General features: G+C 38.4%; 7 protein-coding genes and 1 long non-coding RNA gene across 9 annotated transcripts; 3 read left to right on the top strand and 5 right to left on the bottom strand.

The window, feature by feature from the left end:
• Positions 1-8,095: 8,095 nt before the first annotated feature.
• LOC109178660 lies at positions 8,096-10,478 on the bottom strand. The gene is made up of 4 exons (XM_019328197.1): positions 9,382-10,478; positions 9,188-9,277; positions 8,614-9,097; positions 8,096-8,386 (listed from the first exon to the last, which is right to left on the bottom strand). The coding sequence occupies exons 1-4, from the start codon at positions 10,476-10,478 to the stop codon at positions 8,096-8,098; spliced, it is 1,962 nt and encodes a 653-aa protein (XP_019183742.1).
• Positions 10,479-19,770: 9,292 nt separating this feature from the next.
• LOC109178659 lies at positions 19,771-20,776 on the top strand. Its single transcript, XM_019328196.1, has 2 exons — positions 19,771-20,200; positions 20,333-20,776. The coding sequence occupies exons 1-2, from the start codon at positions 19,910-19,912 to the stop codon at positions 20,774-20,776; spliced, it is 735 nt and encodes a 244-aa protein (XP_019183741.1). The 5' UTR covers positions 19,771-19,909.
• Positions 20,777-35,574: 14,798 nt separating this feature from the next.
• LOC109178641 (ankyrin repeat-containing protein At5g02620-like) lies at positions 35,575-75,445 on the bottom strand. Its single transcript, XM_019328177.1, has 4 exons — positions 75,344-75,445; positions 74,597-74,683; positions 57,431-57,984; positions 35,575-36,252 (listed from the first exon to the last, which is right to left on the bottom strand). The coding sequence occupies exons 1-4, from the start codon at positions 75,435-75,437 to the stop codon at positions 35,695-35,697; spliced, it is 1,293 nt and encodes a 430-aa protein (XP_019183722.1). The 5' UTR covers positions 75,438-75,445; the 3' UTR covers positions 35,575-35,694.
• LOC109178642 lies at positions 59,686-73,149 on the bottom strand. The gene is made up of 3 exons (XR_002053743.1): positions 73,139-73,149; positions 62,218-62,222; positions 59,686-59,773 (listed from the first exon to the last, which is right to left on the bottom strand). It is a non-coding gene; the product is annotated as an uncharacterized LOC109178642 (long non-coding RNA).
• A 4,354-nt stretch (positions 75,446-79,799) lies between the features above and the next one.
• On the bottom strand, positions 79,800-89,355 carry LOC109178658 (ankyrin repeat and death domain-containing protein 1B-like). The gene is made up of 3 exons (XM_019328195.1): positions 88,731-89,355; positions 82,768-82,842; positions 79,800-79,921 (listed from the first exon to the last, which is right to left on the bottom strand). The coding sequence occupies exons 1-3, from the start codon at positions 89,353-89,355 to the stop codon at positions 79,800-79,802; spliced, it is 822 nt and encodes a 273-aa protein (XP_019183740.1).
• A 5,376-nt stretch (positions 89,356-94,731) lies between these two features.
• On the bottom strand, positions 94,732-98,493 carry LOC109178682. Of its 2 annotated transcripts, XM_019328216.1 has the most exons (4): positions 98,376-98,493; positions 96,105-96,857; positions 95,763-95,985; positions 94,732-95,501 (listed from the first exon to the last, which is right to left on the bottom strand). In XM_019328216.1, the coding sequence occupies exons 3-4, from the start codon at positions 95,937-95,939 to the stop codon at positions 94,971-94,973; spliced, it is 708 nt and encodes a 235-aa protein (XP_019183761.1). In that variant the 5' UTR covers positions 95,940-95,985; positions 96,105-96,857; positions 98,376-98,493; the 3' UTR covers positions 94,732-94,970. The 2 variants fall into 2 exon arrangements, with proteins under 2 accessions (XP_019183761.1, XP_019183760.1); XM_019328215.1 differs by having other exon boundaries at positions 95,763-96,857.
• Positions 98,494-132,546: 34,053 nt separating this feature from the next.
• On the top strand, positions 132,547-133,088 carry LOC109178657. The gene is made up of 2 exons (XM_019328194.1): positions 132,547-132,735; positions 132,858-133,088. The coding sequence occupies exons 1-2, from the start codon at positions 132,547-132,549 to the stop codon at positions 133,086-133,088; spliced, it is 420 nt and encodes a 139-aa protein (XP_019183739.1).
• A 4,314-nt stretch (positions 133,089-137,402) lies between these two features.
• Positions 137,403-138,454, top strand: LOC109178656 (uncharacterized mitochondrial protein AtMg00810-like). Its single transcript, XM_019328193.1, has 2 exons — positions 137,403-137,799; positions 138,366-138,454. Exons 1-2 carry the CDS (start codon positions 137,403-137,405, stop codon positions 138,452-138,454), a joined length of 486 nt encoding a protein of 161 aa, XP_019183738.1.
• The last annotated feature ends 5,725 nt before the right edge of the window (positions 138,455-144,179 follow it).

Raw genomic sequence — 144,179 nt, 5'->3', positions numbered from 1 at the left:
GGAATTCCCATCTGACTGTAGCCGGCTTCTGAACCGCAGCTCAGGATAACCAATCCGATCGCAACCGAATTGGGGTAACACACACACATAACACGTAGCAAGCACATGCAACCCACATTACACATTGGGAAGGGGGATAAAGCGTATAACAAACCTATGCGTGATCCATCACATACTAAGGATAATCCTAAGGGGTTCATACTTCTTTCACCTAGGTCAACGGGATACCAATTCAACTAGCATGCGATATAATAGACTCATAACCCTACGAACGGTACCCGAAACATCAAACTAGACATAGGCACGACAAACGGGGTCCGTTGGGACACCACGGGGATCGGGGAAACATCAAACGGGGAAGCCGGGGTCCCGAGGGGGGATTAATTCCAGCGGGTAGCCGGTGGGTGGGGGTCACCCGCCGGCTGCCCGCCGGACAATACTGTTCCGGGCAGCGGGTCGCCGGCGGGCAGCTGCCCGCCCGCCGGCTGCCCGCTGCCGGAACAGTGCTTCTCGGCCGTGGGTAGGTGGCGGGTCCCCTACCTCCCACCTACCCCCCCACTGACTCTTTTCACAAACTTTCGTCCCGGGAACCGTTGTGGAACCCGAAACCATGCTTAGACACCTTACAACGTAATTAACGGCAACACGTAGACAATTAACGGATCAAATACGAGAAACGAACGGCACATAACCTATCATGCTTTTCTAAACATAATCAACACCCAAACATGCGATTTCCCCACCCGATAATCCAAGAATAATATCACACGATACAACCTAGGGTTCTAATCACTTTTATATCAACAAGGATATGATTCGTCTTCTAATTGCAAGATTCGGTAAGAACAACTCATAATCACCAAGGATATCAATCAATCATCAAGAACACCATAATTGCCAAGAACAATACATAATCATCAAGAATCCCAATTAATTATCAAGAACACCATATTTATCAAGAAACTCCCAATATCAAGATTATCAAGATTCCTCATGGAATCATCAAATCAACATTAATAATAAACATAGTAATTCGTCATTCACAATCATACGGGGGAAACCCTAGGGGAAATCATAGCTATGAAAATAGGTTTTGTTGAGACATGGGTTACCTCTTAGGCTTAATTAATTCCTTGGCTATGAAGGATCTTTCTTTAAGCTTTCTTGATTTCTTGATTTCTCCTAGGGGAATTCTTGGAGCTCTCCTGGGGTGATGGGGGCGTCTAGGCGTGTGGGAGGGGGTTCCAGGTGCTCCCTAAGTGCCCTATTTATAGATCCAAGGGTTTATCTAGAGTTTATTCCTATTGGGTTTAGGGGTTGGGTTTATATAATTGGGCCCATGGGCTATGGTGGACTTTTTCCCTAATTAACCATTATAATTTATCCTTTCTCCTGGGTTATTAATTAATTAATTAATTAATCAGGTTGTTTTAGAATCCGTAACACGGGGTGTTACAAGTGTCATGCTTGCAGTAGCAAAGCATAAAGGGATATCTGGCAAGCGCCACACTGCAGCTAAAGGGAAAGCAAAATTATCCCCTCAGACTGACATTAAGAAAGCACAGAAATGCTTCTTCTGTAAGAAGAAGGGGCATATGAAGAAGGACTGTGCAAAGTTTAAGAAGTGGGTGTCTGAGAAAGGTATGATCTCTTCCTTTGTCTGTTTTGAATCCAATATGTCAGATGTTAATGCTAACACTTTGTGGATTGATTCTGGTTCAACAATCCACATTGCAAATTCTTTACAGGATATGCAAAATCTGAGACAACCGATGTCAAATGAGCGAAACATCTTCTCCGGAAATAAGATGGGCTCGCCGGTTGAAGCTGTAGGGACTTGCAGGCTGATTTTAGACAGTGGTTTCGTTTTGAATTTAGAGAGGACATTTTACGTACCAACTTTTTCACGAAATTTGGTTTCTGTCTCAAGACTTGTACCGTTTGGATTCAATTTTGTTTTTTCAGACAAGTATTTTAAATTATTTGATAATTCTACTTGTATTGGAAATGGTACACTGTCTGATGGTCTTTATCGTCTTCACTTACAAAACGATGCAAGTTATGATTCCTTACATGTTCAAACTGGCACCAAACGGTGTAGTGTTAACGATAAATCTTCAATGTTGTGGCACCGGAGATTGGGACACATCTCCCTTGATCGCATTAAAAGGTTGGTAAAGGATGGAGTACTTTCTACTCTAGACTATACTGACTTTGAGACATGTATAGACTGCATTAAAGGCAAGCAGACTAACAAGTCGAAGAAAGGTGCCAATAGAAGTTCAACATTATTAGAGATAATTCATACTGACATATGCTGTCTAGATATGGATATGCAGGGTCAGAAATATTTCATTACCTTTATAGATGACTTCTCTAGATTTACCTATGTGTATTTACTTCGTCATAAGTATGAAGCATTGGATACCTTTAAAACCTTTAAGGCTGAAGTTGAAAACCAATGCAAGAAGAAAATACAAATAGTTAGGTCAGACAGAGGTGGTGAATATTATGGTAGATACACAGAAAATGGACAAGCTTTGGGTCCATTTGCTGAATTCCTTCAACAGCATGGGATTGTTGCCCAATACACCATGCCGGGTTCCCCAGATCAAAATGGTGTTGCTGAAAGAAGGAATCGGACTCTTTTGGACATGGTGCGGAGTATGCTGAGCAACTCCACACTTCCAAAATCATTGTGGGCCGATGCTCTCAAGACGGCAACGTATATATTAAACCGGGTTCCGACCAAGGCTGTCCCCAAGACACCTTTTGAGCTTTTCAAAGGTTGGAAACCGAGTTTGCATCATATGCGTGTTTGGGGTTGTCCGTCTGAGGTGAGGATTTATAACCCACATGAAAAGAAACTTGACTTGAGGACAATAAGTGCTTTCTTTATTGGGTATGCACAGTCTTCTAAGGGTTATAGGTTTTATTTTCCAAAACATACGACTAGGATAGTGGAATCAAGAAATGCTAAGTTTCTTGAAGATGACTTGATCAGTGGGAGAGATCGATTTAAGGACTTAGTTCCTTTATTTGATCATGTTAGACTCTTGCCCTTCAACGTCATCTAACGGAGTTGTACTTATACGCAATGCGCCTTCAGTCCCGCCTGCGGTTGTGCAACCCATTGTTGAGATTCCACAAGCTGTTGAAACTCAACCATTGGAAGAACAAGTTCAGGACTTACAGCAACCTCCTGAGCTAGACTTTGAGCCAATGGTTGAACCAATTCAGGATTTTCAGCAAGATCCTGAACCCGCACAGACCGAAATTGAACCAATCCAAGAACTACATCCAGTTCCTGAAGAGGTAGTTGCGCCACAACCTTCACAAGGTACTGGTGTTCCAACATTAAGACGGTCTACTCGGGTAAAGCTTTCAGCAGTTCCTAGCTATTATGTATCGTATCTACAAGAATCTGACATTGGAGCTGAAAATGATCCCATAACGTTTTCACAAGCTACGAATTGTGCACAGTCCGATTTGTGGTTAGAATCCATGAAAGATGAAATGAATTCCATGAAGAGTAATGGAGTTTGGAACCTTGTTGAGTTACCTAATGGGGCCAAGCCGATTGGCTGTAAATGGGTATTTAAAACCAAAAGAGACTCATTAGGTAACATTGAGAGGTACAAGGCCAGACTCGTTGCTAAGGGATTCACTCAAAAAGAAGGAATTGATTACAAGGAGACCTTTTCTCCTGTATCAAAGAAAGATTCTCTTCGAATCATTCTGGCTTTGGTTGCACACTTTAATCTTGAGTTGCAACAAATGGATGTGAAAACCGCGTTTCTAAATGGTGATCTAGAAGAGGAAGTTTATATGAAACAACCTGAAGGTTTCTCTTCTAGAGGTGGTGAGGATTTGGTGTGTAGGCTTAGGAAGTCCATATACGGTTTAAAACAAGCCTCCCGTCAGTGGTATATTAAGTTTGACGGGGTCATTTCATCATTTGGTTTTGTTGAAAGTCCCTTAGATCCTTGTATATACCAGAAAGTTAGTGGGAGTAAAATCTGTTACCTTGTTTTATATGTGGATGATATCCTACTCGCTACTAATGAGGTGGGGATGCTTCGTGACGTGAAACAGTTCCTTTCCAAAAACTTTGATATGAAAGATATGGGTGAAGCATCTTATGTCATTGGCATAAAGATTCATAGGGATAGGTCCCGGGGCATACTGGGTCTATCGCAGGAAACCTATACTAACAAAGTTTTGGAAAGGTTTCGGATGAAAAACTGTTCACCGAATGTTGCTCCCATTGCAAAAGGGGATAAGTTTAGTTTGGACCAATGTCCTAAGAACGAGTTGGAGACAAAGCGTATGAAGGATGTTCCATATGCTGAAGCGGTTGGATGTCTCGGCTATATTCAAGTTTGTACAAGGCCCGACATTGCCTTTGCCGTTGGTATGTTAGGGCGGTACTTGCATAATCCAGGCTTAGACCACTGGGGAGCTGTGAAGAGAGTTCTGAGGTATCTCCAAGGTACTAAAGATTTCAAGTTGGGTTTTAGGCAGACGGACATCCTCGATGTTGTTGGTTATTCTGATGCGGACTTCGCTGGCTGTGTTGATTCTCGGAGATCGACTTCCGGGTACGTCTTCATATTGGCTGGTGGGGCAATTTCATGGAGAAGTGTTAAACAATCCTTAATAACCACTTCTACCATGGAAGCCGAGTTCGTGTCCTGTTTTGAGGCTACTTCGCAAGGTGTGTGGCTCAAGAATTTCATCTCCGGGCTTAGAATTATGAATTCTATATCTAAGCCACTGAAAGTTTATTGTGACAACTTAGCTGCAGTCTTCCTAACTAAGAACGAAAAATCTGGGAGTCGAAGTAAACACATCGACATCAAGTTCTTAGCCATTAGGGAGCGTGTCAAGAATAAAGTTGTATTCATTGAACACATTAATACTGAGTTGATGCTAGCAGATCCCTTGACTAAAGGCATGCCTCCGTCTAAATTCAAGGATCTGATTCAGAAAATGGGACTTTCGTCCACTTTGTAATTTGTATATACATTCAGTTTAATAATGAAATTCTTTTGCACTTAAGTTTTTTTTCTTCAGATACTTCAGATATTTTCTTTGAGTGTGTACACAATTCAGTTTATCTCAATAAGAAAATATACTTCAGTGGACTTGAAATGAACATATGGTTTGTTTCATTAAGTTTGATTACCTAAAGGACTCATTGACAGTTTGCGTTTGATCATAATGGATATTACTTGCGCTAAGAAGGACATGTCATTATGGTTGGTGTAAATCTTGTTCTTGGGTTCCGTATTTGCACCAAGTGGGAGAATGTAACGTTTTCCTTATGTATTATCATTATTATTATTATTAAGTTTATTATATAATAACAATAATATTTAAGTGGTGCAAATCAATAGGCTGACTATGTATTAGAACTTAGTCAGCATTAGGTAATTAGTTACCTACATTGATGGGATGTAGGTTATTTAGACTCCCAAGTCCTCTCACTGCTCGGTTGACGTATCATACACCATCTAAAGTCACTGAGAGAATTGAGAGAAACACAATTGAAACCTACGGAGATTTTTACAGCAGCCCGAGGAACTTCTGCTCATCAGACCACGAGTCCCTGGTGATCAAGATCTAAAGCTATGGCTGGAGGTTGGTAATCTAAACTCTGTTTTAATAGCCACGTATCTATTAATTGTCACATGGATTATGTGCTTACACACCCAACTGAACACGCAAACGCTATGCACATCACATAACTTCTAGTTCGTCCAAATACCCCTCACCCCCCACCCCGCCGGGGAAAAAACCCCAATCTTCAGCATATGCACACACGAGCACACAAAAATGCACATACCTGTGCTGCTACTAGCCATTTCTAAAGTGTGCTCCGTCGTTGTTTCTGCACTCCCACCCGTTTTTTTTCACCCCTACCCTTGTTCACGCCATGTTCAGTTCATCAGCGTTTGTAAATAATTTAAAGTATTAATTTCCATTCATAAATTCCCTAAAATAATGCTTAAGATTCCAATTCTATTATATCCATAAATAAACATAGAACTACAATTACTATTCAATCCTTTTGATTGGAAAATATCCTTAATTACTACCACAATCTGTAATAATCTCAACCATTCATGGAAAATGAATCAATGGATATCAAGAGGCCTCATGGTCTCATCTAATATAGGGGTTGCACTGGATTCGAAGCCTATATATGTATATATATATATATATATATATATATATATATATGTGTGTGTGTGTGTGTGTGTATATATATATATATATGTGTGTATATATATATATATATATATATATATATATATATATATGTGTGTGTGTATATATATATGTATATATATATATATATGTATATATATTGTTAGGAAAATAACTGTGGCTCAAATCACGGAGACTGTGTCATCCTCAAAACCCACGTTGTGCATGTCTTCCTCCTCAATGTACAACCACGTTTCCTTTTTTTCAATGCGCACTGCCTCATTATTCCGCTATATTCCTAATAAGTGGTATCAGAACATTTTATTTGAGAATTATTTTCCCATCCTTATTAATTTTTTTTTAAACAACGGAACTTTATTATTAGCGAACAACCCGAAGAGAGGCAAAGCCTCCCAGATCATACATCATAGCTAATTTAGCCTTAGCAGGCAAAAGAACAAAATGATTGAAAACTTTGGGGGAACCAAAATTGAGAGCTTCCTCTGCTAGCGCATCGGCCACCTGGTTCGCCTCCCGAAAGACATGACGAATAGTAGAGCCCCATTCTAAAAGGCAAGCTCGGACGTGTAAAACGGGATGGCGTATCCTCCATGGGATCAACCCTCCCGGCGTGGACACACAATTGGCGAGAGTTAGAGAGTCAACTTCGATCAAAAGAGGCCGCGTCGCAGTGGCCTCACACCAAAGGATGGCTTTATGCAAAGCAAGAGCCTCCGCTTCAAGTGCTGAGGACGCGTCGAGGCACTAACCCACCACAAGGTGGCATCTTGAGTCTCTTAGGCACGCATCACCGGCAACACCATTTAAAGAGAAAGAGGCGTCGATGTTCAACTTTAATCTGCTCGACGGCGGGGCCAACCATTTCACCCATATCGTTGTTCGTCGTGGAGGGGAGTAGACGCGGGCGACCAGCCCTTCATCCACCAGAAGCGAACCAGCAGCCCCACTACAACGCGGCTGTTTTGCGAGGGAGAGCAGAAATGCTTCACTTTTGATTCGCTTAATAGTCCTTATAGCAAAGAAAGGTTTTCCATCATAAAGGCTCTCATTATAAGAAACCCACATAAACCACAAAATAAGGCACAAGAGAAGACATGCGAAGCTTCCCATCGCTGATGTATCCATGATCCACCAAGCTTGGCACGCCGCACGCACTGAGTTCAGGTTGCGCTGGCCTAAGCCAAAAACGCCGCTAAAGTGCCTCCATACGACCTGGGCGCCGCTGCAATGGAATAGGCAATGTTTCAGACTCGAGCTTGCAGCCAGGCAGATAGGGCAGATCGAAGGAAAACAAAATCCAAAGCATTGGATGACATCCGGGAAAGGAAGTAATCTTCGCAATAAACGCCACATAAAGACTGAAATCTTCGTGGGGATTAGAGGTCCCCAGATAGCAACTGATGACAAGCTCCGTCCCGCCTTTGGTCGGATTAGATCATACGCCATGGAGAAGGAGAAATTCCCATACACCGACGGCACCCACACCATAGTTTCCGTAATAGTATTGTCCTCCACCAGGTCTCTCACAAGCTGCATTCTTCTCCAAGCTAGTGAGGCAGAAACTGAAGAGCCACCACCGTAGCGCTCAAACATAAAGGAACTCCACAAGGATCCCCCTCTTAGATAATTGAAGTAGAGCTTTGCTGAAAAAGCCTCTTGGATGGCTGCAAGATCACGGACACCCAGGCCGCCCTCGTCAGTCGGCAGACAAACCCTCTTCCACGCCATCCAGTGCCGTTTCGGCCTACCATCAATGGTTCCCCAAAAAAATTTAGCAAATTTTGAATAAATTGATCTCTCGATCTGCTTAGGAAGAGGCACGGAGGCCATTGTATATAGTGGGACCATAGCCAAGGCATGCTTAATTAGAGGTAATCTTCCTCCCAGAGATAGCAACTTTCGTTGCCAGGCAAGAAGCATGTTGTCTACTTTTTTCCAGTAGGTGATAATAGTAATGTGTTCTATTCCTCCCCGCGAACATGTTCACCCCCAGGTATCGGAAAGGCAAAGACGAGTGTTGCATAGAAAGAATACGCGACATTGTGGATAACCTTTCCGTAGAGTAGTGCTTAGAAGTGACGAAGAAACTTTTGCTGTAATTGATTTTCTGCCCAGACCCGGTCTGATAATGCTTTAGAATATCTGAGAGAGCCTTCAGAGAGCTTGAAGATCCATTAACAAAAATAATAATATCGTCTGCAAATGCCAATTGAGAAATAATGGGGCATCCCAGCCTCGTAGAATACGGAGATAGTAATCCCGTGCCCATTTTCAACACAAGAGAGCGTGAAAGGGCCTCCGAAACAAGAATGAAGAGGAGGGGGAGAGCGGGTCGCCTTGCTTAACCCCCCACGTTGGTTGAAAGAAGCCGCAGCTAACCCCGTTAACCAAGACCGATAAGCGCGTGGCCTCCAGATTGCCCAAGACAGGGTTGATGAAAGCCGCAGGGAACCCAAATCTGCCCAGAACAGCCCGTAGAAAGGGCCAAGAGACCCGATCAAAGGCCTTCATCATATCAAGCTTCACCGCAACATTCGCGCCCCGACAGCGTTTGTTAATGTGTTGAAGGAGCTCAAAAGCCAACAACACATTGTCCTGGATGCTCCGATCCTCAACAAACCCCGCTTGCTCCTTTGATATAATTTTGGGCAGAATAGAACTAAGCCGAGAGGTGATAATACGTGTGAAGATTTTGCTGACAAAGGTACAGAGGCAAATTGGCCGAAAATCCGCGAAGGTTCCCGGGTTATCCTTTTTGGGGAGAAGAACAATCTGGGCGCTTGCCATTGCGCGTGGTAAAGGCACTCCAGAGAAAAAATCCAGGGCCGCCGCGAAAACATCTTCTTTTACAAGGTCCCAGCAGCTACGTAAGAAAAAACCCGAGAAACCATCAGGGCCAGCTGCGCTGTATGGATCCAACTTCCACACCGCTTCTTTAACCTCCGATCCTCACGTGAGACCGGTAGGGTTAGAAGAGCGATGTCTGCACCGATCAGATTCGTTGGGAGGTACTGTAAAAGGGGCTCCAATCCGGAGCTGTCCTCTGCCGAGAAAAGCCCAGAGTAGAAAGAGACAGTTTCTTCCTGTATAGCAGATTGAGTCAAAAGGAGCTCGCCTGTGCCATTCTTGATAGCACTGATGCGCTACCTTCGGTGCATATTCTTAACCACAGAATGAAAGTAACGGGAGTTAGAGTCCCCATCTTTAAGCCATTTCACCAGGGCCTTTTGTTTCCAGTAGAGTTCCTCATGTTTAAGTGCCTGAAGGAGATCCGCTCGCAGCTTGTGGAGCAACTCACGGTTGACGGGCAAAGGCTCTTCATCAAAAGCATTTTCAGCCTCTGTAGTTTTGATCTCCAAATCCCTGATGCGGTAAAAAACATTCCCAAAAATGTCTCGGTTCCAAGAACGGAGGCCCTGTTTGAGTCTTTTTAATTTGAAGGCGAGAGCACGCATTCCCCATCCTTCAGCTGGTTGATTCCAATTTAGGCTGACAGTATCCATGAAACTCGGGTGAGTGATCCACATATTCTGGAATCGGAACTGTTTTAGGCAAGACACCATTGTGTTGGCACCACTCAACAGGATTGGCGAATAATCCGAAGTTGTCCTGGCCATAACAGTTATTCGCACCTCCGTGAAATAATCTCTGAAATTAGCATTCATCAAATAGCGGTCAAGCCTCTTCCAAACTGCCCCAGCCGTTCGAACACCATGCCAAGTGTATTGACTGCCGAGAGTGGCAAGATCAAGTAGCTCATTGTCAGCAATAAAGTCCGAGAAGTCGGAAATACACCCCACAGCCGGTATAGCGGTTCCTCTATATTCAGAAATGCGTGAGATCACATTGTAGTCTCCTCCCAGGAGAACTGGCCAAGAATCCGTAAGGCAAGCTGCGAGCTGCGACCACAAAAGAGCTCTTTCTGTTCTGGTATGCTTCGCATAAATTGCAATGAAATCAAAGGAGAAACCCCACGAGATGTAGCAAGCTTTGCAGAGAACAAACTGATCACTGTCTAACACAACCTCGATGTCAAAAGAGTCTGACCAAAGCAACCAGATTTTGGTTTCACTGGACGCAAAACCACCCGAGTAGTGGAATTCTCGAACAAACCTGTCTAACTGATCAGCATCAAGCCACGGTTCAATAATCGAAACAAAGTTAATGTGCTCACGTCGGATTATCCTTCTAAGCCTGCGCCGTGAGGAAAGAAGACCCCGGACATTCCAGCTTAGCAAATTCATTTTAACCGGTGCGAGAAAGAAACTCTAGCGATCTTGCCCGCTGCTAGCCTGGTGGTGACAGATGGAGCAAGCGCAGAGTAGTCCTTCCTGGGACGGATCTTCTTCTTAGTTACAACAACACAATTGTCAGGTTGCGATTTCCCAATCTTGGCTGCGAACAGTCTGCTATCCGCTTTCCAAGAGTCAAGCAAAGACTGCGAGAAAGCCTGGGCATTCTGTATATCATCTCCGTCTGATAGATGTCCCGGCAGAGAGTTCGAATGAGCCATTGCACGGACTCCTTGATCATCAATAAGCTCCCTCCCCAGAGAGGAATTAGCCTCCGGGATTGCCAATGGCGAAGCCGCGCTCTCCGTATCAAGAACCGGGGCGGTACTCTGAGGGGCTGAGCCGTCCCCATGCTCTTCTTCGGCCGGACTTTGAACAGGCCACCATCTCTTCCTTGGAGGAACCAGTAGAGGCTGCTGGTCAGCTGGAGGCGTCTCTGTTGCAGTCTCCCGGCGGGGTTCAGGTTGCAGCGTCATCTGCATGTTCCGGCAGTCCACCTGAGAGTGGCCAAATTTGCGACACCCCAGGCAGTAGGGAGGGATGTATTCATAGCTGACTTGTTGTGCGAATCCCCCTTATGAGCCATTAGTGATCCAAACTTGCTTCGGGGGGGGGGGGGGGGTGTTGCAGACATTGAGCTCTACGCAGACGCGCACCACGGAAGGGCGATTATGAGCAAGAGTGGATGCGTCGACCTTCAAAGGTTTTCCAATTAAGTTGGCAATTGAATAAATTGCCCTCTTGTCTTGCAAATGAGGCGGGAGACCTTCAAAGGCGATCCAAACAGGAACGATTGGGGATTCCATATCTAGCCGAAAATCTAGAGTCCATTTGAAAATCCACATGATGTAGCCCCTGATCGACCAGGACTTTCGAAGCTAGCACCGTTGAAAATCCATTTCATGATCAAAGTTTAGGAGCACATGGCGTTGATCAATCAGGCCAAGCGAAAAAGCACCACCAAAGCCAATTTGATCGAAAGTTTTTCGAAGATCCGCCATCGAGGGCTGGCCTTTTGCGAACTTTCCTATCCTTATTAATTTATTTTGTCATTTTATTATTATTTAACTTCTATAATTCTCAATTTTCGATTCTTCGCTTCCGAATTATTCCGCTATATTCCTAACATATATATATATATATATATATATATATATATATATATATATATATATATATATATATATATATTCATTTTTCTCAATTACGGGGAAGAGACAGAGAGCATTATTGGGGGGATACATGTCGTTGACAAAGTCAAGTAAATTGTTCATGATAATGGAGCCTTGCAAAACGTACGAAATCTTTGCAAAAAAAAAAAAAAAAAAAAAAAAAAAAAAAAAAGAAGGAGAACTATGAAATCGGTTGCCGTCATGCTAGCTGCCATTCTGGACTTCGTTCAGCTTTAATTTTCTGAAAAGTACTTTTTTTTTAAGCAAAGTAGATTTATTATGAGCGAATAAATCTCGGAGCAGCAAAGCCCCTGAAATCATACAAAAGGGCCAATTTGACAGATTCTGGTAACAAGCCAAATGAAGAAAACACAGAAGCCGATGAGCAAAGAAAACCCTCTAAAGCTAAAGCATCCGCAACACGGTTAGCTTCACGGTAAACATGAACAATTGAAGATGACCAAGAAACCAACCGCGAATGGATCCGACTAAGTGCACCACGAACTCTCCATGGGGTCAATATTGTATACGAGGTAACATAACAAACTAGTGCAAGAGAATCAACTTCAACATGTTCCGGTATCATAGATGCCATATCACACCAACACAAGGAAAAATCTAATGCCAATACCTCCGCCTCAAGTGCCGAGGAGGCAAGCAATGGAAAAGATAATCCCGCAATGAGAAAGCATGCCAAATTCCTCAAACATGCCCCTCCTGCCGCTCCATTTGTAGAAAATAATGCATCAGTGTTTAACTTGAGACGCCCTGAAGGTGGTTTATGCCACTTAACCCAAGTCACCATGCGCCTCGGAGGGGAGGCAAATGTAGCAACAATCCCCTCAGCAACCAAGAATTGATCCGATAAACCACTTCTACGAACATGATGTACCAAAGATACCAATAAAGCCTCTTTTTTAATCTTGGAAATAGCAGCAATAGAGGAGAATGGAATACCATCATACAGAGCAGGATTATAGAAAGTCCACACCACCCAAAGAATAAGACAAGGGATGAGGTAGCAAAAAAAACCCGTAGCAGTCCTTGGCGAAGCTGATAACCACCATTTATGACATGCAGCTCTTACCGACCGAACATTATCGAGGGAAAATCCAAAGATTAGAGCAAATCTATGCCACACGCCAAAAACATGAGTACATGAAAAAAGACAATGCTCCAAAGATGCACTCGCATTGAAACAAAAAGGACAAATAGAAGGTAGACAAATCTCAAACCTCTCTAGGCAATCTGGGAACGGCAAGTACCTCCGGAGGAGCTTCCACATAAATATTGAGCACTTCGCAGTGATACCCGGCGCCCAAATACATTTTGAAGAGAGTGTTGAACCCATCCTTGGTCTAAGCATATCATATGCCGATGCCAACGTAAAATCTCCCATTGTAGACGGGGTCCAAATAGTTTCATTGCCAACCTCACGAATATAATCATCGACGAACTCAGAAATTTGCAACATACGGCGCCATATATGAGACCCAGTAGCCTGGTTAGAGCTCTCAGAATAACGCACTGTCATGAACTCAGCCTATAAAGAACCTTTGCACCTAAAGTTAAACCAGAGCTTCGCCGAACAAGCCTGCCGAACAGCAACCATATTCCGAATTCCCAACCCCCCTTCATCCGTAGGCAAACAAATATTATTCCAAGAAGCCCAATGAAACTTAGGCTTACCCTCATAAGTTCCCAAAAAATTCTAGCAAACTTTCGCTCAAGTTCTTTAATTACTTGGCGAGGTAATTGGACGGCTGCAATTGTATAAAGAGGGATAGATGTCAAAACGTGCTTAATAAGAATCAAACGACCTCCTGGTGACAAAAGTTTGCGCTGCCAACCTTGGAGCTTCTTATCCACATTCTCCAAAGTATACTGATAAAAAATTAACCTGTTGCGGCCTTGAAAAAGATTCACTCCCAAATATCGAAAAGGCAATGAAGAGTGTTTCATACCCAGGACCCCTTCCATAGCAGTAATGCGGCGCAAATTACAATGTTTAGAGGTGACAAAAAAACTTTTATCAAAATTAATTCTCTGCCCTGAAGCCTGCTGATAGATTCTCAAAACTTTGGACAGATTTCTCAAAGAATTCACACCTCCATTAACAAATATTATAATATCATCCGCAAAGGCCAGATGCGACACTGTCGGGTAGCCCAACTGCTCTTGACCCATAGTACTCCCGGTTTCTAGTTCCTGCTGCTGCCGATTTTGCGACTCCTCTTGAGGCTGGACTGCGAGAGGTCGCCAACATTTCCGCGGCGGAACAATGGTGGTGATTGCTTGCAACTGAGAGTTTTGATTAACATGTGCCTTCGGCTGATTGGGAATGGCAAAATCACCATCTTGGCGCTGCTTTTGAACCAATGGAGGAGTCTGGCCAACTCTGCATTCAGCGAGTAAATGACCAAATTTTCGACAGGTCTGACAATAAGGAGGAATATACTCATATTTCACGGGCTGAGCAAATCCCCCATACGAACCATTGTTTATCCAAATATGCTCAGGAATGGGATTAAGCACATTCAACTCTACGCAAACTTTGGCAACCGAGGGCCGGTTGTGGGCAAGTGTCGAGGCGTCAACCTTTAGTGGTGATCCAACGAGGTTCGCGATTGAGCAGATTGCACGTTTATCTTGTAGGTGTGCTGGTAGCCCCTCTAAAGCAATCCAAACTTGAACTATTGGAGACTCCACATCTGGTCGGAAGTCCGGGGTCCATTTAAAAACCTTCATATTGAATCCTTGTATCGCCCACGATTTACGTAGCCAACAACGTTGAAAATCTTCTTCTTTGTCGAAATTAATCAGAACATGGCGTCGGTCAATCAGGCCCAGAGTAAACGCTCCACCGAAACCAATAAGATCAAACGACTTTCGGAATGATGCCATCGAAGGGCGACCTTTCGTAAACTTGCCAATTAGCGCAAACTTGAAGCGAAGAGCAAATTGGTGAATATCTTCATCTGAGAATGAGACCGCTGGCATGCCCTTGTATCTACCCAGAGGTCGGACATGCGCTTCATCTGAGCCAGAAGAGAGTACGTCCGTGAAAGAGCGCGGTGGTATGGGAGGGGGCACGGCGGCCCCCAACGGCGCCGCCATTGTAGAGATCGTAAGTGAGCAGGAATATCGGAGATAATTAACTAATAGGACCTTCTATTAGGCATTTAGTACTTTTCATATTTAAAACGACAAATGTAAAAATTTGCTTAAGATTGCATATATTCAGTTTCTTGAAAATGTTTTTTAAATTTCTCTCTGTAATCATTTTTTCAAGTTTTTAAAATTTCTCTTTCTCTGATCTCAAGAACAATGTCTTTCCACACACGGTCGCCAATCATACAAATCAGATCACAAGACCAAATGTATGTGTCTTATTATATTTTATATAATTTTTATTTATTTGAAGTTGTAAACTATTCATTTACTTTAATGCTTAATTTTTGAAAAAAAAAAAAGATTGAATTCCATTTTTGGTCCTACTGTTATATGACTTTTCTAATTTTTGTCTATCATAATTATTTTTGTCATATTGTGCTCACTATTATTAAAAGTGTTCTAATTTTAGCTCACTTTAAAAATTTTTGTGGACTAAAATTGAAACACTTTTAATAATAATGGACACAATGTGACAAAAATAATTATGGTGGACTAAAATTGAAATGACCCCTATAACAGTAGAACCAAAAATGGAATTCACTCAAAAACCATGTTTGAGGCGTAAAATATAAAATAGTTATAATTTAATTATAACATAATAAAATATATCCACCCTAACATTCAGATTTATCAGAATAAATATTCCCAGTGTCCATTATTCAATATTATGACATCTCACCATTCTACATTATTGGATTATACATTATGGTAAAATTCAGGGACTAGCCATTTTCCCTTTTTAAAATATTCCACTGGTATCGGGTTGCTCCCCTAAGTGGGAGGTGTAGGTTCGAACCTCAGTTGAGGCAATAGTGTGTATATGTTGGGTATCCCCATTCCTTATAATAAAAAAAAAATATTGGAATTTGGATGTCTAGCACTTAGAGTAAAATTATCTATTTTGGAGATAATTAAGGGGAAATAATTGTTGCACCGCACCATATATCAACTATATAACTACATTTATAATTTAAATGGAAATATCCAGGGGCAAAGATCACACAGCACAGGATTTTGTTTCTTACATTAGTTTCTAGGAGCGTGGCACTCTTCATTCACTCAACCCCCATAAAGCTAGGACGGTTCATTGCAAATACCAAGAACTTTCCAACTCCTCTCCGAATTTGATCTATATATCTATCATCCTCCACTCAGTCTACACACTTCAATTCATTGTACATTATTAATTTCTAGAGGCAACAAACATTCTTACAACATCAACCATCTTTAGTTAATTTAATACATACAGTAGTACGTGCTCAAATGGGACTGGCTGTAGGCATTGATCTAATGAAGCTGGCCTTATACAAAGCAGCTGTGGAGGATAAACCTGAAGATTACTATAAGGCTCTAGGGCAGCAAAGCGCGGCCGCGGTGGAAGACGATGGCTTCAAGGTTATGCCAAATGGGAACACTGATGCAGGACAAGGGAAACCAAAAGAACAGGAAGAACTAAAACTCAAAGGCTTTCAATAATTGTCAAAACTAAATTTCTCAATACAAAAGTCTGTTTAAATAGACAATTAGGAAAATAGAAGAGTTGCAAATATTAAAAGCATGCATGGGAAAAGTAAAATAGTCATAAAGAGAATTACAAATATTAAGAATATTTAAAGCTAATCCAAATTTTCAATAAAACTAGCCACCAAACCACATGTCTCTTAGAATTCATGTATTTAACCATTATTGATTCAATTCATATACCGCATCATTCTCTTGTGGTTGCGAAAGACTCGTCCTCGAGTCATCAAAATACAGTGGTACTTCACCGGAGTATAAAGTCATGATGAGTCTTCACAATCATTTGTTTTTTTTCGAACCTTAAAATACCCATACCTCTTAGCACTCAATTTGTGAAATGTCTTCGTGAACACAGGATCTTTATGAATAAAGACCATAACCTTCTCACCCATTCTACAAATTTTCTTACGCTGCCTTTTGTTAGACTGGGCGTTATACCTTGCTTTGGTAGCATAAGTTTAGCCATAGCTTCATCTGGAGCTTCAACAACACCCCTTGTTATATTTTCAGATCTTATATTTCCATAACACTTTTGCAGCAGCTGGATAAAGTTAATAGCATGCCTAGATTGTTTCTGAAAAGCAGCCAGATCTATGATCACTAATTTCTTAGTGTTCTCATAAATTTGATAGAATTCTTTGAAAATGCTCTTAAGTTGGAGGGATTGCTTCTCATCGGTTGTGTACATTAAACTTTTAACCACACAACTCAAATGCCCATCATCTTCCTTAGCAATCTCAAAATCATCTTTGCAATCATATTCTCTCTCCTTGATATTATCATCCTCAAGATCAAAGGATCTTTGAGCCCAACCTTCATCTGTATAGTAGTCTGGTTCTTTTCTCTTCAAACATTTCTTAGTCTCAGCCTCTTGTGTGAGTGGTGGAGATTGAAATTGATGAAAGTGAGCCGCATTGTTTTCATGCGTAGGTTGGTTGTTAACCTCAACAAGTGCTCTTGTAGGGGGAAGGGAGTGTTTATTTGGAATAACTTCAGTCAACAGATTATCAGCTTGAAAGTTCATATTAAAAGTTCTACCTTATGTCCATAATGGAGATACTGACATTATTAGTTGTTTTTCAACCTTGACGGCAGTCTGTGGCTTGGGAGCTTCTTGAAGTTGATTGTAGCTTGTTGGAATTTCACATGCTCTCATCCATAACACGTCCTCTTGTCTTGTTCTGTAGTTCTGAATAGTCTCCTACCATGACATAGCTCTTCCACGCAGCATACTGGCAATATATTTTGCTTGCTTATTTTCAGGAACTTCTAACATACTAAGGTAGTTATCCAACTTCTGAACACCAATCCAAGAAGGCTTCTGTGTCCAAATAGCCATTAAAAGTTGGTAGTCGATGGTATTGGAGATGTTGCCGACTTCTGGCCACATGCTTTGTTGGCAGATTCATGTCATTGATAACACATGGCATTGCGCCATTACCTTCTAACCGAAGGCTTATGTTCGTGAGAATGCTACAAATTTCTTGAAATTCGCGATTCACATTCTCACCATGTACTTGAAAAGCTGTCGGAAGGCAATCCATTCCACGGTCACCGCCGAAGGATGGGTTATTACCCTTGTTGTTGATACCGCCTTGTGCCATCTTGGGTCGTCGTGACAAGTGGAGAGGGCTACGCCACTATCTCGGTTGTCGCCTAGGAACTTGGCTCTGATACCAACTGATGCAGGACAAGGGAAACCAAAAGAACAGGAAGAACTCAAACTCAAAGGCTTTCAATAATAGTCAAAACTAAACTTCTCAATACAAAAGTCTGTTTAAATAGACAATTAAGAAAATAGAAGAGTTGCAAATATTAAAAGCATGCATGGGAAAAGTAAAATAGTCATAAAGAGAATTACAAATATTAAGAATATTTAAAGCTAATCCAAATTTCCAATAAAACTAGCCACCAAACCGCATGTCTCTTAGAATTCATGTATTTAACCATTATTGATTCAATTCATGTACCGCATCAACAATGGCATATATATATGATTTCCAATGTATGTGCATGTGTTTATGTTGTGAAATTCAGTACTTTAAGTGTACGAATTCTGTATATGAAACAAATTAGTAATCGTGTCTTATGTTATTAATTTTTGTGTGTAAATTCCGTGCATATGAACACAAATTATGTACCTAAATCAAATTTGAAAAATAAGTAAATATATAATATTTGTTGTGATTTTTTTTTTATCTTGTGATATGAAATAAAGTATCTCGTCATTTCACTCTAGGGTCCATAATGCTATGTGATCCCTAGTGCATAATATAAATTATCTATGATTTCTATCTATAATCTACTCAAAATTTTCTAATCATAAAGACCAATTAATTAATAGTATTTAAAAGAAGTAAAAGAGTCCAAAAATTTAATTTGCATTACACACATATGTAATTAGGTTTAATAGGTGTACCTGTGGAAGACATTAATGATGCAGTTGCATGAAGAGCATTTCGACCCAACAGTCCACTGTAAGTAGGACTTTTACATCTGTTCAGGAGTTGCTGCAAACAGTCACGAATCCTAACCTTGCAGCTATGTAAATGGGTGTCTCCCCAACATTATTGGGAGGATATACAAATTCATCATCCTCTTCAACCAATAACTTCTCCACGACTTCCAAATGCCCATTCGCACGGCCTTGTGCAAGGCCATATCCATCACATTATCTGTCATTTGTATCATCTCCCTCAGTCCCACACCAGATTCAACATCCATGTACTCTTTGGTGGCTCTGATGAGGATAGAGACTATATTGGCATGGCCTTTCTCCACTGCACAATGTAACGGACTTTCATTTTTCTTATTCTGAGCAAATAACAAAGACAATAAGGCTGCTGCATGATTGTTATCTTTCCCTCGTAGTATGTTTTGCATAAAATGTTGGCGGCCGTGGAGCGCTGCAACATGCAGCACAGTGTTTGATGCGGTACATGAATTGAATCAATAATGGTTAAATACATGAATTCTAAGAGACATGTGGTTTGGTGGCTAGTTTATTGGAAATTTGAATTAGCTTTAAATATTCTCAATATTTGTAATTTTCTTTATGACTATTTTACTTTTTCCATGCATGCTTTTAATATTTGCAACTCATCTATTTTCTTAATTGTCTATTTAAACAGACTTTTAATTTGTATTGAGAAGTTTAGTTTTGACTATTATTGAAAGCCTTTAAGTTTGAGTTCTTCCTGTTCTTTTGGTTTCTCTTGTCCTGCATCAATTGTGGCCTCCTGACCAAACATAATATAAGTAGTGTTTTCATATAATTGTATCACTAATATATATCCATCTCGAGATGCACGGAATTAGTATTGAAAAAGGAGATCACCTTGTGTGACAAACCTGTATAATGAAGCTGCTCGTATGATTCTTGCGAGAAAAAGTTGTTCAGCTTACAATCGCGTAGGCAAAGATGATATGTGGACCACGGTATTTCACACAGCAGCAAGGTATGACAATGTTGAAATGATGAAATAGATATCAAACATTTGCTTCCCAGATTGTTGGATGGTGGTTAATAGCAAATTCCAAAATTTCCTTCACAAACCAATACTGGGACATAGATTTAATGTTATAGAATATGTTTTGAAGTATCCCCAAGCAGACAACCTTATTGAGGTGAAAGACGAGGATGGCAACACACCGTTGGCCCTTCTATCGGTTTGTAGTTGTGGCCCTTTGAAACGTGTTGCTATGCAGGGTCTTATGTGGAAGCATTTGGTCTTTAATAAACAACACCAAACTCCATTTGCCATGATCTTCCAAAACAGAAAGTGGGCATTTTCTAAGTATTTCTTAGTAAGTACACTTTACTACTTCTATATCATTATTTTATGCATGCTATATATATTTAATTCAAATTATCATCATGCCATATATGTACTAAAAAGAATTGTGACATGTGGTAACTAGTGAATAACATTATGGCAGGGTTGGAAACTTGTAAGGAATGGTGGAAAAATTGGTTGTCAAAGTGATCTTACAGAAAGTAGGAAAGAGAGGAATAGTGATGTTCCTACAGAAAAGGATATTCATTTTATGGTAGAAACAAGTCGAACAAACATAATTGCAGCTTCATTGATTTTTACCGTGACCTTTACAGCTGGTTTAACAGTTCCAGGAGGATACAACAGCAATCTTGGAAAAACACAAGGAACGCCATTGTTGTTACACAGTTCTCCATTTAACTTGTTTCTTATTTTCGATTTTCTTGCTTTCATTTTGTCTATTATGTCGATACTTTTATACATTGTGATGGTTGCAAAAGCCTCATCTATCAAGAACTACAAATCTGTCCCGGGATATTTTGCATGCAGCAGGGCTATGGTCATGTACGCAGTCCTTACTGCGGTAACTGCATTCACGTGGGGGTAGCTGCCAGCCTGCCACCATAGCACCTTTACATTCTTTCTACAGACCTATTTTAATCGTATCGCTTTGTTTCTATTCCGGCATCGGTTATCTCTCTTTAACAAATCTCAGTATGAGTTTTCGTAAGGTTTAAACTAGCTAGCTTTTAGCACCAACTTTCAGTTTTTTTTTTTTTTTTTTTTTTTTTTTTTTTTTTTTTGCATATTTAGTGATAGAGTTTGTATTTTGTTTGTTAAAATACAAGGATAAATGTGTATGTAAAATATTTTGGAGCCTTCAAATGATATGTACTGTCTCTATTGTACGTGATGCCAATTTTTATATCTCATTCACCCAATTGTCTATTTCCTTTCAAATATTAAATAAAATTGATTATTATCAATATAATAAAAAAAATAAGTAATTTAAATTTGTGAGAAAAGTAGTAGTAAAAATTTAACGTTTTTTTTGTTGAAAGTGACATGATTATAATAAGTTTATTGATAATATTGAAGATTAATTAAATGGTTATAATTAAATTATAGTGTACAAATTTTTCTTAATTACTAAGCAATAAGGGTAATCAAATCAGAACTTCTGAGATAGAAGAAGATGTCAATTTTTTGAAGTTGCTTTTATGATAAATTCATCAAAAGAGTAACTTGAAATTTTTAATATGTAAAAATTTCTTACCGCAATATTTAGTTTTTAGATGCAGTGACCTGGACTTAATCTTCCAAGCCCCAGTCCAACTATACCCTAAATACTTGATGTTAGACTACGTTACTTGACTTTTCACCAGCCTCCAACAAACATAAATTGAATATGATATATAGATATTGACATTAGCATTTCTCGATCGCAATAGAGAGTATAGGCAGAACATTTTAACAAGCGGTAGCTGTTGTTGATTTGTTAATCAAAGATATGATCACATATTAATGAAATCGTACACATCTAGACAACCATGGAAATCGTTATTTAATACGGAGTAACTGATAGATGAGTGTGGACATTCACCCATGAATAGTTTAACATAGTCCCTTGCTAAATTATGTAGTACTTCGTAGTATATATACAAGTAGTATTTTAACATATAATTCCCGTATTAATATTTGAGTTTGTTATAAATATTAATGATGGCCATTATTTTGTAACGTTTGTAACAGACATATTAATGTGTCATTATGTATGCCATTATTATTTGGTATTATATATATGTATTGTATGTGTATTGGAAGTTGTACAGATGAATGAAGACATGATTCTCACTCTCTCTCTTATTTCTCTGTTCTAATTATTCTTTTAACACATTATCAGTACACGCTCTAACCAACAGAGGCTCCAGGCCGGCGATTATCACAGTGATTGGCGTATTTTGATCGCAACATATCCCAAATATCATCTCCACCCGTCGATTGCCCATCTATAGCCCCCATCGCCGTCTTGAACGAGCACCGGAGACTCCTCCGACGAACCTAGGGTTTGTTCGCAATTGATCGCAAAAGTAGTCCGACCACCCAATTGTGGTGGGCGAGCACTCCGATGAGTCTCACTGACAACTCCGAGGGACTGAGAATGCCCATGGCCATCCTGAACAGTCGTCGGCGCCTCCAAGGTCGAAACTAGACCGCGATCGCGATCTATCGCCGAAGTCATCTGATGAAGTCAGGGATGGTGGCAGGGCCACCGTCGTCCGCCAACCGAAAAGAGAAGTCGAAATTCGAAGGAGGAATTCGCCCCTGAAAGAAGCTACAGTCGCCAGGGATAGCTCCGTCTTGCTGCTTCGTCGCTGCACACCGGACCAGGGGTCCAAAGGTATGCGTCGTACGAGTCTTGGACTGATGGGGACTGGCCCAAGGCTGCTGCAGGCCTGCTGCATTGCTAAGGTTGGAGATTGGGGCTCTTCAAGGTACTTCTATTTTCTGGTCACACTTTAAAGTACTGGTGTGGTGAGCTTATCATCTGCAATTGTTTCTAATCGGCTGGTTCAAAGTGATCTGGCTGGTCATAGAACACATGAAATCATTGTTCCTAATCGGCCTACCTTTGGTAATTTGGCTGGTCATAGGACCTTTGATGGAGCTACTCAAACCACACTACCAGTACTTAGTGTTCCTGCTGGTGACAGTGCTATTGTTTCTGATTTTCTGGTCTTGATAATATGAATACCACTGTTAATGAATCACAAAGTGTTAGTGGTCCTAGTGTTAATGCTCTTAATTGGCTAAGTATCCACTTAGTCGTGGCAATGAGGCAGCGAACATAATCCAGTTTGATAATTTTTGAACCATGCTAATAAGGATATGTGTGTTTGTATTATCCATTTCCAGAACCTGATAACATATGCATTATGACTAATTTTTTGTATGTATATGTGCGTATGCATATTATAAACCCAGTATCAAAGCAAAATTAGCTTGTGGGAGTACACTTCTTAGCATAGAAATACAGTGGAATCAAATCAAAGGTTGGAAAATCATGCTAGAGTTTCGACCATACTCTAGCGAGCTTTGTGGCAGGGTTGTCGAAGCCCTACAAATTTAATACTGGCTCACTCCACTAATTTGTAGTAGTGGCAAGACCAGGTCGAATCCCAAGAGAACTAATGAATTTCGTTTCTTTAATTAAAATAAAATGACTCAAAGTAGGGAAAATTGGGGGATTTGAGAAGAATAAATAAAATAAATAAAATAAACAATAATTAATAACGAGTTCAGAGATGTTGAATTCTGATTCAAGGGGAAATGAATTTTAAAGATGTGACTCAGATCATCGGCTCTTAAAAATTAAAGTTAGATTCAAGTACTTAGCTAAAGACTAATTAGGATAGCCATACTAGCCTTTGATCTCCCTGAATTAACTGATTCAAACCAAGCATTCGAACCAACTACTATTATTGAATGAACTGGGGACGATAGCGTTCCATATTCACCCAATAACATCATTACACTTTAATGAAAAATAACTAAGCCTAAATCACAGATTGAGATAGCTACAACCTGCAACTTAGTCTTCCTGTCCTTTGTGTACTAATCACAGCAATATAATTAATACAAGCTACTCGGTCTAATCGTTTATGACAATTACGGATCATAAACTCATAAAATAGCAATAGGAAAACAATAACAAAGTAAGTTGTCAATTTAATTCATTATTAATCTTCCTGTAAAATTAACTCTAAAAGCATAGGAAGTACATGAATCCAACAAATTAATTGAAATAGAACCTCCCTAAATTCACAACTCAAACTTCAAATCCTTGAATCAGATTAAGAAAATCTAGCTAGACATAGAGAAAACTATTCTAAAATATAAGAATATGAAAGGAACAATCTGCCAACATACATCAGAATAGCTCTCCTTTTATAGGGTTCCAAATCAACAAGCTTCCCTAGAATTCAGGTTCTTACCGCATCTTTCTCTTCAATTTCATCCTCAAAAAGTTTTGTTTAATTTCCTCCAGAAATCTTCCGCGAATGAATCCGTTGAAATCTCTCTAGCGCCTTAGCTTTTCGTCTCGCGTCCGCAACCTGCCGAAACAAAACAAAAGCATAAATATAATATATGAACGTACAGCGCAGCAAACATATGAAGTAAACTAAAGTGTAATTAGGGATAAAGCAAAATGGAACCCACTCACCTTATAATTCAATTTAATAACTAATAAACTTAATTACACTTTAAATTTATTAACTAAGTTATTTAATCCTAATATAACAAAATATACTAATAATAATGAAATATAAAATATAAATAATAAAATTAACCAATAAAACTTATTTAAATTAAGGTATAAAATATACTCATCACTTTGTCTTTGATCCTACTTGATTAAAACTGCTACATCATCTATGCCTACTTGATTGATTATGCACTTCATATTATTGCCTTGAATTATGTCAATAAATTATTATTATTAGGCAATACAATCATATTACATAATGTTGTTATACCATGTCAAATTATAAACTGAAATGTGGTAAATGGCATAGATTACTTGAACTTAGATGAGTGATTGTCTTTTTAGATAATTTTGACTATGCTTATTATTTAAGATAATAATATGTCATATGCATGTCTATCATGTTGATGCCTAATTTTTTTTGAGAGCTTAATTGAAATATATAATGTTGTGACACTACTGATTCTTACATGACAATTATTGTTGTGCCACAATTTGCTCTCTTATGCAATATGGCTATGTGTATATCATAGAAGAAAATGTGACATAACAATTATTTGCTATAGGCCATATATGTTAAGATTTATTATAAATCTTAATGGGTGTTTTGCCCAGATGAAAATTAAAGTCATTGATTTATATACTTATTATACGATAGTCCTTGTAGGATTGTCATGATCAACAAGTGGTTACAACATGAATTTTACACATAGCATTGCCCAGAAGGCGAATTCATAGCACTAGTTATATGATAATAGCACTACGACAATTTATATGACTAATATCAAATTGACTTAATTCTGTTTTGGAAGTCAAATGATTTATTTGTCCAAATTCATGCATATTGATGGTGCTAATTTTTATCATAAAATTATATGGCATGAGTCTTGAATCTTGAATATCTCAAATGTGAGTATTTGAACACAATAAAAGTGCATATTTTCAATATTGTTTTGCCCAGAAGGTAAACACTTAGAGCACTAATTTTTATTTGACACCTTTTAGTCTAAACCATCGGTTATGAATATTTGATCGAAAAGATTCATAGAGTCTAAGTTGATCCCTGAAGGATCGTATGATCCTATGATCAATAAATTATTGTGATCCATTAATGTACAAAATGGACGCATGATCTTAGAAGTTAATTCTCGTGGGTCACCCGGAATTATTTGACAATTTAGAATTTACTTCTCTATGTTTAATTTTTTGGACGGGTTTTTACTTCCCGAATGGTACCTTTTCGGATGGTACATGAATCCGTTGTACTCTAGTAGAAGTACATAACTAAAAATTATTTAAAATAGTGTGCGTCTCATTGTCATATGTGATAGTCACCTTGTACTCCTGTAGTAGTACATGACCAGATTATAATAAGTATTTTTGAATGTCATTGTTTTTTAAAAAGACATCAAAATTTTAGTTTTTTTTGTTGGAATGTACTTTATGAGTTCCGAGACTTTCCTACTTTGCAATATGCTTGGTCATCGGATCGTTTTTAATAAAGGTCTAGGAGACCTCAAATGGGATTGATCTTTAAGGTGATTTATGACTCATGAATGAAGTTGGCAACTTCTGTTTCTAATGCTATGCTACTGTCCAAAAGTCAAAATTGACTCACATCATGATGGTTTGCCTGAAGCAAACAAATTGTGAATTTTTTTAATAGTAACCACTGCCTGAAAATTCTGACCAGCGCAGTTTGAAAATTAAATTCGTGAAAAATACTTATTGAACTCCTTTTGGCATGAAATTTTTTCTGGAGAACCTAGACTCGTGATATTCGATGTCTGTAAAAATATTTTGTTAAAAATATGCTTTGGTTATTCCAGAAATATTTGTAAAGTTTTGGCAGTGTGCTGCCAATTATTTTTCTGCCTGGAGCAATGTTGTAAAAAATTTCAGAAAAAATACTTCCACACCTTGGATTGACATGAAAATTTTTATGTAAGTTCTAGACTTACTGAACTACACATCTGCCAAATTTTGTGTCAAAATGTGTTACCGTTTTCCCCCAGAAAATTCTGCAATCCAGGTCAAAATTCTGAAAAAATTTTGCCGTTTTCAGCTTGTATATCTTGCTATTTTGTGATGCTTTCATACTTGTATGAAACTATGAGATAAAATGAGAGCTTGCTTGGAAAAGTACTGTTTTTGACTCCCCAAAATAGGAATGAATGGGCCCGGCAAGCAAACATGTGCCCATTATTCTTCGGCGAACGGTACTTCTCTCATATTTCTAATTTATGAATTAATAAGAATATCTCTTGTCATGTCATGCCTTGTGTATACCAAATATGATGTGCATGACTAAATTGAGTTTTTGGTGTCCAAGACATAAGGGACAATTATATCACATATTGCATGTGCTTCTCTTTAATTGACATCATTTAGCATATAATCTCTTGATTATGTTCATATAAGAGATTTTGTTATTTCTCTTGTTGGGAATTTATGATTTGCTATAGGCCATAGCTATTGAGATTTATCACCCAACTTATAAGTGGGAAAATAGCATGAATTCTCAATATGGTTAGGTTGCACCTGTCGTTGCTAAACCTTAGCTTGCATATGATAACAATTAAAGGCTATGACATGTTTACAGTGCTAGTTTCTGCCATAGAAACTTTTTGACATGAGATTTTGACATATGATATTTAAATTTATAGCCCTCATTTTTTTTGTATATTTATTTGCCCAGAAGGTAGATTAAAGACTTTAATTCTCTAAGTCACTCTTTAGGAAGAACCTTGACGATAAATTCTTGACCAAAAATGGTCCACCTATCCCATCAATCCCTGAAGGATTGCTATGATGTTACTATGAGTCAAGTTCTTTTACCCAAGTCTAACTCAATGCATATCACAAATTAATCCCTCAAGGATTGCTATACCCTTTTTTTTCACCTAGTACATGGTTTCAGAAGTATCTTTTCCCTATCTGCGTTATTTTATTTGCGCAGTCTATTTTATATCACCACCACAACGTACCTCTAAAAGGGCTATCAAAGAAACCTCCGTCTATTGATTAAAAGCCCATGATAGGGGATCAATACATATAATTGGGTACGTTGACTGCATTCCTAATGAAGATTGTTTCTCGGCATTAGGGGGAGATAATATACTACTCCGTAGCTTTTTGGAATGCCAAGAAATTTCATAAGAATAAAAACATCTTCATTATTTAAATCCATGTACTAGTTAGATTGAACTGGAAGTTCAAAAGATAATCTATTTGCGATTTTAGCAAATAATTTGCCAAATACATCTATTGATCATAATGATCATAAAAGAAGTGACTAGGTCCTATATCCTTGGACCAAACATATCTATCGATACTCTTTGACACTAGAAGTGTAGGAGATCTATCGGTGAAAGAGATATGGATCATAATACTAGATCTAGTAAAGAAATATGGTCACTCTTGAAATAGCTTGAATAATTATGTCCTGCAGACGTTCGTCCAGATGACGAAAAACCCTGGTAAGACTTATAGGTGCACCAAACAAACGTAATACTAGGGATGCGGAACGACCAGATCAAAATATCTTTGGGAAATATTTACAATCTGGTTGTTTTAGAAATTGCCATTACTTTTACAAATATGGGAGTTTTACAAAAAGGTTATAGTTGTCGACAACACAATTGCCATTACAAATTGCTCGTTATATAATCTGGATCCAGAGTTAGGCACCAGAAGTGCCATGACTATTTAATATATAAAGGAGCAATTAAGGCATAGCTCGACTCGCTAAAATGAATAAATTCTCTTTATAACAATACACCATTTGAGCGTTAACCCTGAAGGTTACAAATGGGTGTGTGCATGAAAGAGAAATAAGAATAATGAGGTGATAAAGCGAGTTTGTAGCCTATGGGTTCACGCAGAGACCCTTAATTGATTTTAATCAAATATACTCTCCCACGGTAAATGGCATTAAGTTCCGCTACATAATACAATTGGCAGAATAATAAATTTAGATATGCAGTTAAATTTTTCTTGAGAAATCCCTGATGGATTCATAATTCTCGAAATGAGGATTTTTAAGTATTATTAAGTGTCATTATTTACTCCTTAAAGGGTTGCGAATGGAGTTAATATCCTCATTGAAGGAATAATATGTACCATTGTGTGCTCGATAAAGAGTTGATAATGAACTTATTTATTATTTATTATCTCAGTCAAGATTGATGGTGTAAACATCAATAAAAGATATAAAGAGCTTGATGATGTCAGTTCATGTTTAAAGACTGAGATTTTTGAAATAAAAAGCTTGTGAAAGCTATAAGTATTATCTCGACTTGAAGATCGAGTTTTTCTTTGAAGATCTTTTTTATATATACACCAGTCAGCCTACATATAAAAATGCTTTTTCACATTATATACATATAAGTGTCATGTTTTTATCAAATCAAAGGTTGCCTAATAATCTCCTGAAGCAGATAAGGAACCTTTTCGGACTCGAAGTCCCTTACTTCATTATCGTTGGAACACCATTATAGAACCAGAAGTTCCATAATCGCAACATATTTGCGATGAAATTGATAGCAAAATTTAGTGCTCCCCCTACAAATGAAGTACTTGAATAATGATTAACATATCCTCTGGTATCTTCGAGATACAAAGACATGACATGTATGTAAGAAACCATGATACAGTTTTAATAGGCTACTTGGGTACTGGCTGTTTTGTTTGATCCCCGCAATGCCAAGTCCAAACTGGTTATACAATGAATTTCCCTAAATGTTCAAAATGAGGACAATAACACTTGTGTTGCACAAATGTTATATTAGCTCTACAAGAGCTATAAGATTATTGTACACTACTCTAGTGACAATCCAGAAGATTTGTCTAATCCATCTCTTCAAAATTTGAAATATATGTAGAACTTGAAGGTTGTTATCTTCAGGGGGAGACTGGAAGTACATTTACTTGAATCAATCTGGAAGATTGAACGTAAAATCCTGAAGATTAAGTCATAAAAGACTAACAGTTACGCACTATTTGGAACACATAAATACATAAATATCATGTACTCTTTTCCTCACTAGTTTTCTCCCATTGGGTTTTCTAGTGTGGTTTTTAACGAGGCATGGGTATGATATAGTAATGACAATGAGGAAAAGTTGCAAAATAATTGCTTAAATGGACAAACCCCAAAATCTTGAAGATTATGCGGTTTGCGCCCTGAAGGCTTATGGGTGTACTCTTTTTCCCTTAACTAAGTTTTTCCCACAGGGTTTTTAAGTTAAGGTTTTTAATGAGGCGACCAATACAATATATGTTTTTACATATATCATGTACTCTTTTTTTCAACTAGGTTTTTCCCACGTGGTTTTCCTAGTGAAGTTTTTAATGAGGCATGAATGTATCCTATCCATATACCTTGTACTCTTTTCTTGTTTAGGTTTTTCCCACAGGGTTTTCCTAACAAGTTTTTAACGAGGCAAGATAATGGACAAATAATGTCCAAGGGGGAGTGTTATAAATATTAATGATGGCCATTATTTTGTAACGTTTGTAACAGACATATTAATGTGTCATTATGTATGCCATTATTATTTGGTATTATATATATGTATTGTATGTGTATTGGAAGTTGTACAGATGAATGAAGACATGATTCTCCCTCTCTCTCTTATTTCTCTGTTCTAATTATTCTTTTAACAGAGTTCATGTTCTTAACAACCAATTGTAGTATAGTTTTTTTTTAAAGCTTCTTAAATGTCATCTAGTTGGTGTCTTTAATTTGTATATTAATTAGGGAAAATTGCCAAATAAGTCCGTAAACTTTGTCTTAGAAATCAATTAGGCTCTTAAACTTTTAAAATTAAAGTTGCAATTAAACTCACAAACATGTTATTTGGAGCAATGAACCCACAAACCTGTTGGTGACCGCTACTTTCAAGTCAACTAGGGTTCCGGCCAACTCCGGTGAATATCCGACCAAATTCCAACAATCCAGTCAAATAGCGGTGACCATTATATTAAACAGTCACCGATCACATTTGGAGAAAGAGACCAACTTGGTCGCCTTCTCCAGTAGTCAGAACAGGTGACCAAGTTGGTTGCCTTCTCCAAACGTGACCAGTGACCGTTTGACGGTCGCCGGTCGCCTGTATTTGACATGGATTGTCGGAATTTTGTCGGAAGTTTGCCGGAGTTGGCCTAAACCGTAATTGACCTGCAATTACAGGCCACCAACATGTTTGTGGGTTTTATTGCTCCAAAATAACATGTTGTGAGTTTAATTGCAACTTTTAAAAGTTTAAGGGTATAATTAACTTCTTGGGTAAAATTTAGTAATTTATTTGACCCTTTTCTCTATTAATTAATGAATTGTTTACATCTTAATACCAGTTGGAAATCACTATTTAATTACTCATCAACCAAATCTTTCGCATGCCCATCTAATTGAAAGTACATACTTAATATGAAATGAAATAGAACTTTCATTGTAACAACAATCTTGTCTTGAAATTAAAGGGAAAACACCAAGCGGTCTTGTTGAGTTTGTCTCATATTGGGATTAGGAATATGAGTTTGTCTTATACTAGGAATAGGAATGAAATGGGTAGACCCATTGTATAGGGATTATATGCCTATAAATATATTGGTTGTATCCCTAAGGGGTTGTGTCACCACTATCACCATCACTATGAATATAAGAATTGTTTCACTCCCGTGGATGTAGGCACATTGCCGAACCACGTAAATCTTGTCTTCTTTATCCTTTACTGCCATTATTATTTTTCTTGTTCTTATTAATCTCAACAAATTGGTATCAGAGCACTGTTGAGATGACCAGTTCAAGTACAAAATTCGAGGTATCAAAGTTTGATGGTATAGAGAATTTTGGGCTATGGCAGTCTAGGGTAATGAATTTGTTGGCATACCAGGGCCTTCTGAAAACCATGAAGGCAGAAAAACCAACTAATCTGGAAGAGGCTGATTGGGAGGAGTTGAAGAAGCAAGAAGCTATGAACATGGTTCATGCGGATGACTCTTATTATAGTGAAAGTGATGTTCTAGCGGTAACTAGTAACAAGTTTGAACATTGTTTGGACTTGTTGGGCGTTTCTAGATGCTAGATGAGAAAGTGGTGAGGGGCGCTGTAGTGTTGGGCAGCGCAGATACCAGGAGGGGTCGTGGACCTGGTATCAATATGGGTCAATATTGGCTCGGTATAGGCCGAATTTGAGATGAGTCACGGCTGGTACGGGTTGGGCTTGTCATGAGACATGGACCTGGTATGGGCCAGGCTTGGCATGAGTCATGGCTGGTATGGGTTGGGCTTGTCATGAGACATGGACCTGGTATGGGCCAGGCTTGGCATGAGTCACGGCTGGTACGGGTTGGGCTTGTCATAAGACATGGACCTGGTATGGGCCGGGCTTGGCATGAGTCACGGCTGGTATGGGCGGACGCTTCGGGATGAAGCGATTCGTGAACATGCACTAGGAACGTTTGATGCTGAGTTGTGCATGTTGCTAGCCAGTGGTAATTGCTGGTTAGTGGAGCATTGGGCAAGGCACACGGGTTTAATGTGACTTTGCAGGGGCGCTGTTGTGTTAGGGGCAGCGTGGATACCAGGAGGGGATATGAACCTGGTATGGGCCAGATGCAGGAGGTCAGCTGAACGAGACAGTTAGCATGAGTCGCGACGGTATAACAGGTCGACGGCTGAGGGCGAATGGCTTGGGACGAAGCGGTTCGTGTACATGCACTGGGTAACGTTTGATGCTGTGTGGTGCATATGGCCGGCTAGTTGGGATAAACATGATTGTTCCTATCCATGTGTATATGTGAGATAAATATTTTTCTCCTAAGGGGCATAATTGTGAAGGTGGAGATGGTGAGAAAAGTCTTTTCTCCTAAGGGACATATTTGCTAAGGTGGAGATTTGTTGAATTATCTTTTTCTCCTAAAGGGCATATTTGCGAAGGTGGAGATAGTCTTTTCTCCTAAAGGGCATATATGTGAAGGTGGAGATGGTGAGATAAGTCTTTTCTCCTAAAGAGCATATTCGTCAAGGTGGAGATTTGTTGAGTTATCTTTTTCTCCTAAAGAGCATATTCGCCAAGGCGGAGATTGTTGAGTTTGTCTCATATAGGGATTAGGAATATGAGTTTGTCTCATACTAGGAATAGGAGTGAAATGGGTAGACCCATTGTATAGGGATTAGATGCCTATAAATATATTGGTTGTATCCCTAAGGGGTTGTGTCACCACTATCACCATCACTATGAATATAAGAATTGTTTCACTCCCGTGGATGTAGGCACATTGCCGAACCACGTAAATCTTGTCTTCTTTATCCTTTACTGCCATTATTATTTTTCTTGTTCTTATTAATCTCAACAGGTCTCCTCCCTCCTCCGTCTGAACCTAGCTATATCTTCCTCCACTGCCTGTAACTTCTGCATATTTCATTACACATCTTAGCTCGGTTCAAATCAAGAAGACTAAATAAGTAGGTTAGAAATTAAATTTATAATTTTGTGATTACAAAGTCAGCGACTTAACCTACTTAGTTGGGATTACCCCAACATCAACTATCTTGAATTTGATACATAGTTAGCTTGCTACAGTAGTGGTGAAATGTAATGCAACCAGCTATGGGCATTCCTCATTTATTTATTTTTTGGAGAAAATACTCTATTTTCCAATCATACTTATGGTGGACCCTCCGGTCCAAATGCTCTTCATATAGCAATATTATCTCAAGGTATAAATTGAAAAACCGTAGCAAGGTAACTAGGTATACTTTATGAATGGAAATATATAACTGTTTAAAATGAATGAAAAAAAATCATGATTGATCGCTTTTATTAACCAATCAAAATACAACAATGGGGTAATATGAACTGAATTAGAACTTTGATTGTAACAACAATCTTGTCTTGAAATTAAAGGGAAAATACGAAGCAGTCTCCTCCCTCTGTCTGAACCTATATATATCTTCCTCCACTGCCTGTAACTTCTGCATACTTCATTACACAACATAACTCGGTTCAAATCAAGAAGACCAAATAAGCGGACTAGAAATTAAATTTGTAATTGTATGATTACAAAGTCAGCGACGTGACCTACTTAGCTAGGATTACCCCAACAACTATCTTTAATTTGATACATAGTTAGCTTGCTACAATAGTGGTGAAATGTAATGGAACCTTCTATGGGCATTCCTCATTTATTCTTTTTTTTTTTTTTTTTTTTTTTTTTTTTTTAGGAGAAAATACTCAAGAGATGTGCAAATCCTACTTATGGTGGACCCTCCCGTCGAAATGCTGTTCATGTAGCAATATTATCTCAAAGGTATAGATTGAAAAACCGTAGCAAGGTAACTAGGAGTAAACAAATATAACAGAAAGAGTCACACTTGTGTGAGACCATCTCACAGATTCTTATCCAAGAAACAGGTCGAGTCAATATGCAAATGTAGTACGAAATTAGGAATAAAAAGGGAAAACATAATACTCTTCTTTCGAAAACAAATGTAAAAATATTACTTTTTTGTTTTATCAAAAGTATTAGAAAATGCTCTTGTGGAGACTATTGGTAGTTAGAACAAAACTGGAACTCGTGATTAGTAGAAACACCTTCAAGGCCCAACAGAAACCATTACTGTTGACGTCAAATGTTTGTTGTTAGGAAGGGATTTATATTTTAGAAGTTGGGGCAGGTCTTAGATCTGGCATTCCATGTCTTATACTAGTATATGCTATTTTTATATTTTTTCTATTCCCCTTCAGTAATGCCAACTTGCATCTAGTACTCACAATGTTGTTATGAAGGGATTTATATTTTAGAAGTGCTTTCACTTTATTCCTAAAATTCAGTTCTTTGATATATATTGGTTCCTATTTTATTGTTGATTGCCTCTGTTTAATTTCTCTGCCACATAAATTTTAGATGCTAACCTTCCAAGTGATCAGTGCTGATCTTCCTCGGACTATTTTGCTCCTAAACTTTAAATATTTAGTTTTTTTTTTTTTTTTATTGGAATGGAATGGAAATAAACAAATATCATAATCTCATTTGGATTGCTGGATGGACTTGATGCCGTCACAGTAGGTCTTGGAGTTGCACAGGTAATTTATTAGTTTATAATTGTACAAAAAGGAGTTCATGTTAAATTTTCGCACAGAACCCCAATATTCTTAGAAACGGTCCTGTAATTACAAAGTCAGCAACGTGACCTACTTGGCTGGAATTACCCCAATATCAACGATCTTTAATTAGATACATAGTTAGCTAGTGGTGAAATGTAATGGAACCAGCTATGGGCAAATTTTTTTTTGGAGAAAATACTCAAGACATGTGCAAATCCTACTTATGGTGGACCCTCCGGTTGAAATGCTCATGTAGCAATATCATCTCAAGGTATAAATTGATAATTGATTAATTCGTATCATTTTCATGGCAAATTATTGTGTGGACCGTGGTCCACAACGACGTCGCTAAATTTTATGAGTTAGAATAATGTACATTATATGTCAGAATAATGAAACTTATGGGGTAAGATAATATACACTATGTGTTAGAATAATGTACTTTATGTGTTAAAATAATGTACATTGTAAGTTACAAAAATGTATGTTGCGGTGAATTGCGTGAAAAAAAAATTGTGCGAAATGATGTCATTTTTTTACCGTGGTCCACAATGACTATTCATTTTTATGAACCCATAATATTTTAATATTTTTACAAACTTGAATCTATAATACAACATGGACCATATAATTTGCCTAGTTAAATTCACACCCCTTTCCTTTGAGTAAAAAATCCAATAAGAGCATACAAAACCTTCACTCTCATGGCCTCGGTCGAATTCTTTCCGTGGTCGGAGAAGTCACCCGGAAAATTTGCAAAAACTGCTATTGAATTGAGAGCTTTTATCTCTCTAAACATACACTTTGGATCAAGTGGTCAGCATTAATAAAAGATTATAACTTGTAATGAATGTGCAACTTTATTTTCTTATATTTGCATAGAAGTCATGCCATGTTTGAATTGCAAGATGTTGAACATGGCCCTTCAAATCTCCGCCCAACATCTATATATACCTGCTACATTTTTAGTGTTAATAATGTAAAGTAACTCAAAATTAGTGAATTAGAACTCCTACTACTGTGGCATAATAAGAAAATTTCAAATTCAAATTATAGTAAATTAAACAATAAGGAGTTTAATACAAGTTTACACATTTTTATATGTATTGCCTCCCAGTATAAATATGCTAGCTCACTATTTGTGTGTTAAACCAATTGATCCATGCTAAATGACACGTCAACACATACGGGAATGACGAGGCTGATGACTATAACAGCAATGGCAACACCAATTGAAGATGCTAAAGTGGCATACAGTCCAGAGACGAATGCAATTACAACTCCAAATGTGGCATAATATGTTGCGGACGTCTCCAACTTGTGAAGCTTGAAGATAGTTCTGTACTTCCTGGAAGATGATAAGGCTACTTTCGCCATCACAATGTAAAGGAATATTGACAAAATGGAGAATATGAACGCAACAGTATCTGCCACAACAAATACAATAAAAGCTGTATTTCGTAACAATATTGGCTTCCCTTGTTTTGAGCCAGGATTGCCGTCGTATCCTCCTGGGACTGTAAAACCAGCTGCAAAGGTTACAGTTAATATCAATGTAGCCACGATGATGTTTGTTTTACTTGACTTTAACATTGTATTAATTTCGTTGTCATCAGCACTCTTCTTCTCTTTCCGGTGTCTTGTGAGATGGCCACCACGGCGACCAACTTTATTCTCACTCCGAACAAGTTTTCCGCCTTGTCTCTGTGTTGCATTGCATGCATATTCAAGGTGTAAGCTAAGCATTTACGGAATATTTGTCACAAGTAAAGGAAGATAATCTAAAGTATCTTTAAATAAATAATAATGTAGAAAACAAAGAAATGTGGATAACAACAATCACTTCCAAATATGAACAAGATAGCAACGCTCTCTGAAACTGAATCTCCTGTGAGTAATGGACGCTAGCCGGAAGAACAATATCTCCTGAAAAGAAATACCAAGAAGACTAACATGATGAAGATAGGCCGGCCGCTAACAGTCCCACCCCAATGGTGGTTTAGTGCAAGAAACACTTAGAGCCTTTGCCTTTGCCTCAGCCTACTGTCTCATCGCCCGCGACTTACAGTCATTCTCTGTTTGGTGTAAGAACCAACCGAGTAAGCGGGAAACAGCCAGATGGTGAGATCGTTTGTGATAATGAAGACATGGATGAAGATAAGGATGAAGCAAACTGCCCCAAGATTTTGATGACGAAGGAAGAGAAAATAAGGCTTAGGAAACCTTGGCTTCGATCTCTAATCATCAGATTTCTTGGACGGTTGGTGGGTTATTCTTACCTCCTACGAAGGTTGCACAGCTTATGGAAGCCGGAAAGCCACATGGAGCACTGCTGGAAATCTTTGACTATCCGACTACTTAATTAAAAAAATGGTTGAAAAAGTGACATTTTTTTAATTTTTCTTGGAAGGATTATGGTGTAGAAATAGGTCGGATTTCCAGCCACTTTTACTTAGTGGTCGGAAATACCGACCACAAAGTAAAGATGGCCGAAAATATTTACAGTTTAAATTTTTTAAACTGAGTTGGAAATTTCGGCCAATCTTTCTAGTAGCCGATATTTTCGACTACTTTACAAAATTGGATGCTATTTCCGACCACCTTGTCCGGTAGTTGAAATAGCTACGAATGATTTTTCGGATACCAAAAGTGGTCGGAACATGGGTTTCCAGCAATGTGATTGTGTTAGAGCATGAATATTTCCTAGTCAAGTTTGAATCTCAACACGATTATGATTTTGCCAGGTTTGGGGGATCCTGGATGATCGTGGATCACAATCTTGTTGTTCAAGAATGGACGACGCCAAAATTCGATCCTGTGGCGGACAAGATGGAAGGGTTATTGGTTTGGGTACAACTTCCATCGTTCCCTATAGAATACTTCAACGAGGACTTTTTGATGAAGATTGGTGAGAAAATAGTGCGGCCTATTAAAGTAGACTATGTGACGAGTTAGGTCTCAAGAGGTAAGTTTGCACCGATTTGCGTTGAAGTTGATGTAACAAAGCCCCTTCTTGCAAAGTTCAAGTGTCACCGGAAAATATGCCCGATAGAGTATGAGGGTATCAATCTCGTGTGCTTCAAGTGTGTGCATCTACGTGCATCACCAAGACCAATGTGGGCTAACTAGAATACCAGCTAACAATCTAGGGATGGAACAAGACGGAGGCAATAGAGAATTAGAAGCTGGCCAAAACTCCAATTCATTCGGACTACTTCGGCACAACCAGAAGTTACTACTGCTGCCCAGTACACAGAGAAATATGGGCTTTGGATGTTGGTTACTCGTAGAGAAAGGCAAGCCCTAAGAAGACCGGTAGAACGGAACAATGCCATTCGCCATCCTACTGGTGACAGCCCCCATAGCTCGGCTAGAACCCTTGACTAGAATAAAATGATTAACGCCTCACGATTTGCTACCCTCTAAAACCTGGAAGATAATGCACAGTTGGAGGATACCACCAAACGTCCAGATGAGACGGCCAGGGAGACACATACGAAGATTAGAACACAAATGAGGCATGAACGCCATCCCGTGCAAACAGAGACACATGCGGCCACAAATGGAAGGAATGATGTGGATTGCCACCCATGAAGAACAGCCCAAAACCAATGCTACACCACGCAGCAACTATAGAGGGCGAGGAAGTAGGGGCACTATGCCAAGGAGGGTTGTAGCCAAATCAGAGCACATTGGGGTTCGTGGATCATCGATAGGCAGATTGATCACGAGAACAACGATCCACCATAACGAGAGCAACCTGGAACATCCACTCGGTGGCATCAACCACCCATATTTCGAGCCACCAAATGATGATAATGGATTTTTGGACATGGCCGACCCCATAACGACAAGATGATGGAGGATGGCAGAGTTGTTGGCCTTAATAAATCGACTGCATGCTCAATCGAGCTTGTTTTTTCCGCATTGTTATTTATGAATTGCTTTGTTTGGAATTGTCAAGGAGTGGCAACAAGATCCTTCTGTCGCTGCTTGAAGTTTCTCATTCGCATATATGATCCTACGATTGTGTATATCCTTGAACCTAAGGTTTCTGGGATCCAAGCAGACAAACTTTGTGCCATAATAGGCGCAGATGAATGGCAGAGAATTGAAGCAGTAGGCTTCTCTGGGGTATCTGGGTGTTATGGAGAGATACTATCCACTTGGAAGTTCTCCATACACACCCCCAGTTTGTAGTCCTTAAAATTCTCCCACACAATAGTGAACCATGGATACTGTCTGTATTATACGGGAGCCCCAACCATGCACTCAAGAAAAAACTTTTTGCGGACCTCTCCCAACAGAAACTTCACTTCCATGGAGCCTGGGTTTCTGTTGGGGACTATAATTCAGTTTTATGTCAGGTTGAAACAAGTAGTAATGATACGTTTTCATCATCTCATTGTGTAGAATTTTGGGATTGGATATTATTAGAGGAAGAAAATAGAAAAATAGAAATGGCGTAAATGTATTTTTCTCTTCCTTCTTTCTTGTATCGTTACAACTGCCACTAAAGTATTTAAGTGGTAGTTTCTTCTTTCAATAAACAGTTTTCCCTTTACCAATTTCCTTCCTAAAGTCAACTACAGAAATGAAGTTCTTCTGTTTTCATCTCCATTAACACATCACGATATGGTATCAGAGCCGCTACGGCCAAGCTCGTACGCCGCCGCCGTCACCGGCGCGGCAACTCAGGAAACACATGCAACAACGCCGGCGGCTCAATCGCCGGTACGCACAGCGACGACTTCGCAGAGAAGTCCCAATTTACAGAGGAGTTATGCAGTGGAGGATATGGAGAATCCATATTTCCTTAGCGCGAGCGATAATCCGTCCGCAACCTAGGTCAGTCCACCCCTAGCAGGGAGCTCGAACTATGCTTCCTGGTGCATCTCGATGAGGATCTCTTTAGAAGTCAAGAACAAGTGGTGCCTCATCCACGGCAGTCTTCCGGCACCGAGCAGAGAGAACAACCGATTCGCAACTTGGAGGCACTGTAACCTAATGGTGTGCTCATGGATTTTCCGATCACTTCACTCCTCCATAGCGCAATTAATTATGCACTTGGATAAAGCGGCTGATGTCTGGGAAGATCTGAAGAGGCATTTTGCGCAATGCGATGCTCAGAAAATTTCTGCGTTACAGAGCGAAATCTACGGACTAAGGCAAGGTATTCTTTCCATAAATGACTATTATACACAATGTAGAACTATGTGGGAACAGATGAATGCTTTGTATGGTAAAGATCCCGTCCTCACTACTCTCAAAGTCTTTGGTTGTCTATGTTTTGCCTCTACCTTGCCTCAATCTAGAAATAAGATGGAACCCCGAGGAAGAAAATGCATATTCATTGGCTTACCGGCACATATGAAGGGTTACATGTTATATGACTTATTTGATAAATCTGTTTTTGTGTCTCGAGATGTGGTTTTCTATGAGCAGGAATTTCCCTTTTCTGAGCAACCAAACAAGACAATGCCACAACAATTCAGTCCTTCACTGGCGGACATTCCAACATCAACCTTAATAGACTTTGAAGATCCATACAATTCTCCAATAGACCAAAGTCAAGTTCCAGAAAGCAGTGCCACTGATATACAATTCTCTGCCTTTGAAAATCAACCTTCATATGGTCAAAATGCTCATGATTCAACTACTGAAAATGTGTCTAATGATGAGTCAAATAATGAGGCTTCCAATCATGAGGATGATGTGATCACTGATCCCCTGCAATCCATTCCTTTAAGGCGGTCAAGCAGGGATCGACACATGCCTAAGAAACTACAGGAATATTATTCTGACATGGTTCGAAGACAGGGTTCCTCTCCTCACCTTTTGTCCAGAGTCATGTCACACGAGCATTTAAGGCCTTCTCATAAGGCTTTCACACTGTCAGTTACTGCCACAACAGAGCCTCGCACATACAACCAAGCTATCAAACAAGAATGTTGGAGAAATGCAATGAGTGAAGAAATTACAGCCCTACAAAGCAACAATACTTGGCAACTCACAGACTTACCAGCTGGAAAAACACCCATAGGATGTAAGTGGGTTTACAAAGTCAAGCCCAAGGCGGATGACACTGTTGAAAGATATAAAGCTAGATTGGTGGCTAAGGGATATACGCAACAACTAGGTGTGGACTACATCGAGACCTTCTCCCCGGTGGCTAGACTAACTACAATTCGGACCTTTCTAGCTGTGGCAGCATCTAATGCGTGGCATATTCATCAATTGGACATCAATAACGCCTTTCTACACGGCGATCTAGAGGAAGAAGTTTATATGCTACTTCCCTGGGATTTCAAGGAGAAAAACCGAATCAAGTTTGCAAGTTGTTAAGGTCACTCTATGGGCTAAAGCAAGCGAGTCGACAGTGGAATGCCAAGCTCACTGCTGCACTTTTAAATGTTGGTTTCAAGCAGTCCACCGCTGATCCGTCCCTATTCACTAGAGGTACCAACAGCAACTATATAGCTCTTTTAGTCTACATTGATGATACTTTGGTAGCTAGCAGTTCACTGACTCTTATCCAAGAACTCAAAGCCATGTTGGATAAAGCTTTCAAAATAAAAGACTTGGGGATTCTAGGCTACTTTTTGGGCATTGAAGCCAAAGTCAGTGAGACCGGACTGAATTTATGCCAAAGAAAATATGCTCTTGACATCCTAAACGACGCGGGTTTTATTGATTGCAAATCTGTGAACACACCTATGGTTCCGGGATCCAACTTGGTACAAGAAAATGGAATGCCACTAAGTGATCCAAGTAGCTATCGCAGATTGATCGGAAGGCTCCTATATCTCACGGCAACAAGGCCGGACATTACCTATGCGGTTCATCAGCTTAGTCAGTTTGTTGGTTCCCCCATTGACATACACATGGCTGCAACACATCACATACTTCGTTACATAAAGGGATCAATCGGTCAAGGCATATTTTATCCAATCATGACTGCCCTTCTCCTCAAAGCCTTTTCGGATTCAGATTGGGCCTCATGTGCGGACACGCGAAAATCTATCACAGGGTATTGTATATTCCTTGGCTCATCTCTCATTTCTTGGAAATCAAAGAAGCAAGCGACAGTGGCAAAGTCTTCATCCGAGGCAAAATACCGGGCACTTGCAACTACTGTTTGTGAAATACAATGGCTTATCTCCCTACTTAAAGATTTGCATGTTGGCGTGAATGACCCTGCCACAATCAACTGTGATAACAAGTCCGCTATTGCAATCGCTGAGAACAACGTTTTCCATGAGAGGACAAAGCATATTGAAATCGACTGCCATGTTGTGCGAGAAAGAATTACTCAAGGTTTGGTCAAACTGCTATCTGTCTCCACCACTAACCAAACTGCTGATGGCTTCACCAAGCCTCTTCCAACCTCTCAGTTTGAGCTCTTTGTATCTATGGTGGGTGTTCAAAACCTACACACGCCAGCTTACGGGGGGTATTAGAGGAAGAAAATAGAAAAATAGAAAGGGCCTAAATGTATTTTTCTCTTCCTTCTTTCTTGTATCGTTACAACTGTCACTAAAGTATTTAAGTGGTAGTTTCTTCTTTCAATAAACAGTTTTCACCTTTACCAATTTCCTTCCCAAAGTCAACTACAGAAAGGAAGTTCTTCTGCTTTCATCTCCGTTAACCACATCACGATATATATTCCTCGAAGGTTTGACTGATCTTGGCTTCTCTGGTCCCAAATTTACTTGGATGAGAGGCATGAATATCGCAACGTTCAAAGGAGCGAGACTTCATCGGGCACTTTGCACCATTGACTGGAGGATTAAATTCCCAAAAGCTAAAGTTGTGCACCACCCTATGGTGAACTCAGACCACACGCCTCTCTTGGTTCGACTAATGAAAGTTGCCACAAGAAAAGCCCAGGAGGAGATTCAGATTTAATGCAACTTGGTATACTCATCCTGATTTCCAGTCATGCGTCCAACGTAACTAGTGCCCTGAGGAAACTATTGAAGTTAATAAATAGTGTCTAGCTATGAAGCTGGATGAGTGTAATAAACGGACTTTTGGCAATATTTTCCAAAGGAAAATGCGGGTACTAGCAAGAATTAGTGGTGTACATTGCAACCTTGCAAACTCTCGCAGGGCAGATCTTATCAAACTGGACCGGAATCTACGTTGTGAGCTAGATTAAATACTGTACCAAGAAGAACTCATCTGGTGTCAAAAGATCACAAGAGGAGTGGATCATGTCTGGAGACCGCAACACACGGTATTACCATGCTGCCATTGTAATGCATAAGTATTCTTCTGCAATTAAAGGAATTAAAACAGAAGTTGGGGAATGGATATCAAATGAAGAGTTGGTAATGGATCACGTTCGTGAGTATTATATGTAGTTATCCACTAAAGAAGATAGAACTTTGGCTCAAGATTCACAGAATGGATTGTTCCACATGCTACAAACTTCGTACTGGATCAACATAAATAGGCCATTCTCGATGACTGAGATCGAAAAAGCAATTTTTGATATGGCCCCGTTCAAAGCTCCCGGACCGAACGGGTTTCATGCCGGGTTCTACCAAAATACATGGAGCATTGTAAAGGATAGCATAATCCACTTTGCACTGGACTTCTTTACCACTAGTACCTACCGGAAAAATGTAACGATACAGTCATATCCCTCATTCCGAAGGTTCCTAATCCAGCGTTTGTTAGTCAGTATCATCCGATCGGTTAGTGCAACGTGTCATACAAGATCCACACAAAAGCATAAGGCTATGAGTTTGAGACTCAAAGGTGTTATGTGCAAGTTGATTGGTCCTCATCAAACAAGTTTCGTTCCGGGAAGACGTATTACAGATAATATATTAGTATACCAAGAAATGCTCAACTCTATGAAGAATAAAAGGGGTAGAGAAGGTTGGATGGCAATCAAGATAGACATAAAGAAGGCCTATGATAGGCTCTCATGGTCTTTCATTCAATCCACTTTGTCAGAAATTGGTTTTAGCCAAGTTTGGATTAAGAACATAATGGTGTGCATTACTACTTCCAGATTAGTTGTAGCATGCAATGGGAAGATCTCTAAATGGTTCAGACCTGGACGTGGAATCAGGCAGGGCAATCTGATATCCCTGCTACTGTTTGTCCTGTGTATAAAAAAGCTTAGCCACTTAATTGAACTTGTTGCAGAATCTGGTTCATGGAGAGGGATCAGGGTTACAAGGAATTGACCAATTGTAACTCACATCTTCTTTGTGGATGATTTAGTTCTCTTCGGGGAAGCCTCTCTACACCAAGCTTCAGTGATTAAGAAATGTTTGAGCAAATTTTGCAATCTGTCCGGCTAACAGGTAAGCTAGCGAAATCCTCCCTGTTTTTCTCGAAGAATACGTTTGCAGACATTAAGCTAGCCATAACAAATAGTCTGGGAATCTCCAAGGTGGAGGACATGGGGAAATATCTTGGTATTCCATTTGTAAGTGTAAGAAAATGTTGCACACTGGACCTTTTATGTTGGCTTAATTAGTTGTCAAAACTATATTGTTTTTATTCTGGATCAAGGACAGAATGTAAACCAGGTTTACTACTTCAACGGTTGTTTTTGTCAAGACCCTATAATCTTGCGGATCTAGATCGTGTGGTGCTGAGCTCTTGAGACTGGACAGCAGCATAAATTCAGACACGAAGATCTCATTTCTCACCTCAATAAAATGCTACTTTGCATAATGGCTCAAAGCGGATTTTACAAGGATTCGAACTACAACTCCAAACACCTAGTCCTCCACAACTATACTCTCTTCATGTTCGAGTGTTGAAGACACCCAAAAGGCAGAATGGAAATGGCTTGCACGATCAGTCCGTGTAGATGACAATACAGTTGGTAGGGATAGTGTAGTGAATACCTTTGTGTGTATTGAACTCTCCCTTGTACTCCTTTTGATCATCTAGAGGATTGGGTTGACGTGAGTGGCCCCGCAGACGTAGGGGTGAGGCTCCGAACTACGTGAACACATCCTGGTGTCTGGTTCCTTCTTTAATTCTTAGTAAAAAGTCTTGCATTCTAGTACCACAAGCTTTTTGAATTGGTATCAGAGAACGGGGACTTAAGTTATTGGTCTACTCGATCTGGCTTCTTTGTGGTTCTTGAACTCAAGATCTCGTTATCTGTATCTTTTTCTGTCTCTTTGGCTGTCTTGTTCGTATTTACTGTGCATTGAGTCTTGCAGAATGGAACGACATAGAGCACCTTGACAACTATGCATTCTAGAAGGCCTGCACCAAAATGCACATTCACGCACAAGGGGAGAAGATCTGGAGGGCAGTGCTTACTGGGTGGACTCATCTTACCAAAGCTGGAGCCACAGTAGAAACTCCTCCAATCCTCAAACTAGAGACGAAATGGACAGATGAAGAGATGACAACCGTAGGACATAACAATAAAGCGTTAGACATTATTTACTCTTTAATGCATGAAAGTCAGTTCGCTATTATTGCAGGTTGTACCTCTGGCAAAGATACATGAGAAACACTAGAAACTACCTATGAAGGTTCAATCTGATTTTGAAGATCTAAAAATGAAAGAGGATGAAACGATAGTTGAGTTTCATGCTCGTGTCCAAGAGCCTGCTAACCGGGCAATTGTTCTAGGTGAACCGTTTGATCAATCAAGACTCGTGAAAAAAATCTTACGCTCCCTTCCTCCAATATTTTAAATGAAGGTCACTGCCATCCAAAAGCATGAGGGGTGGGAAAATATATCTGTACATCAGCTAATGGGTAGCTTACAAACGTACGAAATGGAAATGCTCGCAAATCACTCCACCAAAGAGAAAGTCATAGCCTTTTCAGCTGAAGACAAAGAGGCTGGATCTAATCCAAACGAGGTAAGTGACGATCCAATGGTGTTTTTATCTAAGGGTTTTTCAAAATTGTTGAAATAGGGTAAACAGAAACAAAATTCCAGAAGTGGAAAATTTCAACCACAAAAAGGATCAGGCTCAAGTGTTCCTAGAAACAATCAGAAGACCAGCCTGAACAATTTCCGTCCATCTTCGTCAAAAAATTCTCATCCTAGGGACAAGCCTTGAGGAAAAGGCATTCAATGCTATGAATGTGAAAGCTACGGCCATGTACAAGCTGAATGCCCAACATACCTAAGACGTAACAAGACAATGGCGGCAACTCTCACGTGGAGCGACGACGATGAAACCAAGATGGGAAGTCCCGAATCTTACTTAGAAGAGATCTCAAGGAATTTTGTTGCATTCACAGTGATTGCCTCAATAGATGAAAGAAACGAGCTTAAAGTGGACACTGATTCTGAAATTGGCGAATATTCCTCTGCTGAAGAAGATGATTTGCCAACACAAACCCTCGAAGAAGAGTTTAAAAAGTTGCACGCTAGATGGGAAACTCTTTCAAAAATCAACAGATCCTTGTCGTGTCAAGTAAGCAACTTAGAGAATGCTAAGAGGGTATACGAAAGTCAGGTTGCTGACAAAGATGAGCGCATAAGTGAAGGCCTCAAGCGTGAAGAATGAGTCAAACGAGAATTGGAGAGGCTAAAACGTCGCATCAAGATGATGGACAACACGTCCACTCTTGATCAAATACTGGACTCTGGAAGGAAAACCTCTACGAAGTATGGTTTGGGATTTGCAAGTGACACAGGCAAAGACGTGACAGTTCTCGTGAAAGCTACTAGTTCTGACCTAGCTCCAGGATCAAATCCAGACGCTTTAGAAACTAGCACTGTGAGGAAAAAATCTAGTAATGGGAATTATCCAAAACCAAAATACAAGTACTATAACCCTATTTGCCATTACTGTAGGGTCCAAGGACACACAAAACTAGAGTGTTTTTACTTCTACAAAGACCAGCAAAGTGAAATATTTCACAACAAGACAATCACGCCATTTATTAAACAAGTTTGGGTGAGGAAAAACAACTTTGTGTGCCATGTTTCGTTTCATTCCACAAGTACACACCGGGAAGAAAGATGGTATTTTGACAGCGGGTGCTCGCGTCATATGACGGGAAACTCAGCCTTTCTGGCCAATATCAACGATAGCAAAGGTGAAGTGACTTTTGGTGATGGAGTTAAAGGACAAATCAAAGGAACCGATACTCTAAACGTTCGAGGTCTACCCAAGCTAAATCACGTACTTCTGGTATCCGGTCTCCATGCAAACCTCATCAGCATAAGCCAACTATGCGATCAAGAGTGGAATGTATTCTTTACGAAGGAGCGTTGCAATGTTCTAGACAACAAGAAGGAGTGTGTTATGGAAGGTAAGCGATCATCTAATAATTGCTACATTTTCACAAATGATGTTTTGTGCTGCAGGTCCAGTACTAACGAATTAGAGGTTTGGCATAAAAAATTGGGTCATTTAGACTACTAGTCACTAGATAAGCTAGTGAGAATTGAGGGTGTTCATGGACTACCTAAAATGAAAGTTGAACCAACAGGTGTCTGCGATGCATGCCAAACTAGTAAACAAACAAGAGCGTCTCACTCTGCACAAAATCCAATTCAAACAACACACTGTCTGGAGCTGCTCCACATGGATCTCATAGGCCCTACTCAAACGGAAAACATTGGAGGATAAAGGTATATCTTAGTGTGTTTAGAAGATTGTTCACGTTTTTCTTGGGTTGTGTTTCTTAGAGAGAAGTCCAAGACCTATGTCCAAGACCTATGAGGCATTCAAAGCGCTAGGAATCAAGCTATAAAAGGAGAAGAACGAACCAATTATCCGCATCAAAAGTGATCACGGACGGGAATTCGATAATCAAATGTTCGATGATTTCTGTGCAAGTCCCGGTATCACCCACGAGTATTCAGCTCCCAAAACACCTCAATAAAACGGAGTAGTAGAGAAGAAAAATTACACCATCCAAGAAATGGCCAGGGTGCTCCTAAACACAAAAAATCTCTCTCAAAAGTTTTGGGCAGATGCAGTAAACATTGCGTGCTACACCATCAACCGGGTCTATCTACGACTTGGAACACATCAAACGTCGTATGATATCTAGAAAGGTAAAAAAACCAAATATCCAGCATTTTCATATATTTGGCTCATGTTGTTTCATTTTGAAGGATCGACACCCAACACAAAAATTTGAGCCAAAAAGTGACGAAAGAATCTTTCTTGGCTATTCTCCAAATAGTCGTGCCTACCGAGTGTACAACAAAGTCTCAAAAACCATCATGGGGTCCATAAATGTCGTGGTTGACAATCAACCAGATGTGATTATTGACACTTCTATATCTGGACACCTATGTCAGAATCTGAGACAACTAATCAACTACCTCCTAATACTGGTCCAACTCTTGAGCCAGAACCTTCATTACCTTCAACACCTTCTACTCCAAATCCAGAATCTGAACCAGACCAAGAACCTGGGGGACTAGAAGTGTCGTCTCGAATTCAAAAAGATCATCCACCTCCAAATATAATTGGAGATCCTACCTCTGGAGTTCGAATCGGGGTAGAAAGCGAAACTATCTTGAGTTAGTTGGATATTCGTGCTACACATCTAAAATAGAACCAAAGAATGTGAAAGAAGCTTTATCTGACGAGCACTGGATTAAAGCAATGCAGGAAGAATTGGAACAATTCGAGAGGAACAAGGTATGGAACTTAGTCCCGAAACCTAACGGTGTTAACATTGTAGGGGAAAAATGGATCTTTCGCAACAAAACTGACTCAGCAGGGAACATTGCTCGAAACAAGGCCAGGCTAGTAGTTCAAGGCTACTCTCAAATCGAAATGATTGACTATTACGAGACGTTTTCTCCCGTTGCTCGCCAAAATCCATTCGCCTTCTTCTATCCAATGCTTGTGCCCTACAAATAAAGTTGTTTTAGATGGATGTCAAAACAGCCTTCTTAAATGGTTACTTGTCAAAAGACATATATGTTGCTCAACCAAAAGGTTTCGAGGATCCTCATCATCCAGACTATGTCTACAAGCTGGACAAGGCTCTATATCGACTCAAACAAGCTCCGAGAGCCTGGTATGAAAGGTTATCCCAATACCTCATTCAGAATGGCTACAATCGAGGGGGAGTAGACAAAACCCTATTCATCAAAAAATCAGGTAAACATGTAACCATTGCTCAAGTATACGTTGATGATATCATTTTTGGTTCCACTCAGGCAGGTGCCACAGATCAACTCGTCAAGGTTATGCAACAAGAGTTCGAGATGAGTATGATAGGGGAGTTAACTTACTTCCTAGGACAACAAGTTCATCAGACAACTGAGGGAATATTCATATCTCAAGAGAAGTATGCCAAAAACCTGATCAAGCGATTTGGGTTAGATTCTGCAAAAGATGCCCGAACGCCTATTTCAACAACTACAAAGTTAACAAAAGATGAGTTAGGCACAGGAATTGACCCTACCCTATATAGGAGCATATGATAAGAAGTCTTCTGTACCTAACTACAAGTTGACCAGACATTATGTCGGGTGTTGGTTTGTGTGCTAGATTCCAAGCTGACCCAAAAGAGTCACATGTTAAAGCTGTCAAACGCATTATCAAGTATGTAAATGGTATAGTAAACTATGGTATTTGGTTTTCAAATGACACAAGTTTAAGTCTTGTAGGATACAGCGATGCTGACTGGGCTGGAAATACAGATGACCGTAAAAGTACATCAGGAGGATACTTCTTTATAGGCAAGAACCTGGTAGCCTGGCTAAGTAAGAAGCAAAACTTGATCTCTTTGAGCCTTGCTGAAGCTGAGTACATAGCTGCAGGAAGTTGCTGCACTCAGTTACTATGGATGCGTCAAATGATGTGTGACTACGGGATAAACCAGGGTTGTATGACTCTGTACTGTGACAATGCAAGTGCGATATCATGTTTAACACTCTCGTACTAAGCATATTGATATTAGGCACCATTTCATTTGAGAACTAGTAGAGGACAAGGAAATTTATCTAAACTATGTCCCTACAGACAAGAACCTGGCAGACCTATTCATAAAGCCATTGGTCAAAACCAGATTCGAGAGCCTACGAGCAGCTCTAGGGGTTTGCAAATTTAAAAATTAATGGTGTTCTTTCCTTAACATAAGGACAGGTGGATACATTGTTCATTATTATTGTTTATGTTTGATGTTTGTGTTTAAGTGTGTTTCAGGTCTACCTCAGTGTTAGGATCTAGATCAGTACCTAAGTGGAGTATTCCACCTCGTCTCTTAATAAAATAAGTCATTTGGTCCAATCGGCTACATGTCAACCTAAAATAACACCTATTCTTAAACCTTAACCTATAAGAATCGGTCATAGCTTGTTGGATATGCTTATATTCATTTTACCTCTTCTCGGTTTACCACCCAAATCCATCGCAATCCTCTTTATCTTCTTTCCCCAAAATCTCCAAAGCTTCAAAATATCTCCCATGGCGGATAACCCTCATAATATTAATCCCTTCCTTATCTATCTATCCGATGATGAGAGAACTGAACTCTACCGTCAAATAATCAATGGGTCCGCACCTCTCTTACCTGAAGTCGAAGAACGGGTTTTGGCAACCCTAGTTCAGAATCAAGATCTGATGGAGAATCTCACACTGAGGGAGTCAAAGATGGTCTTAACCATGGCCGCCCATGTTTCTATTGAACCTTGGCCGATTGATGTAGTGGATGACCAACTTGCCGATGTTGATGCAAATGTCCAATTTGATGAAGACAAGCTTGCGGCTGAACTGGAAGCAAGAAAATCAAGGGCGTTGGTACATTCTCATCTCCTTTAGATGGTAATAGCTCGTTGCCCGAGCCTAGGGTGCCTCGTTTCTCTGTTAATTTGCCTGATTTACCTACCTTTACTGTTTGAGAACTCTACTTTACCGCGTGTGGATGTTAACCCTCTTGTTACAATTGTTTACTCTGGACCCCTGCCGGGTAGTTCGCCTAAACCTAGCTCTCACCCTATCTCTCAGCCAGATTCTCAGCCTGTCTTTATAGGTTTCTCTATTCAAGATATCATATCTAGCTCTGGAGAACCCCTTTCACCCACTCAGTGCTTGGTCCTTATTGATCTGATAGCAAATCTACCAAACCCCCCATGTGTCTACACAAACTGTCCCTTTAGTGTCTGTCCCTTTTTGCCACGGCTTCTAAGAATGGCAAAGAAAAAGTTGTGTCTGCGTCAAAACCTTCCAAAAGAAAAGCCTCTGAGTTAGATGATGACATTGTGATTATTTCGGAGGTTAGAAAGAGGAGGTCTGTTCCTTCCGGTTCTGCTTGCATAACTCGTTCCAGAACAGGAGCCTCTACCCCTGTCATTCCACCTGTTCCTACGTCTGACCCTAGCCCTATTTCTAAATCTTGGTCCAAACCTGTTCCCTTGTCTGATCTATGGAATCCTGAAAGACCAAGGCCTCAAACTCTATGACAATGAACATGACTATACATTTGAGAGGAAGTACACTGTAACACCCCCCAAACAAGACCTATATAAAAGCCTTAACACATGCAGATTAAGCGACAAAACTAGCACAACGGAAGATAAAAACGAAACTGGATAAAAAAAAATCCAACGGGGTGTCACGCCACGTCTACCAAACACGGTAAACGCTACGGCAAACAATCTGCAAGTGTGTACGTCTATCCCAAAACATCAATCTAACTACATCGGCGCACAGGCCACAAAAGCAAGGATAAAGGTGCTAAGCTACCAGGCTCTAGACATCGCGCTCGTCTAAACATCACCTGAAAGATACAAAGATAAACATGGGACGACGCCCGATCAGCGAATAATGCTGGTAACCCACCAATACCGTTAAGTATCATAAATAGATAGATATAAGATGTAAAAACCATTTTCGAAACGGAATACATATATATAAGTCAAAACCAAGATCAACTGCCTACACAAGACTCATCACTCTCAAGAATAACACGGGAACACATCCCAAACCACAAGGGTTAACCACACGCAAGGAATAAGACTCACCCAACGGCAACACATGCCAAAACCACACAAACCTCCGTGACTTCACACGTCACGAGAGAAGATCACACAACGCCGGCTTTACAAGCCCTCGCAACATCACCCATCACGAGTTGGTATGCCTTCCTTATGCCCTGTTCCAACCTTATGGCTACCCCCAACCTTGTACCTTCTTTTCCAACCATTACCTCCAGGACCCCTGTACTTCTTAGTCCAACCTTATTCCCCCGGGACCGTCGTCCCCCACCAACAACCACCAACGAACACCACCAATCACGGCAACACATGCCCGGATAACACATGTTATCCCCCAAAAACGTGGACCCATCACTCAGGCCACAAATCCATAATCACGTCACGGCCACCACGAGGACCGCTGCAATACCTTGGTGACTAGTGTCCCATACCACTAATCGTGCAATCCAGGTAGAGCCATACACGCACCACCACTCACACGAGAGTCAAACAACGGATTACAACGAAGGTATGAAACATACTCAATCAAGAAACGGGTCACAGCCCAACAACAACAACGATGAATAACACAAGTTATCATCAACCAAACGGAAGGTACAAAACACACACACGCTAGCATTAAGACAATAAACTAGCATGCTTAACAACGGAGAAACCCAAGATAGTTCCGAGGAACACACAAGACACCTCTTGGTCCAACGAAACACAATGTTGAACACTTAGCACGATTCAAGACACCAAAGTCCTACATGGATACCTACCATATACTTCTAGACGTACGAAACATCAAGGAGACACTCAAATAGTTCCACAAAAGAACAACGGGAAGCCAAAAGACCAAATACCGAGTCAAACAAATCACGGGGAACAAATTCACATTTCAACCCCACTGTGTTCCCCGCGGGTGGACCCACGGGTAGGCCCCTACCCGTGGTTCTGCCCGCGGGTACACAACCCACAAGTCTACGTACCTGCGGGTGGGCAGCGGGTAGGGCTCTCCCCGCCGTTCCGCCCGCGGGTACATACTCCTGGGCAAAATAATCCCTTCGGGGATTTTCTTCTCCAAACACAAATTCAAGTCCAAAACATGGCAAATCTCACCAAACACGACAAAATGACTTGAACCATGGAAAATGCCAAGCAATGGCACAAAGGAACCCTAAACACAAGCTCTAGATATGCAATATCACAAGACAAATGCATAAACCCTCACATTTCATAGCAAAACACAAGTAGAATCCAAGAAATCATATATAGGTAAGCAAAATAGGTTTTGTAGAGCATGGGTTACCTCTTGAAGACCAAAAGACTTCACTTTACACCACAACAAGCTCTCTACAAGGCTTACTTTCCAAACCCACTTCAAGATTAAACCAAAAGATCATAAAGATCCTACCTTTAAGAAAAAGACAACTAAGATGGAACCCAAAACACAAGATGAACCTAGATCTTACCCTCCTAGATGCCCAAATAGGTAAAAGGTTGAATCTTGGAAGCAAATCTTGGAATCTTGACAAGGGTCTCAACTTGGCTTGGAGAATAAGCTACACTTCTTTTCTAGAGAGAAGGTAGAACTATTTTTCTAGGAATTGTAAGGAATGAAATGAAGAAGTCTTCTAGGTTAGGTTACAATACTAACTCTTGGTGAATAGACAAGAATACCCTTACTAACCTTTAGAAAGTGTAAGGAACAAGGGAACTCCCCTCAAAGCACAAGGTACAACACAACTTAAAGGTTGACTAGTCAAATTCTAGTCCTTGAGTATTAAAAATCAGGATTTTAGGAATTAATTCCTCAAATAAAAATATGATTAATTACTCAATTAATCCATGGATTGAATGTATATTTTTGGGGTGTCACATACACCATGGACTATTGGTTGCATCAGGGATCTCATTATGCTGATCGTGCTTCTCTGCTCTCTGACACAGCTCATGCTCCTGCTCCAGCTCCTACACAAACTGCCTCCGGTTCCTCATCTACCAGACCTGAGTCTGTACCAGCATCTTCTCCAGCTACTCCTCCGGAACTTATAGCTCTTTGACAGCAAGCTGCATACTACAAGGCAGTATCCACCTCACTGAAGCAGAATATTTCCTCTCTACAGGCCATTGTTGCTGACATTGAAGACAAGCTTTCATATACTCTTAACCAAGTTTCTGCACTGGAAGACGACATCGCAACTCGCTTTTCTGCTCAAGAGGACCCTGATGACATGGGCACTCTATCAAATAGCTCAAGCCACTACATGATTCATTGTCCCCTTGGCATTTAGTATGACAAAACGGGGGAGTACTCTTGAGGGTGAGTTCTTTATGTTTTGATTGGTTGTTTGGTCTGGTTGGTTGGATTGACTGCACAGACTTGAACTGGTTTTTGGTAATAATGTGTGCTTTGTGTTTGCTCAGTGCAATGTGATAAACTGATCATTTCTGTTATTATGTATGTTAATTGCTTGGTACTTGTTGACTTGTCCAATGTGTGTTCAATGTGTGTTTGATTCTTGAAAGTGATTACGTATACCTTATGTCACTTTGCCTAGCCAGTTCGTGTGGCAGTTAGGTTGGAGGATGTTGTTTGGTTTGGTAAAGGTTGTTTAGTGGAGCTGCATCCGTACCTGATCCAGACAGAGTCTTAAATTGTAAACAAGTATACTCCGACTGGTAAATAAAGATTCTTGATTTCAGGCCTTAGAGTATATTTGTAAAGACTGTGTTTTGTCAACTAATTGCCAAAGGGGGAGATTGAAAGTGTAAGCAAATGTTGCACACTAGACCCTTTATGTTGGCTTAATTAGTTGTCAAAACTATATTGTTTTTATTCTGGATCAGGGACAAAATGTGCTCTAGGTTTTCAAGGTTTACTACTTCAACAGTTGTTTTTGTCAAGACCATATAATCTTGTGGATCTAGATCGTGTGGTGCTGAGCTCTTGAGGATTGGACAACAGCACAAATTCAGACATGAAGGTCTCATTTCTCACCTCTATAAAATGCTACTTTGCATAATGACTCAATGTGGATTTTACAAGGATTCGAACTACAACTCCAAACACCTAGTCCTCCACAACTATACTCGTTTCCTATTCGAGTGTTGAAGACACCCAAAAAGAAGAATGGAGATGGCTTGCACAATCAGTCTGTGTAGATGACAATAGGGTTGGTAAGGATAGTGTAGTGAATACCTTTGTGTGTATTGAAATCTCCCTTGTACTCCTTTTGATCATCTAGTGGATTGGGCTGACGTGAGTGGCCCCGCAAATATAGGAGTGAGACTCCAAACTGCGTGAACACATCCTGGTGTCTGGTTCCTTCTTTAATTCTTTTTGTTGTTCGTTTTAGTTACTGGCTTAAAACCTTACTCAAATCCAGATTAACCACCTAATATAACACTTAGTAGGAACCTTAGTAAAAAGTCTTGCATTCAAGTACCACAAGGTTTTTCACCATCAATACATGGTAGACTAAAGCAAGATTCCTTTAATAGCCTAATCGCAAGAGTCCAAGCCAGACTTGCAGGATGGAAGATGAAGACATTGTCATTAGCTGGCAGGTAGGTCCTTATTCAATGTGTCTTGTTCGCCATAACAAATTATACAATGCAAACAACACTACTCCCATATGGAGTAACCTCGTTCTTAGAGAAGCTTTCACGCAATTTCTTTGGGAAGTAACAGTGGGAGAAAGGAAATGAAATCTTGTAGCTTGGGATATAGTCGCGAGGAACAAAGACGAGGGAGGGCTCGACATTCGAAATCTGGAACGCATGAACCAAACACTCCTCGCCAAGCGTGGTTGGAGGCTAATGAAGAATGAGGATATCCTATGGGTGGAAATAATGAAATCTAAGTACCTAAAGGGAAATGGCGAGCCATCCACTTGGCCACCAAAGTCCGATATGTCGAATGCCAAGAAGGGTATCCTTAAAACTGTCCCATACTAATGATGGCATGAGAAGAATGGTCAAGAATGGTAGAAAGATGTTTTTTCTGGATGGACTCTTGGGTCGGTCTACAGTAGTTCTATGTAATGAGGAAATTCTTGAAGATGATATCAGATGGGGCAGCAATAGAACAGGTTCCTTCTCGGTCAGCTCAGCTTATGCGATTACGTCTAGCTCACTATCCAATCCGAGTGACAAAACTTGGAGCAACATATGGAAGCTTAAAATCCCACATAGGATTTGCAGTTTTCTGTGGTTGGCAAGGCACTATAGGCTTATGACTAATGCGAACAGATTAAGGCGTGGATTCACATATAGCGCCACTTGTGAGGTTTGCGGAGGGAGCGTTAAGGACATTGACCACATATTACGGAAATTCTCTGAAGCAAATGTTGTGTGGGAAAATCTATTGCCTAATGTACATGCAAGGTACCAAAACCAACCATACATGAGCTGGTTTGATGCAGGGATCAAGGGGTTCGATAATGGTATCTGAAAACAAGAACAAAGCATCATGTTCGCGGTCACAACATGGTGGCTGTGGAGATGGAGGAATGAGGGGATATTCTCTAACTCGAATACCAATCTTGGAGCTAGGATTCAGTGGATAAAAGGTCAAGTCAGAGCTAAAACTCGATGGCAATCCCAGATGATAGAATTTAGATGCAGATCAGATGGCTCAAACCTCCAAAGGATTGGGTGAAAATAAATATAGATGGAAGTTCAAATTTAGATAATGGAAGAGCTGGTTGTGGCGTCATTGCCAAAGCTGAAAATGTCAGCTGGTTAGGGGGGTTTCATGCACCACATTGGTACCTGTCTTGATGCTGGAGCTGAAGCATGGGCACTGTTAAAGGCGATCCAATTTTCACAATCACTGAAATGCAGGCATGTTATACTTGAAAGAGATTCGAGGGAAGTGATTGAAGGCATCAATGACGGCAGGATGGTCGATAGTCTAACAGATAATCTGATTGTTTCATGCAAGCTCGGGCTTTCGTCCCTTGAAGGTTGGAGAACTGAATGCGTAGCTTGTGAACAGAATAGACCAGCAGACATATTAGCACGTAAAGCAGGCGAACTTGGGAGAGGAACATACATCTTGTCGCGACCCATAATAGAAATTGAGGAAGCGCTTGAAGACGACGTACTTGGTGTTCTAGCTTGGCGAAAATGGAAGCATTAAATTAGTATCCCCCCTGGGTATCCTCTAGGGATGGCAATGGGGCGGGGTGGGTGCGGGGGATATATCCCCCGCCCCCGCACCCGCATTCCCACCCTATTCCCCGCACCCGCACCCCCACACCCGCGCAGGTAATAAAATTCTTACCCCATACCCGCCCCCGCGGGGATTTTTTGGGTGCGGGTATTACCCAACCCGCAACTTTAATTATTAATATTACACTTAAATAATCTAATAAAAATTTTATACTACAATTTTAATTATCACATGGATATTTTTTTATAAGTTTGAATATAACTCTAAAATTTAATAAGAGCCAATAAGTTTGTGCTTAATTGAAACTAAAATTGTTTTGGTAGTATAAATTGTATTAAGTGTTTACTCATTATGTTATTTGTGTTGTTCCTAATCAATTTTCATAAACAAAAAGCTAAGACAATGAGATGATAATTCAATTGAATCCCCGAGGCACTAGCCCATAAAGAAGTTTAATTCATTATGCATTTTTTATTATAAACTTATATAATAAATGAATACTAATAATACAAGTATGTATATATATATATATATATATATATATATATACATATATATAAAAGTGTGGGTGTGGGTGTGGGGCGGGGATACCTACCCCCGCACCCGCACCCATACCCATGCGGGTATACAAAATCTCCTCCATACCCGCACCCATTACCCAAATTGTGCGGGTTTTTTAAAACCCGTAGGGGCAGGGATGTGGGGAACCCATTGGGTGCGGGTAGAATTGCCATCCCTAGTATCCTCATTCCAATTGATCCAAAAAATAAATAATAATGTAGAAGCAAATTAAATGTACTTACGAAGATATCCAAAAAAAAATCGCCCTCTCTTTCTTCCAAAGCCATATCAAATGGAGTTTGTTGGTGTTTATTAAACACCAAATGCTTCCGTGTATGACGCTTTATAGCCCTCTGTATATGGTGGCAATCAGAAATGGCAAGCAGGTGTAGTGGTGTGTTGCCATTCTCGTCCTTCTCATCAATAAGGTTGTCGATGTGGGGAGATCTCAATACATAGTTAATCACATTCACCCTCTTGGTCAGTACTGCTTCATGAAATACATTCTGCAATTTGCTATTAGTCATCTCCCAACAATCTGGGCAGCTTTCTGATATCTTTTTCATCATTTTAATGTTGCCCACCCTAACTGCAATGTGAAATATTGTTGTCCATTCATTACCATTGCCCGCGCGAACATACGCTGCAGAGCGGTTTCCCTCAAGAATCATGGTTGCAGTTCCACCATCACAGAGGTTTATAGCGCAGTGTAGTGGCGTTAAACCAAAATCGTCAGTCTCCTGGCACAAAGAGATCTCCTTTTGCAATAGTAATTTTGTACATTCCGAGATATATACTGATACAATATAAACATTATGAGTAACGGCCCACAAGAACTAGAAACAAAAAAATAGAATGCTAATAGGATAACTTCAATTATTATAAGCAAAAACTTGTGTGAGACCGCTTCACAGATCCTGATCTGTGAGGTAAGTTAGGTCGAGATTAAAATGTAATACTAATCAGGAATAAATTGTTTATTTCTTATATGAAAAAATGTAATAGTTTTGATGAATTGAAAAATGTAATACTTTTACATTTTGATTTAAAAGTATTACATTTTTCATAAAAAAATATTATATTTTCCCTTATAAGTAACAAACACTTTCAAACATTACTTAAAAGGGAAAGTGTAATAATTTTAATGAAAAATGTAATACTTTTGCATTTTCTCTCAAACGTATTACACATTCCCTTATAAGTAACAACCACTTTGTTCACAATAAGTATTACATTTTTCAGTATAAGTATTACATTTTCATATTGATCTGACCCGACCCGTCTCACGAATAAGGACCTGTGAAACGGTCTCACACAAGTGTGGCCCATTATTATAACTACTTAGGCTCTTATTAGCATTACTAGCTTAAAGCTGAAAGTGTAAAAGCTAGTAGCTGCTAGCTTATTTTGAAACGCTACTTAATTAGGTTATATTTTAGAGCTAATAATTCATTTTAAGCTACAAATAAGATATGTCTCTATTTGGTAGAGCTTTTTTTTAGCACTTATAGCTTATTTTGAATCGCTTCTCCAAGTAGCATTTCAAAATAAGCTATAAGCTTTTAACATTTTCTTCTTTTTGTATCCTTATTAATTTACAAAAATGACACCATTTACCATTCTTTAATGAAAACCCTAATATCTAATTTTTTCAAATATCTAATTTTTTTTTTCATAATATCTAATTTTTTTTCTAAAACCTCTTCTCATCTCAATTCTTTACCATGTATTTTTCCTAAACATTCTTCTCTTCCCAGTTCTTTGTTGTACGTGTTCATCAATGTGAGAGACAAACACTCATCACCCTTATTGGCTTCCCCCCCCCCCCCACCCCCCCACCTAAAATTAGCTTCAAAAAACAAAATTCTACACAAACTGCTTTTGTACAAACAATAGGAAGAATCTTTCTTTGAATTATTGTATCCCTTGTGCACTATTTCATCTCCTTCAACCAACGCCGCCTGCAACAACCCTCCTTTGCCGTTGCATCTTCCTCGCCACACTATCGTTCACAGCTCGGAGAGAATCGCATATCATCTACAGCAACTGAACGACGGTTGCGCTTCCTTTTTCTTTCTCCTCCCATTGAATGGTGGTTTCGTGGACCAAGTTGCCTCGGCAGTTTGGTGGAAGCAGCGACTCCATCCTGCCCCGCAAGTTCACCGTGCAGGATATCCTATGTGGGTTCATAGTTCGACTTGCAATTATAATAAGTGCTAATTGTTAGTAATTTTATGTGCATAATTGATATCAAACTCGTATGATTTCATGTTAATTGGAAGCTAAGTATGTGTTTATTAGATTCCTTTATATCATTTAGGTGATTTGGTAGAATTGGTTGTAATATCATGTATATTGGAGATTAATTGGATGTGTTTTGAAGTCATCATGACACAAAGGCATGTTCCGGGAGTCATGAAATGTCAAGAAAGTGAAAAAGGGCGGGTTGGAAGTATCATAACATGACCCGGGGACCCAAAGGAACAAAGGAGATGACGAAATATGCATTTTGGAGTGAAAATCAAGGCTCACGCTAGTGGTCACGCCGTGACTACCAGCGTGACTCCATTCTGCTTTGCATTTTTCTCTGTCGGGCGACGTTTTAGTATTTTGAGCATATCTCGGGCTAGGAGTGTCCAAATGAGGTGGTTCAAGTGGAATTCGAATGAAAACTCAAAGGGTTACAACTTTCATGAAGACCACAAAGGCTAGTTCGGACGTCTACAAGATAACAAATCGCCTAGAAACCATAATTGCTTCCCAGAGTGGTTGGTTACGGTCAAGGACATGACGTGAACTCGACTGTGTGCTCTAGAACCATCGAACTATGCTAAAAAGTCACGATGGAACTCACACTGTGAGCCCTATCGTGACCACGAGCCTAGAATCCTTTGGAAACTGTATATTTAGTGAGATGGAGGAGGGGGGTATAAATAGCCCTAGGCAGTTATTTTTGGAGAACTTTTCAATCTCTACTCTCCCACTTCTCTACACATTTCATTTGTGTAATCAATACAACTTTGAAGAATATTTGAAGAACATTTTCCATATTTCATATATGAATTTCCAATTTAATCTTTGGAAGTTATCAATCCAAGCTAAGTCTTTCTTGTTTCTTTTGCATTTTCTTTTTTCCAATTGTGATTGCAATGTCTCTTGTTTCAATTGATGCTTTCATTTATATTCGTAAGATGAATAGCTAGATTCAATTAGGGATTAGATTAAGTCATCTTTTGTGACTGATGCTATGTGATTAAATTGAGCTATGAGCTAGAGTAATGACTTGATGATGGCTCTAGTTGTGAGCTTGGTGGTTTGCATTGACCCTTATATGATTGTGCCAAATTGTGTAAGAGGTGCTTGGAAAAGGTATTGTCACTATGAGATAGAGCAATACCATAGCCACACCTCTCACTAATCCAACTCACCTTTAAGAAAAGAGGGTTGGAAGGAGATGCGAACATTGTATCACATGTTTGATAAAATGCTTCAATGACCTTGAGTCACCATGAGAGTCACGACCACAAGAGTGGCGTTGGCACCTAGTAGCATCTCCCTAGTTCCCTTGTCAATACATTACATGAGCTCTAACCAATGATACACTACATCATCTACACTTGAGTGACCTAGTCCAAACCCTTAGTTTTATTATTGACTGTTAATTGTTTCTTGATCTTTCACTACAATTTGATTGTCATTTCCGTTATTTCTCTCTTATCACATGAATCAAATTTACTCCTTTGAACTAGCTTCCAAACACTCTACACTCTTGTGATTAACCGCCTACTATTCAACCCCCTTCCGGTCCACTCCTTGAGACAATATCCGATGTGAGGATGCCCTCTCACACACACTTCATTCCACCACCACTTTAACATAACTTTCAAATGGCGCTTTTACCGGGGAGTGGCGTAGGTGTTGAATATATAGTTTGTCCATTCTGGTTTATATGAGTAGGTGTCCAAGTTAGGGAGTCTAGTTCACCATTTTTACATTGTGTTTGTGTCTTTTGTTTATTTCCACCTATTTTTTTGTTTGTTTCGTTGTCTTGTTGTGTTGTTTCATTTGTTGTTTTGTTCTACTTGAAATTTCCATTACACTAGTAGCTCACTTGCAACTACTTCTAGTTGCAAAAGTACAAAACACTATCTTGTCTTGGTGTTTGCAGGTTGATCTTCTATGACGTATTCTCAAGCGAGATTTCAACAAGAGGACTACTATGAGGACCAAGGAGGATGTATGCCACCAAAGGGAGACTATAATGCTCAAATTTCTAACCCCTATGGTTATGGAGATGATGAGGACTATAGGGCACACTCTCAAGGAAGATATGCATATTATGACCCACCGAAGAGCTACTAAGAGTCTTATTATGGTCATGATTATGAGCATTCAAGGAGGGCCCAACCTGTGACACCCCATAAATCCAAACACTAATCAAGGATTAATTAAAGAATTAATCCAAGTCTCTTTGATAATCTATTCCTAAAAATCCTGAAATTTAATAGTCGAGGGACTAGATTTGACTAGTCACTTAAGTCAAAGGGTTGTACCTTGTGCTTCTTGAGTTGTGCCCTTGTTCCCTTGTCTTTCCAACATTAGTAAGGGTAGGAATGTCTTTCTACCTAAGGTTTGTGATTCAAGCTAACCTAGCAATATTCTTTCATTTCATTCACCCTTTAATCTAAAACACAAAAACCTCTAGCCTCTCTCTAAAATGGTTTAGCTTCTTCTCCAAGCTAGAATTTGAGCATCCAAGTCTTGCAAGATTGCCTCCCAAGATTCCTACTTTCTTCATCTTGAGCATATGGGAGGGTAAGATCCTTGGTCTTTTGGTGTTTTTAACCTTCTTTTATGTGCCTTTTTCTAAAGATAGGATCTTTGTTGTGTTTTGGTTTATGTATGAAGTTAGTGTGGAAGAGGAGTTCTATGAAAGGCTTTTAAGGGTGAAAAGAGGAAATTATTAGGCTACAAAGGTAACCCATGCTTTACAAAACCTATTTTCTTACTTATATGATGATTTCTTGACTTCTACTTGTGATTCTTGTGATGATTTGTGAGATTTGATGCATTGTCTTGTGGTGATGCATGTTTAGAGCTTGTTCTTAGGGTTCTTGAATGCCATTGCTTGGCTATTTCTTGGGTTCAAGTCATATTGTTGTTGAGTGTGAGATTTTGGGTGTTTTGGACTTGAATTTGGACTTGTTGTTGAAAATCCCCGAAGGGATTATTGTGTACAGGAGGTGGTACCCGCGGGCCGGACGGCGGGCAGAGGACTACCCGCCGCCCCACCCGCGGGGAACGTGGTCGTTCGGGTGTATGTACCCACGAGTGGAGGTCCACCCGTGGCCCCACCCGCGGGGAACGTTGTTGGTTGTTTGCGGGGATTTGTTCCCCGTGATTCTTTTGTCTCGGTATTGATGTTTTGACCTCCCGATGTTGTTTTATTGGGCTATTTGTGAGTCTTCTTGATGTTTCGTATATCTAGAACTGTATGTTAAGAATCCGTGTAGGATTTGGTGTCTTGAATCGTGCTAAGGGTCGAACTTTGTGACTCGTTGGGCTAATGTGAGTCTTGAACGTTCTTTGGAACTAATTTTGGTTTACCCGTTTGATAAGCAGGCTAGTTTGATGTTGATATGCTAGTATGTGTGGTTTGTACCTTCGTATCGAGATTGCCAATTTGTGTTGACAATCATTTGGTGTTGGATTGGAATCCTTTGTTGATTGAGTATGGGCTCATGTCTTTATTGTGATCTCTTGATTGATTCCTATGATATGGTCGTATGTAATTCGTTGTACCTTTGTTGATACTTGATTAAGACTATTGTTGATTCTTAGTCTTCTTGGTAATGATGATGACCTTGTGTGTGATTATGATTGAGATTGGTGGTTGGTTACTTGAGCTTTGCTCACGAGTTTGGCGGTTTTGTGATTGTGAAGTTAATGGTACCCTCGTGTACTGAGAGTTCGGCGGTAATGTGGGTGGTTGTAAGTGGGGGGACGACGGTCCCCGGAGGCAAAAGGTTGGACCCAGAAGTACAGGGGTTACTTGGAGGTAATGGTTGGAGCTGAAATAAGGCCAGGGGTAGCCATAAGGTTGGAACAGGGCATAAAGTTGGAACTATGATACTTGTGACATGTAGTTGTCACTGTGGCATGTAGTTGGCCACTTGTGAATGTGAACTCTTTGCTTATGAGCATGTCTTGATGTATTCTACTTTGTGATCAGTTGAATGCATCCTGAGTTGTTTGTCTTTCATGTTGTTGTCTTGTCGTTGTTGGGAGGATGGTAATTCCCATTTCTTTTGAGAGTGTTTGATGAGTCTTTGAAGTTGACTTCTCTCCATGGTTTTGAAATGATATGTACTGTATTCCGTTTCAAAATGGTTTTGATTATACTTATCTATATATGTTATTTAACGCGTATTGATGGGTTACCAGCAATATTCGCTGACCGGGTGTTATCCCCATGTTTATTCCCTTGTTCTATAGGTTTTGAGTAGATGACTGAGAGTGCTAGACGTGGATCGCTAGATAATTTAGCTGTCCTGTGTAGACGTTATCTTTTGTTGGCCTGTGAGCCTAGTTTAGCGGCCTGTGTGCCTATATACTTTATGTTTTGTTGAATTGATAGTTTTTCCCGCCTGTGCACCTATGTCTGAGATAGGTGTGGCATAACACGTCACGATTTTATATAGCTTCCGTTTGCTTTATGTCTTGATGATTAGATGTTTTCTTGTGCATTTGAGTTTTAAAAATGTAGTAAAAATCGGGGGTGTTACACAACCACTAAGGAGAGATCTATCCTATGATCATTCAAGGGACTACCAAGCACCTAAGTACTACCAGAATGATTATGAGGAGAGATATCATAATCAAAAGGACTACTGTTGTGCATTTTGGATATCTAGTATGTATGAGGCTGTGAAACCATTGGAGTTGTGCATTGCAGTTTACAACTATTGTGCAGTGGTGCACTCAGCTTTGTGCATTTTACGTTTCGTGTCGTGAAATGTAGTCTGGTCGGACTTATTTGGATTACACTGTTTGAATTCTGTACCTGCGTTGGATTAGGAGTAAATACCTAGTTTGGTGGTGCATGCATTTTTTTATGGAAAAAACCTGTATGGACCATCTCACGGGTCGGATCTTTGATTAATGAGGTCAAATATCTTACCCATTAATCAAAGATTCGACTTGTCTCATGGATTGAGACCCGTGGGACAAACTCACAAGTGTTACCCTTTTTGATGAACTAATTTGCCCTTTTGGCTAATTATGGAGATTTTATAGGTTTAAAATCAAGGACATTTTCTGAAAAAAAAAATTAGGTAGATAATCTGAGTTATAGACTTCGAAATATAAATAGCTTAGATTTGTCCACTGTTCTCACGTACGAACTAGTTCTCATGTGAATCAAACCCTATATATATATATATATATATATATATATATATATATATATATATATATATATATAAGAGGGTTCATGTGAGAACAGACATTTAGGTGAAAAGTGAGAATTGATATGATCCATCCATTTGGCTAGATCAACAATTGAGGATTGCTAAAAAAAAAAATAAAGAGAAAAGTGACGAGGTTAGTTTTATAAATATTGAAAATTTAAAAGTTTGCAATAATGATAAAATTGACCCCATGTTTTATTTTTCTAAAATCCTCCATCTTTGATGAACTTTGATGGACAGTTGTGATCACTTTTTATAGTGTAGTTGTTCTCATAACCTACACACACATTGAAGGGTAATTTTATTTTTAAAATAATTATTACATTTTTATCCCTTAATCTAACCAAACACTATAATATAATTTCTAAAGATTATTCTTTCTCATATTTTTTCCCTACAGAATAGGATTCCTATTATATCAAAATTCATTTTGTAAACTAAGAGGGTATTGGGTACTTTCCCATCAATTAAATTTATGGAAAAAAATATTTTCAAGGAATGTATTTGATGGGAATAACTTTGCAAAGAAAATTAGTTAACATATTTGATGTTACACTAGAAACATAAGAATCAAATTACCTGAAAATTTAATTCAAATGCTTGGTTCATTTAAGCTTCCCTATGAACTTTTATTGGGAAAGTCTTGGCTCAACCACCCAAGTGGGGTGTCCATCTTTATGGGTGAGGTGTTGGCACAATAAGAATAATGGAAATCTATTGGGCTAAAGAAAGAAGGAAGCTTGGAACAAAATATTATAAAAGGTGTTACCAAGGGGTATTAAACACACAACCTCCCACTTGACAACACAAGCCCTAACTACCCAAGCCACTCAAGATCTTATGTACAAAAGGGTAGGAAGCTCCACTTATGCATGTAAGTGTGTTAGAAGCAAAGTAATGGGGGGGACACGTGTGTAGCCAGAATGAAGGTTGCTCGATGCCATCCATTTGACAACCATCTATGAGTTCATCAACAATATAAATAGGGTGTCTTCCCTCCCCTTAAAAACCATCGATCCCTTGGTTCACGACCTCCCTTTTGGCTGAGTGGTCTGAGTCTGCTCTCTCTTGCCAGCACTTTCTATTTCATTATTAGGGCTATAGCATTTATTATTTATGTATTCTTTGGGCTGCCATTTTGGGCCAGTATCTCGGGCTTTGTATGCACTCTTTTGAGCCTAGCGCCCCGAGCAATAATACTACTATTTTCCTACCCCCCCCCCCCTCTCCCATTTTGTACCTATATACCCATTTTATGGTGGACCCGGTTTCAACAAAACCATCATATACAAAAATTAAAAAGAAAAACATAACAAATAATTGATCTGAGAGTTTAATAAATCAATTGTAAATTAATAAGTAATATGTCAAAAAAATCCAATCTAAAATAAGAAATTTTTTTTTTGTTTTTTTTTTTTCTAAGTGAAATGTAGAATATTAAAAAAAAAAAAAAAAAAAGTACGTATGTAAAAAAACCAAAAAAAAATAATTGAGAGATATGCATTTCTTGTATAAATAGTGTTGTTATCCTTCGCAATGGTGGGAGAGACAAAGTTCTTATATTTTATTATTTATTAGTGAATTTGAATATGGTGCAAAAAAAAAAAAGATAAATATGTTATTAAATAAATTTGGTAGGATTCATTATCAATAAATTAAATAACAGAAATAAGCAACCGTCTCTCTCTACCTTGTTCTAGGGTTTCTCCCCTCTTAGGGTTTGCCTAGGGTTTATTAATCATTTCTTGATTTTCTTCCGGTTATTCACCAGTGCTTATATGTTCGACTGCTTAGTCTTTACCCTTGACGACGTCTGCATGGCTTCATCTACAACAAGCGATGGGGGCGTAGCAGGTTTGACGGCTCGTTGGACGTATTTGGTTTCGGAGGAGGAAGCTCTCGTGTTTGAACCGTCGGAGGAGGTGGTTGGTGGTGTTCAGGAATGGGAAGAGGAGACCTGGGTGGCTGTTGGCCGGTTCTTGACTGACAAGAGGGTGAAAGTGGAATACATGCATCAGGTTATGCCTTCAGTTTGGTGCCCTGTTAGGGGAGTCCAGATATATGAGGTCCAGCTGAATCTTTTCACGTTCGTCTTCTACCATAAAACATATATGCAGTACATGTTGGAGGAGGGCCCGTGGTCTTTTGAGAGTAGTACGTTGGTGTGCAGATAGGTCACCGACGGCGTCCTTCCGGCTGATGTGGTTCTCAATTCTGTCGACCATTGGGTGCAGCTTCACGACTTATCGCTTGGCTACACCTCAGACATGATTTCGGAACAAATCAGAAACTTCATCAAGTGTGACAAAAGATTCACTGGTGCACCGTGGCAGTCGTTTTATCGTGTTCGTGTCTCTATCCCTTTAGCACGGCCGATTAAACGTCACATGAAGCTTGTTAAATGGGATAAGTCTAGCTGCTGGGTGAACGTTAAGTATGAGAGGTTTCACACCTTTTGCTTCTACTGCGGTTTGTTGGGGCATGCATATAAGTTTTATCTTAAGGCGATGGATGCTTCTATTCCAGTCGATCAACATTCGTTTGGAGATGACCTCAGTGTAGGTGCTTTTCGGGGGCCTGGGGCTAGAGGAGAGCCGTGGTTGGTACCCTTGGGGGGTCAGCCGTGTCCGATTGCAAGTTTTGGCAATGATGATGTGGAGTTGCGGGGTGGTGACGAGAGGTCTTCGCAGGATAGTAGACGGGAGGGGGAGTTGGGCGTGGTGGCAGTAGCTAAGCGTAGGCGTGAGATGGAGGGTAATGGTTGTAGGAGGACGGGAGGCGGTAGTGGTGATGCAGATGTCTAAAAAAAATTATTCTCGGCGAGCCCTAGTGGTTCCCAGACCCACCCGTTCTCATGAGTACGATTAGTAGGAACTGTTGTGGCTTGGTTAATTCACGCACAGTTGGAGAAATTGTGGACCTGGTGTCCTTTAAGAAGCCCGAGTTTGTTTTTTAAGATGTCCCCCCTTATTCCCGACATGCTATGGTGCCCCGGGGTGAATCCGCCGGCTCCGTTAATCCCATTCCTTCAAGAAGTCCTTTAAGAAGCCCGAAATTGTGGACCTAGTGTCCTTTAAGAAGCCCGAGTTTGGCTTCGATGGACTTTTTTTATGTTGATAGTGTTGGTTTAAGTAGAGGTTTAGCTTTGCTATGGAGGAGGAATAATACGCAAGGCTCTTAAGTTACTCAAAAAATCATGTTGACGTAGAAGTTAGCCTGGGTAGTCTTCCATGTTGGCGTATGACGTGTCATTATGGATTACCGGAGCGTATTACGATACGGGAATCATGGGACTTTGTTAGGTCTCTAGTTGGTAGATCATTGATTCATTGGGTTGTTGTAGGAGATTTCAATGATCTCTTATTTCAGCATGAGAAGCGCGGGGGGAACCCCTATCTTGATAGCCTCCTTCGCGGTTTTGGGGAAGCTATGGATGATTGTGGATTGTCTCAATTGCCTTTAAGAGGTTATCAGTTCACTTGGGAGAGAGGTTGGGGTACTGTGGATTGGATAGAGGAGAGACTTGATAAGGTTCTGGCAAGTGTAAGTTGGAGAGATATGCTGGGAAGTGTGAGCGTGGAAAACATCATCATCCGCTCTTCTGATCACTCGGCCTTATTCCTCGGCGTAAGTGATTCTAGTACGAGGGGTGGGGGAGGAGAGGGGTTTCAAATTCGAGCTGGCTTGGCTTCTAGATGATGGTTGTAGAGAGGTTGTGGAAAGTACATGAGAGGATAAGAAGGAGGGTGGCTTGTTGGGGTGCCAACAACTCTGTGAGGAGCAGTTGGGGAGATGGGGGGGGGGAGCACTTCCATAAGTTTGGTGAGCAAATCAGAAATCTATGCAAGAACTAGTTGGCATTGAGAGGTCGTAGGGATCCATCCGCCTTGGCTGAATTCCAACAGACCAAATCGCAGTTGAGCCGTCTTGAAGCGCAGGAGGATGCATGTGTTTTGGAGACAACGTGCTAAACATCACTGGCTAAAGGGGCGGACGCAAACACAAAATTCTACCACAGGTACGCCTCTGCTTGTAAAAGGAAGAACACTCTTACTAAGTTTATAAATAGCTCTGGGGCTTGTGTTGAGGGGGTTGCTATGAATTCTCTTGTTTTGGGCTATTTTGACAATATCTTCCGGTATAATGGGTCTACCTGTGATGATCCTTTCTTTAACTCTATTATGCCCCGTGTCACCCAGTTTTGATAATGATACCCTGTTGCACCCTTTTGTGATAGAAGAGGTTAAGTATGCCCTTTTCTCTGTGTTCCCTGATAAAGCCCCGGGACCTGATGTGATGAACCCGGTGTTCTATCAACATTTTTGGGATGTGGTGGGGGGATGTGTCATCCTTTGTTATTCATTGCTTGAATTCCTGTTCTTTCTTGGAATGCCTTAATGATACTAATGTTGTCATCATCCCTAAGAAGAATGTTCCTGAGACCGTAGTTGACCTTAGGCCTATCGCACTATGTAACGTTGTTTATAAGATTATGGCTAAGGTGTTGGCAAATATGATGAAATCGCTTCTGGGTGACTTGATCTCTGAGTCTCAAGTGATTTTATTCCAGACAGGCTGACTACAGATAATATTCTAGTGGCTGCAAAGGTGGGTTATTACCTAAATAGAAAACAATGTGGGGTAGTAGGGTGGAGAGCCCTTAAACTGGACATGGCTAAGGCTTATGATCGAATGTATTGGTCCTTTCTGAGGATGGATGTTATTAGTGCTGGGTTTTGGTGACAGGTAGGTAGACCTAGTTATACTTTGTGTTATTACGGTCTCTTATAATTTCCTAATTAATGGTGTGAGTAGCGGAAGTGTGACCCCAACTCGTGGCTTACGATAGGGTGATCTATTATTCCCTTATTTATTATCTGTGCGGAGGGTCTCTCTCTTTTATTACAGAAAACTCAAATGGAGGGATCTATCCATGGGTGCAGGGTAGTTCGGGGTGCACACCCTATCTCCCATCTATTCTTTGCAGATGACAACCTACTTTTCTTTAAAGCAAATGCCCAGGAAGAAGGAGTTATTAAGCTGTCTGAGTGTTTATGGGAACTTGTCAAGTCAGGTGGTTTATTTTCATAAGTCCAGTGTCTACTTTAGCAAGAATATTTCTGAAGAACATAGGGAGGAGGTGGTAAGTGTGTTGGGTGTTGTACAGGCTCCAAATTTTGGAAAATATATGGGGTTACTTGCATTCGTAGAGAGAAATAAAAAAGCAGTTTTCTCTTACATTGAGAATAAGATCAAACATAGGATTGGTTCATGGAACAAAAAATTGCTATCTTAGGCTGGTAAGGAGGTTCTTTTGAAAAGTGTAGCTCAATCTATGCCTACTTTTTCTATGAGTGCATTCTTGCTTCCTAAGACTGTTTGCCTATCTATTGAGCGGACCATGAATCGTTATTGGTAGGGTAATGGGAATGAAGGGGATATTCACTTGAAAGCCCAGGATCGTTTATGTGTGCCTATGAAATTTGGTTATGTTAGGTAAATAAGCCTGGAGGTTCCTTACTAAGACCCATTCTTTGGATGCTAGGATTTATAAGGCTAGATATTTTCCTAGAACTTCTTTTATTGATGCCTCCGTGGGTAATCGCCCTAGTTATTGTTGGCGTCGTATTATGGCTGCTCATGATCTGGTTTGTGGTGGTGTAAGATGCATGATTGGATATGATAAATCTACTTTAATTTGGGGACATTCATGGTTACCTGACGATCCGAGTCCATTGGTGCAAGCCGCCATGCCCCCTCCCCCCCCCCCTCCCCCTCCCCCTCCCCCGGTTAAGTGGTGCACTGGTGTCGGGTTTGATTGACCACAACACAAATTCCTGGGACCCCGAAGTTTTGGTTGACTTGTTTGATCCGAATGATGTGGCTCGCATCTCTAGGATCCCTATTAGCCCTAATTATGAGGACTCATGGTTCTGGTTGGGTGACACGAAGGGTTATTATTCTGTAAAGAGTGGTTATAGACACATTACTGGTGAATATGAAAGCCACGTTGGGGACTTTGACAAATGGATCACCCTATGGAAATTGAAGGTTCTTCCCAAATGGAAGACTTTTTTATGGAGGGCTCTTAATGATATCCTCCCACAACAACTAACTTGCTTTTAAAGAGAGCAGAAGTGAATCCCTCATGCCCTCTATGTGATCGTACTCATGAGAATACAATGCACTCCCTTGTTTTGTGTGAATTTTATCAACTTGTGTGGAATATTTCTTCATTACCTATGTCCTCTATTTCTGGCAACACATTTTCTATATGGTTTAGACATGCGTTGGATGTGTGTAATTAAGATAACATGGGGCGGAATCTATGGCATGTAAGGAGGCAATATTGTGGCTGAAGGATCGTGGGGAGTTGGCCGTGGATCTCTACACTGATTGTTCGGGAGCTTCGGAGTATTTTATCTTCACAGGTGCCTATTTTGTCATATGTTGGTTTGGTTATAGATGAATGTAGGATTGCTATGTCCACTTTTAATAATAGCATTATTCGGTTAATTCCTAAATCAGCTAATGTTATAGCTCACACTTTAGCTACTACAGCCGTTTCTCAGGCTAATACTTTGTACTGGGACTCGGTCCCTCCAAACTCCATTTCCGATTTACTATCATAATACAAGCTTTGTTTTTCTTTAAAAAAAATAAATAAAAAATTGGTAGATTCAAAATTATCCCAAAAACTAAAATCATACCTTCCCTAAGTAGGATTTACTTTCGTTGATAGCATAAAATTAGATTCACATTAATTTAAACTTTTCTAAATTTAAAATTACAACAAACGTAGTTAAATTAAATTTCTAAAAAAGTTTGAAATTCCTGGTAATCACACACCCTCTCATTGAATATTATCTTTTACTTTTTCGCCTATTTTGCTAGTAAATCGGTCTAGTAATCCTTTATCCTGATCTAGTATATATCTTTTCAGGTGGGTCAAGGTCCTTTATCTCACATAGCCACATATATTTGTGTAATGAAGGTTTCCTTTATGTGGTTGCCTTATCGGCAAATTTTACTGTGAACCATTTCCAACACAGCATTATGTATCAGGGTTCAAAACGGTGCCGTTTCTTTTAATGAAAAGAAACGATACTCGGTCCGCGTAATTAACTCTGCTTGTATAACATATTCAGTTTCACTTTATATATATGTAGTTTAATTTCACCACAACTACTATTTCATTTGATTTCAATTACAATTTCATTCGACATTATACATACAATAGTCTTATTACAACGCATGTTATTGAATTTCATTTTATACACGCTGTAGTCTTATTGCAACACCATCAAATTGTAATTCTAATTCAACAACAGTTTCATTGGACAATATATACTCAAATATGTGAAACTGTTATTCAGTTTCATTTTATATACATTTTAGTTTCATTACAATACAACTATAGTATCATTTTGATATAACTACAGTTTCATTTGACAATATATACTCAATATGTGAGACATGTTATTCAGTTTTTTTTTATACACACTGTAGTTTCATTTCACTAAAACTAAAGTATCATTTCTATTCAACTACAGTTCTATTTGACAATATACACTCAATATGTGAGATATGTTATCCAGTTTCAGTTTATACATAATGCAGTTTCATTTCAACACAAATAAAGTATCATTTCGATTCAATTATAGTTTCATTTGATAATATAAACACAATATGCGAGACAATTTCATTTTAGATACACCGTAGTTTCATTTTGTTATGAACACATAAAAAATACGGAATTTGTTAAAAAGTAATAGTTGCCGTTTCTTTACTTAAAGAAACGGCGCCGTTTTCGGACCATGGTCCACAGGATAACAACCGCTTATTATCTTGCTTGCCGGAATGGAAACTAGTTATGTACTTTTTGTTAGAATAATTGTCATGTATTCTCGATCTCTAAAACCCCTCCACTCCGCAAATTATATCGTGGATCATAATTCACTTTACAAGGTGAACCTTGGTCTAAAACGGTATTATTTTAATTTTATCAAATTTTTTATTTTTTTTCCTTTTCACTGTTAACGGCATTAATCATTTATATGTTTGAAAACTCAAAGCTTAATGATCATAAACTATATACTATATATTCAGAAACTCAAATATTTGCTTAATATTCATAAACTAGATACTATATGTTTAAAAAATCAAAGTTTACTGTTAAAAAACTAGACATTATATATTCATAAACTCCAAGCTTAATGTTCATAAACTAGTATTTTAAGAAACTCAATACTTAATATTTAGAAACACGGTCGATGCGATTTTTGAAAAATGAAACTAACAACACCACATTAATCGTGACAGCTAAAACGCTGTCGTTTTGAACTAGAGTCCACCTTGCAAGGTAGATCCTAGTTCGCGATCTAACTATTGCCTCTAGATTCTCTCTCTTTTTCTTTTTTATTTTTTTTTTGTTTTATTATTTATTTTTATAAAGAAAGGCAAGACTCAGAACCACGCAACTGATGCAACATTATTCATAATTTGGAAGTTACAAAGACTAGCCAACAAAGGTTAATGATTTTCTAGATAGCACAAGCTTCATAATTGCAACCTAGCTAGGGATCTCCAAAATGCTAATCAAGTATATGAACAACTATTGTCTCAAGAATTGTCAACCGGTAGAAGCTGAAGGCTTCGTGCCACTTTGTATTTATGTAAACAAATACTTAGTGGAATTCTCATTGGAGTTTAAAAAGAAGAGTGGAGTAGAAAAGTTTTTCGAATCACTATAAAAATATCTCGCACTTTCTTTCATTTTCATTATTTCTACTAAGCAACTAACCACATACTCTACACACACTAACTCATTAAATATATCAAAACCTAGATACATCACTTGTAATTGGCAAGCTTCAAAAATTCTGGTTCAACAATGACAAATATAATGTTTTTTGGAAAATAAGTCATTTTCCAAAAAAAAAATTCCTTTCCAGTGTTTGGTTGCGGAGCGATATGTTGTTGCAAGGTTGGCATTGTTGTAGATTCATAATTTCTATACTGTAGATTCATAATTTCTATACTGTAGATTCATAATTTCTAAACCATAGATTCATAATTTAAATACAATAGATTCATAATTTCTATACACTAGACTCATAATTTCTATACTGCAGATTCATAATATCTATACTGTAGATTCATAATTTATGTACTGTAGATTCATAGTTTCTAAATTGTATAGTTATCAAATTATGAACATAGAGTTCTGTGATTTGTGAATACAAAGTTCAACTATTGGATATATGAACATCGAAAATTATGAACATATAGCTCTATAATTATGAACATATATTTATAAAATTATGAACATATAGCTCTATCACATGTTCACAAACCTAATACTGTAGATTCATAATTTCTATACTGTAGATTCTTAATTTAAATACAGTAGATTCATAATTTCTAAACTGTGCGATTGCGAAGAGAGAAACGCCTTTAACAGCAAGTGAAAATAATTTTTTTTTTAATTAGAACGGCGTCGTTTTCGACGAAAACGACGCCATTATGGAACTGTGCCCACCTTACAAGGTGGGTACGTTTTCACAGCATTCCAGAAAACTATTTTGGTGTGTTTGGTTCATTTTTGGAAAATGAACATAATTATTTTTAATTTTAAATATTTAAAATATACAATGATGGTGGTGGTGGTGGTGGTAGTGGTGGTGGCGGTGGTGGTGGCGGCGGCGGCAGCGGGTAATTAACTGTTCCACTGCTACAAACGAAAAATGACTTCCCCCAAAAAATGGAAGGCATTTTCCGAAAAATCTTCTCTATTTTCTATTGACCACACCCCTATTTTCCATTGACTTTCATTTTTTCCCTCTAGCCAAACAATAGAAACTCAAAAAATGATTTACAGAAATCATTTTTCGAGTTTCTAAATACACCCTAAATTTTATTTTTAACAATTGATATTACCTGTTGCATCCGCATCACGTTCATATCTAGACTTTAATGTCAGCATTAATCTGCTCCACCATGATTTTCCCCTGTGGTCAACCTTATCTATCATGTACAAAACTCGTTGTTATCAATTATCATATTTGTTTGTAATATATATAATCATTTTATTTCCAAAATGTTAGATGCATACAAAATTCTATAAATAAATTTGTACATGTGTATGCGAAATTGATCAATTTATAAGTAATTAATAAATAGGAATATTTTCTAATAAAATACATAAAAATGTTGTATTTTGATAATATAGTCATAAAATATATTTGTAATTCTTTCATAAGTTGAGTAAGTAGTAAAACATGTACCATTACCATATTAAAAAAAAAAAAAAAAAAAAAAAAAAAAAAAAAAAAAAACATGTACCATTTTTTATTTTGAAATAGGCATTTTTAGATAAGGAATTATAGCATACACTTATCTACTAAATACAATGAATTATAAAGCATACACATGCGGGCTGAACTTGCTCTCAGAAAGTTGTGATTGTTTTAATTTTCCTTGCAACAACACAAACCCATTTTGTTCACTTTATACGATACGACTTATTTTTTGAAAATTTTCTCATGAACCAACATTTAAAACAACTTCAATTCACACGAGTTTTTGTGTATATCACGTTTGGATGTGATCATTAAATAGTATTTTTGACAGGGAAAACTATAACATTATTCTTGTTATAATAAGGCTTTTAACTGTTGATATTACCTCTTCTATCCACCTCATATGATCTCAAAATGAACTTGGAATGCAACCACTCTGCTGCCAAATTGAATAGTTGCATGGTATATTGAGCTGTCATGTACAAAAACACATTATATTTCTTCTTTTTTTTTTTTAAAGTCCACAATATATTTATAGATAATGTTAAAAGCAAATAAAATGTTGCAAAATTTGCACACATTTAAATAACCTTAGCTAATTAATAAATTATAAATGAATATAGAAATTTATAAATCTTATAGACCCTACATGTGTATAAGTTCTAATTCACATAAAAAAAAAAAATAGTTGTGCACTTTTCCAAACATATCTCAACATACACAAATGTTTATCATGATGAGCAAGTTAAAAGTTTTTAAGGGGATAATAGACTTTTATATTTTATTACTATATAGTCAAGAAGAATTTTTGGATAAAAAGTTGCACAACAGAAAACAAATTTTGAAGAAAATATTTTATTTTTTTTTAAGAAGAGATGAGATATGGCATAAATTAAAGTGCCAAGAAAATAAAGAACACAAGCGGTTTATAGTGGTTCCAATTTCTCCTACCGTCCACGAAGAAATTTACTATAATTTTGTCAATACCCTACAATTACAATGAATATGTATAACAAATCGAGTGCTTTGATCACAAAGTCAAACACTGATTTGATCAATTTTTCACCTAACAACCCCTACTACCCTTCCCCTATATGCCCTTGGTAGAGATAGACACAGCTTCAGCACACAAGTTGAAATAATTCCCAACTAAGAGTCTTATAAAAGCTAGATGAACCTTTAGAGCTTGAGTCTTTTAATCTTGATGAATAACATATGTGAGCTTTCTAATGCTTGAATGCTTGAAATTACGCACACAATATATCTTCTGTGTCTCTTCACCGTGCATTCCTTATATTTAAAGTTGTATCTTCAAATATGTTCATTGGAGGGAAAAGAAATTTGAATCATCCACTTGCCATTAAAATAATGCATGTGCTCAGATTTCACGTGTGAAGTTAGCGGCCAATGGTTGTTTGCAATTATATTTGTCCATAAAATTTGGGCCTTTTGCATCTGTGCCCATACACTGTGATTCACAAACTGCTATATGTGTGGCAAAATATAGCGTCTATAATGGCAAGAGAAGACACATAAGAGTTAGACATGAGTCTGTAAGGTAGTTGATTGTGAGTGGTGTACTCATGTTAGAGTATGTGAAATCTAAGAGGAATATTGCAGATCCTCTTACGAAAGACTTAAACAAAAAGGCCATTTTTGATGGGTCAAAGGAAATGGGTCTAAAATCAGTGAAGAAAGCGACTTACATACCCAGGTGTAACATGACTTTTATATATATACATATATATATATATATATATATATATATATATTATATATATATTTTTTGATATTGATAATTTGATATATTTGTTGGAATGGATTTGATATTTGATATTATAGATATATTTTGTTCAACAAGTGATTGATAGAATTGTGATATATTTGTTATGATATTTTATTCATAAGCTACTCCTAAGTATGAACCTTATTTAACAGGAAAATTAAGTATTACATGAGATTGTGCAATAGGAACTAAGAAGGTTCGCAAAGTCTTTTGCAGATGTTAATTTAGAGGGTACCAATGAATTGGATGACATATATCATGAAAATGTGCCTGACCAAAATGATGAAGATACTAGGGGAAGAACATATGCATCAACTGCTACTTCATCTCAAAAATCCGATCATAGAGAAAGTCAATTGACTTGAAGGTTGATGAAATGACAAAACAGTTTGGTAACATTGCAGCAGCAATTGAATCATTGAGTATTGTTGGTATTGATGAAAATGAATTGTATCAACAAGATAAGTGATGACAATAGGTGATGGCTTTCATGGGAGGACTTATGTAAAGCATTTGAATTTTTGATGACAAATGAAGTATCAAGAATTTTCAAGGTGAAAAGTACAAACTTGAAGATGAAATGGATTAAGAGCTTTATTTCTTCTTTGAATTAGATTATGTATTCCTTTTTAGTGGGTTATGTTGGATTCTAACACTTTATTTTAGATTGTAAGACTTTTTAGTAATCATTGTTCGTAAATGTAGTAGATTGTAAAACTTTGGTTATTTTAAGTTGGTTTGTTATTTTGAATTAAAGGCTTTGATTAGTTATTTTGATATCTTATTAGTTTATTATTATATTTAAAATTATTATTATTATATTATTATTATTAATTTTATATTTTAAACAAAACAATTAAAATGTTTAATTATGTACAATTCTGCTCACTTTCTAAAAAAAATGAAACAAACACACTAAGTCATTATCTGGAATGCAACCTAACACTAGAAATAAAAAAATGTTTTGTAAAAAATGACTAATTATCATGATTTTCAAACACTCATGAAACTTTAATGCCCCCACCATTAGGGTTTGATCCTATGCTCACCTATTTTGAAATGAATAAGAAATATCATCACACTCATAATAGTTGGTGTATGAGTGACTTTATAAATCATAGATTTACCTATCTAATCATTTGTAGTTACCTATTTTCTCTGTGCTTTAATTTTATTTTTTTATTTTTACATAAACTTTCATACTTATGAAAGTACTTGTTAGGAGTGTAATCCTACAAAAGATTATTTCCAACGTAACAAGCACAAAACTTCAAAACTTTCATACTTATGAAAGTACTTGTTAAGACTATGTGATCTAATGGTACTTGGGTTGGATTTTCATTTAGAAGGTTGTGAGTTTGAGCCTTAGTGGAGACAGTAGCATTTAAAAAAAAAATGAAAGTATTTGTTAGGAGTGTAATTCGACAAGCTACAACAGATTATTTCCAAGGTAACAAGCACAAGAAGCAAAAGGTTTAGGAATCAATCTTGCATGCAAGAGAGACGCTCTATGCTACACAATTCAACATTATTCTAAAAGCTTTGTATATATACTATTGCAAATCCCATTCTTTTTTCAATGTGGGACAAGTGCTTGTTTCATGCATTTTCACCTCTATTTTCCAATTCAAATGGATATACTTTGATAATCAATTTTTCATTAACCATACCAATTGTCCGTTTTGAGCGTACAATATATCAATCCCTTCGTCTTACTACGAATAATTGAAGCATGTGATCCCTGTTGGATTGCGTATTTATATTTATGTATTATATGATCAATACGCCCCCTTACGTGTGCTGCCCGATTACTTTTTTATGGGCTCCAAGCAACACGTGGACCATAGTCTTTTTTTATCGGGTGAAAGATTATGAGTCATAAACTTTAATTTGGCAAGAGGTTGGAATTGGCTCTCATACCACGTTGAAGCATGTGATTCATCTCAACTAGAAGCCTAAGTTAATAGTTGGATTACACATTTTTGTTTATATTATATATATGCTCAACACGAAAAACTTAAATTCACTTTGGCCCGACCCAAATAAGAAGTACACCCCACATATATTTGTAAATAAAATAAAATAGCCACTTATAATTTCATTTTATGCTATTTTTTCCAACCGTATTTAGTATATATAGATCAATCAAATATAAATAATGTATTGCTAATCTCTTTTTAAATTATTAATTTTGCTAGTTTAAATAAAGTTTTAGCAATGGATATATTACCAGTTGGCAGCACCACCTGACTCGGATTTCTCTTTTTTGCGATGTTATCAACGCCATGGAAATCTATCATGTACAAAAACTTATTATGCACTTTAAGAATAACCAATTGATATAAAAAAATTTGCACAATCACTACTAGAAATTATGGAATTTTCGACCATCTAAAAGTAATTTTAAATCAAGTCGAAAGTCTTGTTCCGATCATTTTTGGTATTCGAAAAAATCTTTGTTGCTATTTCCGACCACTTTTTGCTTTCGACTTGATTTAAAATAAATTTTAAGTGGTCGAAAATTCCATAATTTCCAGCCGTGAATGTTAATTACATACAAAGTGTGTATACATTTATGTAGAATCAATCAACTTAAAAATAGTCAACAAAATGTACAATAATCATAAGTCAAACTTAAACACAAATTACATTTTTTCCTATATCTCCTAAGCATTAAAAATTATTATATTTTTTTATATAAAAAAATTATATATTTCACGTGAGATGGTCTTATATAAAGTAAAAAGTATAAATAAATATAATATAGAGTATTAATGTCATATATTTATATTTTCTTAATTTTTCCTTTCAATTCATCCCTCATAATATGACATTATTTAATTAGTTACTTATCTAATTAGTTACTTTTTTAATTAGTGACCGATTAACCAATTTCTAAATATCCAATAAATGAAATCACATAAGCAGTGAAAATATGAGAAGGGAAATTCAGAAGGGGTAAGATGCATTTTCCTATAATAATAATTTTTTTAATGCTACTGTCTCTATTCCTAAAATAATATTTTACTCGTATTTTAGTTGCCAATTTAGTGTTCTATTCGACGTTATACAAAGTTTTACCGTCGTTTCCATGTAAGCGTTCGATAGAAGACTTGAGAACATTCAGCATAGCCCGAATTGATCCTCCCACCGGTGTTATTGCGCCGTCATAAATAGCTGTATATCAGGTAGGAAAACTCATTTTTATCAGAATTACATTATGATTGATGATCATTATATTAAATCGTGCATGATGAATATATGCATTTATCATATTAATAAAATATCACATTAATAAAATAATGAAATAAGAATCGCAAACACTTCACATTTTCAAAAAATAAAAAAATAAAAAATCATGATAATAATGTAATGTTATATATTTTGTCATATATACAAATTATACAATTGATAAAGGCATTTAATTTGTAATTAAAAAAAAAAAGAAGACATTATTTAATCCACAATCGGTACAGTTTGAAAGAAAAAAATGGCATGAAGGAGCTAATAACTGTGGAGCAAATTAATTAGGATTTTACTCTGCGATCCTTTTCTTTTTGTCAGACGCATTTTAACGTGTTAGGCTGCTATTAATGGGGACTTATTGTGTTGAGTTGACATTATCGCGCTTTTATGTATGTAATTTCATTAATTTGTACTGGTGTTGTATGTTTTCTTCCGTAAAAATTATAATAACAAAAAAAAAATTCCTAAAAGGTGATGAGTAAAATGTAAAGAAAAGAAATTAAAATTATTCGAATTGACTAACTTCACAACATCTTAAAAGAAAATAATTTACTTATTATATTATCACGTTAAATGATGAATAATTTTAGTGAAATATTTTTATCCTTGAGTGTGATCCTTAAAATTATAACAAAGAATTACCTATGGTAAGAAAGACCTATTATATTTTTATTTATATATTAAAAGTAACTGAAAATGTAATGGTAACCAACTAAAAATGTGAATAAGGGTGATGCGTAAAGGTAAATTGAAAGAAAATACTAAAAATAAAGTGTGTATGAGTGTCTTAAAACGTGTAATACTTTTTAATTAAAATGTAATACTTTTTAATTAAAATGTAATACTTTTTTATACATTCATTAAATTTATTACATTAAAAATTATTACAGTATAAGTCTCACAATGAGACGACATGATGGATACCCATCCAGTATGGGTACCCAGTCAGACTTAGCACTTGGCACTCAGCACTCAGATCATGACCAACAAGTCATGGCAGGTAGTTATTCTTGGAAGGCAGTCATCTTTGTTAGCCAATCATCCTAGGCAGTGGAAGAAGGAATTATATGGCAATCCTGAGATTAGCTAGGCAAGTCAACCCATACAAACTACTTCCCTACTAGTCAGCCAGTCGGATCTAGCACTTGGCACTCAACACTCAAATCATGACCATCTAGTTTTGACAGGCAATCATCCTTGGTAGCCAGTTATCTTTGGCGGTGGAAGAAGGAATTATATGAAAATCCCGAGATTAGGCAACTCAACCCATATAAATTGTTTCCCTAAATAATATTTTTCACCTCATATCATCTCTCATTACCTAAATATCTTTATATTGCTTAAATCCATTTATATTTCCTAAATCACCTTCACTACCTAAATATGTTTATGTTTCTTAAATCCCTATACATTTCCTAAATCCATCTACTTTCCATTAAATATTCGACTCTATCATAAATATCTAATTATTATTAACATACCACATTACCATATGTCTTGTAATTTTCTTTTACTATAAAAGGCCCTAGTTAATACAATAAAGGGGGGTTCAATCATTCATATATCTACATCTCTCTATGGAACACAAATTGTACATGTACTGGCTACCTACAAATTATTGTGGATTTTGGCTAGGCCTTGCCCAAAAAGTTTCATTTTTTTATCTTTCGATTTTCACATTAAAATATTGTCTACTTTATTTTTTTCCTTTCAATTATTTATTTTCCTACTATATCAAATTCCTCTCACTTTTTACTTAGTATTTTTCGGTCATGTTAGCCCGTCGTCCGACTATCCCGTGACAGTAAAACTAACAAGACGGTCTCACAGAAACCTTATTCTTACAATTATAAAACAAGAAGCACAAAATACAGGCAACATTCTATGTATTATATTAACATTTTTTTATTCAATATATATATATATATATATATATATATATATATATATATATATACACACACATATATACATATATATATATATATATATATATATATATATATATATATATATATACATATATACATTCATACATACATATACACACACACACACACACACACACACACACACACACACATATATATATATATATATATATATATATATATATATATATATATATATATATATATAACCCGCATGGGTAGCTCAACTGGTCATAGAGGTGAAACTTTGGAAGAATGACTAGGGATCGAGTCACACTAGCGGCAGTGTGGGAGCAACCTCTCAAAGTGAGGGGGCTCCTTGTGCGCAGTGAGCACCGGTCTAGCCTCTGTGGTTCATGTTCAGTTGAGTCACCATGCTTTACATCTTCCCAAATGCTCCATCGGGCCGGGGTTGGGGTTCTTCCTTTTGGAAGAATGTATATATATATATATATATATATATATATATATATATATATATATATATAATTTGTTAGATTAGATGGTAGTTGCCAGTTTAGTATTTCGTACGTGCGTTTGGTCCAAATATTAGAATTGAAATAACAATTGAAATCAAATATATTTAGTAATATAATAGTATTGAATTTAAGTATAAAAAGTCTTGTTTGATAATAAATACGAATTGGAATCAAAATAAATAAATAATGCATTGACAATTAGTTTTTTTTTTTTTCTTTCAAAATTTTTTATTTCATTGTTTAAAAGTAGGGGATAAAAAGAGTAATGAGATTCATAATTACTAGATTTGAATCTAATAATAAATTTTGGTATTAAATATCATAATAAGATACAAAAATCTACAACCAAACACAACCTAAATCTGACCTGTTGTATCCATGTGTATAGAGCCAAAACTTAGCTGAGACTTTTCCGTTTCTGATAGTGCACCATCAGATATACCTGGACATCATGTACGAAAATTAATTTTTGTTAAAATTCTATAATGGTGATTATATTTTCAGAAAATATTTTAGATGTACGTATACAAAATTTTGTATATAAATAATGGGTAACACTTGCGTGTCCATCTCATGGGTCTCAATCCGTGAGATGGGTCGGATCTTTGATTAATGGATCAGATATTTGACCTCATTAATTAAATATCTAACCCGTCTCACGGATTGAGACCCGTGAGACAGTAATACACAAGTTTTTTTCATAAATAATATGTGCATATTTATGTACAAAATAAATTTTATATTTTTGAACGGGAAAATTATACTTTTCATCCCTATGTTATAAAGTAATTGTAGAATTCGTTTTTAATTATTGAGTTTGTTCACTTTTCGTCCTTAAGTTATCATTTGCTTTACACTTTTCATCATCTCTTTACTACCAAAAAGTTATGGATGAAATTTAAAATGTTAGGACAACTTATGGACGAAAAGTGAGTATAAAAAGTTAATAAAAGAACCAAAAGTGCAACGCTGATGATAGCTTAGAGACGAAAAGTGAGCATGACCAAGTGAACACAAATGAAAGAAGATAGACTAAATTAAAGAAAATATTTTCCTCATTTAGGAATTTAAGTTGTTTTGAAACCAAAAAATTGTAAATATTAAAGTCAGAATGTGGAATGGGCAGAGGTTTTGCCTGGGTAAGGTTGGGAGGAGATTTCCTAAAGGAACTTGGGATGAGGTTTCCCAAGGGAACTTGGGAGGAGGTTTCCCAAGGGGACATGAGAGGAAGTTTGCCTAAGGGGAAAACATGGGGTTACTTTTGGGCATATGGTTTGTAGAAAACTTGCATGGAAAGAATATCATTAAATGTTTGGAATCTCTAGGCACATGGGTTCTAGCTTGGAAATATCTAGACACATGGGTTGCTATAAATAAGGCAACATCCTTCATTCATCAGATCATCCATCCCATTCAAAATTTACAGAGAGTATAACAAAATACAGAGGGTAAAAATAGAGAGTTATATTTGTAATTCCTATTGTATTATCCTTTTGCCAATACAGAAAAATTCTTCTTCAATTTTCCTTGTTTTGTGTATGATTTATTTTAAATCTTACACTAGAATTTATTCTCAATATTTTCAGTTCGAGTTGCTATTGTAAATTTGGTGTTGTGAACCCATGGATCCTAACAAGGGGTATCAGAGCCACAGGTTGGTTCATAGATATATCTTTTTGTATTGTTTATGTTAGAATAAATACTGGTAAATTCTAAAGGCCGGTATTATTTTATTATACAATACTATTTAGATATATTGTTCAGGATTTGAATCAAGAACACCACTTACAATAACGGCAAAGTATGAGATTGAAAAGTTCAAAGGTAACAATTTCTCTTTGTGGAAAATGAGAATGAAAGTAGTTATTAGGAAAGATAACTGCGTAGCAGCAATTGAAGAAAGACCAGCCGATTTCACTGATGATGCGAAGTGGACAGAAATGGATAGCAACGTTATTGCCAATCTGCACTTAGCACTTGCTGTTGAAGTTTTGTCAAGTGTGGCGGAAGAAGGTACGACAAAAGAGGTATGGGATACTCTTCTAAATTTGTATGAGGCCAAATCACTGCACAACAAGATCTTCTTGAAGAGGAAGCTATACACTCTCAGGATGATGGAGACATCATCACTAACTGAGCACATCAACACTCCCAACACTTTATTTTCACAACTTTTGGCTTTGAGTTATAAAATAGAAGTGAATGAACGTGCTGAAATCTTACTCCAAAGTCTACCGGATTCATATGATCAACTCATTATAAATCTAGTCAACAACAAGGAGGTACTTGTCTTCGACGATATTGCAGCTGCGGTTCTTGAAGAGGAAAGTCGGCGCAAAAACAAAGAAGACAAAGTTAGAATTTCACAACAATCTCAGTCGTTGACAGTGACAAGAGGAAGATCAACGGAGCCAGGCTCCAGTGGGAGTCACAGCCGAGGTAGATCAAAGTCAAGGGGTAAGAAGAATGTCAAGTGTTTTCACCGTGGCAAAAAGAAGCACTACAAGAGTGAGTGTTGACAGCTCAAGAAGAATGAGACCAAAGGCAAAAATCCCAAGACATCAAATGCTCAGGGATGTGTTGTGAGTACATCGGATGGAGGCGAAGTTTTATTTGGAGAAGCAGCAACAATTGTTGAAGGCAGGAAAAGTCTAGCTGATGTCTAGCTAATGGACTCAGGAGCAACATGGCATATGACCTCATGGAAAGAATGGTTTCATGAATATGAACCTGTGTCTGGAGGATCTGTGTTCATTGGAGATGATCATGCCTTAGAAATGGCTGGTATTGGTACTATTAAACTAAAAATGTTTGATGGTACGGTTCGCACTATCCAAGAGGTACGACACGTGAAGGGCCTAAAGAAAATCTATTGTCTCTAGGACAATTAGATAGCCGTGAATGTAAAATTCACATTCAGGATGAGATCATCAAAGTAATCAAGGGCGTGCTTGTTGTGATGAAAGCCGAGAAGATAGAAACCAGTCTATACATGCTTAAAGGAGAAACACAACTACAAGGAGAAGCGGCCGTTGCAGTAGACAATCTTATGGAGGAATCAATGATGATGTGGCATAAAAAACTTGGCCACATGTCAGAACGAGGTCAAAAGATTCTTGCTGATCAACATCTTTTTCCAGGGCTAACAAAGGTTTCATTAACTTTATGTGAGCATTGTGTTACAAGTAAGCAGCATAGATTGAAGTTCGAGAGCTCTAAAGAAAGGAGCAAGGCTATCTTGGAACTAATCCACTCCAATGTTTGGCAAACACCAGTTATATCCCTAGGAGATGCAAAATATTTTGTATCCTTCATCGACAACTACTCAAGGAGATGTTGGGTGTATCCAATCAAGCGGAATGCGGATGTATTTGAAGTTTTCAAATTCTTCAAAGTGCATGTGGAACTTGAATCCGAGAAACGGATCAAATGTTTGAGGCCGGATAATGGAGGAGAATATACTAGTGATGAATTTGATAAATTCTGTCTACAAGAAGGTATCAAATGACAGCTCAAGGTGGCGTATACTCCACAACAAAATGGAGTGGCAAAGCGGATGAACAGAACCTTGTTGGAAAGAACAAGGGCAATGTTGAGGACTACAATTTTGGCAAAGTCATTTTGGGCTGAAGCAGTCAAAACAGCCTGTTATGTGATTAATCGGTCACCATCAACCGCAATTGATCTGAAAATGCCAATGGAAATGTGGACGCGTAAGCCATCTAGTTATTCTCACTTACATACATTTGGGAGTCCGGCATATGTAATATACAACGCTCAAGAAACATCAAAACTTGATCCAAAATCAAGAAAATGTGTTTTCTTGGGGTATGCTGATGGAGTTAAGGGGTATCGCATGTGGGATCCCACTGCCCATAAGGTTATCATCAGTAGGGATGTTTTATTTGTAGAAGGCAAGATACAAGAAAGTGAAAGCACTGGGAAGGAGAAACCAGTGAAAACAATAGTACAAGTTGAGGGAAGGAAGAAAGAAGAAATTCCAGTTTCCCCTTAAGCAACAATAAAGCATGATGAACAAGAGCAAGCTGAGTCTTAAACTTCAGAAGTTCGACGATCAACTCAGGAAAGGAGACAACCAGCTTGACACTCAGATTATTCTATGGAGGGAAATATTTCATACTGTCTACTAACAGAAGATGGTGAGCATTTAACTTACCATGAGGCTATGAAAGGTCCAGATGCATCTCTGTGGATAACAACAATGCAAGAAGAAATTGAAGCTCTCCATAAGAATAAAACATGGGAACTTGTCCCGTTACCACGAGGAAGGAAGGCTATTGGAAACAAATGGGTCTATAAGATCAAACGAGATAGCAACAATCAAGTGGAACGGTATCGTGCTCGATTAGTTGTGAAAGGATTTGCTCAGAAAGAAGGAGTCGACTTCAATAAGATATTTTCTCCTGTTGTACGACTTACAACAATTCGGGCAGTCTTGGCGATGTGTGCTGTGTTTGACTTGTATCTTGAGCAGTTGGATGTGAAAACTGCGTTTCTACATGGAGAACTTGAAGAAGAGATTTTTATGCTCCAACCATAAGGTTTTGAGGAAGAAGGGAAAGGGAACTTGGTTTGCAAGTTGACCAAATCTCTATACGGTCTCAAACTGGCGCCGAGATGTTGGTATAAGAGATTTGATTCATTCATTTAGAGCCTTGGATACAACAGGTTTAATTTCGATCCTTGCGCATATTGCAAGAGATTTAATGATAATCAGTTTATCATCTTGCTGTTGTATGTTGACGACATGTTGGTAGTAGGCCTTAACAATGATCGTATCACGGAGATGAAGGCTAAACTGGCTAGGGAATTTGAAATGAAGGACTTGGGACCAGCAAACAAGATTCTAGGGATGCAAATTCTAGGAAGATTTGGCTTTCTCAGCAGAATTATCTGAAGAAAATCTTGCGGCGCTTCAACATGCAAGATTGTAAGCCAATTTCTACCCCTCTTTCTATTAATTTCAAGTTATCCCCAAGTATGAGTCCTAGCAACGAAGCAAAGAGGATGGAGATGTCTCGAGTACCGTATGCACCAGCAGTGGGCAGTTTAATGTTTGCTATGATCTGCACTAGACCAGACATTGCACAAGTAGTGGGATCGGTCAGTCGATACATGGCGAATCCTAGTAGAGAGCATTGGAGTGTTGTGAAGATGATACTTAGATATATCAAGGGTACCTTAGATATTGCATTGTGTTATGGAGGATCAGACTTCGTCATTAAAGGCTACGTTGATTCATATTATGCAGGTAATCTTGATTGTAGTAAATCCACTACGGGTTATGTGTTTACTCTTGCTGGCGGATCAGTAAGCTGGGTCTCGAAGTTGCAGTCGGTTGTGGCAACTTCAACGATGAAAGCAGAATATATAGCGGCTACTCAAGCTAGTAAAGAGGCAATATGGTTGCAAATGCTATTGGAGGAGCTCGGGCACAAATTAGAGAAAATGTCTCTATTCTGTGATAGTCAGAGCGCTTTGTACTAAACAAAGAATCCAGCATTTCATTCCAAGACGAAACACATACGAGTTCAGTATCACTTTGTTCGTGAAAAGGTGGAAGAAGGAAGTATGGATATACAGAAAATCCATACTAAAGATAACCTGGCAGATATGTTAACAAAGCCTATTACCAACCATAAATTCGTATGGTGTAGATCCTCAATTGGTCTAATAGGAATGCAAGCAACAGGGAATTGACAAAAAGGATGAAGATCCACATTATGACTTTAAGTGAGAGATTTATAAATATTAAAGTCGGAATGTGTAATGGGCAGAGGTTGGGAGGAGATTTCCTAAAGGAACTTGGGAGGAAGTTTCCCAAGGGAACTTGGGAGGAGGTTTGCCTAAGGGGAAAAGCATGTCTGGACATATGTTTTGTAGAAAACTTGTAGGGAAAGAATAATCTTATTAAATTTTTGGAATCTCTAGGCACATGGGTTCTAACTTGGAAATATCTAGACACATGAGTTGCTATAAATAAGGCAACATCCTTCATTTATTAGATCATCCATCCCATTCGAAATTTACGGAGAGTATAGCAAAATACAGAGAGTAAAAATAGAGAGTTATATTTGTAATTCCTATTGTATTATCCTTTTGCCAATGCAGAAAAATTCTTCTTCAATTTGTCTTATTTTGTGTATGATTTATTTTAAATATTATACAAAAATTTTATTCTCAATATTTTCAGTTCAAGTTGCTATTGTAAATTTGATATTGTGAACCCGTTTCGATCCTAACAAAAAATAAAAAATAGAAAATAGAGCGAACCAAACAAGACCCTTTCGTTTAGTAATTAGCATGTACTTGATAATATTGCTCCGTGAAGGGCATTTCGCCGAAATGGCCCACCATAAGTAGGTTTTCTACATGTGTTGAGCATTTCTTCCAAACAATCGCTAAATTGCGACTCTGCTGCTATGTAAATGGGCGTTTCCCCAGCGTCGTTGGCAGTGTACTCAAATTCAGGATCCTCTTCAATCAATAACTTTACCACCTTCAAATACCCCATTCGCACGGCCTTGTGCAAAGCCGTGTCTTTCACATCATCCATCATCTCTATCATCTCCCTCACTCGACCAACTGCTCCAGATTCCACATCTCCTCTAGGCTTCTTATTAATAGCGCTGAAGATGACAGAGACTACGCCGTCATAGCCCTTCTCTGCTGCACAGTGTAGCACACTTTCATTTCTCCTGTTCTTCGCAAACAACAGGGCCGACATGGCTGCATCATAATCATCCTCTACTTCTTTTAGGATCTCTTCCACCAAATCTTTGTGACCATGGATCGCTGCAACGTGCAGTACAGTATTGCCCTTTGGCGTAACTTGACGCCGGCGAGCTTCTTCCGGCATCACTGCTTTGTAATCTTCAACATTGCCTTCCACCAGTGCTTTGTATAGAACCGGGTTCATCTGATCAATGACCATAGCGGCTTGCATTTCACCAGTATGGGTACTACTACTGCAGCTAAGCTTGATAGATTGTTAAATGGGTAGTTTGGCACAGCGCCACTGCCTTCAATCGTAACCGTATGTACCCTTTTATGCTTAGCTGGTTGATTGATACCTTTCCGTTCCGTTGACAAATTAAAACACTACCAAATACTATTTTTAAAGACTCCAACCACAATATAATGATATTTCCATGCACCGGCCCGGTTGTTGAGATGTGTAAAATTCATTATTTAATATGGGGCGGCCAATTATGTATAATTGTATATCTAATCTGAATCTAAATCTAAATCTAAAACAAATACACCCCAAATTATGTTCATATATATATATACTAGCTTTTTGTACGCGCTTTGCGCGAAAACTTGTGCCTAATGTTGAAACTCGATTAGTAAATTATTTTAAAATTGATAAATTACATTTGTGAAGTGCTTTTTTTTTTTTTTTTTTTTTTTTTTTATTTGACGAAGTTTCATAAATATTCACATAAAGTTTATTTTGTTAATGTATTGAATTTTTACACAAGAAATACAAATTGATTATGATGAATATATACATTTGTAATTTTAAGGGTATTGAACGTTATTTTACAACTATTTTCTCCTTGTGTTATTTTTTTTTTTTTTTTTGAAAGTCCTTGTGTTATTTAGTTAACATGTATTTTTCATTGTTTCTAATATCTCATAAAAATATGTTGCTTACTGGTCCTACAAGTTTTCAAAATGAAAGTGGCAAAGCAACTATTAGACAGTGTAGTTTTTAGGTTATGTTGTTTATTGAATTGAACATCTAAAAATAAGTAATAGTAGTTGTTTTGTTTGAGAATACCATTTTTGTTACATGTAAAATGACGTATTTTATGAAGAAAGCACATTGATGTAAAATTTGTTTAAATGTCTTTTTCTTCCCGTAAGAGTTACATCCCTTCTATGTTAGGCATCACATCTTGTATCCAAACCTGAATTAAGTCATGTGTTAACTTACCATTAGCAAACATTTAAGAGCATATGTACTATAAACATTACATCTAAAAATTGAAGGACCAATCTTGGGCATTTTTTTTTTTTTTTTTTTTTTGAGGAAACGAGAGATCATTCATTAAACGGCTTCAGCCGAAAGAACAACAGATACAAAGGAAGGGGGATAAACATTCCACTCCCTGCAACCAGCATTAGAAACGGCATCCCGAGCTAACAAGTGGGCAACCGAATTCGCGGATCGCTTAACAAACGAAAAGCTAATGTTAGAAAAAACACTAGCTAAATCACAAATGTCATTAAGAACAAGATCAAAATAAGAGTTGCAGCCATGAGATTTAATTCCTTGAATGACCAGCTGAGCATCAGATTCAACGCAAAAAGTGTCCAAGCCTTTCTGTTTTGACCAGCTTAGCGCTTCTCTGATGGCAATAGATTCTGCAATTCTGGGTTCGAGAATTCCTGACCATGATGAGCTTGCTGCTGCCACGAACGCACCTTGCGAGTCTCTTACAACGAAACCAAAGCCAGTAGTCATAGAGTTGGAGTCCACTGCTGCATCAGAATTTATCTTCAACCAACCATGTGCAGGCTTCTCCCATTTCTGAGTGAGATTAGATCTAGTAACAGATGGGGACGTATGGTGGACCTGCTGCCACGCCAGTAAGAAGGACCTGGCCTCTACAATAACAGTGAAATGAGAAGCTTTGAGACCATTCCAAATCCTATTATTCCGTTCAGTCCATATCTGCCACGCTACCGTCTGAATGATACTGGAGAGGCAAGGTTCAAGATTCTGCACAGTTTGTTGAAGCCAATCCCGTGGGAGAAGATTGTCCGGAAACGGAACCACTTTGAGCTCACTCCAGCAAGCTTTGGCAAAAATACAATGCATGAATAAATGAGTAGCTGTCTCGACATGGCTGGAACACAACACACACAGGGGATTAGCAGCAACTTTCTTCATGATAAGGTTATCAGCAGTGGGAAGAATATTATGACAAAGTTGCCACACAAAGGACTTGATTTTCGGTGGAATAGGCAGTCTCCAAATATCAGGCCAACTGACAGATTGTGGGTAAGGGAATTCACCACGTAATACTCTGTATGCACTCTTGACCGAATACAATCCCTTATTCTCTTGCCTCCAGATAATTATGTCAGTGTGACACCCAAGAGGAACAGGAATACTCATAATTTGGGCTCTATCAGCAGGTTCAAAGATGTCCTCAAGCAGCTCGATATCCCAGTTTCTACCGTTAGTATCTAGCAGAGACTGGACCCTTGCTTCAGCCAAGTACTCCGGCATTGGTGTTGTAATAAAAGGAGAGGAACGGTTAGGTAGCCAAGGGTCCTTCCAAACACTAATATTATGACAAAGTTGGGCATTTTTAAATCAAGCGATTTGAGTTAAAACATTTATATATTTTAGATTCCATAAGTATAAAACATTTATATATATTTCAGAAGAACATATAAACAAGAGGCGATTATGTAGATTATATTAGGAATAAAAATTTTAAAAAGAGAAGAAGATTGTAAAATAAAAAAATTTAAACAACTGAATAATTAAAAATAAATAACATGAATATTAAGAAAATAATTTATTTAAGGAACCAGAAGCCGAAGGTTCTTTTTGATGAAAAGTTTAATGAAAGTCTTATGAATTCAATTGTAAATTCCTAAGATAGTATTGTATATTTACTAATAAAATGATTTTTTACCAATGTCAAAAATTGTGTATGGTCACCTTATGTAATATCAACTGATTTCAGGAGATTATCATCTTTCACCTCACTGAATATAAGGAAGAGCCGAAGAAGTTATTAATTAATTTTGCATGTTAAAACAACATTTCAACAACGGTTTTTAGTTTATATATAAGTTTACCAATAAACTATATCAACAGATGTAGACTTTAGGCTCAAAATCCTTCTTCTTTTGCTTGAAGTTCAGCAAAAATATTATTAGAATCAAAGCATGTTGCAAAGCAAACCTGCCCAGGGAACTAACATTATAGCCCATATAAGATGTCCGTTTTAAAAATAATGGATGTATATCTAATATTTTTTTTCGTATAAATTAAAATTGTCACTTTACATATAATTATTGACAATTTCTGAAATTTCAGGATTTTAGATAATGTAGACATCTAAAAGTTTTAGAGTGCAAAGTAATTTTGGTAGACACAAATTTTGAATTTGAAAATTTAATTAAATGTAATCAGCACAACAAATAATGTATTTGGCTGCCCAAAAGTATTAGAATTTGCATCTACTAAACTATTACACTAAATGTAATATTAGTAACTGCAAACTATGTGTATTTTTTAAGATTTCTAAGATAATATATTTCTTTAGTAAGTTCAGGCTATGCGTGTTGCTTCCATGGTGGACCAGGGTCACCTTTCATAGTGGATCATGGTATAAAACGACATCATTTTATATTAAATAAATGTCAATTAGTACATCATATTTAATAGCATTATCATAAACTATGTTTATAATATTTGTTCTATATGTGATATGTCCATAAACACTAAACTAAATGTACATTATACACATTATCATTCACTCTATAGTAGGTTCATAATATTCATTCTATATGTTCATAAAAATAAAGCTTAATGTACATAGACAATTACTATGAACGTATAATGTTTAATAATATTTATCGTGTATACTCAGAATATTTGTTTTATATGTCCATAAACATAAACATTAATGTTCATAAACACTAAACTAAATATACATCAATACATCATATGTATTTACATTCACTCTATAGTAGGTTCATAATGTTCATAAAAATAAAGTTTAATGTATATAAATATTACTACAAAACGCATCATGTTTAATAACATTTATCTCGTACTATGTTCATAATATTTAGAGAAAATTTCACTTTTAGTCCATTGATTATTATACATGAATCGCATTTGGTCATTGACTATTAAAATTTTCTAATTAGGTGGATGACTATATAATTTGCATCACGAGTTTTTTGCACTTTTGGTCCCACGACTATAGTGGGACTATCAGAATTGATCCACGACTTTCAAACCTTGCAATTTTAGTCCACGACTATTTTTTTTTTTTTTGGCAAAAAGGTCCTTCCGACCACTTTTCCGGAGGAAAATTTCTTCATTTTTAAGAGGGTTAAAATTGACATTTCGCTTAATAAGCTTGCAAGACCTACCGCTCCTCTAATTCGCACTAGGAAATTGGGGATTTTCTTTTGTTTGTTGTTTTTAAGAGGGCTAAATTTTACATTTAGTCGTGTCGTTCAATTTTCCAACCAATTATTACCGAAAGTGTTACATTTGCTTTTTCCGGAATGAATACTTCTAGAAAAAACACTGCATGCATTTACTTATTTTGAAAGAAGCACTTCCGACAATAGTTAATCCAAAGCTTTGTTAAAGTACCACCATAAAGGACATAGGATGACTATGATATTTTGTTCAAACTTATTTCATTCCATATAAATATCCAACAATCATATTCGTCTTGCATTGATCATTTTAATTCGATTACAATATCAAAATAGTGACAGTAACACTAAATTAACTATTAACTATTCTTCGAAAAAAAAAACTATTAACTATTCTTATTTTATTAAATTATAATACTCCGTGTACATATATATATATATATATATATATATATATATATATATATATATATATATATATGGTGCCCTTTCTAGTAGGATCCATGCACTCAATAGGTGAGAACATAAGAACCCATCTCAGCCTTTGGATCGAAGTCAATCAATCATTAAGATAACAAATTAAAAAGGTTAGTAGGGTAATTTATCAACAGAAGACCAAGATAACAAAAACAACAAGCTGACAATTCAAGAAGGGCCAATACCTGGACAGGGGTGACACACTGCAGACCACAAACCATTGGGCATCCATCCTTAGCATTTGCATTCGCATCTTGTGGCACACCTCCATCCCCACCAAAATGTGAGGGACGGGCGGGGGTTTGTAATGGCATGTTCAACAGAGACGGAAGAAAAAAATGTACCAATTAAACACAATAATTCCAAAACTAGCAGTGTGCACCTTTGTAGCAAACAGCGTGCACCTATGTAGCAAATTAAACAGTGTGCACCTGTGCAGCAGACAGTATGCACCTGAGCAGCAGACACTGTGCACTTGTGTAGAAGACAGTGTGCATGCATGCTTGTGAGACCACCCAGACAATCTGACTACGCAATCAAAATAAAAACAAAAAAAGTCTAAACAACCACCACAACAACCCATACGGCTAAAGAAACAAAATTGGTGGACAATGAGAAAGTCCCAGATGTGCACATAGGGTGAACCGCGTGTGCCATACTATACAGCAATACCCGAAAGGGCAAATTAACCAACCAAAACCATACAATTGAAGAGCATATCCGTCAAGAGTTTACATAATTTGACAGCCTCCAGGACAAAATAACACACCAACCTAAAACACTGTCATACTTACAAATCAACTAATACAACACAACCACCTAAACAAAAAAACAAGCTGCCTTCCATACACAAAACATGTACTACACCCACAATGACAGCATCACACAAAACCAAAAAACCCCCAAAAGTCCAAGAGAGCTAGCCTAGATTACAGACTTCCTAATTTTTTTACGCATGTAGACAATACTTACATCTCTCTCCCGAACAACAGGTGGATCAACATCGCTCACACGGATATTCGGTGGATCAACTCGGGCAACATCAACAACCCCGACAACATCATCATACTGGCGCCCCACATCCACAACCTCATCCCACCGCTGCGAAGGCCAATCCTGAGTCAACCCGAGGCTAAAAGACGGAATGTCCAACATCGCATTACGCTCCTGAATGGCACGCTCAATCTCTCCGAGTGCACGCACATTCTCCGGGTTAGCCCAAAAAGCATCTTGAGACGGCGTGAACAACGACTGTGTAGACCCCTGAGAATCCCCACCTTGACCAGACGTCTGTAAGCCCCTCCCTAGCATCAAATGCGAAGCGCTCAGGACTTGGATGAGGCTATCCGTCTGTGTACTAGACTTAGCCCCACTAGCCTCATGAATCACCTGAATCAACTCCAAAACAGAGCGTGCCACAGCCCTTGCCTTCTCAACAACCCGGTCAATCAAAGGCTGCCACACATAGGACAATAACATAATTAAACAACACCCAACACACACACACACAACCAACACCCCCGCCCCCCTTAACCACAAATCGAAACATGACCCCCAACATAATGCAGTTTGTGCACCCCTGTGCAAACCCCAGTGCTATAGCACATATCAGGGTGTGCCATGTTCCCCACCCACCCCCACCCCCATGTGCACATAGCAATACTGATCCAACCAAAGAAAGCAAGAAAAAATGCAGCAGCTAGAGAGATAGGATACCTTTCCCTGATCATCATCCACAGGACCAACAGACGGGCCCCCTTCAACACCGTCACCCTCCCTCTGAAGATCATCGCTTGGCTGGCCAGGTAGTGGAACCTCGCAAAACCGTGGAGTCAAAGCCCCAAACCCAAACCCCCCACCACGGATCTCAGCAAACTCCCGTTCACGGAGCATCTTGCTCGTCCAACCAATAAACGCGGGAGCAGCTCTAGGCACACACCTGCGCATCCACTCAACCCGTTCCACATAAAACATATGCACAACAAAAAGGACCACACATAAAAACAAACACGCTAACTAAAAAAAACAATAAATTAATAGAAACAAAGCTATTATCACCGTCAAAAATAAAATAGGCCCAATGAAACGCTGCTTTGGATCTGCCACCCACTGTACACGTGTCTCAACCAAACTATCCAACAGAAACTTACACCAATTCAGATTCTTTATACTCTCAACTTCCTCACAAGAGTCCAAAATCATCTGGTAGGCATACCCATTGTGCATACACCGTATCAATGTGCTAACCATCAAGGTTGTAAAATTCCACTGGAACCACTCACACCCCGCACCTAATAACCCCATCTCAGTAGAAATCGCCGTAGGTGTAATAGAATGCGACAATGTAGAAAACTGACTCCTCCAAGAAACCACGAAGTCACTGACCGCATTATTCCCTCGCTTCGTGATGGCCACCTCACCCCTAGGTAGCCCAAGTATAGCCTCCACATCTTCTTCATGGATTTCAACTGAAACACCATTGCCCAAGCGTAAGGTCATGGTTTTTGGATCAAAATTCTGCAACAACCACCGCCCCAACCGCCCTGGCGTCTCCATAACCTCCAAGTCCAACAACTTACCAAATCCCAACTCACAGACTGCCCGATGTTGCCGTCTCCCAAACTTCTGACACGCCTCGACAAGGACCCTAGCAGAACACCGAGTTGTCATGCTAGGAAAACGGGCATCCTCCTTTGGAGTCAACTCATAATCCGGTTCAGCCTCTAGCCTCCGAAGGAATGCCCGTGCCCCCATAGCACCACCTACCCTGACATTTGTACCAAGATCACTGGGCTTTAGGACGCCCCCACCCTGATGAGGTTGACCCAGTACATAATGCATTACACCAAACAAGAACAAAAAAAAAAAAAAAAAAACACAATTAGAAACGAGCAAGCCATATCAAAAAAATTATAAGCAAAGAATGAATGCAGCAGCCAGAATATAATAAACAAACCCCCCTACACCTAGTTGGCACAAAATAACGAGCAAATGTGCACACCCAACAACAAGCAGATATACAAGATAAATAACACACCATAACAACACACACAGCAACTCAAGAGCACATAGATAACAGAAACACCCAATTAACAACATAATAGTCACACAGTCCACATGTGCACGCACAACCCTAATCCCATACACACGCCAAAACCTATAAACAAACAAACACACCGAAGCACAACTAATTTCTTAAATGTAAGCATGCTACACTTAACTTCAAAGCAATAAATGTTACATGTCCTATACAATTTATCTCAAATTCTGTCTTATGGGTGCTCATTTCATCATTTCATTAACTCTCTGGTTTTGTAACAAGTCCTGAATAATTAAATAAGACTCTATAATTTGAGACAAATAATTTGGAACATTTAGCAACACCGCTTAAAATGGAAGAGTTCAAAAAATGCACTATGGCCACCATAATTCTATATTTTTGGCCACGACAATCCTATGAGCAATACACTAAATCCCATTCAGTCATACTAGCGTGCACCCCTAAAAGACCACAACTGCACATAGCGACAAGCAGCCAGCCTCCAAAACACCACACGGGCACACACAGTAAATACACACCCTTAAAAAAAAAAAAAAAAAAAAAAAAAAAACAACAACAGCACCTGTCAGCACCACACCCCCAACACCCACCCACCACCCCACACACACCTTGAACCCCACCAAAGACAAAACAAACAAAAAAAACCACATTGAGGTCCCCACAAACAAACAACCAAACAATAAAAGAAAAAAATACAAAATGATACACAATCAAGAAAAAAGGAAAACTTGTTGTATTACTACCTAACAACCAACCTTAACAAACACACCAAGCGGGTACACACTAAAAAAAAAGACCAAAAAAAATTTTAAAAAAATGAAGAAAAACCCCGAGACAGAACAAATGCACCAGCCACCGCCGCCCCACCGGCCGTCACCATCCCCCCGCCTCTGCCCGACTCCATCCGAAAGACACCAACTTGTCGTTTCCCCCCGCCATCCCCGCCCCACCAAAACCCCACCACACTATAGGCAACACCACCAACAAAAACCCACCATCCACTCCCAAACCCAACCCCAAAACGGACCACACCAACCACCAAACAAGCAACGAAACACCCCCACCCCCCACCCCCAAAAAAAAAGCCCGAAGACAACCCAGCCGCACCAAAATCAAACTAAAAAACACCCACTCTAGCGTCACCTACCGGCGACGTGAAGAGTAAAAAAAAACACAAACAAATACACAACTCAAATATTAAAAAAAAAAAAAAACACCACGCACAGGACTTCGAAAAAAAAAAATTAAAAAAAAAGGGAAAACAATACCTGGAGCAGCGGTCGACCTCGTCGCTGGCCTAGGGCGCTTCGGATTCCGACGATCGGCACCGACCATCTCAGACGGGAGTTGAATCGGTGGTTTAGCGACACGCTAAGAAGAGATGAGAGGTCTCGTTTTTTCAAAACAAGCCGCGAGTGAACTGGAGAGCTCCAAAACCTACGCGAAGTGAAATAGCGAAAGATCAGGGCAGTAATCGGAACCCCATTACACGCGCCCCTACAATGACCAAACTACCCCTCTTCGCCCAAATAAACCCCAATCTACCGTACAAACTAAATATTAAAAACAATAAAACATACATCTTAGATTAATTTAAATAAACGGCTTAGATTAGTTCTTACGTTCCTATCTAACAATAGGTTCTCACATGATTGTTATTCAAATATTATATATATATATATATATATATATATATATATGTGAGATTTAAATATACAAAGCATAATTTACGAGAAACTTAACTCGTAGCAGCGGAAGCGGAAGCATTGTAGATCTCCAGCCATGGTTGATATCATGTTGTGTTGCCTCTTGAACGGGTAGATCTGCAGAATAGGGTTACCAGTTTTGTCTCATACTTGACTCAGAACCCTAGATGGTGTACTGGTATTTTCTGAGCAGTATGAGTACCATATAATATTCATGTATCTTGTATCCCATCAATACAAGCTTTATATAGGCACATTGGTAGATATAAGACTTAAACCTAAAGGTCCAACCCAACCAATTACTTAATGGGCCTAGTCCACTTGCACCACATAAGTAAGACCCATAATACATAATATATATTATACGGGAAAGTCTTACAGTATCCCACTTGGTGCAAGTAATAGCACAATTCGCATTAAAGAACAAAACACACGAATCATAGTAATAATGTCCTCTACTGAATAAGTGAGTAATATCTCCTGTGATCACATGCATTTTTATTCCCCAACTTGAATCCTTTATGAACAAACCCAATGTTTATTCTTGGTACCTTAAGGGATGTTTCTCAAAATAAAATATATATGCGCAACTTAAGAGAGAAAACCATCCAAATTGTACAAAAGAGTACACTGTATGATCTCTAAGATCCTTAAAAGCATGCCTTAAGTAGAGATCTCTTAATGTTAGCATAATGCTAACTATATATTCCATGACTTCTTTATAAGTTAACATAAGAACTACATCTAACGGCTAAGAGCTTGGAGTTGACACGTCTGTCACTCCCACTCATCAAAATAGCCAAAAGGTAGTTTAGTCATAGAAGCATTCCAACAACTTAGACAATAAACCAAAGGTCTAAGTCCATAAATTTGGAATCTTAAACATACACCATAACTTCCCAAATAATCTTAAGGTCCAACTCAAAATGAACTGAACATTATGAGTATTACTTTTATGTTTCTCAAAATTGTCTTGAGCCTTACAAACTAAAATGGCCCAGGATCAATTTTGAAGAAACTAAATACTATTAAATGCTGAAGAATTTATTACTTAAAAGTGCACCACAAGTTATATGTTTTGTTCTAATAAACTCTTTAATATTGTTACAACATCTTCATAAATATGTTGCACAATCAATATGAATTTATATGAACAAATACATGATTAATACTTGTGGAATCTTTTGGACTTATTGTTTGACATACAATCCAATATGGGATGTATGAAGCGAATTAAATCCAAAATCTTTAATGGAGTATCTTAATGATCTTTTTCTAAATGATCACTCCCACTTATTAAGATATTCTTTAGCAAAATTAATGATATACATACTCGTAATTGATTTGACCAACTAACAAATGAAGACATAATTCCCCACCATTAGTTGGACATACTAAATAATCAATTTTTGGTTCCAATTAAAGTCCAACTAAATAATGAAGATATTAATTTCCCACCATTAGTTGGACATACTAAAATAATAAAACACACCTTCCAAAACCAAGTTAGAATTTGGCTCAAAAGGTACATTTTAGTCTTGGAATCCAAAAGAGGTATATCACATCACATAACTTACTATAGTTGATCCAAATAACCAAGTAAGTTCGTGAAGCAATTAATAAAGGCGGCTAAATTTTGGGAAGTGACTGAATACATGTTTTGCCAATGCAAACCATGAAACTTAGAATTATAATTGAACTAAATTTATAAATTCTAAGAAATTGTGATAAAATTATTACCTAATGGGTTAAAGGATTTATTGACATAAAACTTGTCTGTGGGCTAAAGTTTAAATTCTATTAAATCCAACTGAAATTTTATGATGAAACAATTATCAAATAAGTTGAAGAATCAAGTGACATAAAACTTGCATGTAGGCTAAAGTTTTACTCAATAAGATTCATTACAACTATTATGATAAAAACTTAAGAAATCATGTTCCTTTCCTTAATCCCTGTGGGTAAATTAAGAAATATGATCTAAAGATTTACATCATAAAATTAAACTTTATGATAGAGATGAGAATTATTTACAAATAACCATAAAGTAAATAAAATTAATTTATTTCTATCATCGCTGATAAAACTACTAAACCACATTCCGATACATAATTGTCTGTGGGCTAAATTATGACCGTAGTCCAGTATTTCATCCTGATTAACTATACAAATATAACGAAATTGCCTGTGGGCTAAATTCCATCATATTACATACAATTAATCACAAATGATATGTCCAAAACTGTATGTGATCAAGATAAACTGCTTAATATATAATTTTAACTAATTAAGGATGTTGTTGCTACTCCCCAACTCATTAAAATTATAAGATCACTAGACAATTATCATTGTCAATCTTTATGTAATTTAAACCATAGTCAATTTTTAGTAAATTAAAGATGCTGCATGTGGCTGCTCTTTAATTAATCTAAAATTGTAATCACTTGGCAAAAGGGGAATTTAAAGCCTAACAAACAAATTAAACCAACACATTATAAACAATTATTAGGTATACTCCCAGGAAAGTTGGTCGAGACGAAGCTCGGTTAAATACCAACTCCTTAGACAGAGTAGCGTCGCAAGGGGACTAGTAGCAACAAGGCTTTTAAGCCAGGGCCATAGAACTAGTATTCCTCCCCAAGTAACTTCCCTAAGTTATGTGTTCTCATGTTTGAAGTAAAATCGTTTGGAAGATCTAAAGATTGTAGATTCACCTACGATTAAGGCTTTAAATTGATGAATTAAGTTAACGGACTAAACGTGCTTAAATTCAGGCACTACCGCAATTAAAGTTTATGCACATTAGTCCAACTTAAATAGGAACTAATATAATTCCATCCTAAATTTATGCATTGCTAAAGGCATAATAAAAAAAATTTGCATAATATAAAACAGAATATTATGCTTAGGACAAATATGCATAAAATTAAACATTAAACTCATATATTCCAAACAAATTGCATAAATTAAAAGCAATTCACAATATGAGATTTCAAAAAATCTTTGAAATTTTAAACTGTAAGCCCATAACAAAATGTTTAACGCATAAAGATCAAATTTATGAGAAATAACTGAATTTACAAATTCTAACAATATCAAACAAAAATGATACGTTGTCATTTGTAAATCAAAATCTCACAAAACCTAATTGCATAATTAAACTCAATATTATGCACATAATGTGATCAAATGCATAAAACAATCTAAAGAGTATTAAAATACACCAAATATTCATTTATTCATACTTAACCAAATATGGGCAAAAACATTAATCATAATTCAAAGACTGAATGAACTATGGAATAAATGTACAATAATGGCAATAGTCAGTAATTGCCTAAAAAAAAAATTTCTTATCTGAAACATTGTCACATAAACATAATTGGAAACAATTTAGGATTCATAAATAAACCATAATAATAATGTTATCATTAAAATATTAATGGTAATAAATAACCTTATAATCACCATTAATATTTGGTAATAACAACCAAAGTATGGTAATATACCTTCTTTAATGTTTCCATTTTTCTTAAAGAAATAAAATGTGGCAATTTCAAAATTATAGCAGTCAAACTATAACTATAGCACTAATTACCAAAAATGAATAATGATAAAACTTAATGACTAACCTTAATGATGCAAATTGCATCTCCCATAGTGCTATAATTCTCCCATCTTCATCGTCAGTAACCTCAATGCAATGTCATGTAACAATAAACACTAAATAGGTAATCTTTCCAAACATAATAGATTACCAAGAAATAATAATTACTATGAAAGGTAATAAACGAGATTAGCCCCTAAACTTAATAATAGTAATTAATAATGCCAAATATAACTTAATAAATGGCAAAACCGCAAAACCATAATTAAGGGGATACTGAATGCCAATCTCATATTACCACATAATAATTAACCAAGACTATAATGTCTTTCAGGGAGACTGAAATTATGGTAATAATCAAATTACCATTGTAAAGGCAATATACCAACTATATTGCTTACTATATCATTAAAGGAATTAATATTATTATTAAGGCCCTGAAAACTATTTGATAGATTAAAATATATATAATCAACTTAAACAATAGTTATAATTCTTAATGGCCAAAATAACAATTATAATCCTTAAATTCTTAATGGCTCATAAATAGACCCAATATAATAATTATAGCACTTAATCACTCAAATTAGACTCATAAACTCAATGGTCCAAGTGAGTTGTGACATGGATATAAAATGGTCAAGTACTGAAATATATCCAAACTTAATAATTAATATTATTACCAACCAAGAATACCATTAACATAATATGGTAGTTAGTAATAATTAAGACTTAGTGAACATGTTATGCATAATAATCAATATTATTACCATAATAAACATGTTATAAGTCAAAATAAAATAGCTATAATTATTATTAAAATATCAATAAAAAATGGTGGGATCCAAACTTAATGACCCAAGATAGGTCCCAAAAAACTTGTTCAAAATAGGTTTTAAAGCCCTAAGTCAGAAATAGGACTAAAATATGCTCAGAATTAAATGAGAAACCAAACAAGCTGTCTTAACAGACCATAATGTCAAATATTGACCTAAGGATCCTAAAAATTGAATGACATTTAATATAGAGACTATGAGTTGATAATATGTTAATCCAACTTTGATGCATGCTTTTATGAATGTATAATTATAATAAAATAATTTATGAATATACATAGCATGCTTGGATTTTTACATATTAATATATATTAACCCATAAATTCTAAATAAATTGCAATACGTCAGGCAATTTAATATGCATCTCAATATTAAATTAAAATTCACATAGCAAATTTAAATCTTAATATTTGCCCATAATTGAATGATAATTTAATTATGAATTCAATGCCAAAATTAAGAAAATTAAAGGACATCATCCAAAAAACAAGCAATTACCATATTTTTACCATTTGCCAAAATAAATTACAATATTAATTAAGATAATATTAGTATGGCAATTTGAAACTAAATAATTAGCATGTATCCTAATTAATATCTAATATTAACTAAAGCAATTAAATATGGTAAAAATAATGAATTAAAGGTAAATTGCTCTTTTAAGGAATATACCAGTACAGACTCCTTCGTCTTCTTCCTTCTTGAGAGATTCACCGTATCTGGGAATCTCCTTAGCTGTTCATGTACTCTAATGGAAAGTTGGCCATCCCGTCTGCGCTGCCTGGAGAAGAATCGACAGGCTAGCTGGAGTCTGAACGAAGCCGCATGTAGGAGGAAAACCTCCTCCGGACAGTAACTTCATGCAGTGCATAACGGTGATGCTCATTAATCGGATTAGCCAGAAGCCATGCAGCGCAAAAATAATGCAATTCGCACCGCCCCTGCGTTTTTTTTTTGTTTTTTTTATTTTTTATTTATTTATCTGTCGGAAATCCCATGGTAGCTTTGTTTCTCCAACAATGGCGGTGCCACATGTAGTGCCCAATAGCACTCGTACCAAGTACCAACAATTCTCCGAAGGAACTCGTAGACGTGGTTCCCAAAATCAGTAAACAAGCATGAAATTTCACATATAATTAATCAAAATATATGTATGATGCTCATAGATTCAAAGGGAAATATATATACACGACACAGTATACATATGCAATAATATATTTTCAATCTAATTGTGTACTTAATATTAGATTTGAATTCAGCATAGAAATATATACAAACTCCATGTATATATATAAAAAAATAATGTTGATTAAGGCAAAACAATCAACCAGGCAGAGATTGATAGAGGCTCTGATACCAAATGTGAGATTTAAATATACAAAGCATAATCTACGAGAAACTTAACTCGTAGCAGCGGAAGCGGAAGCACTGTAGATCTCCAGCCATGGTTGATATCATGTTGTGTTGCCTCTTGAACGGTAGATCTGCAGAATAGGGTTAGCCGTTTTGTCTCATACTTGACTTAGAACCCTAGATGGTGTACTGGTATTTTCTGAGCAGTATGAGTACCATATAATATTCATGTATCTTGTATCCCATCAATACAAGCTTTATATAGGCACATTGGTGGATATAAGACTTAAACCTAAAGGTCCAACCCAACCAATTACTTAATGGGCCTAGTCCACTTGCACCACATAAGTAAGACCCATAATATATAATATATATTATATATTATACGGGAAAGTCTTACAATATATATATATATATATATATATATATATATATATATATATATATATATATATTAGGAGTTAATACCCAAAATCGTCCTCGACTATAGTGGTTTTTGTCAATTTCGTCATAAACGACTTTGGTGACCTAATATCGTCCCAGACTTTTGTGTTTTGCTCAATTTAATCCTCCATTTGTTATTCCGTCAAATTGGTGTTAAATAAAGTGACAATTCAGTAATGTCAATATTGATCTCTCTTTACTTTCAACTTGTGAAGTGCGAAATTCCTCTTTCTTGTACGAATTACACCCAGAATTACTCCCGGACCTGCAAATCAAATTTTATATTCGCAGTTTTAGGAGTAATTCTGGGAGTAATTCGTAAAAAAAAAAAAAAAAGTTCGCACTTCACATGTCTATGAGTAAAGAGATGTCAATATTAAAATTATTGAATTGTCTATTTATTTAACACCAAATGGCCAGAATAACAAATGAGGGACTAAATTGAGCAAAACCACAAAAGTCTTGGACTAAATTGAGCGAAACACAAAAGTCTGGGACGATAATAGGATTAGAGATAATTCTTCGTAGATTAACCAGAGAATAGGAGTACAAGAGATATCTAAAATAACTATCTCTAACAGCCCTGACTAATAGACTAGACTCACTACGCACCACATATTACATAACTATATTACATGGATAAAACATAACAATAATAATAATAATACTAACACACCCCCTCAAGCACAAGGTGTGGAAGACACAACATTGAGCTTGTCACGCAGAGCGCAGAACCTTGATGTAGACAGCGGTTTGGTGAAGATGTCAGCTAGCTGATCAGTGGTCGAAACATAGTTGACTACAAACTCTCCTGAAGCGACCTTATCGCGCACAAAGTGATAATCAATTTCCACATGCTTCGTCCTAGCGTGAAACACGGGATTGGCACACAGATACCTAGCTCCTAGGTTATCACACCATAGTGTAGTCGGGCCCCCTGAGTGTAGTCCAAGTTCCCGTAACAAAGAGACTACCCATGTCACCTCAGCCGACACATCAGCGAGAGCCTTGTACTCTGCTTCTGTGGAAGACCGAGCTACCGTACGCTGCTTCTTCGACTGCCAAGAGATAAGATTAGACCCCAGATAAACAGCAAACCCACTAGTACTCTTTCGGTCTATCGGACAACCAGCCCAGTCAGAATCTGAGAAAGCGTGGATAGCGAAGGAGGGTGACGGAGTGAGGCGCAACCCGAAGTCAAGTGTCCCCTTAATGTATCGTAGTACCCGCTTAACTAGACCCCAATGCTCGACCGTGGGTGAATGCATATGCTGGCAAAGACGATTGACAGCGAAAGCAAGATCAGGCCGCGTGATCGTTAAGTACTGTAAAGCGCCCACAACACGGCGGTATTGCGTGGGATTATCAAACAACTCATCAGACGGGGTAACCAACTTCGTCACGGCTGCAGGTGTGGTAAGTGGTTTGGAATCAATCATGCCGGACCGCCCTAGGATATCTGTCATATAACGCCGTTGTGAGAGTATGACACTATTCCCTGTTGTGACCATTTCAATGCCCAAGAAGAAGCTTGGTGCGCCAAGATCTCGTATCTTAAACACTGTAGCGAGCTGGTGTAGCAAAGTACTGACCAATTTAGGGTCATTGCCCATCATGATTATGTCATCGACATAAACCAATAGAAATACCTGTGAAGCCCCTGATGTATAATAAAAGAGGGATACGTCAGTTTTGGACGAAACGAACCCGGCAGATAACAAGAAGTCATGTAACCGTTTAAACCACGCCCTCGGGGCCTGTTTCAAGCCATATAGGGACCGTTGTAGATGACACACGTGTCCCGGTGCAGTAGGGTCCTCATACCTTGGAGGCTGTTTCATGTACACGGTTTCTTCTAGATGGCCATTCAGGAATGCATTATGGACATCTAGCTGACGCAGAGTCCACTGACGCGACACAGCTAATGAGAACAGCATGCGAACAGTCGTTGGTTTGACCACAGGACTATAGGTGTCAAAGAAGTCCTCTCCTGCTACCTGGTTAAACCCTTTTGCTACCAAACGCGCCTTGTAGCGCTCAATGGACCCGGTGGCCGTGCGTTTGGTCCGAAACACCCATTTGCAGCCAATGATGTTCATATGGGGTTGCGGTGGTACCAAACGCCAGGTGTTATTATGTAAGAGAGCATTAAACTCTTGGTCCATAGCTTCGCGCCAATGGGCATAACCCACTGCCTGGGAATAGCAAGTCGGGTCAGCCACCACATTTAAGGCATGGAACGGCTCATCCGTACCCCGTGTCATGTGCCGAAGCCTCATGACATTATCCCGACTCTAAGGATGAGCTCGGGTTTTGCGTCTCCTGGCTGGTGCGGTGTGAGTAATAGCCAGCCGTGGGGGCTCCTGAGCAAGCGGTACTGGATTACCACTGTAGGAGTCCGCATTAGAGGACACGGGGACCTCCGTTGTAGTGGGTGATTGGGCAACAGGTATAACCGCCCAAGGCAGGGGTGGTGGTGTACCAGCTTGTGGTGATGAGCCTATAGCAAAGGGAAATATAGATTCGTCAAAACGAACATGTCTGCAAATATAGGTCTTTCCACTCGTCAAGTCTACGCATCGATATCCCCTAAATGAAACAGGGTAACCTAGGAAGACACACGGGGTAGTCCTGTACTCAATCTTATGCCGATTGTAGGGGCGTAGATGTGGGTAACAGCGACACCCAAAGACTCTAAGAAACGTGTATGGGGGATTGACTTTGAATAGTTTTGAGTATGGGCTTTCGAAATTTAACGCCGAAGAGGGTAAGTAGTTGATAAGGCAAGTGGCTGTTTCAAAGGCATAGTCCCAATATTCATGTGGAACTTTACCTCCGGCGAGTAGAGCGAGCCCAGTTTCGACAACATGTCTATTGCGCCGCTCTACTTTGCCGTTTTGCTCATGCGTATAAGCGCAAGATTGACGGTGATTTATGCCAAGATTTTGGAAAGTGGTGTGGAGTTTACGGTACTCACCCCCTAGATCCGACTGGATAGATTTGATAGAGCGCGAAAATTGGCGCTCTACCAGAACGCGAAACACATCAAAAACTTTATATAAATCTGATTTTACCCGAAGTGGATAAAACCAGCAAAAACCCGAATAATCGTCTACAAAGAGGCAGAAATAGCGAAAACCACTAACTGATATTATGGGAGAGGGACCCCAAATATCAGTGTATACTAAGTCTAATACATGTTGACTAGTTCGTGGTACGCTATCTAACTTGAAACGTGACGATTTTCCTAAATGACAAGAATTACAAGAGTCAATTTGACCATTTTTATTATGTGACACCGGACAGACTTGTAACACTTTATTTAAAGCTTGCTTGTGTGGGTGACCGAGTCTTTGATGCCATATTGTGGGAGTAGCCCGGGAACTGACGAACGCGAAACTCGACCGACACACCGGAAGCTTGTATAGCCCGCCCGATATGGAACCTCTAAGCAGAACCGCCCGAGTTGTGGAATCCTTCACAATGAAACAATTACTGTGAAATTCAAAAAAGACATTATTATCTACAGTAAACTTATGAACAGATAATAATGGGACCGAAAGACTAGGAACGTGTAATATATCATTTAAGTGTAAACTTTTAGACTCGGATGGGATTGATGCTCGACCGACTCGTGCAATTTCCAAACCTGCGCCATTGCCCACCCGTAACACGTCCGAACCACCGTACTCCTCGGACTGCCCCATCATCGCCGCGTCAGGGGTAGCGTGGGCTGTTGCACCAGTATCCGGATACCAAGTGTCTGCCGGAACGGGATGCGGGGCTGCCGGGGTGTCGCCGGAGACCGCCACATGGGCCTGCGCCGGCGGTTGGGTGGTGTAGCGCTTGTAGCAGTATACGGCGGAGTGACCGTGCGACCTACAGATCTGGCAACGAGGTCCGCCCCGGCCACCACGACCACCACGCTGTCCTCCGCGGTTTCCGCGTCCGCCACCACCACGCTGCTGGTTTGACGAGTGGCGACCACCACTGCCACGCGAACCTCCGCCTCGGTTGGTTCCGGCGTACAGCGCCGTGTGGGAAGCCGTGGCATCACCGCTCCGGAAATCATCCACGAGAATGAATTCGTGAGCCTGCAGGAACTCCGACAGACTGGATAATGTCACCGATGCTCCGGACGCCGTAAGGCTGGTGGCCAGCGCCTTCAATTCCGGTCGGAGACCCCTGATTATATACAGAGTCTGCTCCATCGGTGACAGAGGACGCCCGGCCTGGATGAGGGACTCGACAAGAACTCCGGCACGCACAATGTAGTCGGCGATGGTGGCGTTGCCCTGTCGAAGCTGTTGGAACTGCCCAAGCAGATTGATGCAGCGCGCCTCGCTGGTGGAACCGAGCGCAGATGAGACGGCGGCCCAGATGTCGGCGGAGGTATCCCGTCCGAGAGCGAGGTGTAACACCTCATCCGACATCGCAGAGATGAGAAGCGACACTATCGTCTGGTCCTGCTTGATCCAGGCGTGGTACGCCGGATTCGGAACCAAGGACGCCGGCGTGGTTGATGCGGAACTGCCGGTGGTGGATGGCGCCGGGATCATCTCTGTTGGGCACGGGTGGCTTCCGTCTACGAAGCCGGTGAGCTCCTGGCCGCGAAGAAACGGAAGAAGCTGCATCCTCCAAAATAGAAAATTTGTGGATGTAAGCTTCATGGTGACATAGTGATGTGCACCGGTGAGAGCGTTGCCGGCAGCCGGCGTAGGAGAACCGGCGGCGGAGTGAGTACGCTCGGAGGAGTTGGTCGACATATTTGGGTAGGGGAGGGAGATTTCACGGTGGAGATTGGAAGAATTGGGTTGTTTCCGATAACCTGTCGTCTGATACCAGATTAGAGATAATTCTTCGTAGATTAACCAGAGAATAGGAGTACAAGAGATATCTAAAATAACTATCTCTAACAGCCCTGACTAATAGACTAGACTCACTACACACCACATATTACATAACTATATTACATGGATAAAACATAACAATAATAATAATAATACTAACAAATAGGTCACCAAGTCATTTAGGACGAAATTGAAAAAAATCAATATAGTCGAGGACGATTTTGGGTATTAACTCTATATATTAGAGTTAACTGGTTTTGTGTCAATCTAATAGATCCAAATATGAGTCTGAAGGGAAGTTGTTTGGTGACTATTAAACTTTTCGTTGGTAAAATCACAAATGTCAACGTCCAGATTGATCAATGATAAAATATTGATTTTCATGGATGTTGGGATAATGTAAATAATCCATAAATATGTGAATTCTCCATTAAAATACTCCAAGTTGCAATATTAGATGTTTTGTGGTTTCAATTTGTAACAGATCGAGAACCTATTAACACTTCTTTAAGTTTTGGAAATTCAATGTCTACAATGAGTCATTAAATAATGATTTCAACTGGTTGTTGGGAATTGTTTTTCTATTTTGTTTTTTGTTTTTTTTTTTGTTTTTTTTTGTTTTTTTTTTTTTGGTGTAGTTCAGGTTTCAACGGTCGGACGCAAAGACTAATCCCATCGTTGGATTGTAGGTATCTCTATTGGGTATGACAAGCTGGTCTGAAGATTTACGTCTACTCCATACCCAAAGCCAAGAATAAGGAAGAAAGAAGACCCATTGAGACAACTTTGTGACCCCAATTTTTTTATTTTTTATTTTTGCAAAATATAGAATTAAAAGCATCTTTAAAATAACAAAGTATAATTAAATTAGCTAAGAGCATCACCATCAAAAATTTTTTTAGAGTTTTTTGTGGGGCCAAGGTTAGGTTGAGGTGAAGGAAAAAGAGGAGAGGAGGGAAAAATGTGAGGAGTACTTTCACAGGGCATTTTGGTGCATGTTAAGCTCACCATATGCACCGCCCAGCTGGACACGTGCACTCCATGCGCCTGCTGAGCGTGGGTAAACTTAATATTTTTTTTTTTACATTTTTTTTCCCTTCATTTTTTCCATCCTATATATTTGGCCAAAAAAAACTTGCAAAAAAAAACTCCATTATTGAGCTTACTCTAAGGTAGACAAACTACTAAGGATCTAAAACAAAAGAGGTTCAGTGACGGGTGATGTTGTAAGAGTGTTGCTCCTAGTCCGAGAAATGTGCAATGAAGTTCAGAAGTATATAAAGTGTGTAGAGGGTGTAGTGGTGGATATGATGTTCATATGTTCAGAGAGGTGAGTAGAAAGCTTGGAGTTTTCAAGATTGTTGCTAAAATGGAAGTTTTGAATCAGTTTATATTCAGTATTAAGATTCTAGACGGTAGAGTGGTTGTTCCTTTTTTTTTTTTTTTTTTTTTTTTTTTTTTTTTTTTTTTTAATGGTGATTTGATATTTCCATTAGCTGGTTATTGAGTAATTAAATAGTAATTTTCACCTGGCAATAAGATGTGAACAATTCATTAATTAATATGGGGATTATCGATAAGATCAGAATACTACCGTTTGTAATATAGAGATCGGAATATATTTGGGAGAAGAGATCGGAATATATGTTGAAAGTGAATATATTCCTTCTGCGCACCGGTATTTGATCCTGTCTGTTGAGTTATTGAGTCACCGTGATTTACATTTTTTTCCAAATACTTTGTTGGTCCGAAGTGTGGGGCCTTTGGAGTTGGGGATTCAACTTTTTTAGAAGAAGAGATCAGGGTACATGTTTAGTTTTTTTTTTTTTTTTTTTTTTTTTTTTTTTTTTTTTTTTTTTTACTTTTTAAATGTCAATGAGTCAGGTTAGGGTTTATATTTTATTTTCTAATTGTTGGAATTTTTAGCATGAAATGGCATAGAAAGTGACTATTTTATGGTACAAATATATGTGGAATTCATTTTTGATTTGGGTCCGATCAAAGTGGATTCAAGTTCTTCATAGTAAGACGAAAGGATTGATATATTGTACGCTCAAAACAGATAATGAATGAATAAAAAATTAATTTTCAAATTAAACTAAGTTAACATAGACTGGTCTTTCTATTTGGATTTCTTCCGTTCCCTCTTGTATTCAACATTTGATTTAATAAAATTTCGTCCCTTTGTTTTCAAAAAAGATATGATAATGTCTGTGAATGTTGAAAGCGATGAGTCTTTAAATAATGATTTTCACAGCTATTCACATGTCAACGGTTCATTAAAATGGGAATTATTCCCTAAAATACTAGAATTGTTTGTTGAGACAATATGCTCATTAATATGAGAAAATAATTATTTGTTAAACTACTACAACTTGTAGTATAGGAAGTACATAGTTTAACAAGTGCCTAAGCTATTAGATTTTTCATGGATCCATTTTCACACTGATCTATCAATTATTAAATAATGATTTTCATGGTTGTTAGATTTTTAGAAAATAATAATTGTTTGTCTGGAAAAGCAAAAGAGAGCAGGGTGTTAGGGCTAAATTATTAAAGCATGATTTAGAATTTTATTGCGTACGTGTAGAAGATGTGTAAGACTAGAATTTTGTGACCCCAAATTTCTTTTGCAATATATAGAATTAAAAGCATCTTCAAAATAACAAAGGATCAATATATTAGCTAAGAGCATCACTATCAGAAGTTTTTTTTTTTTTTTTTTTTTTAAAAATTTTTTTTGTGGGTCAAGGTTGAGGTGGAGGAAAAAGAGTAGAGGAGAGAGAAATGTGAGGAAGTCCTGCAATGCAAAATTCTGTGGAATCCAAAAAAAAAAAAAGCATATGTACATATTATTCGCCTAGCCGGGCACATGCACTCCATGCACATGCGGGGTGTGGGTATTTTTTTTTTTTTTTTTACACTAATTTTTTTCCCTCCATTTTCTCTATCCTACTTGACCTAAAAAAACTTCATTATTGAGCTTGCTTTAAGGTAGACAAACTAATTATGGATCTAAAACAAAAGAGGTTCAATGACAGGTGATACTAAGAGTATTGCTCCTAGCCCTAGAACTGTGCAATGAAGTTCAGAAATATGTAAAGTGTGTAGAGGGTGCCGTGGTGGATATGATGTTCATATATTCTGAAAGCTGAGAGGCCGGAAAGCTTGGAGTTTTCAAGATTGTGGCTAAAGTGGATGTTTTGAATTAATTAGTAAAGTGGATGTTTTGAATTAATTAGTTTATATTCAGTATTTAGATTTTAGATGGTAGAGGTTGGTTTCTTTTTTCTTTTTTTTTTTTTTGTAATGGTGGGTTGATATTTCCACCAAGATGTGAACAATTCATTAATTAATATGGGGGTTGTCGATTAGATCATAATACTACCGTTTGTAATAACGAGATCGGAGTACATGTTGTTGTTGTTGTTGTTATTTTTTTTTTTATTCCATTTTTTGTCTTAGATTTATAGGTTGGTCTACTTTTTGTCATTTTTATTCAGAACATTCACTTTTGGTCCTAGTATTATTGCGGTATGTGTTGGTCCCGATAGATTGTATGGTGAGTCTAGAGGGGGGGGGGGGGGGTGAATAGACTCTCGTTTTTCTTTAAATTCTTTAACAGAAAAACCTTGACAACACTTTTGAGTAGGATAAGCACAGCGGAAAGATTATTAAGAGAGGGTTGCACGAGTTTGATGAGAAGATGAGATAAGTGATGAAAAGGATGATATGCAAGCAGTAAACTAAAGCAGTAAGTAAAGAGAGGAGCGAGACGAGATTTTATAGTGGTTCGGCCAAACTTTGCCTACTTCCACTCTTCTTCCACAACTGCTGGAAGGATTGCACTATCACTTCTTTAGTACAAAAACACAAAGACTTCCTTGATCACTAAGCCGGACAGCCTTTGAAGGTTTTTCAACTCCGAGAGTTTACTCCGCCTCTATCAACTTCTTCTTCTAAGTTGAGGTTGGTGAGAAAGTATTTCTTGATTCCTCCAACTGTGAAGTCTTGTAGGTGTGGGATGATTGCTTCAAATGTGCAAGACTTCTTACAAGATGTAGGGCAGTGATGGATGATCTACTTCAAATGCCTTAACACCTTAACTAGCTGGTTCACAAAAAGCTTTGAGATTTGTTCACTTTTAAGAGCTTTTTGCAAGAGAGTGAGTAGTGTGATAAAATGAACCAGCACCTTCTTAGTTGATGAAGGTTGGTTTATATAGGTGATGAAAATTCATCCGTTGGAGGGAAATGAATTTTTAAACCTTTTATCTGTTGGACAAGGACCATGGAGCCTCATGCATTTAATGCTTCATTAATGGGTTTGTACTATGTAGCCGTTGAAGGTATGGAGGATCTGATGACTTTTGTCTTTTAGCTCCAGAGATAGTACAACTTCATTAAATGCTCTTCGGGTAGCGTGTGCCATGAGTTGAGGTCCTTATTGTCCTAGGATGTTGTCACATCAGACAGGTAGAACATTCTTCTCGTTGATGAGAAGAAGAATACTTGTTGAAAAGAACTGTCTTCTTAATGACAACTCCTTCTTTCGTTGCTGTGGAGTCTTCTTTCGTCTTGATCAGCCTATCTTCTATTCATAACTCCTTTCGTGTGTTTGTTCTAGCTTAACACGAATTACATATGAGTTATGGCAACTTTCGTCTAAAACGAAAGTAGCGATACAATAAAAACGAAAGAGTTAGGGGTCTACTTTCTACATTACATTGGTATCATCAAAATCCTAATACATGGTTCCTAACAATTTCCCCCTTTTTGATGATGCCAAAACCTATACTCTTCTTATAAGGCTGAGAAAGTGCTCCTTAAGGATAATTCTATTAAAAACACAGCCATTATCGAGAGTTTACAAGTATTTTCTACGAAGAAGCAGCAGAAATAAAGACAAGGACTTTTTAACTCAGACAAGTGACACGAGATGTGTGACAATGAGAGTTTCATAGATATTCAGATAAAGTCATTACAAAAACTCTGTCAAAATAAATCAAAATAAAGGATAACTTACATTTCTAAAAGATTCAACTTTTGCTGAGCTTCCTTCTTTCTTTCTTGATTGTCCTTCTCTTCCTGTCTTCTTTGTGTTCTCTCGTAGTCTATCTTCTCGTTGATTCTTGCTCTGAAAGTCCTGATTGAATTTTTTCTGACGAGCTCTTCATATCCTCCTTTGATGTTTAAACTCGTGTAATTGTTGTAGGCTTCTCGAATGTTGTTGCCATCCACTACTCCAGACTTCCACCAGGAGATCAGTTCAAACGAATTCATTCCTTCTTGATAACTCTTGCCTGACTCTTTATGCACTTTGAAAGCTGCATTGTACGTGACATTATCAGGAGAGTCTTTGGTTATATTTGATAGATCTTTGATGAGATTCTTAATCCTTTCTCTTTCTCTAGCTTCATCATCTCTTCTCCTGATCTCTTCATCGTGTTTTTCCCACAACTCCTTGTTTTGTCTTTTAATCCTTTCGTTCTGAGTGCTCATGTAGTTTTGCCTCGTGTGGTTGTCTTTCTTCTTCAACCAGATGGGATTGTTGCAACCTTCAAACCTCTTACCGCTTCCTTCTTCGTATGGGACATAGTCCACGAAGTTTCCAATGCCATCCATGGTAACTGAGGTATTTTTCATGAGCCTTTGTCTCAGACTTGCTTGATCTCTTCTTGACAGTCCTGTGAAGAGATATTTGGCTTCAGAGCCGAAAGATTGTCGAGCCTTGTGAGGTCTGTCTTGAGTGCGACCATAGCGTCTTTGATCATGAGACTGTCCACGAGACTTAGGTTGATGAGAGTGACCCGAGACTTTGTGAGGAGAGACTCGCTTTTCTGAAGATTTTTCTTTCGTGTTATCCCTTCTTGGTTGGTTGTCATCATCCTTATCTCTGTCATTATCCCTATTTTCCCCCTTTTTGGCATCATCAGCGCAGGCAGAAGGAGGTACAGAGGGGATTTGTTTGATTGCAAGCAGGATGTCTTGAGCATATCCTAGAATCTGAAGAGCATATTCACCAAGTTGATAGGAATTGTCTTGATAAGTGTCAATCTTGGTACAAGCTAGGTCAACACGCTCCTTGAGGCCGTAATGAGAATGCTTAATTTCGTGTTGCTGCCTAGCGACTTTGTTTGAACTTTCTTCAAGATCAGAAACTCTTTTTACCAATTGCTTAAGAGCTTTGTCGTGAGAAGGATTCGGTTGCTGCGGTTGAGATTGTACATCAAGGAGTAGATTGACTTTTTGACACAAGTCATTCAATACTCTCGTGTCCTTCTCCCTTAGGGCGAGATATTGCTTGTGAATCAGTTCAGCTGAATGAACAGTTTCTCGCATGAGGTTCATAATGGTCCGTGGGGACTCAGCGATAGAATCGTCCTCAATGTATGTTGGAGAAGAGTTCCTGTGTTCGTCATGATGTGGTGCTTCCAGATTTCCACCATGCATCGAGTGGCCAGGTTCAGGTGAGGCTTCCTTTTTGTCCTCATGAACTGGAATGATAACACGTGATGAGTGAATTGGATTTTTACTGGATGCTTCATCTGAGTCTTCGTCTTCAGATGGTATTTTCAAAAGAGGTGGTCTTTGTGGGCAGTTAGCATAGTCTGTTTCGACCAAGATAGTGTGGCTATCTTCTGGTTCTTCGTCTTCAGCACCTTCTCCTCCTTGTGGATTATTGTCATCATCATTATCATCATCAGAATCACTGTTGTCGTCTTCTGTTTCATCATCATTGACATCATCTTCATTGTCGTCTTCATTGCTCTCGTCTTCACTTTCTTCTTCATCCTCTTCGACGATTTCGTTGCCATGAACATCTTTCGTTCCACTAGCACTTCCTTTGGGATCTCGAGGATGATCTTCTGCCATTTGGGCTTTAATTTTGGATAGCAGCATGATGTAGCGAAGTTGTTTCAATTCGGCTTCAGTTGCTGGATCCATCGGAGGTTTATGAAGAGGTACTACCAAAGGAGCTTTTTCCTTCCCGAGAGATCGATGAGTTATTCTATAAGAGTACACTCGATGGATCTCCTCAATTCGCACAGCCTTTGTGACGTCCTGAGTTTCAAGCCATTGAAGTGCGAATTCTTCTTCGTCGATCATGGCTTCAAAAGTTTCGAGAAAGACTCTGAGAGGTGCCGTGCGCCACTTGTGCCATTGTAGAACTCGATTGTAATCTCTTTCAATCGATTCTCTGAGAGATTTATCAAGGGTGTACTGGTCTGGAGAAGATTGACGAGCAGATGGTTTCGGGGTAAAAGATGTTTGAGCAGCTGTTATCTCGTCTACTAGTGCAGGTTCTTGTGTCAGAATTACCTGCTCTGCAATAGTAGGTTCTTGTGGGAGAGAATGAGCATCAGTTGTAGCATCTGAGGCTGCTTTCGGGATGTTTTCTGGAGAGCCCGGCTCTTGTGGAAAACTTTGACATCTTCCCTCCATTTCTACAGTAGCAGGGTCTTGAGTCAACTCTCGTAGGAGTTGCTCTGCTAGGATAGGCTCTTGTGAATGAGGAACAGGAGATGCATTCGAATTGATGGGTTTGTGAGCAACGGGACTGCTTTCGGGCAGAGAGGTTTTCAGTTCCCCCTCAGAGGTAGCTGCTTTCGAAATATCTTCCCCCTGTGAAGTTGCTTCTTTTGACAAGGGTTCCCGAATTTGAACAGATCTCATTCGACTTCGTTTGCTTAGACGAATGAGAGGTTGATCATCATCATCTTCAGAGGAGTTCTGCACTATCAAGGTTTCGAGAGAAGGATCAACTTTCGTCTTTGATTGGGTGGTGTCTGACTTTTGAGACTTAACCCGAGAAGAGGGTTTTTCTTGTTTCTGCCGTTTTGGTTTTGGTTGAGCTTCTTCGTCAGCTTTGGGGGTTTTTAACTTTCGTTTGGACTTCCCTTTGGGTAGATTGGGTTCAAGAGGAATGCCCAATTCCAATGCCTTCTGTTTGTCATATCCAGATGGCTTGTGTTTCATGTGACAGACCTTTTGACCAGGTGGAGCACCAGCACGTAGAATCACTCCTTTTGTGGTAAGAAGATGGCTTATAATGAAACCGAAGCCCATCTTCTTTGCAATGTCTCCAGGACTCTTGCGATTGTATGTGATGGTGTGAGCGATGTTGTGGAAAATGATTTTGGACCAATCAACCTTATGCTCATGAAGAAAAGCGTGCAGCATTTTCAGTTTTTCCCTTGTGACATCATCTGTGCCAGAAGTCTTGTGGTCCACAATCTTGTTGAAGATGTCTACTGCAAACTCATAATCTAACCGGAACCATTTTTTCTTGAGGGGCCAAAAGATTTTATCTTTGGAAGGTGCCTCCTTGTGTCGTATGGATTCATAGAAATCCTCCGGATCCAGATGATAATATACCAGATTGGACTTGTAGGACTCATCTCGTCTGGGAAACTCAAAAGTTGATCGAATATCCTCAGCAGTAAACACAATATGATGGTTATTAACTCTTGAAGATATGCTTGAGAAATCAGAAGCCACATAAGCATTCAAATAAAACTGAGTAACATCAAGAGGGTACCATTCATCATAGCGGTGAGTTACCAAACCAAATAAACCTGTTTCAAGTAAAAGAGCGATTATTCGATCTCCAAAGGCTTTATCCAAGACATACTTACGAAACCCTTCTTCGTCCCACATACTTCCTCCGACGATAAATGGAATTCTGGACTTAATAAACTCTATGTCTTCGGTGGGAAAGCTTGGTATAACTGGAGTGGATGATGGTTCAGGGTTCTCTGGGTTCTTTTCGGAAGGAGCCGTCATTGATGATAGAAAGCTTGACTATAGAGATTTTTGAGGGGAAGGTGAAATTTGAGAGATGTAAAACAGACGGAGTAAAGGTTTGAGCAGGGTTTATAAAGCTCCGGGTTGGTGTTCGTAAAACAGCCCATTAAGAAAACTTATTCAAAAAAAAATTCAGCGGTTCTTCTTCCTCAAAAGGTAACTGATCATCATGGTTACGTGATAAGAACGTGTGCAGATCTGAAACGATCATTCCCTCATTTAATGAGGAGAGAGAAAAAGCACTCAAGTGCTGAGAGGTGCATTAAATGCACGTCTTTGTCCTGTCAGACTAGTGGGATAGAGGCGATTTTCTCGGCCATTTGATCCCAAAGAAACTTTATGAACGGTTCAGATTCAAGAAGAAGTAGCGTCTTGAGTACGATTCAAAAACCCGAATGTTGTTCAGAATTTCATAAGATGTACATAAAGTTGCCCGAGAGATTCATGCTGAATAATCAACATAGTTACCCGAAAGATTCGAGTAAGATTCGATCAGAACAAACGTCTAAGACAGTCAGCAAGGTTACACAGATAAGACATTACATCTTATTAGCACATAGATAGGCACGCTTTTATTCAACAAACGAGAAGAGAAGATACATAAACATAGATGATGATTTTCAGAAAATCACTTTTTCTTCCTCTCAACCTTCTTGGATGAAGAACATTCAGGCTTATCTTTCTTCACCCTTCCAAACACTTCCCTATACCATCTTTTATAGCGCGGAAAGTTGGAACCAGTGGAGGACTCAGCCTCATCATCTTTGTCATACTTCTCTTCCCAATTTTCTTGTGCCAGAAAGGCCATGTAGTCCTTGTCAATCCATTCTTTTGGGATCTTTTCTTCATTCTCTGATTCAACGATGAATCCAGCCATATCATCGTATTGAAACGATGAGTCTGAATCAGAGACGAGATTGATAGGAACATTAGGACTATTGCCTGGATATAAGTCACCTTGCTCCTCCCTGAGGCGCCTAGAGGCCTCTTGGAGCTTGCGAGAGTCATTTCTTGTGAACCTTTTCTTAGGTGCCATTGAGAGAGAGAAAGAGAGGATGGTGAGAATTATGTGAAATTCTCTCCCTTTTTATAGCCAAGGATTAAGGGGCTTATCCGTAAATCCGTCAATATTGCAATCAATGCTCATTACAGAGTTCAAGATAAGGCTGATTTCAGTTTGGACTGAAATTTTGATTCCCTGTACGGCCTGAGTTCCAACGTGCTTAGCATTCAATAAATTCATAATGAATTTTTGAACTCTTTTTGACCAGATATAACTTGCAATAAATGCACATAACTGTAAACCTTTCTGTGATCCGAAATCATAAGAACTTATGCAAAGCATTTATTTGGATAACACAGCCATCATGACATACAGGATAGAAAGAGAGAGAGAGACTTAAACATAAAAAGCTCAACCTACTACGGTTCAAAGGAAACGATAGGGCACGTGAAGTTCCAATCGGGTCATCTCATCAGTCACATCAGCCAGATTTGTTGTTTTGGCGAATTCATCCAACTCTTCTAGAGAGAGAGTGGGTTCGGGTGGCTGATCTGTGACCCGAGAGTGGACCCTTGAGAAATCCTCATAGGATTGAACATTGGGTGGAGGAACTTCAGGAAAGGGATACCATCGAGAGGTTGGTGACGATGAAGAGTCTTTGTTGGAGCTTTTCATCATCATGATTCTTTCATAGGCCTCCTGACTGGCTAGTTCCAGACGATACCTCCTTTTGGCCCTAGATTCGTTGACAATAGTGTCAAGCGTCTCTTTTTCGGGGTTAGGCATTGAGTAGGTTACATTGATCATCTCTCCTTCTTCTTTCAAGCTTATGATGGTGGCATTAGGGAGCTTGCTTGCTTCCTGTAAGTGATGCTTCAGACGGGTAGCCCTCTTTTCTGCTTCGTTCATTTTTCCTTTCTCTTTGTTCATACCTGCAATCCTGTTACTTAGAAAGAAGTGAGTATGTCTTATGTATGGCAAAACTATTTTATAGGCAAATAAGTGTCGTGGAGATCTATACAAAATCTTTTGGATACTGACACTTTCTTGCGTGAGAGACACGAAAACAAAGGTACATGAAAAGATATGGTAAATTATTATGAAGCATAGTGAAGTAACATCACATATTAGGTCATTTCAATCATTCCGATCTCATGCCTTAAAAGAGAGAATCTTGTCTCACTCAGAGGTTTAGTGAGTATATCTGCCAATTGATCATCGGTATTAACATATTCGAGAGCAATATCTTTCTTTTCAACATGATCACGAATAAAATGATACTTGATATCAATGTGCTTGGTCCGAGAGTGTAGAACTGGATTGTGTGTGATTGCTATAGCACTTGTATTATCACACTTAATGCTCACTTCTTGGGCATTTATCCCATAGTCTCTTAATTGATGTCTCATCCATAAGATTTGAGCACAACAACTTCCAGCTGCTATGTATTCGGCCTCAGCCGTACTAGTAGCAATGGAATGTTGTTTCTTGCTAAACCAAGACACAAGTCTTCCTCCTAGGAACTGACATGTTCCCGAGGTACTTTTTCGATCGATTCGACAACCTGCGAAGTCTGCATCTGAGTATCCTATCAGATCAAATGATCCTTCTTTCGGATACCAGAGGCCGACATTTTGTGTGCCCTTAAGATATCGCAATATCCTTTTAGTCGCACTCAGGTGACTTTCTTTCGGTTTAGCCTGAAAGCGAGCGCATACACCAACAGCAAACGAGATATCGGGTCTACTTGCTGTTAGGTATAGAAGAGAGCCAATAATACCACGAAAATTTTTCTGATCAACTTCCTTTCCTTCATTGTCAATGTCCATCCTAAGGGATGTACTCATAGGTATTTTGACGGAACTTTTTCCATCAATGCCAAACTTTCGGATCAGATCTTTTGTGTATTTGGCTTGGTTTATAAATATCCCATCAGGACATTGTTTGACTTGTAAGCCTAGAAAATAATTCAGTTCTCCAATCATACTCATTTCAAATTTTCCTTTCATGAGATTGGAGAATTTTTCACATAGATCTGGATTCGTGCTTCCAAAGATAATATCGTCAACATATATTTGTACCAGTAGGATATGATCATTATCCTTTATACGAAAGAGTGTTTTGTCAACCACTCCTTTCGTGAAGCCACGATTGATTAGAAAACATGATAGTGTATCATACCAAGCTCGTGGAGCTTGTTTCAAACCGTAGAGTGCTTTCTTAAGGTGGTACACCTTTTCAAGGTCATTGTTGATAGCAAAACCAGGAGGTTGTTCAACATATACTTCTTCTTCAAGAAGTCCATTCAGGAAGGCGCTTTTGACATCCATTTGATAGACTTTGAAATTTTTGTAAGCTGCAAAAGCTAAGAATATTCGTATAGCTTCCAATCTGGCTACGGGGGCGAAGGTCTCATCAAAATCAATACCTTCCTCCTGACAATATCCTTTAGCCACAAGGCGAGCTTTGTTCCTAACAATGAGTCCATCTTCACTCATTTTGTTTCTAAAAACCCATTTAGTTCCAATGACATTTTGATGTGATGGTCTTGGTACTAGTTCCCATACTTCATTTCGTTCAAAATGATGAAGTTCTTCTTGCATAGCTATTACCCAGTCAGGATCACATAAAGCTTCATCTACAGATTTCGGCTCTATTTGGGATAAGAAGCATGCCATCATACTTTCGTGTAATGACGCTCTTGTTCTAACACCTTCTTGAACATCTCCAATAACTTGATCTGGTGGATGATCTTTCAACCATCTAAGATCTGGCTCAAAGACATCTTGAGAAGGCTGAGTATCCATCTCTGGGATATAGGGGAGGTCTATGTAGATCATTGGTTCAGATGGTGCGTTGCTAGAAGGATTGATAGGTTGATTTCCATTTGCTTGTTCAGATGACATTTCGGGTTCTGGTACTTTCGGCTGATACTTCATGTAGGACGAAAGTAAGTCTTCTTCGTCTGAGATGTCTTCGTCTACGGATTTCTGGGTATTTTGAGCTGGGATAGCAGGTATCTTGTATCCAGAAGGGTTTTTCTCAGATTGCTCATCAAATTTGACGTGGATGGATTCTTCGATAATCATTGTTCGCTTGTTCAGAACTCTGAATGCTTTGCTTATGGATGAATATCCCATGAATAATCCTTCGTCAGCTCTTTCGTCAAATGCTTTAAGATAGCTTTTGCCATTGTTGTGAATAAAACACCTGCAACCAAAAACATGAAAATATCCAATATTTGGAGTCTTACCTTTCCATAGCTCATATGGTGTTTTGTTGTGAGACTTGTTGATTAAGGATCTGTTCTGTGTATAGCATGCGGTGTTTATGGCTTCAGCCCAAAATCTCTTTGGTAGACCTGAGTGTGAGATCATTGTTCGTGCTGCTTCTTTTAGAGTTCTATTTCTTCTTTCGGCTACTCCGTTTTGCTGAGGCGTTCGTGCTGCCGAGAGTTGATGAAATATTCCATTTTGAGCACAGAAATCCTTTATCACTTTGTTGACAAATTCGGTTCCTTGATCCGATCTGATTCTTGTTATTTTGACTTCCTTTTCTGTTTGAAGTTGCTTCAGAAGATTTGGCAGAGCCGTTTCTGTTTCATTCTTCTTTTTCAAGAAAAGAACCCATGTATATCTTGAAAAGTCATCTACTACCACAAGGGTGTACTTTCTTCCGCTTATACTTGCTGGATCTATTGGTCCAAAAAGATCCATGTGCAGAAGGCTTAGAGATCGAGAACTTGTGTCTACATCTTTTGACTTGAAGGACGATCTCAGCTGTTTTCCCTTTTGGCAGGCATCACATAACCTATCTTTCGTGTAAGATGTTTCGGGTAAGCCTCTCACAAGATTCCTTTTTGCAAGCTTATTTATTGTCTTCATGTTCAAGTGGTTTAGCTTGTTGTGCCATTCTTGATTGAGATCTGCATTGCTCTTAGCTACAAGACAAATGTTAGTATTAGAAGAATTTAATGAAATTACATACATGTTCTTCTTTCGTTGGCCTGTAAGTGCTGTCCTGCCATCCTTCGTGTTTATGATTTTGCACTCTTCTTTAAGGAATTCTACTTTGTATCCTTTATCGCAGAACTGACTTGTGCTTAGAAGGTTGAATTTAAGTCCTTCTACATAAGAGACATCTTGTATGATTATTCCTTTCTTGATGATATCTCCTTTTCCTCGAGTTTGGCCACTTGTTTCTCCTCCAAAGATGACTTTGGGTCCATTTATTTCTTTGAAGTTGCTCAAAATTGTTTTGTCACCAGTCATATGTCTTGAGCATCCACTGTCTACATACCATATGACCTGTTTCTCCTGCATCAAAGATCATGTATTTTTAGGTACCCACTTAGTTTCGGGTCCTTGGGGGTTAGTAGTCAATTTTGGAACCCACATTAACCTAGAGTGCACATGACTCATCCTTGGTCCTTTGTATCCGTTGGAGGTGCGATAATCGAAATAAACACTGGCAAAGATTTTGTCCTTATACTTCCTTTGTTGTTCTTTTGGTGGAGGATTTTCATAATGCCAACGATAATTGGTTTGTTTACGTCGATGTGTTATCTTAAGAGCTTTCCTCGAGAGGAGTTCCGGGTAAACAAACCAATCTTCTTCTGAAGGCCCAGTCCTTCCATTCCCATACCCAGATCTTCTGAGGATCCTTTCAGGTTGTCCGTTCTTTGAGATTTCCTGAGCAGAACTCTTTGGACGAAATTGCCTCTGGTTAACATTTGTCTTTTTATAGGATCGAGAATTCCAGTTAGGCTGACTCAATTTTTGGTGTGGACTTTTTCCACTGCCATTTGGTCCATTCCTTTTGACACATATTTGTCTAGGATTGCCTTTACTAGGTTTTCTCTTTCCTGTTTCCACAATTCGTTGTACAGACTTTCCTTTTGGTTGGCTTGTTGATTGTGGTGCTGTGACATTGTTATGTACCATCATAGGCTCGGGCAGCTGGGTTGGTCCTTGAACAAATATGGTTGCAAGACTCTCATGTGAGTATGCATTCGTGGATTTGTTCGTTTCGACTTGTGAAGAGGAGCTGGAGTTAAAACCAATTCCGGTTTTCTCTCCGGGCAGTCTGGATTCGTTTAACATTCTGTCCATTAAGTTGGATGACTTGTTAAACTTGTCCAATACTTCAAGCAATTCTTGCTCTCTCTTTTCTTTTGCTGTGCACTGCTCCTTAAGAGCGAGAACATTTTTCTCGAGCTGCTCCTTAGCAATGATCAGCATTTTGTTCTCAATGCGAACTTGCTCTAATTCATTATGGCTAGTCATGAGCCGAGATTTCTCCTCTTTTAGCTTGGAGTAAGTGCTATTTATTAACTTAAACCTCCTCATCATTTCAGTGACAGATTCACTGGAGGTTTGACTCACTAAAGAACTTGATTCGGCTGAAAAGCAAGAAGAAGATTGAGAGTTTACCTCTTCTTCATCTGCCATGAGGCATAGATCCTCTGATTCTTGGCTGTAGAGGCATAGTAGTCCTTTCTCCTCATCACTGCTTTCGTCTTCTGAGCTTGAGCTTGAGGTACTACTTTCGGGTATAGCTTTTTCAGTGTTTTCGGCAACCACCATTGCTTTTCTTCTTCCCTCACTCTTGGAATTTGATGATTCTGGTTTATCACTTTTCTTGTGCTTTTCTCCAGATTCCCTTGAGGAGCTTGTGATATTGTTGCCATCTTGATATTTGCTAACCATTGGATAAGGGCAGTTTGCTTTGAAGTGCCCTGGCTTTCGGCAGTTGTAGCACAACAGCTGTGAATCAGTGGTTTCGGTCTTTGAGGCCTGAGGAAAGCTTTCATGCCTCTTTCGGTGGCTTGACGGTTGTGGATCTTGAAAGTTGTTCTTTCTCATGAATCTTTTCATCTTCCTGACAAATAGGGCATATTGTTCGTCAGTTAAAAAATCACAAGAGTTAGATTTCGACCTGTTAGGGGTTGACGTCGCCTGATTTGCTACGAGGGCAATATTTCTCGTTTCTGGTTCCTCAGCATCTTTCGGTTCATGTTCAAACTCATATGCTTTGAGATCACTGAAGATTTTGGCTGTGGGTGTTGTTTTCATGTCACGATTATCTCTCATCGCGATGACCTTCATTTCCCATGACTTCGGCAATCCACGAAGAATTTTTAGATTCATCTCCTTTTCGATGAGTTCTTTTCCAAGGTCTGATAAGTCTCCCATTAGTCTTGTGAATCTTAACTCCATCTCCATGATCGTCTCGTTTGGTTGCATCTTAAAGTCTTCGAACTTCTTCATGGCTATTGTCAGTTTGTTGTCCTTTTCTTGTTCATCTCCTTCTCCCAAGTCCATTAGAACTTTCCATACTTCCATAGCATTTTTACATTTTCTGACTCTGGGGAAGAGTGAATCATCTAGAGAGTTGTAAAGAATGTTCCTTGCCACATTGTCCAGGTTTGCTCTTGTTCTTTCTTCCGAGTTATACTGCTCTTTCGGCTTTGGTATTATTTGTGGAGCATCTGGTCCTTGAGCAGCAGCCTGTGCATTTGCCATCATCACTGTGATAGGTCCAGTAGTTATGACGTCCCACATTTCATCATGAATAGAGCACAGAAGAGCCTGCATTCTTAATTTCCAGTCATCAAACTTGGCAAGACTAAAAGCAAGCTGTCTAGAGCGATTTTGTGCATGTTCCTTTTCCATTTTTTAAAAAAATCGTGCAACTCGGAAGATCCCAAAAAAAATCAAAGGTGGATCTACCAAGCAGTAAAACGCAAAAAGCCTTCACCGTTCAAGGTATTCGGCTCTGATACCACTTGTTGGTCCCGATAGATTGTATGGTGAGTCTAGAGGGGGGGGGGGGTGAATAGACTCTCGTTTTTCTTTAAATTCTTTAACAGAAAAACCTTGACAACACTTTTGAGTAGGATAAGCACAGCGGAAAGATTATTAAGAGAGGGTTGCACGAGTTTGATGAGAAGATGAGATAAGTGATGAAAAGGATGATATGCAAGCAGTAAACTAAAGCAGTAAGTAAAGAGAGGAGCGAGACGAGATTTTATAGTGGTTCGGCCAAACTTTGCCTACTTCCACTCTTCTTCCACAACTGCTGGAAGGATTGCACTATCACTTCTTTAGTACAAAAACACAAAGACTTCCTTGATCACTAAGCCGGACAGCCTTTGAAGGTTTTTCAACTCCGAGAGTTTACTCCGCCTCTATCAACTTCTTCTTCTAAGTTGAGGTTGGTGAGAAAGTATTTCTTGATTCCTCCAACTGTGAAGTCTTGTAGGTGTGGGATGATTGCTTCAAATGTGCAAGACTTCTTACAAGATGTAGGGCAGTGATGGATGATCTACTTCAAATGCCTTAACACCTTAACTAGCTGGTTCACAAAAAGCTTTGAGATTTGTTCACTTTTAAGAGCTTTTTGCAAGAGAGTGAGTAGTGTGATAAAATGAACCAGCACCTTCTTAGTTGATGAAGGTTGGTTTATATAGGTGATGAAAATTCATCCGTTGGAGGGAAATGAATTTTTAAACCTTTTATCTGTTGGACAAGGACCATGGAGCCTCATGCATTTAATGCTTCATTAATGGGTTTGTACTATGTAGCCGTTGAAGGTATGGAGGATCTGATGACTTTTGTCTTTTAGCTCCAGAGATAGTACAACTTCATTAAATGCTCTTCGGGTAGCGTGTGCCATGAGTTGAGGTCCTTATTGTCCTAGGATGTTGTCACATCAGACAGGTAGAACATTCTTCTCGTTGATGAGAAGAAGAATACTTGTTGAAAAGAACTGTCTTCTTAATGACAACTCCTTCTTTCGTTGCTGTGGAGTCTTCTTTCGTCTTGATCAGCCTATCTTCTATTCATAACTCCTTTCGTGTGTTTGTTCTAGCTTAACACGAATTACATATGAGTTATGGCAACTTTCGTCTAAAACGAAAGTAGCGATACAATAAAAACGAAAGAGTTAGGGGTCTACTTTCTACATTACATTGGTATCATCAAAATCCTAATACATGGTTCCTAACAGTATGATCATTTTTGTCCTCTATCAATAAAACAGTTTAAATATCGTTAAACACAAAGTCATTTCGGGCATCAGTTATGAATTTTTTCAAAAAAATAAACATAAAAAATTTAGCAGGTCAATCTACATTGTATAAAAAAGATCGAAGTGTCCTTGTATTTAATAACATTTTATCGATTTTGTTGACGAATGACCAAAAATAGTCATGCCACAATAGTACTAAGACCAAGTGAGAAGTTTCTGATAAAAATGACTAAAAGTGGACTACAACCTATAAATGGAGGTCAAAAAATGAAATTAAATCATGTAAAGAAATAATGGCAAATTATACAATGCACCAGTGTCTATCTGGCATTGTGGACCCTGGTTCAAAAATAACCTTCAGATTCTTAAACTGCAGTTGCGAAATAGCAATAGAGCTTTTCCAGACATTTGTAATTCGCGGTCTAATTAGACAACATCTTGCTTCGAACATAGGGGTTGCTAAAGTAAAATTCGAGAAAAAGAACCGATTGTATGGGAAATACTTCAAGAAGTTATGCAGGGGCATCCTGTATTGCTAAATAGAGCGCCCACTCTGCATAGATTAGGCATACAGGCATTCCAGCCCGTTTCAGTGGAGGGTCTTGATATCTATTTATGTCCATTAGTTTATAAGGGGTTCAATGCAGATTTTGATGGAGATCAAATGGCTGTTCATGTACCCTTATCTTTGGAGGCTCAAGTGGAGGCCCATTTACTTATGTTTTCTGTAACACCCCAGATTTTCAAGACATTTAAAACTTATAATAAAGGTAGAATCTTATTAAATCCCAAGATATAAATACAAGCGTTCGGGGTGCTATGCCACACCTGGGCTAGAGAACCCAAGTGCACAGGCTAACTAACTAATATCCTCAAAGCGTAAGTACGTAAACGTGGCACGCAGGCCAAAAGGGAAACTATCTACTTCTAAGTTCTAGCGCACTCCAGTGACTTAATCTTCTGTGCCTGAAAGCCAAATATATCTGTTCAGCGAGAGATGCTGGTAACCCACTCCAACGCGTTGAAATACAATACATATAGAGATATATATAGATATACGAAAACCATTTTGAGCATGAAGATATATCCTACGAACTCTAGCTTTAAAACCGGGAATGACTCGACAGATAAGGCCAGACACAAGCAACAGTTATAACGAGCATATACAGTTCACAACAGATAAGGCAGATAAGGCAGAGCATCAATAATCACAACCCAACATAAACAATCCCCAACATAAATCCCACAGTCACATTCCCCCAAGGCACTCATAATCACAACTCATCCATATCACAACACATAGCACACTTTGTTGGCGCCACAGGACCAATCGCATGCCCATACATGAGGGTCAGCGCATATAGCTCTGACACGGCCCCGCAGCACCCTGCCCCGTATCGCAACACGGAGGGGTCGATCGCAACCGACCGATGAACCGCAGCTCATCATAATGTTTGATCGCAACCAAACAGTGGACCGCAGCCCAAGAGAGTGTGTTATCTGACTGTAGCCAGGAATTCCCATCTGACTACAGCCAGCCTCTGAACCGCAGCTCAGGAAAGATGTCACCTGATTGCAGCCAGGAATTCCCATCTGACTACAACCAGCTTCTGGACCGCAGCCCAGGATACCGTCATCCGACTACAGCCAGGAATTCCCATCTGACTATAGCCGGCTTCTGAACCGCAGCTCAGGATAACCAATCCGATCGCAACCGAATTGGGGTAACACGCACACATAACACACAGCAAGCACATGCAACCCACATTACACATTGGGAAGGGGGATAAAGCGTGTAATAACCTTATGCGTGATCCATCACGTACTAAGAATAGTCCTAAGGGGTTCATACTTCTTCCACCTAGGTCAACGGGATACCAATTCAACTAGCATGCAATATAATAGACTCATAAACCTACGAACGGTACCCGAAACATCAAACTAGACATAGGCACGACCAGCGGGGTCCGTTGGGACACCACGGGGATCGGGGAAACATCAAACGGGGAAGCCGGGGTCCCGAGTTGGGACAAATTCCAGCGGGTAGCCGGTGGGTGGTGGTCCACCCGCCGGCTGCCCGCCGGCTGCCACTGTTCCGGGCAGCGGGTGCCCGGCGGGCAGCTGCCCGCCCGCCGGCTGCCCGCTGCCGGGCTGCCCGAGAACGCCACGGGTAGGTGGCGGGTCCCCTACCCCCACCTACCCCCCACTGACTCTTTTCACCACTTTTCGTCCCGGGAACCGTTGTGGAACCCGAAACCATGCTTAGACACTTTACAACGCAGTTAATGACAACACGTAGACAATTAACGGATCAAATACGAGAACCGTACGGCACATAATCTACCATGCTTTTCTAAACATAATCAACACCCAAACATGCGAATTCCCACCCGACAATCCAAGAATAAGATCATACGATACAACCTAGGGTTCTAATCACTTTTATATCAACAAGAATACGATTCATCTTCTAATTGTAAGATTCGGTAAGAATAACACATGAACATCGAGGATGCCAATTAATCATCAAGAACATCATAATCATCAAGGACACCACATAATCATCAAGAATCCCAATTAATCATCAAGAACATCACAATTATCAAGAAACTCCCAATATCAAGATTATCAAGATTCCCCATGGAATCATTAAATCAACATCAATAATAAACATAGTAATTCGCCATTCACAATCATACGGGGGAAACCCTAAGGGGAAATCATAGCTATGAAAATAGGTTTTGTTGAGACATGGGTTACCTCTTAGCCTTAATTAATTCCTTGGCTATGAAGGGTCTTTCTTTAAGCTTTCTTGCTTTCTTGATTTCTTCTAAGGGGATTCTTGGAGCACTTTGGGGTGGTGGAACGTTTATTGTGGTGGGGGGTTCTAGGTGTCTCTTAAGTCCCCTATTTATATATTTAGGAGTCCTGGTTAGGAACTAATATTATAGGCTTGCTAATTCTATTCCTTTTGGAACTAAGGATTGGGTTTAGGGATAAGGGTCCATGGTCCATAGTGGGCCATATTAATTAATTAATTAAAGGGAATCCTAATCGTAGTCTGAATAGTAAAAGGCTTACTTCCTTTATTCCTAATAGATAACTAGGTCTAGGATTCCTAATTAGAATCTGAATAGTAAAGGGTTTACTTTCTTTATTCCTAATAGGCTTAGGACTCTAATTTAGGCAAGGGTCCACGGTTCATGGTGGACCTTTATTAATTAATTAAAGGAAACCTAACCGAATTAAATCATATTTAATTATTATTGATGGGATTAATTTAATAATTAATCCGGGATTGAGGGCCGTAACACGGGGTGTTACATTTTCTCATATGAATCTTGTTAGGAACAAGTGTAATTAGATTTTGATGATACCAAACTCACTAGGATTGTAGACCCCTATTTTTCTTTCGTAGTTAGAACTTGTGTCACAAACGAATGAAAGCTGTTGTAACTCAACAAATGATTCACACAATCTAGTGTACGAATCTTTGTTGAGGCTAGCATAATAGGTCTAGCTGAAGACTTGAAGACACCAAGTCGGACGAAAGATTGTTGCAAACGAAAGATGAAATGACCAACTCTCGGATAAGCATCATTTGACAAAGATGATCTCTCGTCTAAGTGAAAGGTCAAGAGATAAGGAAAATCATATCTTTTAATTTAAAGAACTTCTCTGAGAAAACAAGTTTAAGTCAAACTTGTGAGGACAACCTTCATTAAGTGAAGCAATAAGAATGTTGTCTATGACTCATAGATGGGCAATCATTCGGGACAAAAGGTGACCTAGGAATGATTTTCACAAAAGACAAGGAGCATTAAAAGACTTATACCATCTTGTCAGAAAACAAGGACAAAAACCATAATGCTTTTGACACCAACGGCTACACAGATCAAGTGCATTAAATGCTCTATGCCCACTGGTCAATACACACTAGTTAATAGGTTAGAAATCCTCATCTCCCTCTAACGGATGAATTTTTTCCAACTATACATACCTCTCTTCACCATTGAAGAAGGTGCTGGTTATTCAACTATTGCTATCCAAAGAAAAGCTCTTCAAACAGTTTCATCTCTTAAACCTTTTCATAACGAGTGTTCTTGTGAAGTTTTCAAAAGGCTCATCCATCATCCACACTTCACAAAAGTTAAAGAAATCTTGCATCTTTTCACGTGAAGATTCATCCAGATATCAAGACAAGGCTTCAACCTGTTGGAGAAACACAACATCATCTTTCCAACACTCAACTGTTAGGAAGAAGTTGATAGAGGCGAAGTAAACTCGAGGAGTTGAAAAACCTATCAAGTGGCTGTCCGGCTTAGTGATCAAGGAAGTCAGCTTGAACTAGTTTGTACTAGGAGTGATAGTGCAAACCCTTTCACTAGTTGTGAAAGATGAGTGGAGTAGGCTTTGTTAACAGCCGAACCACTATAAAAATCTCTCTCTCCATATCTTTTTAAATACTGCTCTTTACCTTTCTTGCATTGCATATCATATCGACCAAACGTTAAGAGCTCCCAACAAAAGTGTGCAAAGTATAACTATGTCGAAACCTTTATTCCGCTGTGCATCACTCCAAAATGAGTAACTTTGAAAAATTGATTAGAGTCTATTCACCTCCCCCCCCCCCCCCCCTCTAGACTCTCTTTCGACCCTACCGGGACCAACAAGTGGTATCAAAGCGGTTACCTTGTACGGTAAACGTTTTGTTTTACTACCTGGTAGATCCCTTAGCTTTTGCAAAATTTATATAAGCTAAATTGCTTTTTCGTCTTTGCACTTATTTTCTTAAAAAGGAAATGGAAAGAGATCATGCTAATCGTTCTAGGCCTCTTGCCTTTAATCTCTTTAAGTTTGATGACTGGAAAGTCAGGATGCAAGCCCATCTCTCGGCCATTCATGATGAAATGTGGGAAGTCATAGAAGAAGGTCCTATCGTTGTAATGATGGTAAATGCACAAGCAGCTGCTCAAGGAGCAGATCCAGAAGTCATGATTCCAAAGCCTAAGTCTCAGCTCACTTCAGATGAAAGATAAGAGCAAATCTCAACAATGTTGCACGAGATATTCTATATAAATCACTATATGACTCACTGTTTCCGAGAGTACAGAAATGTAAGACAGCGAAGGAAATCTGGGATACTCTCATGAGTTTAGGCGAAGGAGACGAACAAGAAAAGGACAACAAGCTTACTGTTGCCATGAAGAAGTTTGAGGAATTCAAAATGCTACCAAACGAAACCATCGCAGACATGGAATTCAGATTCACGAAACTTATGGGAGAAATTTTGGATCTAGGAAAGGAGGCAACCGAGAAGGAAAAGAACCTAAAGATACTCTGAGGACTTCCAAAGTCATGGGAGATGAAGGTGGCAGCCATGAGAGATCACCGAGACATGAAGACTACCAACACGAGTAAAATCTTTAGTGATCTCTAGGCCTATGAGTTCGAGCATGAGCTCAAAGAATCTGAAACAAGGAATATCGCCTTGGTTGCAAGTCAACAACCTTCAACATCAAACAGGTCAAACTCTAACCCTACTAAATTTTTATCTGATGAACAGTTTGCCTTCTTTGTGTGAAAGATGAAAAGGTTCATAAGGAAGAACAACTTTCAAGATCATCAAAGATCACCGAACTCCTTCAACCGAAGGTAATATGAAAGATCTCCTCAGTCTTCAAAACAAGAAACGGTGGATGCACAAGTGCTATGCTACAATTGTCGAAAGCAAGAACATTTCAAAGCAAATTGTCCTCACCCCATGGTCCGCTAATACCAGGACCAGGATCCTAGCACAAGCTCACCGAAAGATGCTGTTGAATCCAGCAAGAGAAGCGGAAAACTAGAATCAACCAATTCTCGACATGAGAAAAGAAGGAAAGCTATGGTGGTGAATGAACCAGCTGAAGAAGTCCAACCCGAAACGAGCACCTCAAGCTCAAGTTTAGAGAGTGAGAGTTCGGGAGATGAGAAAGGACTTCTATGCCTCTTCAGTCAGGAAGAAAAAGTAGATGGTCTATGTCTAATGGCAAATGATGATGAGGTAAACTCTCAAACTTCTTTGTCTACTCAAATAGAAACCAGCTCTGAAAATGAAGGAAATCTAAATGAAACTATCTTTGAGATGATGATGGATTTCAAATTAATTAAAAACACATACTCCAAATTAAAAGAGGAGAACTCTCGGCTATTGATCAGCTATGATGAGCTAAGGCATGTTAGAATCTATAACATTAAGCTAGCCATCGTGAAAGAACAGCTCGAGAAGCAGGTTCTCCTTCTTAAGGAGCAGTGTACAAAAAGAGAGTTACGGGAGCAATATCTGCGGGAGGTTCTTGATTCATTCAATAACTCATCCAATCTAATGGATCGATTAGTGAATAGATCAAAACCGTCAAGGGAAAGAACCGGAATTGGTTATGACCCCAGCTCCTCATCACATATCTTATTGAACAAACCTACATAAAATTACTCACATGAAAGTTTTAAGTCTGTATTTGTTCAAGGCCCTACCCAAATGTCTGAGCCTATGACAAAGATTCACAATGGTAGTACACTACAACCAACAAGCCAACCAAAAGGAAAGGCTGTACAACGAGTTGTGGAACCTCCGAATGGAAAATAATTGAAAGGCAATCCTAGGCATAATACAAATGTCAAAAGGAATGGACCGCAAAGATAATAGACCTAGTCTATACTATCAAAAAGGTCAGCCTACAAGGAATGACCAAACGAGGGTGAATCCGAATGTAAATCAAAGGCAAAATCGTTCTACACATTAACGAAAGAATCCCTTACAAAGGAATCCAAATGATGAACGAAACAGACATGCCAAGAGGTCACTTAGAAGACCAATGACGGGCATCGGATGGAGTGGACCATCTGAAGAAGATTGGCTTGTTTATCCCGAACCTTTATCAAAAGCAGAATTTGAAAAGATTCACAGGCAAAAACAAACCAACTATTATAAGTAGTATCGCAATCCACCTGGTGACTATTTTCAAAGTCGATACAAAGCCAAAAACTTTGCTAAAATTTATTATGCTTATCGAGTATTTTATGGGTACAAAGGACCAATGATGAGTTATGCCAACTCTAGGGTCATGTGGATCCCAAAATTGTCTACTAACCCTCAAGGACCCAAAACCGAAGGGGTACCTAATGTTACATAATTTTTGATTTCAGGGAAGACAAGTCATATGGTATGTCGATAGTGGAAGCTCAAGACATATGACCGGAGACAAATCAAATTTGTGCAATTACAAGGAAGTTGATGGACCAAAAGTAATCTTTGGTGGAGAATCAAGTGGAAAAACGAAAGGAACTGGAGACATCATTAGAAATGAAGTAATCATTCGGGATGTCTCACACGTTGAAGGACTCAAGTTCAATTTTCTTAGCACCAGTCAATTCTGTGACAAAGGCTATAAAGTAGAATTCTTCAAAGACGAGTGCAAATTCATCAGCATTGGATATGGTGACATTGTTCTCACGGCAAAACGAAAGAAAAACATGTATGTAGTTGCTTGGGAACTTTGTAAAACTAACGTTTGTCTTGTTGCCAATACTAATGCAGATTTGAGCTTGGAATGACACAACAAGATGAGTCATCTGAATCTCAAGACCATCAACAAGCTATCAAAGAAAGATCTTGTGGAAGGTTTACCGAAAGCAACCTATGTCAAAGACAGAATTTGTGATGCATGTCAAAAAGGAAAACAAATTAAAGCTTCATTCAAGTCAAAATCCTCAGACACAAATTCTCGACCTTTAAGTCTTCTACACGTGGACTTGTTTGGTCCAGTTGATCCTGCAAGTCTGAGTGGACGAAAGTACATGACTACACGAGATATACTTGGACACTATTTCTGAGAAAGAAGAATGAAACTGAGAAGGTATTGCCAGTACTACTAAGGCAATTACAAATTGAAAGGGAGCTCAGTATAGTAATAATCAAGTCAGATCAGGGGACAGAGTTCGTAAACAAGGTCATCAAGGACTTCTGTGGACAAAATGACATTTTTCATCAACTTTCGGCCCGCACGCACTCCTCAACAAAACGGAGTAGCCGAAAGAAGAAACAGAACCTTGAAGGAAGCTGCACGAACCATGATAGCACACTTAGGAATGCCAAAACGCTTATGGGCCGAAGCCATCAATATTGCATGCTACACCCAAAACCGAACTCTCATCAACAAAGCTCATGATCTAACTCCATATGAATTATGGAAAGGTAAGAAACCCGTTGTTAGTTACTTTCACATCTTTGGCTACATGTGCTTTGTTCACAACAACGGGAAGAGCTATCCAAGAGCTTTCGATGAAAGAGCTGACGAAGGGTTATTCATGGGATACTCCTCCGTAAGTAAAGCATTTAGATTTCTAAGCAAAAGAACTATGGTTATTGAGGAATCCATTCACTTCAAATTTGATGAAAATGCTGAAAAGACTCCACAAAATCATGAATCAATCGACATAAAGAATTTAATCATGCAAGCTGAACCAAGTCATATGTGCGAAGATGATTCAGATCATGAAGATTTATTACCTTCCCATCAAAGATATCAATCTAAGCCTTCCGAAACGGAAACAAGGTCTCAGCACGAAACAACTATCAGAGAAACTACACCTACACCACAAGCTCAAATCGAACCAATGATCTATGTAGAGTTGCCCTACATCCCTGAGATGAATATACAGGCACAATCAACATCTTTCGAACCTGACTTAAGATGGTTGAGAGATCATCCTCCTGATCAAGTCATTGGAAATATTCAAGAAGGTGTAAGAACTCGTGCATCAGTTCACGAAAATATGATGACATGTTTCCTATCACAAATGGAACCGAAATCTATTGATGATGCCTTGAGTGATCCAGATTGGGTAACAGCCATGCAAGAAGAATTTCACCAATTTGAGAGAAACAATGTGTGGGAAGTTGTTCCCAGACCCACTCATCAAAATGTCATAGGAACAAAATGGGTCTTTTGAAACAAGATGAGTGAAGATGGCATAATTGTTAGGAACAAAGCTCAGCTTGTTGCCAAAGGCTATTGTCAAGAAGAAGGGATTGATTTTGATGAAACTTTCGCTCCCGTAGCAAGATTAGAAGCCATACGAATCTTTCTAGCATATGCAGCCTACAAGAACTTTAAGGTGTTCCAAAGGAATGTAAAAAGTGCGTTTCTAAATGGGATTCTTAAAGAAGAAGTCTATGTGGAACAATCCCAGGATTCGTGATTAACCATGAAAGTGATCAAGTCTATCACTTAAAGAAAGCATTATATAGCTTAAAACAAGCTCCTCGAGCTTGGTATGACACACTTTCGTACTTCCTGATTAATTGTGGCTTTACGAAAGGAGTTGTTGACAAAACTCTCTTTCGTATTAAAGATGGTGAACACATACTTGTTTAAATCTATGTAGATGACATCATCTTTGGTTGCACAAATCCTGACATGTGTGAAAAATTCTCTAAGCTCATGCAAGGAAAATGAGCATGATGGGAGAATTAAACTACTTCCTTGGACTACAAGTCAAACAATGTTCAGATGGAATTTTCATTAATCGGGCGAAGTATACGAAAGATTTGATCCGAAAGTTTGGAATTGACGGAAAATCATTCGTCAAAATTCCAACGAACACATCCTTGAGAATGGAGATTGATAATGAAGGGAAAGATGTGGATCAAACAAAATATAGAGGGATTATTGGATCTCTCTTATACCTTACAGCGAGTAGACCTGACATTTCTTTCGCGGTTGGGGTATGTGCACGATTTCAAGCTAAACCGAAAGAAAGCCACTTAAGCGCGGAAAGAAAGATCCTAAGATATCTTAAGGGAATCCAAAGTGTCAGTCTTTGGTACCCGAGAGAAGGGTCTTTCAACCTAATTGATTACTCCGATGCAGACTTTGCTGGGTGCAGAATCGACCGAAAGAGTACCTCTGAAACCTGTCAGTTCCTAGTGGGAAGACTCGTATCATGGTTTAGCAAGAAACAAAACTCAATTGCTACCAGCACTGCTGAAGCTGAATACATAGCAGTTGGAAGTTGTTGTGCACAAATATTGTGGATGATGCAATAACTTAAGGATTATGGGATAATAGCATGAGAGGTGCGCATCAATTGTGATAACACAAGTGCTATTGCTATAACACAAATCCGGTGTTACATTCTTGTACCAAGCACATTGATATCAAATATCACTTTATCCGGGTTCACGTTGAAAAGAAAGATATACTGCTTGAATACATCAACACTGATGATCAATTGGCAAATATCCTCACAAAGCCATTAAATGAGAACAGATTCTCATCCCTACGGGACGAACTTGGGATGATTGAAATGGCATAGTCGGAAGATCAAATCCGTAACGTCTATCTTTTCTTATGAACTGAAATATTCGCAGAAGATTCCTGAAAGATACTAAAAGAAAATCTTGAAAGAAATAAATACAGAAAAGGAGAAAATCTCGAAAAGTGGTGAAAATATCTTGGAGAGATCTTCACGTAAAATAACGTCTTTTCTCCACTATAAAAAGACCTCATTCCTCATATGAGAAGCTCACACTAATCTCTTATTGAATTCTAGTTTGTCTTAGTGTTTTTTATTGCAGATATGAGTCAAGGAAAAGGAAAAGAGAAGATAGACGAGGCATCCGAAAGATATGCTGCTCGTAGGGAGCAATACTTGAGAGAAGCATGAAAGCTGACCAATGGGAAAGTTGTCAAGATAAGAGAGCACTCCGACAGAGTGGAGATCACATTCTCTTCATCTGAAATGGCTGAACAAAAGAAAGAAATGGATAAAATTCTGACTGATTCACTAGCAAAATAGAAGTACTATCTTGAGCATGCTCGAAAGTTTGCAAATGAAAGAGTCATGCTACTCAATAAAACTGGCAGCAAATATGATGTTATTACATTTGTGCATGTTTTTATAGCTATTTTGAATAATCTCAGTAACTAAGTTCTTTACTCGTGCCTATTTAATACGTGTTTCCCTTGTTTTCTCATTAGGACATGGTTTTACACTTGTTTTGAATGTCTTACGGTGTTTGGTAGTATTTTTTCACAATTACAGGTTAAGTGTAAAAGTAAGGGGGAGATTTTCAAGCACGACTGGATCAAAAAGAGGAAGAAGTTGAAGCATCAAAGCTTCGACGCATCGAGCCCGCAGCTCGACGCGTCGAGAATATCCAGTAGCTACAAATCGTGCCAAATTAGAGGCTCGACGCGTTGAGAATGCGTATTGCTGAAATTTGGAATTTTCCTAAAATAATCCCATTGGGTTCCCGCTATAAAAGGATCATCTTCCATAAGAATGTTGTCTATGACTCATATATGGGCAATCATTCGGGAAAAAAGGTGCCCTAGGAATGATTTTCACAAAAGACAAGGAGCAACTAAAAACTTGTACCATCTTGTCAGAGAATAAGGACAAAAGCCATAATGCTTTTGACACCAACGGCTACACAGTACAAGGGAATTAAATGCTCTATGCCCACTGGTCAATACACACTAGTTAATAGGTTTGAAATCCTCATCTCCCTCCAACGGATGAAGTTTTTCCTCCTATAAATACCTCTCTTCACCATTGAAGAAGGTGCTGGTTATTCAACTATTGCTATCCAAAGAAAAGCTCTTCAAACAGTTTCATCTCTTAAACCTTTTCATAACCAGTGTTCTTGTGAAGTTTTCAAAAGGCTCATCCATCATCCACACTTCACAAAAGTTAAAGAAGTCTTGCATCTTTTCACGTGAAGATTCATCCAGATATCAAGACAATGCTTCAACCTGTTGGAGATACACAACATCATCTTTCCAACACTCAACTCTTAGGAAGATGTTGATAGAGGCGGAGTAAACTTGAGGAGTTGAAAAACCTATCAAGTAGTTTTCCGGCTTAGTGATCAAGGAAGCCCGCTTGGAGTAGTTTGTACTAGGAGTGATAATGCAAACCCTTTCATGAGTTGCGAAAGAAGAGTGGAGTAAGCTTTGTTAACAGCCGAACCACTATAAAAATCTCTCTCTCCATATCTCTTTAAATACTGCTCTTTACATTTCATGCATTGCATATCATAGCGACCAAACGTTAAGAGCCCCCAACAAAAGTGTGCAAAGTATAACTAAGTCGAAACCTTTATTTCGTGGTGCATCACTTCGAAAGGAGTAACTTTGAAAAATCGATTATAGTCTATTCACCCCCCCCCCCCCCCCTCTCTAGACTCTCTTTCGACCCTACCGGGACCAACAAATCTTTTTTCTTCGGCTATTGGGGTTATCCATTTCTGTACATGTAAACAAATTGAAGGCAAATCACATGATAATTACAGACATAACATGATGACTATAGACACATAAACTGTTAACTGGTATGTATATAATATGTTAACTGCAGACACATGTTAACCAACATCTTATGTGTTTGCAGTTAACATATTTTGTACATGCAGTTAACAATTTATGTGTTTGTAGTTATCATGTTATGTGTTTTTTTTTTTGTTTTTTTTTTGTTTTTTGAGAGGAATGTTATGTGTTTGTAATTATCATGTTATGTGACTTCAATTTGTTTACAGGTGCAACAATTGTTAACTGCATATATAGAATATGTTAACTCCATACACATAATTTGTGGATCAGGTTCACAATATAATATGAACCTTGATCCATGGTATAACAACTGAGAAAAAGTGGTGCAAATAATACCTGTAGATCCAAATAATTAATGGCAAATTATTGTGTGAACCATGATCCACATGCATAACTGTGTGGACCATGAATGCAATATACATTTTTAATATACTAATAGTATATTATTTATGTAATGAGTATACATTATTTGATAATATATAAAAATTATGTACTTTCAAATAATGTACTTTATGTATACAAATAATGTACTTTTAATATATTAAAAATGTACTTTTTATTTATGGTTCACACAAATGTGTAAACTATGGTCCATGGAATAATGATTGAAGTATGATGTGTACATATGTGGAGGAGTTCCTCACACTTCAAACTGCCTTTCAAATTTTAAAGACGACAATTCTGTCTAATCGTCTTTTATACAATGACAATTAACTAGAGTAATAATCACTTTTTCACGTAGTTATCTTCTTGAAAAGAATAGTATTCAACCACGAACAATTGCATGTTGCTAGTTTAAGAGTTGTTTTGAATATTTTGATTTGTGATAAAGAAATCACCTAAATAAATTCCACATCAAACATTGTATGTGTATAAGGATATGATCGAGTAAATTCCATTTTTAGTCCTCGACTATTGTGACATTGCTACATTTAGTCCTACTCTTTTAATTTTGCCATATTACATTCTCGACTTTAATTTGATTGCCACTATTGATCCTCCATTAAAATTTCCGTTAATCTACCGTTACGAATAAGGTTAATAATGTAATTTAATAATTTGTCTCAAATACATATTAAAATTCATCTTTTTATTAGACTTCCTCCACTCGCGGATGGTCAGGGACTATCTCAACTTGTTTTCCCTTTCTTAGAACCATGATGCGATAAACCAGATATTATCAAATTCTAAGTTACTGTATCTCGGTAAACCATATTTGAAAACAATGTACGAGTAGCTTCAATGAGGCCACACTTTTGAGTACATATTGATCAAAGCATTCCCAACAATACTGTGATCCTTATATCCCATCTTCTCAACACATGCATGTAATGAATTTCCATACCCAAGTGCTGCTAGACTAGCACAAGCATTCAGCAGCACCGCAAAAGTGTATTCATTTGGCAAAACACCCGGCATATCCATTTGTGGGAACATTTTGAGTGCTTCCTCAAAGCACTCACTCTGCAAGTAAGCAGCCATCAATGTAGTCCAAGAGACTACATTTCGAGTTTGCAGATAGTCAAAGAATTTTCTTGCTGAAAAAAAATCACCACAGTTGTCCATTATTGCACTACCAATAAAGAAATCAAATTAAAGTCGAGAATGTAATATGACAAAATTAAAAGAGTAAGACTAAATGTGGCAATACCACAATAGTCGAGGACTAAAAATAGAATTTAATGTTCATCAAACATTTTTAAAATTGTAATATAATATTTAATTATAATTTTTGTTACATTTACAGAGATTTTTCATTATTCTAATTTTTCTCCCTTAATTTACAATATCATAATTGTTATGTGCATCACACGGATAAGATACTCGTTACTATATATATAACAAATGTTTGAAAGCAAATAAATAGACAATTGGGTCGTTATAGATGGGGTTATAGATACATAAAATTGAATCGAAAATAAAATATTAGAGAATAATATTATATTTATGAACTTAGTCTAATATTGTTTTCTAGTCTTGTGTAGTGGTTTCTATAATTTCTCTTTGCCTAGCTATTTCCTACTTTTGTGATATAATTGTGTATATATACTTGTTCCTTATTAATGAAATATACAAGTTGTTTATATCTCGTAACATGGTATCAAGAGCTTGATCCTATTGGGTAATTTTTTTTTATCTTCTTCATGGCTTTGGAAAACCCATCTTCCCCTCCAACTACAACTACAGATGATCCTCCTGCTATCATTCCCACCACACAAGATCCTCAAAATCCTCTTCTTATAATTAATTTCTCAAATATAACCAAGTTACACAAACTACCTCTCTTGGAGTCTTCAGATCACATCCCTTCTTGAAGGATATGATCTTCATCACCACGTTGATGACACTCATATTTCCCCTACAGCCACCATGACCACTGACTGTGTTACATCACCAAATCCTTCTTATACAAAATGGAAACGTCAAGATCGTCTCATTTTTAGTGCTATTCTTGGTGCTATATCCACTCCTTTACAACCACTAATTTCCCGTGCCACCACCTCTCTCACAGAATGGCAACTTCTTGCTAGTACCTTTGCAAAAGTCTCTCGTTGTCACATAAGACAATTAAAGGAGCAATTGAAACAGCTAACGAAGGGCACAAAATCTATTAGTGAATACATGCAGGCTATTAAAACCCGAAGTGATGAACTTGCTTTGCTAGGTAAACCCATTGATGATGAAGACCTCATTGATCATGTTCTTGACGGACTTGGTACTGAGTACAAATCTGTAGTTGATGCCATTAATGCCCGTGATACTACAATTTCATTTGCTGAGCTTCATAAAAAACTCTTAAATAAAGAAGTGTTTCTTCAAACTGTTGAGTCTAGTTCGCAGATACTTCCAGCAACAGCGAATCCAACCGCCTTCCGGAACAACAATAATTCCAATCGTTCAAATCGGCGTCCGTCCAACAACAATTCCTCCCAACAAAATTCTGCCACTACCTTTTCTCCTCATGACCCGCGTCAACCTAAACCTTATTTGGGTCGTTGCCAAGCATGTGGTACTCAAGGACACATTGCTAAGCAATGTCCAATGTATCAACTTGTTACTAATCAGCAGTCTCAGTTAGCTGGGATATCGGCTTTCAACACCTTGGCAACCACGAGCAAATCATACAACACTTAGCCATGACACAACTCCTACGTGGCTTTTGGACAGTCGGGCATCCCACCATGTTACTTCTGATTTGAGTAATCTCTCACTACATAGCCCGTATCCAGGATCTGATGATATCATGATAGGAGATGGATCATCCCTCTCTATAACACATACTGGTTCCACTTCAATATCCACTCTTTATCGCTTATTATCTTTACAAAATGTTCTTTGTGTTCCCTCCATGAAAAAGAATTTGATTTCAATTTATCAATTATGTACCAATAATGATGTTTCTGTTGAATTTTCTCCCTCTACTTTTCAGGTGAAGGATCTAAACACGGGAGCAACTCTATTGACGGGTAAGCCTAAGGATGGTGTATATGAGTGGCCAACTTCACCGTCCTCTAGTTCATCTTCACCTTTACTTGCTTTTTCCACTACCAAAACTACCTCATCTGAGTAGCACTCCAGATTAGGTCATCCATCCTTACCTATCATGAGAAATATTGTTTCTAAATTTTCCTTGCCGTTGTCTAGTTCATTATTGTCTCAGGTACATTTTAATGCATGCTCCAAAAATAAAAGTCATAAACTCCCTTTCTTAGCTTCTACCTTACAATCATTGAACCCTCTAGAAATAATATTTTCTTATGTTTGGACCTCTCCTGTTTATTCTGTTGATGGTTACAAATATTATGTTATTTTTGTTGACCATTATACACGATACATTTGGTTTGATCCACTTAAAAGAAAATCCCATGTGCATGATGTCTTTGTGTGTTTCAAAGCACTAGTTGAAAACCGATTTAAACACAAAATTGTCACTTTATATTCTGATAATGGTGGTGAATACCGTTCACTTGACAATTTTCTTTCAACAAATGGTATATCTCATCTTACCACGCCGCCTCACACACCAGAACACAATGGTTTCTCTGAACGGAGACACC

The sequence above is a fragment of the Ipomoea nil genome, unplaced genomic scaffold, assembly GCF_001879475.1.
Source record: "Ipomoea nil cultivar Tokyo-kokei standard unplaced genomic scaffold, Asagao_1.1 scaffold0865, whole genome shotgun sequence".
NCBI lineage: Eukaryota > Viridiplantae > Streptophyta > Magnoliopsida > Solanales > Convolvulaceae > Ipomoea > Ipomoea nil.
The sequence above is the reverse complement of the archived record's forward strand: the minus strand, read 5'-3'. Positions and strand labels throughout refer to the sequence as shown.

Excerpts from the sequence above, each read along its gene's own strand:
- LOC109178660 (XM_019328197.1), bottom strand. The coding sequence starts at position 10,478 with ATGAATTTGCTAAGCTGGAATGTCCGGGGTCTTCTTTCCTCACGGCGC. Across the intron at positions 9,278-9,381 it reads GTTAAGAATATGCACCGAAG|AGGACAGCTCCGGATTGGAG; the intron begins GTAGCGCATCAG and ends TTTTCTCGGCAG. Across the intron at positions 9,098-9,187 it reads TCTAACCCTACCGGTCTCAC|CTGCTGGGACCTTGTAAAAG; the intron begins GTGAGGATCGGA and ends TTTCTTACGTAG.
- LOC109178659 (XM_019328196.1), top strand. The coding sequence starts at position 19,910 with ATGGTGGTTAATAGCAAATTCCAAAATTTCCTTCACAAACCAATACTG. Across the intron at positions 20,201-20,332 it reads CATTTTCTAAGTATTTCTTA|GGTTGGAAACTTGTAAGGAA; the intron begins GTAAGTACACTT and ends ACATTATGGCAG.
- LOC109178641 (XM_019328177.1), bottom strand. The coding sequence starts at position 75,437 with ATGACAGCTCAATATACCATGCAACTATTCAATTTGGCAGCAGAGTGG. Across the intron at positions 74,684-75,343 it reads ATATGAGGTGGATAGAAGAG|ATAAGGTTGACCACAGGGGA; the intron begins GTAATATCAACA and ends TGTACATGATAG. Across the intron at positions 57,985-74,596 it reads ACGTGATGCGGATGCAACAG|TATATATCTCGGAATGTACA; the intron begins GTAATATCAATT and ends ATATTGTATCAG.
- LOC109178658 (XM_019328195.1), bottom strand. The coding sequence starts at position 89,355 with ATGGTCATTGATCAGATGAACCCGGTTCTATACAAAGCACTGGTGGAA. Across the intron at positions 82,843-88,730 it reads TCACGGAGCAATATTATCAA|GTATATCTGATGGTGCACTA; the intron begins GTACATGCTAAT and ends CATGATGTCCAG. Across the intron at positions 79,922-82,767 it reads TATACACATGGATACAACAG|CTATTTATGACGGCGCAATA; the intron begins GTCAGATTTAGG and ends CCTGATATACAG.
- LOC109178682 (XM_019328215.1), bottom strand. The coding sequence starts at position 96,020 with ATGTTTTATGTGGAACGGGTTGAGTGGATGCGCAGGTGTGTGCCTAGA. Across the intron at positions 95,502-95,762 it reads TGGATGATGATCAGGGAAAG|CCTTTGATTGACCGGGTTGT; the intron begins GTATCCTATCTC and ends TATGTGTGGCAG.
- LOC109178657 (XM_019328194.1), top strand. The coding sequence starts at position 132,547 with ATGGAAAGAGATCATGCTAATCGTTCTAGGCCTCTTGCCTTTAATCTC. Across the intron at positions 132,736-132,857 it reads CTCAAGGAGCAGATCCAGAA|AAATGTAAGACAGCGAAGGA; the intron begins GTCATGATTCCA and ends CCGAGAGTACAG.
- LOC109178656 (XM_019328193.1), top strand. The coding sequence starts at position 137,403 with ATGGAGATTGATAATGAAGGGAAAGATGTGGATCAAACAAAATATAGA. Across the intron at positions 137,800-138,365 it reads TGAATACATAGCAGTTGGAA|ATATGAGTCAAGGAAAAGGA; the intron begins GTTGTTGTGCAC and ends TTTTTATTGCAG.